The sequence below is a fragment of the Neomonachus schauinslandi genome, chromosome 16 (genome assembly GCF_002201575.2).
Source record: "Neomonachus schauinslandi chromosome 16, ASM220157v2, whole genome shotgun sequence".
Taxonomy (NCBI): Eukaryota; Metazoa; Chordata; class Mammalia; order Carnivora; family Phocidae; genus Neomonachus; species Neomonachus schauinslandi.
This window is the reverse complement of record NC_058418.1, coordinates 5574615-5711968: the sequence shown is the minus strand read 5'-3', so window position 1 is coordinate 5711968 and position 137354 is coordinate 5574615. Positions and strand designations below refer to the sequence as shown.

Below are 137354 nucleotides of genomic sequence, written 5' to 3'. Positions count from 1 at the left end.
TTTAATGGGTACAGAATTTCATCCATCTAGGGAATGGATGATGGTGATGGTTGCCCAATGTGAATGCACTTAATTCCACTAATTGTACACTTAAAACAGTAAATTTTAGGGGCGCCTGGGTGGCTCAGTCGTTAAGCGTCTGCCTTCGGCTCAGGTCCTGATCCCAGGGTCCTGGGATCAAGCCCCGCCTCAGGCTCCCTGCTCGGCAGGAAGCCTGCTTCTCCCTCTCCCACTCCCCCTGCTTGTGTTCCTGCTCTCGCTATCTCTCTCTCTGTCAAATAAATAAATAAAATCTTTAAAAAAAAAACAGTAAATTTTATGTTATACTTTGCCACAATAAAATTTTTTTCTTAAAGAGTATCAAGTATGCTTCAGCAGCACATATCCTAAAATTGGAAAGATACAGAGAAGATTAGCATGGCCCCTGTGCAAGAATATCAAGTGTTGGTGAAGATGTGGAGCATCTGGAACTCTCATACATTGCCAGGGGTGGGGGGAGTGAGAATTGGTACAACCCCCTTGGAAAAATGTTTGTCACTCTCTACTAACAACTGAGCACGGAGCCAGTAATTTCACTCCAAGGTGTGTATCCAACAGAAGTGCATACAAATGTTCGCCAGATGTGTACGAGAACGTTCATGGCTGCCATGGTTGCCATGAAGAAATGGAACCTGCCCAAATGCCCATAACAGTAAGACAGGTAGACAGACTGCAGAGTATTCATGCAATGGAAGAAGCAAATAGCAACTTTGTACAACATGTAAGAATCTTACAAACATAATGTGACAGAATCCAGACACAAGAGTCCTCACTATGTGACATCTTTGATGTAAGGTTTAGAAACAGACAAAACTAATCTTTGGTATTTGAAGTCCAGATACTGATTACCGTTGGCGGGTAGTGAAAGGAAGGGGCCAGTGAGGACCTCCTGGGGTCTTTTGGTAAAGATCTGTATCTTGATCTGGGTCCTAACTGCTCAGATGTGGTCACTCTCTGAAAGATTTTCTAGTAAAACATTTGTGATTTGTGCCCTTTTCTGTATTTTCTGTGAAAAGTACTCTACAACAAAATTTACATTAAGATTTTTTAAAAAGATGGGGCACCTGGGTGGCTCATTTAGTTAAGCGTAGGACTCTTGGTTTCCACTCAGGTCATGAACTCAGGGTTGGGACCAAGCCCAGCACCGGGCTCAGGGGAGTCTCCTTCTCTTCCCTTCTCTCTCCCTTTGCCCGCCCCAATTCGCGCGTGTGCCCTCTCTTAAATAAATAAATAAAATCGTTTTTAAAAAAAATTTTTTAAAAGATTATCTTGTAATTACCTAACTCTGATTTCCACCAGACTATAAGCTCCCCCAGGGCAGGGACTATGTCCAGCCCTGTGTTTTCAGAGCCCAGCCTTGGACACAGCACATGAAGTGGGCTCAGGAGACCTTTGAAATGCCTTGCACTTGAGTGCAAGGGGACGACATGCCTGGGCTCTGCTGGGGCCTCCAGCTTGTATTTCCAGCCCAGGGCTCTCTCCTGGACTCTAAATCCCTATGTCTTTTTGGACATGTCTCCCTGAAGGACCACAGGCTCCTCACTTTCAATGCATCCCAAACTGGCTCCACGTCTCCCCTCAAGTCTGGTTCTCCCCTTGGTTCTCCATCCAGGATGTGGGAATGTTCCACAGGGCATGCCGCCTGATACCCACCATCTTGGCAAGGAGAGCATCATGCTCCCATGCCTCCATTAACTGCAGCTTCCCACCAGAACACAGTTTCTGGTCTGGTACTCACTGGGCTCTTGTGAAACAGGCCTCTTCCTCTTCTCCAATCTCATAGACACCAGTTTACACTCCTCTCTGGCTGTTCCTCTAAGAGGACACTATCTGAACCACTTCCTGAATCTGGTGAGGCTGCAACTTTTCCTCCCCCACTGGAGGCCGTGAGGTCCCCTTGGGGGTGGTATAAAGTGCCCCAAGGAGAAACCAGGTCCAGCAGTACTCAAGGCTCAACTTCCAGCATGAAGCCTTCTTGCCCCCCTTCCTGCTCTCCTGGGGAAGACTCTGGAACTCCCTCTTCTGGAACCCCACAGATCCCGTTCATCTCTCCACCATAGCTTTAATCCACGGGTCTAGAGACCGTCTTAGTGGTCTTTGTGAAGGTGGTAGGGGACAGTGATTAAAAGTTTAAGCCCCTTCATAATACCTAAAAGGCGGAAACAACCCAAATGCCCATCAACGGATGAATGGGTAAACAAAATGTGGTCTATCCATATAACAGAATATTATTCAGTCATAAAAAAGGCTGAAGCCCTGATACATACAACATACACGAACCTCAAAAATATGCTAAGTGAAGTACTCCAGACACAAAGGTCACTTATTGTATGATTCCATTTATATGAAATATGTAAAATAGGTGAATTCATAGAGACAGAAAGCAGATTATGGGCTGCCAGGGACTGTGGAGAGGGTGACTGTTTTGTGGGTGTAGGGTTTCTTTTTGGGGTGATGAAAATATTCTAAAATCAGATAGAGGTGGTGGTTACACAACGTTGTGGATGTACTAATTCCACTGAATCGTTCACTTTAAAATCACTGATTTTATGTACCATGAATTTCCCCTTAATTAAAAAAATAATAATTTAAGTTCTTCAAAGTCGTTTTGCCAGGATTCAAACGCCCACTTCACCACTTAACCTGTTGCTGCTTCCACTTGTTTCTCCCTCAGATGAGGATAACAACATTCCCTAGCTCATTTGGTGGTTTTGAGAATGCACTGACCTAATGCACACGGGGAGGTTCTGTGCCCGGTGTGCGGTGAGCAGCTCTTGGATCCTGGTCAAAGCGCACTCAGCCAAGGGCCAAATGCTGCCCAGGTGATCATTCGACTGGTCGAACAACCTGCAGGCTTCCACCTGTAGACGCATGTTGTCAGTTTCTCCACTGCACCCTAATCAAGTGGGCGACCAACCCTGTGGTCCCAGGGAAAGGCCATTAATGTGCAAGTGAGCAAAGGAGAAGTACAAGGCCTATTTCAGGTATTCACATCAGGGTTTTGTTTCACTTCCCCCTCTCTCATCGCCCATTCCCATGAGTCACCAAGTTCCTGACCTGCCCCCTCCTTTGCATGCCCAGATCAGGTCTCACTTGACCTTTCTTCCCTAGGTCCATTAAAACAGCTACCTCCCCAGCCTCTGGTCTCCCTGTCAGCCCATCTGTCCCTTCCCTGCTAAACACCCTTCTATGCCTGCCCCTCTCCCTCCAGATGAGGGGTCAATTCCAGGGAGAGCTACTCAGGAATTTCCACAATCTCACTGTCACCTGCCTCACCCCTTTCTCTCAGCCACCATCCCTCACACACCTAAGCCACATCCTTGCCATTCCCGGAACATCCCATGCCCTGTTGTGCTCTCCTTACTTTGTTCGCACGGTTTCATCTCACTGTCATAGTGTCTCCTTTCTCCATCTTTATGGCACATACTTATCCTTTGAGATCCAGCTCAAACCCACCTCCTCAGACAAGCTGCGTTCCCTATCTCACACCCCCCGCCCCAGCTCTGCAGTTTCCCATGCATTGGATTAGGGCATGGCTTAACAACCTCAGTGCTATTGATATTTGGGCATAAGGGGCTGAATGAGGCTTCATGGTGGGGGGGGCTATCTTGTGCACTGTAGGATGGTAAGCAGCGGCCTTGGCCTCTCTCTACCCACAAGATGCCAGGAGCTTCCCCTACCCATTTTTGACTACCAAAAATATCTCCAGACATTACCAAATGTCTGTGGAGGGGGAGATGGTGCACAAAGGTCCCCGGTTGAGAACCACTGGGTTAGGGCCACCCTCCTTTGCACTCACACAGATGTTTCAACAGAATGGCCAACTTTCTCTAGTTCTTCTTTTCAAGGTTACCACAAACACCACTTCACTCCTGGTCAGTTACAAGACAATTAAGTACATTTCCATTCCTTTGCATAACATTCATGAAGGAAGCCTTGAGAAATCCCTACTTTTCTCCCCATTTCTTCAATCTCCAAATTTTTACTGCATGCCTATTATATTCTGGGAACACCAAGGGGAAGAAGATACAGTTTCTGCCTCAGAAGAGCTCAAGTTCACCGGTGGGGTTCAGGGAAGGGACAGAAATACACAACCTATTAAAACACAGTGTGATGAGGCTCCTATAACATGGGCATAGGATATTAAACAGATAAGAAGAGCCCATGGTCTGAGGACACAAGGGTGAAAGCTCTGACCTCTGCCTCAGGGGTGGGAAGAGGGTTAGAAAAGGCTTTTGAGGGGAAACTCCTTTCAAGCTCCACCTTGAGGGGCAAGCAGGAGTTGGCCAAGCTGAGGAGAGGAAAAGCAGCCCAGGGAGTGATAACATCAGGTACAAAGCAAGGAAGTGGAGGTTGACTTGGCAGCTTTTTGAGCAAGGACAGTCAGTCTGCAATAGATGGAACCTGAGGTAAAGGACACAAGGTTAATTTTCCCCCTGGAAACTCTGGCTGGCATCTGCTCTCCAAGGGCCCCCTGTAGCCAGGCTGAGGAGGCTGGGCTTCATCCTTCAGTCTGCCACATAAAAAAATGAATGGATTTAAATAGAGACTTTGTTCAAAAGGATTATTGCAATAAAAAAGGAGGATTATTGCAATAGAGGAAGGAGGACTCCTCTTGCCACAGAACAAGTCTGAATAAATCTGAAAAGATGGAAATTATGCAGAGCATCTTTTCTGATCACAGTGGAATGAAACTAGAAATTGACGACAAGAAGGGAAACTGGAAAACTCACAAATATGTGGAAATAAAAAACATGCTCCTAAACAACCAGGGGGTCAAAGACGAAAGCGCAAGGAAAACTAGAAAATACCTCAGGCAACTGAAAACTAAAACATGGCATACCAAAATTCATGGGATGCAGTGAAACCAGTGCTCAGGGAGAAATGTAAAGCTGTAAATGCTTACCTTAAAAAGGAAGAAATATTTAAAATAAACCATCTAACTCTGAAAAACAAACTGAGGGTTCTAGAGGGGAGGGGGGTGGGAGGATGGGTTAGCCTGGTGGTGGGTATTGAGGAGGGCACGTTCTGCATGGAGCACTGGGTGTTATGCACAAACAATGAATCATGGAACACTTCATCTAAAACTAATGATGTAATGTATGGGGATTAACATAAGAATAAAAATAAATAAATAAATAAATAAAAGAAAGGTTCAAATTAAAAATAAAATAAAATAAAATAAAATAAACCATCTAACTTCACATATTAAGGAACTGGATGAAGAAGAATAAACTAAACCCAAAGTTAGCAGAAGGATCAAAATAAAAAGATTAAAATGGAGATGATTGAAAGAGAATGAAACAACAATAGAGATAATCAACAAGACCAAAAGTTGGTTCTTTGAAAAAGATTAGCAAAATTGGCCTACGTTTAAGCTAGATCAACTAAGAAAGAAAAAGATTCAAATTACAAAATGAGGAATAAAAGTGAGGACATTACTACTGATTCTATCAAAATAAAAAAGATAATAAAAGCATACTATGAACAATTGTATACCAACAAATTGGGTAACCTAGATAAATGAACACATTCCTAGAAACACACGATCTAGCAAGATTCAATCATGAAGAAATAGAAAATCTGATAGACCTATAACTAGTAAGATTGATCAGTAATCAAAAAGCCCAGGACCAGATGGTTTCATGGGTGAATTCTACCAAACATTTAAAGAACTAGGGATGCCTGACTGGCTCAGTTGGTAGAGTGTGTGACTCTTGATCTTGGGGTTCTAAGTTTGAGACCCACATTGGCTGTAGAGATTACTTAAAAAGAAAATCTTTAGAAAAAAAATAATAAAGAAGAATTAATACCACCCCTTCTCAAACTCTTCCAAAAAGATCAAAGAGGAAGGAATACTTCCTAACTCATTCAATGAGGCCAAGTTTATCCTGATACCAAAATGAAACTACAGACCAATATCCTTTAGATATGACAACAAACACAGGCAACAAAAGAAAAAGGAGATAAATTGAACTTCATCAGAATTGAACATTTTTGTGCTTCTAATGATTCTTTTAACATTGTGAAAAAGGACTCACAGAATGGGAGGAAACATTTGCAAATCAGATATCTGATAAAGGATTAACATCCACAATATAGAAAGAGGCCCTACAACTCAAAAACAAATATGATAACCCAATTTTTTAAATGGTGAAGGAATTGAATAGACATTTCTTCAAAGAAGATATATAAATGGGCAGTAAACACATGAAAAGACGCTCAACATCACTAGTCATGAGGGAAATGCAAATCAAGATCAGAATGAGATACCATTTCATACCTATTAGGATGGCTATTATCAAAACCAGAAAAAATAAGGTTGATAAAGTTATGGAGAAATTGGGACCTTTGTGCATTGCTGATGAGAATGCAAAATGCTGCAGCCACTGTGGAAAACAGTATGGAATTTCCTCAAAAAATTAAACATAGAATTATCATATATCCAGTAATTCCACACTGGGTATTTACCCAAAGGAAAAAAACCCACTAATTCAAAAAGATATATACACCCCTGTGCTTACTGCAACATTATTTATAATAGCTCAGATGTGTAGGTAACCCAAGTGTCCACTGATAGATGAATGGATAAAGAAGATGTGGTACATGTATACAATGGGACATTACTCAGCCATAGAAAAGGATGAGATTTTGCCATTTGCAACAACATGGATGGACATGGAGGGTACAGTGCTAAGTGAAATAAGTCAGACATAGACAAATACCATATGATTTCACTCATATGTGGAATTTAAGAAACAAAACAAATGAGCAAACAAAGAAAAAAAGACAAAAAATACACTTTTAAATACTGAGAACAAACTGGTGGTTGCAGGTGGTGGGGGGGGGATGAGTGAAATAGAGAATGGGAATTAAAATATACAGTTGGGGGTGCCTGGGCGGCTCAGTCATTAAGCGTCTGCCTTCGGCTCAGGTCATGATCTCAGGGTCCTGGGATTGAGCCCCGCATCGGGCTCCCTGCTCAGCGGAAAGCCTGCTTCTCCCTCTCCCACTCCCCCTGCTTGTGTTCCCTCCCTCGCTGTGTCTCTGTCAAATAAATAAATAAAATCTTAAAAAAAAATAAAATATACAGTTAGGGTGATGAGTACTGAGTATGTATAGAATTGTTGAACAACTATATTGTGCTCCTAAAACTAATATATCATTGTATGTTGATTAAACTTCAATTAAAAAAAACATAAAAATAACATTACCCCTCAGGGATGTGCAATTAAAACTACAATAAAATATCACTACACAAACACCAGAATGGCTAAAATTAAAGATTAGTTATTATCAGGTGTTGACAAGGATGTGGAGCATCTGTAACTCATGGGTTGCTCCACAGGTATAAACTGGTTTGTCCATTTTGGAAAATTCTCTGGCAGTATCTGACCAACTAAACACATGGCTAACATGAAACTTTTTTGTTGTTGTTGTCCATTTAAGAAATATTTATTGATAGGTACTATGGGAAATACAAAGACGAGTCTGACACAGATCCTGCCCAGAAGGAGCTTACAGTCTAGTAGGGGAGATAGAGCACACACATACAGGGGATACATGGTCAGAGCTATATTTCAGCAAGATGAGTCTAATACTGCTAATATGAAACTCTGAGTTCCTTCCCCCTCGGCCTGTTCGTGATTAAATGAAAACGTATTGATGAATATTAAATATTCGCAATATTCCAAGCATGCAAGAAACCACAGTGAAAAAAGAACAAAACTTTGCCCACAGTGACCTTGCATTCTAGTGAAGTAGTCAGACCGTAAGCAAAACTATAATTTAGTAGCAGTGCTTTGAAAATGTTCAATGGTTAAGAAAAGTGTTTAATGAGTAGAACAAGGGGGGCGCCTGGGTGGCTCGGTTGGTTAAGCGACTGCCTTCGGCTCAGGTCATGATCCCGGAGTCCCGGGATCGAGTCCCGCATCGGGCTCCCTGCTCGGCAGGGAGTCTGCTTCTCCCTCTGACCCTCTTCCCTCTCGTGCTCTCTGTCTCTCATTCTCTCTCTCTCTCAAATAAATAAATAAAATCTTTAAAAAAAAAATGAGTAGAACGAGGAACTGAGCCATCAGAGTGAAGAGAGTGGAGTGGTCTTCGTTAGCAACATCAAGAAAAGCCTCTCTAGAAAGAAAACCGGAACCCACATTCTCACGGCACTGCCCGCCGCTACTGGTGGGTTCAAGTCCTGCTTGCCGGGCTGCAGCTGCCTCATTGATTGGCCGCAGGGTAAGGGCGCGTGCAGCCTCTGATTGGCTGAGGAATAGGTGTGTGGTCGCTGATTGCCTGCAGTATAGGCCTGTCCGGACGCTGATTGGCTGCAGGGTAGACACGCCCATGCAAGGCCGGAGGGCAGGACCAAGGGAGACTCCCTCCGCTCCACAACCTTCCGTGCGCCACAGATGAAAGGCGGCTGGCCTCGCGAGCCAGTCCGGGCCAGTTGGCTTTCCTGGCAGCCGTTGAGCGCGCGATTTGTGTTGGAACTGCCCCAACTGGGCTTCCAGGAGAGCGGGGCTTCTCTGTCAGTCAGGCGGTCCCATGCTCGACAGTCAGGTTTGTGGGGGCGGGTGGGGGGGTGGCGTGGGGGAGAGACACGGTTAGGCTCCAGAGCGGCCCCTCGAGCCTCGCTGTGGGGACGGAGACCTCCTCTGGATCAGCCAGCCGCGGAGGCCCCTTGAGAGCCGCCGCTGGCTCTTCAGCCCGTCGTTCACCAGGAGCCTGACTGCGTTCAGCCTGCCATCAAGTGGGTCACCTGGTCAGCCTCAGGGGCAGCCAGGCGGATCACCAGGTGGCCTGTTGATTAATGATCGGATTAGTGCGGTTAGGAGTCAACAGGTAGTCCCCTTGCAAACCAATTAATGAGGCAGTCAGATAATCCACCCCCTTGGTAGCCTGCCCTGTTAGTCAGTTAATTATGCTCCCTCTGAATCAGTCTCTTAATCAGTTAATCCGCCTGTAAGGCACTCAGTCGTTGGTCCCACGGTTATCCCAAGTGTAAGCCAGTTAATCAGCTTCACTGTTAGTCTTTGGTTTTTCTAGAAAATCAGCTTTCCAGTCAGCCTAAGTAGGTCAGGCATCCAAAAGTGAGTCTTTTCCACAGCAAGTCGGGAAAGCCCTTTATACCACTTGGGCTCTGCCAAGGAAACACACAGTTGGAAGTGTGCTGAGGACAAAGAATATTCTGGAGCCCTTGGAACAGAGCCAAAGGTAAATGGAGAGGAGAAATGATGGGCAAAGGGAAATGTAAGGGGTGGGGGGAGAAGAGAGGGTGCATGAGGAGTCATGCCATGTCTAAAGCCTGGCAGAGAAGAGCAAGAAGAAGCCAGAATTTTAGAGCTGGACGGATCACTACATCTCAAATCATAAACCCCATTCGTGTTACAGATGAGGAGATCAAAGGAAAAGCAGAGAGGAGAAAATATTGGACCAAGGCTATTCAGTGATTTACTTGCAAAGCCTGGGACGGGACCCAGACAGGGCTCATTCCAACATCTAAATCGGGGCTTTAAATCAGAGAAGGGGGGGGATTTGGCAGTGCAAAAAGGGAGCAGATGTGGCTTTCCTCCCTCTGGGTTTCTGCTCAGATGTCACTTCCTCAAAGAGGACTCTTCTGACCACCCTACCTAGACTGTTTCCCCACTGTCCCCCATCCCATAACCCTCCATCCTATTATCCTGCATTATTTTTCTTCTGTAGTACTTAATGGCTATCAAATTATCTTGATTGCCAACTTGTTTATTGTCTGCCTTCCACACTAGAATGAGGACAGGGATTGTCTCATTCTTGGTTACCGCCTTATGCCTAGGACAGTGCCTGGCATAAAGCTCAAAATGCTGGTTGCTGGAGGGAATGAGTGAGAGTGCTGTCACTAGGTATTGTGCTCCTTGAGACTCATTAGAGGAAGCAGACTGTGTTTGGAAGTAGAGAGCCTCCACAGAGTGGCAGGAGGTGAGGTCAGAGAGGCAACGGCAGAGGGCTTTGTGCAGCACTTTGACTTTTACTCTGAGTGAGATGAGAGCCACTGGAGAGTTTTGAGCAGAGAAGGGGCAGGATCTTGCTGAGACGTTGATAGGTTCCCTCTGGCTGCCACTGTGGGGAATAGAATGGACAGGGACTAAAGGTAGAGCAGCACGGCCAGTGAGCAGGTTACTGTAGCAATCTGGGTGAGAGAGGATGGTGGTTTGGGCCAGGGTGGCCACAGTGGAGGTGACTGATAAGTGGTGAGATCTTGAATATATTTTAAAAACAGTGCCAGGATGCCTGGGTGGCTCAGTCGATTAAGCGTCTGCCTTTGGCTCAGGTCATGATCTCGGGGTCCTGGGATTGAGCTCCACATTGGGCTTCCTGCTCAGCAGGACCTCTGCCCTTCCCCTGCCCCGCTCGTGCTCTCTCTCAAATGAATAAATAAAATCTTAAAAAAAAAAAAAAGTTGGTGTGGAGAAAGAGGAACTTGAATTTTAAATCTGTTTCCAACTACACTTGCTCAGTGCATTAAGAAAATTCCTTATTTCTCCAAGCTTCAGTTTCCTCCCCCGTAAGGAGGAAATCATAAGACTTAATTCCTCAGGGTTTCTGGAGGTAAATGAAGACTACCCAAATGAGAACAAACAAATTACTTAGTCAGAGCTTGCTGTAACAAGAGAGTCAGCCACCATCCCTTGCATTCGGCCAATGACTCAAAGGCAGGCAGCACAGTGGCAAAAAGAAGTTTCAGATAGGGTCGGATTAGAGATTGTGATCATGGGGAAGCTAAGGTTTAGCCAGTTAGAAGTGGGGGCATCTTATGTGATTGGATTGGGAGCAGATTTGACTTTCTGTGATTGGTTCTGAGCTGGAAGCAGGGGCAAAAAATAGGGAACCTGGTGCTCATTGACCAAGTCCTGACCATTCGGGGCCAGTTGCTGCAGAGATTGTGGTTCGGCTTCCTGGACTCGTTGCTGCAAAGTGACTCGTTTGCCAGATAGCTGAGGCTCGAGACTCATATATGGTATGCCCATTGTCTGTATATTCAGTGTCTCAGGTTCTTGGGAGGATAAATGCGATGATGTACATGTGAAATTGGTGGGTATTAGTAGCTAAATAGATTAGTTAAAATATTCTAAAATTTCGTGATGGCCTACTTATGCAATGCTGTCTCTGTTCTCATTTACTGAGTCATCTTTATGAAAAGAATTGGTTGTAATACATGAATGCATACTTATGTGTCAAACAATGCCAATGTTCAATGGTTAAGAAAAGTGTTTAATGAGTAGAACGAGGGGGGCGCCTGGGTGGCTCGGTCGGTTGAGCGGCTGCCTTCGGCTCCGGTCGTGATCCCGGAGTCCCGGGATCGAGTCCCGCGTCGGGCTCCCTGCTCGGCGGGGAGTCTGCTTCTCCCTCTGACCCTCCCCCTTCTCATGCTCTCTCTCTCTTAAATAAATAAAATCATGGGGCACCTGGGTGGCTCGGTCGGTTGAGCGGCTGCCTTCGGCTCAGGTCATGATCCCGGAGTCCCGGGATCGAGTCCCGCGTCCGGCTCCCTGCTCGGCGGGGAGTCTGCTTCTCCCTCTGACCCTCTTCCCTCTCGTGCTCTCTGTCTCTCATTCTCTCTCTCTCTCAAATAAATAAATAAAATCTTAAAAAAAAATGAGTAGAACGAGGAACTGAGCCATCAGAGTGAAGAGAGTGGAGTGGTCTTCGTTAGCAACATCAAGAAAAGCCTCTCTAGAAAGAAAACGGGAACCCACATTCTCACGGCACTGCCCGCCGCTACTGGTGGGTTCAAGTCAAGAGTATGCACCAGCATACTCTGTATCTTTCCAGATCTTTGCTTTATTTATGTTTATGTATTTATGTATTATATATGAACATATAACTTATATATGAGCATATATATTTACATATAATACACATATATACCACTTTCATATAAATGACAATGATCAAATTTTCATTTACGTATTATGAAATATTTCAGACAAATAGAAAGGTGTAAAATGGTATTACAAGAGCATGTATCTGCTACCCAACTTAAAATTTAAAATACTGCCTCTTTATCCTTTCCCCAAATATATTTCCCACTCAAACCTGGAAATAACTGCTACCTTGGATTTGGCATTTATCACTCTGTGTAGAAAGGTATTTAACCTAGCCTGAAGAAAGGTCTGGCCTTTGCCCTTGGCTTCTGGAAGATAATCTCCAAGTCCCTAGAATGTCATTCCTGACAGGAGTGTCTTTGTTTGCCTGAGGGGCATCACACTGAATAGTCTGAAAGTGTGATTAGGGGCAGGGGCTGGCCACACCAGATCATGTAACAATATGATTTAGAATGGGGTCTTTGGATCATGCGGTATCAGCTCACCAAGAAGGAGCTGGAGATGGAGGGGCACCTGCGTGGCTCAGTCGGTTAAGTGGCTGTCTTCAGCTCAGGTCATGATTTCAGGGTCCTGGGATCGTGCCCCATGTCAGGCTCTGCTCCTCTCTCCCTCTCCCTCTGCCCCCCCCCACCCCCGCCGCTTGTGCTTTCTCTTTCTCTCAAATAAATAAAATCTTTTTTGTTTTTTAAAGAAGGAGCTGGAGATGGAGACTTAAGGTCAGCCATGGGGGCAGTCAATCATGCCCATACGATTAAGGTCCAATAAAAACTCTGGGCACCAGGCTCAGGTGAGCTTCTCCGGTTGTCATATTCCATGCATATTGTCACACATCATTACCAGGAAATATTAGTTATACTGACCATGATTCCACAGGGAGAGGGCAGCTGGAAACTCTCTGGTTGGAAATTTCCTGGACTCTGCCCTATATGCTTCTTCCCTGGGCAGATTTTAATCTGTATCCTTTTAGTTGCAATAAACAATAATCGTGAGTATAACAGCTTGAGTAGTCTTGAGGACCTTAAAACTCACAATTGGTGTTAGAAGTGAGGGTGGTTTTAGAGACCTTTGAAATCTGCAGTTGGTGTCAGAAGTGAGGGCATCTTTTTGGACTGTTCACTAACTTTGCAGTTGGCATCAGAAATTAGATTTGTGAAAACCTGGCTCAGTGAAACATAAATTTTGGGAAGAGCAAGGATATGAAGTCAGGGGAAGATAAAGCTTTCATGTCCCCAAAGTCACTTATGGGCATGAAAATGCAGCTGTTCTGCAATGAGTCACAGGAGGTTAATGTTACCAATTTTTTTTTTTTTAATTATGGATCCAACTCTGGAAGAGTTGACTCACTGGATGCATAAAGAAATTCAAAATCTTGAGAAACAAGCTAAATATACAATCCTTTGGTTATTTTTATCCGTAATAGCTAAAATGAAAGTAAAGAAAAGGGCTGGGTGGATCCTGACCCTGGGCCAAGCTTGGGTTCTGTCCCGTCTGAGCTATGGCTGCTAGCCACAGGGCTGTTACTAAAGGGAAAAGCCATGTTGAAACAATAGGTAGCAAGGAAAATTAGAGTGATTCACAGGAGAATGAAGAAAGATGTAGGGGAGGGGTCCCTGTGTGGCTCAGTCGGTTAAGCATCCAACTCTTAATTTTGGCTCAGGTCATGATCTCAGAGTCGTGGGACCAAGCTCCATGTTGGGCTTCACACTCAGCTTGTCCCTCCCCCTCTGGTCCTCCCCCAACTCATGCAGTCTCTCTCTTAAATAAATAAATATCTTTTTAAAAAACAGGAAAGATGCAGGGAAGTGTCAAAGGGACTCATCCCAATGGAGAGGGAAATCTTTAAGCAGTTCTTAAGAAATAGAGTGGACATTGATGGGATCAAAACGAAGGTCTTAGTGCAGGGCTCTTGGAGTTTGGGTGGACCAGCTGGTCCCTCAACTTTGAAGGATCCTAATCAAGTCTGTTCTAGTTACCCTAGGTTAGAGGAATTTCAAAAGCCAGAACGCAAATGTGACAACGGGACCCTAACTTCAGATTGCCCGAGATGATGATTCCATTATCTAATCAAGATAAAAATTGGTAGGTTCCTTGGCTCCATGCCCAGCTGGAGACTCAAAGCCATAGGCACATGAGTGGTAAAGTGGTCTGGAGAAGAGATATAGCTGGGATTCCTTAAGCTGGGAGGCCCATGCATTGTGAGTCCTAGTGAGAATTGTAGTTAGCTTGGGAAGATATGAGAATGCAAGGATTGAGGGGGTTAAAGTGATTTTTAGATGAAAAATGGAATACTTAAACAGATTTTATGTAAAGCGATTGTGTCTCCTCCTTTATCTAAATATAAGTAGATAATGTGTCTGACTGGGGAACGTTTCCCTTACCTAGTATTATGAAACAGGAGGCATGCAAATTCTCCCTTCAACCACTATTGATTGGACATGCTAAATGGGAACCAATAAACTTGCCCAAGCCCCACAGGTTATTAATTTGAAAAATATAGGATATCTGGTGGAGAAAAAAAAAAACATGTCAGAAGCCTAGTGTTTGATTGGTTTATTTGGATTTTGGATGACACCTATTTTACATTTGGGAATATGGCTAGCCCCTAACCATAAAATTATTAGAATGAAGTCTTGGAGTCCTTATGCGGACTGCAGTTTATGACAAAAGCCAGTGAGCACCACCCAGTGGCGACCGCTGGGATTTTTTTTAACTCAGAAAATTTCCATTTGAGAGACAACGAGTTGGCTATTGGGCTTTGACTGAAACTGCCCATAGGACTAAAGGAAGTAAAATAATCCTGAAACCTGAAATACTCATGATTATCTTTGGCAGTGTTGGATAAACATGCTAATTAGGAAGGCCATGCCCAGAAGAGCTCAGTAATAAAATGGAAATGGTTTATAGAGGAACAAGCTACCAAGGGAATATGAGGAGGTACTCAACGTATTCAGGAGCAGGTGGTCTTTCTTCTCCTCTTTTAACACCTGAGGAGCTGCCAGATCCTGTTGCCACTTGGGTGGTAGCAATGAATAGCTCTCAAATCACCAACAAAGAGCTGTTTGGTTTATGGAAGGCTGTTGCAAGATGAATGGTTTCCTCTGAGTGGGAAATATTAGCAATGGTATGCTAATATTTAATAACCAGATCTCCAAAGGGAAAAATAAGTCCTGAATTGTAGCATTGCCAACTTCCGCTGTGTAGACACTCACCATAGACAGTTTCAAGCTACCAACTCATGTTGTTATGAGTTAGGAAGAGATCCAGTAACATACCATTATGTAGTATTTCCATCATACAGATACAATAGATATAATACAATAGATGTAAATAACCTCAAGAACACAGATAACAGTGAGATGTACTAGAAAAATGAGGAAGTAATCAGTTTCAAGTAATTATTACCTTTGCGTTTTTTTTAAAGATTTTATTTTATTTATTTGAGAGCGAGCAAGCAAGAGAGAGAAAGAGAGCATGCGCAGGGGGGAGGGGTAGAGGGAGAGGGAGAAGCAGACTCCCCCCTGATCAGGGAGCCCGATGTGGGACTCGATCCCAGGACCCTGGGATCATGACCTGAGCCGAAGGCAGACGCTTAACTGACTGAGCTACCCAGGTGCCCCTAATTATTACCTTTGTTTTTAATATAATGTGCTTATGAGTTATATCATTTAAATTATAATAATGACTGTGTTTGATAACCAGCTTGCAATATTCTTAAAAATTTAATGATCAGCTTTTTTTTTTAAAGTTGGTTTATGCGGGCTCCAGCACGCTGATGAATATTATTTAGAAACCAAGATATAGGTGCTAGGCATGTTTATCACTACGGATGTGTCATTGCTCCTAGGCTCTTTCAATGAACAGAATATGGAAATAGAATTTGTTTTTTTAAACCAAGTGTTTGTACCAATATTGCCAATTAAAATTAAACTTTAATTTCTTCTCTTAAGTTATTGTATTTTATATTGTTTCTCTTTTTCCTTACTGTGAAAGTCTTTAAAACATAAATAGGTTCAAAATTACAGTATCAATACTGGTAGCTTTCTTTGTCTCCCTTAAGACCATACAGCTAGAGCCCTGCGTTCAAAGGTTACATGAAATAGATACTCTTCCAGAATCGTTCTGTTATCATTGTTTTCATTTGTTGCTAGATCTTGCTTGTGTTCAGTTTTAGGGTTTCGCTTTCTTTTTCCCTTCTAGGTTTAAGTGACCTTTCTGAACAGTAAAATATCAATATGGTTGGGAAGGTTTTTTTCTTTGACCAGAACCATGTCACCTGACTACCAGGACACACATGTAAGGGACTTGGGAACATTAATATTTATTATCTTCAGTCTCTGTAGGGGAGGCAACAGGGACAATGGTGCTGGGAAACCTGTTGAGTCAGAAGCCAGCAGTGTCTGCCACAAGGTATTATAGACTGGGGAAACATCCCCTCATCCTACCTTGTCCAGGAATTGATGAAGAGATGAGGGACTCATGGCCCAGAGAGGGAACGGATTCGTCTGTGGTCCTCCAGTGAATCAGTGACCTAGGTTACATAATCGGTGCTCAAATCCTGGGCTCATGCTCTTAAATCAATGCTTTGCCAAAAAAAGTGGGTGGGGGAGGATAGTTTCATGAAAAGTGAGATTGACATTTGGACATTTTATCAGTGACTATCAAAGGTCATTTTCTAAGGTCTTCTGAGGTCACAAAGGTCTGTTTGATGTAGGGCCTTCCCTTAAAGAGCCCAGTCTCAGGTAGATTCTCTTCTAAGATATTTCGTTAGTTTCCCAACCAAAGTGACCTAACCAAATAAGAGTGTGTCTTCCTCATGTAAGGAGATGCACAGAGGTAGGCTGTGTGGAGCTGGTGTAGCAGTTCCACAAGGCCATCAGGGACCAGGCTCCTCAAACTGTTCTGCAAGAATGCCCTTCAGGAGTGGCATTCATCCTCACGGCTACCTCATGGTTGCCAAGTGGCTGCTCTACCTCCAGTATCTTATCCGTATTTTAAGGAGGAAGGGGGAGGAAGGAACAAGGAAGAAGGAAATGAGAATATCAGGAAAGGAAAACTTTCCCAGGAATCCCCAGCTCACTTCCACTAAAACAACATCACGTGCCCCACGTTAACTACAAAGGAGTCTAGACAAAGTGGTGCTTTGGCTTAGAACATTGCACCCCTAAGCAAAGCTGGATTTGTTAGGAACGAAGAGCAGGGTAAGTAGTTGGTGTCTGGCTGCACAAAAACAAACAACTCTAGTAGAAGGAAAAAACTGATTCTTTCCTCAAAAAACAACAAATGAAACAAGTTGGTAATTCTGGAAGGGGAGAGGTTTACTCACTTCTGACTGGGTAGGGAGATCAGGAAAGGCTGCATGCAGGAGGTGGCACTGAACTCAGCTCTGAAATTGAAGTAGGATGTGAATGTGGATGGAGCCGAGTTGCAAGAGGAGCTGTGAACGGGAGAAATCCCTGAATGACGGGAGAAGGATGATTAGGGTGAAATTGGAGAAGGCAGCATTTTCCCTTTGGCATGGAAAATGTTAGGAAAGGCACAGGGAGACAGAAAGCAAGGGTGAGGTAAAACTGTAGAGAACCTCATTTGCAAAGCAAAGAAGTTTGGAACTTTTCCTATCAGCAGTAGGAATTCCTGTCCATTTTCATTTTCCCAAAGGATCTGTTAAGGCTGTCCCATCCTCTCCATCCTTCACGACCCACACACTAACTCAAGCATGTCATTCTTTCCCAACCACCGCTCCAGGCTCCTCCCTGGTCACCTGGCCTGAGTCGCTCCAGTCTAAGCCATTTCTCCTGTGTCCCCAGTGGGTTATTCCAAACACCCAGACTGGCCCTGTCCCTCTGAGGTACACAGCCCTTCCGTGAATCCCTGTTAGCTTTGAGACAGAACCCAAAGACTTTGTAATTGAGCTTTTCCCAAGTGGGCTGGGACTGGGAGGGAAAGACCAGAGGAGAGAGGACACATGGAATTGAGGCCTCACAGAGATCGTAGGAGTGCTGCTTGTCCCTAGATGCTCTTGAACGTCTCATCCCACATAATTCCTGCTTCTGAGGGTGAACAGTCCTCTAGGATGACCAGAGACAGAAGCCCCTGGCTTGCTAAGAATACTTTCTGCTCTCCCATCCCCACATCCTCTTTCAGTTACTCGTCATCTCATCTTCTGAATACACGGCTCTGATGTGAGAGCCGGTTGCGGCGAAGGCCCTGGCCCCTCCTCTTCCTGAGGACCCCTGCCGCTGTAGATGGCAGGACCACTGCCGCAGCTGGGTGAGTGGGACAAAAGACAGTGCTGGAGGTGCCTGAGGCTCCAGGACTGGGGCAGGCTGGGCTGCAAGGGTATGAGAAGAGAGCACATAAGAGTGTAGAGTACCAAATAACCCAACATGGACGAAACATCTGTGTGCCGGGTCCTGGCAGGGCTGGGAGTGGCTGAGGTGAATAGCAGATTGGGCCAGGGAGTGGAGTTGGGGGTAAGGGTGGGCACTCAGACAAGGTGGTTGAAGGTATGAGAGCATTAGGAGCTGGAAGGCCCAGGGTTAGTCAGGTTTCCCATATCTGTCAGCCACTGTCCACAGGCATGCTTTCCCAGATGGTAAAAATAAATAATCCAGAGGACAGCAGTGGGGGAGAATCCCTGCAAATTCCTCATCCCCCCCCCAAGTGACCCAGATGAAAAGTCAAAATCAAGGGCTACTGTTTAAGAGAAAATTAACCCCTTTCTTCCAGTAACCTCAAACAACTCCAGTGAAAAAGTAGGAAACGCTAAGAACTGATTCCTCATTGGAAACCTTGTAGAGTGTGACTATTCCTTATTAACTGACAAAAGTCACCAAGTGGACAATATATCCCACCTATTCTATGTAGAGTGAGGCAGTCGTGAATGTTCTTACCCAGAAAATGCCAAAGCAATCTCTGCTTAGGATGAATACTCAATCAAAGGCCACCTGGGACTGGGAAGAAAGAAGTCTAGAAAGGTGTTCTGTTTACTGAATGGGTAACACTTTACCATATATTCATCTAGGAACACTTTCAACCTTGGGGCATTCATTCTTACATCCATGATAATAGGATACGAGTTCAGTGAATACCCCTATTTTCCAAACTGGGAAAGAACAAAGAAAGGGGAAGTGACTTAGCCAATGGCATCCAGACAGTAAGAGACAAAGGAGAAATTGATCACAGGTGGAGCTAGGAAGGAGCAGAGCCTGAGAGATGGGAGGAAGAGGAAAGTAGGAGCTGAGATGAGGAAGTCTAGCCTGGGGCTGGCGGGGGGGTCAGGTAAGGGGTCAGAAGCAGTGTAGATCCTCAGAAAGCTCCCTTGCCATTAGGTCCAGTGTGAGGAGAGAGGATGAAGGGAAACTGGTCAGTGAAGCCCCGCTCCTCTGGGCTTCCAGAAGGTCTTTCCAAAGCTCCTTGGGAATCACGAATAAGGAAAATGCTGGGTCCTGGAGGAAGTGGAGACAGGAAGTCAGGATGCCTTGCTGACTGCTGACCCTCCCTCCCCACAGCACCCGCCAGGCTGCTCTATTCCTCTTGTTCCTTGGAGAAGACTCTGCAGTGCAGCTGTTCCTTCCATGGCATCCCCACACCCTCTGTGCAGTGGTGGATGGGAGGTACTCCTGTGGGTGTGAACAACACAGATGGCAGCCTCCAGGTGACTTCCACCATAATTGCCCCCTGGGCCAACAGCACCATCAGCCTGACAGAGCAGCCAAGAATGAGCACGAGGCTTCTCTGTAAGGGGAAGAACAAAAATGGAACCCACGCTTTGAGCATCCTGCTGCTACCAAGTGAGGGTAGAGGGGGCCCAGTGACTGGGTGAGGAAGAGTGGGATGGGGAGGGAGCAGAGCTTTGGCTCAGATTCCAAGGCCTCAGAAGAGAAGTCTTTCTCATAGGCTATCTTTTTCCAGGAGAGAGGTCTTCGCCGGGCAAGACTTTCATTAACGGGCTGATCCAGGGCCTTGTCTATGGAGCCATTGCAACTGCCCTGCTATTCCTCTGCTTCACCCCACTCATGTGAGTACCAGGGATGAAATTCTCCCTGGCAGGCCCTGCAAGGCTGGCATGGAAGGGGAAAGACAGGGCCCTTGCCCCCAGGGAGCTTAGGGTCTGGCAAGGGAAGAAGGCACCTAATGTGGTCACCACAGTCCAGGGCCATCAGCACTATGCTGAGCCACTAAGAGGTTCAAAGGACAGAGGTTTTCAGCAAATTGCATAAGGGAGGAAGTGGCAGCCCTGGAGAAGACAGCGGAGTCCCTGGGGGGTGCTGTCTGAAGCGGGCTGTCATTTGTTTGGTGGAAAGTAGTATATGCGTACCCCAGAGACACATTTGAGGAATTGCCAGTGTCTTTGTGCAATGTCAGGTGCATAGAGAGTGAGAGGAAATGGCTAAAGATGAAGTTGAAAAGGCTTCTTGGTGTTAGTTGATAGAGACTCTTGAAAGTTGGCTAAATGTGTTGGCTAGAAGCCCAGAATGAGAAGGGCAGAGTTGCCAGAGGTCAGGCCAGAGAGTTTGGCAGAGGGGCCTCTGGCCAGTCCGAGCATCTCGGACTCGATCCTCAGTTGGGAGCCATGGAACAGTGCTAAAGTGGGAAGGAAAGCTCCTAAGGCAAGGTGTCTGTACACAGACCAAAGAGCAAGAGCCCAAGGCCTGAAACCAGGCAGGAAGTTGGTGCCACAGACTACACAGCGAAGAGCCAGGTTTGAGCCAGGCAAGTGATGAGGGGCAGTCAGAGAGATGGGACTTGGGACTGATTGACTGTAAGGGATGGGAAGAAAGAGGCACAAGGCAGCAGGGCAAACTGGGGAGCTATTTTTAAAGTATAGTCAGCTGGACTTAAAGACCAATAACAACCCTTTACAGTTTGCAAAGCCCTTTCAGCGCTGACCTCATCTGAGCCCCACAGCCTGATAAGCAAGGTCTCCCCATTTTACAGAGGATGAAACCAATTCCCAGAGAGGCTGTGTGGCTTGCCCTCAACAACACAGCAAGCCAATGGTGTCACTGAAGCTCTAAACCAGAACTTCTGGTCAAGGCTAGAGCCCACTGAGGGGCAGAGAGCCAGAACTGATCAGGGGGGTCATTTCCTTAGAATGAAATATATCAGAGTGAAGCTGTCAAAGAAAGTTGCAGCGGTCAAAGCAACAAACAACCCTAAAGTCAGAGCAAGCCAAGAAGCCAAGATGCCTCTGAAGCCTCAAGAGCCAGGAAAATCCACAATCAGCCCATCTTCAGAGAAGCAGATATTGGTGGGTATCCATTGTGCCTGGAATCTAGTCTATCAGAATAATGGCAGTAAGACTCACAAGGAGAGACACATACAGTGTTTAAAGGAATTATCATCCTCAATCTTATAGGGCATCTAGAATGCCAGAATATGATGGCAGATTATCTTATAGATGATAAAGGGAAGAAGGATGAAAATTAAGAGAAATAAAGACTAATTAGAATCAGCAGTGTACACACACACAACCACACACACCCCTTCACGCTGAATCCACATTGAGAAGGGGGTCAAAAGAGCCCCTAACAGTGGTTGTGGCATCAGAGTAGAAACCAAACCAAACTCTGAGTGTCTGGCAGGTTGTGGTCAACACAGTCTGTAGATGCCACAGGCCCATGTTAGCCTGAAGTGCTTGGAGACCAGCCCAAAGCCAAGGTACTCCTTCATTTACCTTGAACCCCATATCCTCAGCAGGACTTGGAAGAGACAGGCCTCGCTGTTATTTACCATTTATAATGCTCTAGAACCAGAAATGCCCTGCTGCCCTCCTTGCACTCTGCACTAGGAGCTGGCTTATACACTTTGTGGGTAAATCATGCATCTGTTAAATTCCACCAAAATGTCCTACAGTATCTCTTAACCTCCATGCTGGTGTCTCAGAAATGGGTGAGACCCAGGCCTTGCCCTCAGAGAGCAATCAGGCTGGTGGAAAGACAGCCTTACAGTAACAGGGCCGAGATGGGGGTTATGGTTGCCCAGAGGAAGGAGGGACTGACCCTACCTGGGGAAGTCCAGCAGAACTTCCCAGAGGAGTCTGGGGAACACTGGGTGGGCTCCTGGTGCTGGGAATGCACACGGAGGACCAGCAGGAGAAGACAGAGTTGCAGACTCCAATCACGAGATTCTGAGAAAAGGTAAAGCCAGTGCCCGCTCCACATTACTGTAATTCTGTGCTCAAAGAGAGAGACAGGATTCTTTCTTTTTAAGATTTGGATACTTCTCTTCTAGACCTGTTCAACATCCTTCTTTCTTTGCCCTGCTCTGTAGCATCCCTTACCCTAAACTTCCAGAAAAAAGCAAAATAAACTGGAACTGATGAAGCCTGTGAAGACTACATGCCTACCTGGAGTCCCCACTGTCCATGGAATTACCACAGTCTACAGAATACTCAGTAACCCCCAGAAACCCTGGAGTCTATGACAAACCCAAAGCCCCCGGAGTCTCCTCATCTCACAAGGACCCCTCAAGCCCCACCTGTCCCTCACACTGATTCTCCATTGAATAGGGTTACTCTGGGACCTGGTCTTAGAACGTTTGAAAGCAAACTCTATGATCTGCTGTTCGGGTTAACTAGAAGAAATATGCCTTGGCCTGGGATGGTGTCAGAGGAAGAGAAAATAAATATGAGACCATGGTCCACCAAAAAGTAGCTTTGGAGCCCCTACTGTATGCCCAGAACCTGGAATATACATACAAGAACACCAGGCTTTAGAGCCATCTTATATGGATTGAATACAAACTTCAGTGCTTAGTGGCTATGTGTCTTTGGATAAGACCTTTCACCACTGCCCTGAGGCATACATGGGTGGAGAGTAAGTGAAAAGTGGTGTCCAGAGGTGGAGGTGGAGAAAAGACACAAAATGTGTCCAAGAGCCCAGAGGGGGGGTCTGTGCACTGGAGCTCAGGATGAACAGTGAGCTCCTGAGGTCCCTGAATGCCAAGATAAGGCATTGGAGCTTTATCTGGTAGGATGTTAATCTTGACTCCCTTAGAATGTAAGTTCCACAAGAACAGGGATCTTGTCTGTCTTGTTTTACCACCAGCACCTAGAATGGTTCCTAAAATATAACAGACTCTCAAAAATGTTTGTTGAATAATTGAGTGAGTGAATGAATGAATGAATGAATGAATGGATAAGCCATTGCAAGGTTTGAAGCAAAGAAATAGTGGCCAGATTTGCAATGATGTGGATGGAACTAGAGGGTATTATGCTAAGCTAAATAAGTTAGTCAGAGAAAGACAAATACCGTATGATTTCACTCATATGTGGAATTTAAGAAACAAAACAGATGGACATAGGGGAAGGGAAGGAAAAATAAAGTAAAATGAAAATTGAGAGGGAGGCAAATCATAAGAGACACTGAACTCTAGGAAACAAACAGGGTTGCTGGAGGGGAGGTCAGTGGGGGGAAGGGTAATTGGGTAATGGGTATTAAGGAGGGCACTTGATGTAATGAGTACTGGGGTTATATGCAACTGATGAATCACTAAATTCTACCACTGAAACTAAAAAAAAAAGGAGTGGCTAGATACATAGCGAAAGATCATTCTAGGAGTAGTTATTGAAGATGTACTTGGAAGACTGGACGCAAAGAGCCCACTTAGGATGTTATTGCAATACTTCTTGGCCAGGCTGAAAGGCAGGCATACAAGGAATGAGAACAGGAATCTGGCGTGAGAATGGACCATAGCTGTGTACTGTTCCCCTCAGAATGGATGATACTCCCTTCTGGAGCCAGATGCTGGAAATTTTCAGAGGTTGCAAAAAGGGTCATCTCTTCCCTGGGGCATTATTTGTGTGTAAATCCAGTGGTTCTCCATCCAGCACAATGTGACTGTCATCCCGTACTCAGGAGCAGCTGTTTATATAAGTCCTCACATGTATAGGCACCCTTTGGCATGCGGTTCACACATTCCACAGAAATAGGAGCATCCACTTTGTGCCAGATAATGAGGTGAACAAGCCAGACACTGGCCCTGCCTGCATGAAGCTCGTGGTCTACACAGGTACACAATGAAGAAATAAAGGCAAAATTGCCACTTAAAATGTTGACAAGTGCTAGGAAGAAAAAGGACCTAACAGTATGAGAAAGTATAAGGGACCAGGGGAGGAACCTAGTTTGGATTAGAGAATCAGAGAAGGCCTCTCTGAGAAAGTGACATTTGTGCTGAGACGGAACGGATTATTTGGGGCTGGTCAGCAGAACAGTAGATGCTAGGCTCTGGGATGGGAGTCCCAAGAGCCCAGAGGGGGTCTGGTCTATGCACCAGAGCTCAGATGGAAGGGTGAGATCCTGTGGTGCCAGACCCTTCAGGGCTTCAAGGACTCTGGTGAAAAGTTTGTTTTATCCTCACTCACGGAGGGAGGGTTATTTCCTCACGTGCTTTGTAATTTCGGAAAGCGGGCTCCTAAGGACTGGAGAATGCCATCCAGAAGAGAAATGGGATAGAGGATGGGAACTGGGTCGGGACTAGGTCAAGGATAGGTTTTGACAGAGAATGGAGAACTGGGTCTTCCTCATGCATCTCGGCTTGTTCGTGGATGGGACCCTGCTCGCAGGAAGGGAAAGGGGCACCAAGATGCCCTCTGATGGGCCCTGAGGGTCAAGCACTTGGCATTTTGTTCTTTGGTCGATGGCTTTCAATCCACCCCATCACCTGCTTTCCCACAAGTACTGGCTTGAGGAAGGAGTGTCCCTTACACACTGATGGTCCTGCGTCTCCAGGACCGGTAGGGGTCTAGAACTTCTGGCTCAAGATAAACGAAGCACCGGTTGCTCCAAACGGCCTCAAGCCCAGGAGACCAACGGTTCTACTTCGCCATCTCTCCGTGTCCCAGCAGCCCCCACACGCATCCTCAGGCCCTGATTGGCTCTGGACAGATTCGCGCGTGCTCACTGGTATGCCTGAGGGGCGGGGCTTCGGGGAGCGGCAGCCCCACGTGACCTCTGGCCCTTGGGACGTTGGCGAGGCTGGAGACTCACAGGTCACCTAGTGAACAGGTTATGAGTGAGCTAATCAGTTAGCTTTCCTCTACCTTAGTCGCTTCCCAGTGAGTCACTCAGTAGTTGTACACACATGCTCATTGCATGTGTCAGTTGACCCGGCTCGTCGGGAGGCGTTAAACCAGCCAATCAATTCATCCCTCTGGAAAGTAAGTTCCTGTAAGTAGTAAGTGAGCCAATCGGGGAGTTTGGCTAAGGGCACGTGATGCACTTAACCAAACTCAAAGAGGACGTTGAGTTGTCAAGGAAATAGCGGAGTGGAGACGTCTCCACTGTCCAGCTGAGGACAGTCCAGGGTGGAGCTGTGGGCACCCAAGACGAGGTGGTAAGTCTGGAAAAGGAAATGATTGTTTAGCGGGAAGAGGAAAGAGGTTTCTTGTGGAGAAAACCCATGGCTGCGCCAAGCCCTGGAAAAGGGAATGAAACTTGGAAGAAATCAGAATTTTGAAGTCGGAAGGACCATTACACACTGGGCAGTAATACCTGCTCATTTTACAGATGGGGAAAATGGGGCAAAAGAAGAGGGGGGACAGCACTTGTCTAAAGTTTCCAGCAAGTTACTGGCAAAGCCCTGTCTGGAACCACCCCAGAGCTCTCCTCAATCCTTGATTTGAGGTTGTAAATAAATCACTATATTCAATTAGATTCTGAGAATTAATTTCTTATTAAAATTTTTAATTTCAAAAATTAAAAAAAAAAAACACCTAATCTAACTGAAAGGAGAACTAGGCAAATAAACTCTCCCCTCTCAGTAACTGAGCAAGCAGATGAAAAAATTGGTATGGATATAGAATACCATCAACTGGGGTGCCTGGGTGGCTCAGTTGGTAAGCATCTGCCTTCAGCTCAGGTCGTGATCCCAGAGTCCTGGGATCGAGCCCCAGGTCGGGCTTATTGCTCAGCAGGGAGCCTGCTTCTCCTCCTCCCTCTGCCTGCCACTCCCTGTGCTTGGCTCTCTCTCTCTCTCTCTCTCTGTGTCAAATAAATAAATAAAATCTCAAAAAAAAAAAAAAGAATACCATCAACCAAATTGACTTAAATGACATTTATAGAATATTCCATCCAACAATAGTAGCATACACATTGTACTCAACAGCTCCTGGAACACTTAGACCATGTTCAGAGCTATAAAACAAGTAACAAATTTAAATGAATTGGAATCATATAAAGTATGTTTTCTGATCACAGTGGAATTAAACTGGAAACTAATAGTTGGAAAATCATCAAGACTTGTGCTTATACATTTTTTTCAGTGAATATTTATCAGACAAGAAAGTTTCTAAAACCGTGGAGGACACAAAGATCTATTTGATGTAGGACCTTTCCTCAAGAATCTCACTCTTGGCTAGTTCCACTGGTAGGATATTTCATCAATTTCCCAACTAGAGCAACAATCAAATGAAGAGGAAGCATGTTAGTAGGCTGTACAAGGTGAATGTAGCAGCTCCACAAGGCTGTCAGGGAACCAGAACCCCTAGACTGTTGTCAGTGACATCCTTAGTCTGTGGCTTTGATCTTTATGGTTATCTCATGGTTGCCAAATGGCTGCTCCACCTCCAGCATCCCATCCGTATTCCAGGGAAAGAGGAGGAGGAGGAGAAAGAGGGGATGCGTTTTGGAAAAGAAGAAAACAACAAAGAGAAAGTGGTGCTAATATCAGAAAGGCAGAAATCCCCAAAGTCTTCAGCAGGTAGCCTCATGGTTGGTATTCTAAGTAGACAAGTCCCTCAAAATATTTGCTTAATAATAAATCTAGCAGAGTCCAAGATTTTTATTTGCATAGCACATGTGGGAGAAGAGAAGAGTACAATCTTACAGATAGGTGTACAATATAAGAAAACAGAGATGTCAGTTATAATATTATTGTTACCAGAGCAATAAATTATCAAATAAGACAACTGGTCAGAATTCCATTTTATCTGGATATCATTTTCATAAGACATGGAATAATTTCTAATGTCTTTAGAGTCTCATAAGACTACTTTGTTTAAATTGTTCTTCCAAGGGTGGATTTGTATCAACGGAGAACAGAACAAGTCAGTAACAGTCATGAATATTCATACAAAACTGTATATTGTAAAGGAGAACATAAATTATATCCTAATAAACATTCTCAGTTTTGTACAATATCAAATCAGATTCCTTGAACCCTTTTATGACACAGAACAGTATCTTTTGATTTATAGCTTCAGGGGACGTGAACATCTTTTTCAATTCTTTCTAAGACTTGTTTCCTTCTATTATGAAAACTTATTTTTTTAAAACCAGGGTCTGGAATTCCATTAGCTAATATTATATGCAAAAAACAGACCTTCGGAGCTCAATTGTAATGGTAAAGAAAGTGGGGTAAAGGCTGAATGGGCTTTTATTTGCACAAGACATTTTTCTTGTACTTGGCTCATTGGCCACAACTACGTCATAGAGCCATTCCTGGATGTAGAGGAGGCAGAGAAATAGAGGTTATTTATTTATTTATTTATTTTTAAATTTTAACTGGGGGTTGATCACCTGAACAAATCTGAAATTATAAGGATACACAGGAGGGTGGTTATCAGGTAGGGCAACTCTCAGAGTTTGTCTGAGACATTGCTTCTAAAAGCAATGAACAGATAGGGGTGTTGAAGTGAGTCTAGGAATGGAGGCTTCTTTCTGGTTGTGGAGATCCTGGAAGGCTACCTGAAAGAAGATACATTTGACCTGGACTTAGAAAGAGAGATAGGATTTGAATGTGGGCAGAGGGGAGAGTTGCAGAAGGATGTCGTGAAAAGAAGAGTGGCCTGACTAAACATACAGAGACAGGAATGTATAGAATATATGTGGAAAGGTACTTTTCTCTTTGGCAAGCAAAGAATAGCAGAGGCTAGGGAAGGAAGCAGTGGAGATAGGGCAAGTGTGGGGCAAAATCATGAACAGCCTCAAATGCAAGGCAAAGGAGTTTGGAATTTATCCTGTAGACATAGAAATGTCTTTTATTGCTCAAATACCCCTTAAATATATCCTGTCCTCTCCACCCACATAGCCACTATTTCAACCCAGGCCACATTATCTTCCTCTTGAACTATTTCTTTCTCCTTGATGCAGATTCATAGTGGTCTTTATGACACCCAAACCTGTTCCCCATGGTTCAGAACCTTTGAAAATGATTTTCATGACTTCCCCCATCGACTTGGGAGAGAGGCCAAGCTTCTCAGCCTGGCAGTTAAGGTTCTTCAAAGAGGGAAGGACCTGGGGGTGAAGATTGGAGAAGAAGAAAGACATGGTATTGAGGCTTCAGAGAGAGTCTTGGAGACACTGTTCTATCCCTGAAGCTCCTTAACATCTGTTCCCAGGAGGCTCCTAATTTTCAAGGTGAACAGAATTTAAGAGTGATCGAAGAGACAAAAGCCCCCAGTAGGCCATGAATTTACCTCTACCTCCCCTTACTGCCTCTTACTGCTGACCCTCTCCTCATCCATTCCAAATCCTGTCCTCCACAACATGGATGAGGCCAGAGTTAGCAGCAGGATAGGTGCTGGCCCTCTCTTGTCCCTGAGATCCTGTTGGTGCTGATGTGATTGCTGCTGTTACGGTGGGGTAAATGGAATGAGAAGCAGGGTGGGACGGGTCTGAGGAAGAGAAAAAAGGGTAGGGGTGAGGTGGGTATGGGTGGGGAGTGGAAGACGGGCAAGGGCTGAAGTAAGGTGAAGAGGTGAAGACATAGAGAATTAAGTACTTGATAAATAATAAGTAATGAACGTCTTCAATGTGCCTATTCTGTGACCCACAGTGTGTCCCATTTCATCTACCCAACAACTCCCTGAGGAATTATTGTTCTCATTTCACAGATGAGGAAACAGGCCTTGGGAGATTCAGCAACTTGCCACAAGTCACTAGAAATTTCACTATTGGAGTGCCCAACTCTTCTGACTCTTAGTTCTATTTTAATGCCAGCCCATGCCACTCTAGAACTTCAGTGATAAACGTATACACATCTGCTCTCTCAACACCATCATCTGTATGGTGGGTGTTAATTAAGTCACATCTTAGAGAAGAGAAATAGCATGGTGCTCCAGAACCAAGACTGTTGAGACCCCGGTGGTGATGTTTTGAAATACTGGACTTAACATGTGGAAAGCCAGGTTCTGGGCCTGATGCTGTTACTCCTTTCTCTATAACCTGAAGCAGGCCCTTAACCTCTCTGAACCCCAGTTTTCCATCTGTCTAAGGGATTATAAAAAACCATTATAAGGATGGCTTAACCTAATTTCTATGAAGGTGTTGGAAAATCTATAAACACTTACACAGGTCAGTGTTACTACCATAATTTTAGGATGGCATTTCTAAAAGTGGCCTCAGGAGCCATGAAGTTCAGCCTCCCTTCATTTTGTACATAAGGGAGCTGCCACCTGGGAAATGAAGAAAGCAGGGGAAAGAATAATTGTTCAGTGAGAGCCAAAAGCTAAGTTACAATCTACAATTATTCTAGGGCACTATGTGCTTTTGTAGTTAACATCTCTTAATTCTCACAACATTGCAGCACTGGTAGTACTGTGCCCATTTTTCTGATTGAGAAACTGAGGTTCAGAAATGGAGCTACATGGCCAACTTCACAAGATAAAATTACTACCAACAATAAGAACAACAAGGGGCGCCTGGGTGGCTCAGTTGGTTAGGCAACTGCCTTCAGCTCAGGTCATGATCCTGGAGTCCCGGGATCGAGTCCCGCATCGGGCTCCCTGCTCAGCAGGGAGCCTGCTTCTGCCTCTGACCCTCCCCCCTCTCATGTGCTCTCTCTCTCTCATTCTCTCTGTCTCAAATAAATAAAAATTTTTAAAAAATCTTTAAAAAAAAAAAAAAAAAGAACAACAAAAAACCCCAGCAGGCTAAACTGGGGTGGCACACTTAGGAGTCCACAAGACCACCCTCAGGTTCAATGATTCACAAGAAGGACTCACAGAACTCAGCAGAACTGTTGTATTTTCAGTTACAGTTGATTATAACAAACAAATGGCGATTAAAATAAGCAGAGGGAAGAGGCATGTAGGGCAGGATCTAGGAGAGACTAGGCATGAGCTTTCAGTTGTCTTCTCCCAGTAGAGTTGTGCATACAGTGTTTACTTCTCCTGGCAATAATGTTTGGCGATATGCCCAGTATTGCCAAGGGGGGAAACTCACTGAGCTTTAGTGTCCAGGGTTTTTATTGGGGGCCTGGTCCCATAGGCATGGCTGACCTTAGTCTCCAGCTTCTCCAGAGGTCAGGCTGATACCACATGTGGCCCAAGGTCCCCACCACAAATCACTTTGTTCATATAGCCTATCTGGCATGACCCATGGCCCTAGGTAAACAGACACTCTTATCAGGAGGACATTCCAAGGGCTTAGAGGTTACCTCCCTAGAGCTGGGGAAGGGTCAAACCTTCCTAGGGTAAGGTTAATCCTTTAATGCACAAGTGGGATACTGGAGGACACTAGGTAAGTCAGTTTTTCAACTTGAATCCCTCCCCACAGGGTTACTTTCTCATGTTTTGGTGGAAGTCAAGAAGATACCAGTGGAAGAGGTATAATCCTTGGAATATTTGAACTTCCCAAGGAATCCCCAAGCAATTCTGTACCCATAGCCTACTGGCTCAATAAAAATATCAGCTCCCATGTAGCTATAAATCAACCCAGTGCTACCATAGATAATAACACCAAGGGCAGATTCCGCACTATTTGAAATCTTGAAGAACAAGACTGTACCCTGCTGATCCACAATGTACTTAAAAGGAACAGCATGACATACTTATTCTGTGCAGATCTAGAACGCAAGAGTCCTTCCTGTAGGAGGATATCAAACTCTCCATATCAGATGACATTCAATCTCATTCAGTGGGTGGGTTGTAAAGAAGATGTTCTGGTAATTGTGTGGTTTTTACTTCATAGGGCTTTATAAAATCCTAGGCATTTCATTTTTACAACAATAATACAATGATATAGGTGCAATTGATAACTTTATTTTTCCAAATAGAAATGGCAAAGAGAGAGGAAGTGACTTACCCCACAGCATCCAGCAAGTAAGAGGTAGAGGGCGGAAGTGATCACAGATCTGCTGGAAAGGGGCAGAGCCTGAGGGGAGAGTTGGATTGGGAGGGAAGATGCAGCGTAGGAGCTGACCCTAGGAGGTCTGAGCTAGGGGACAGGTAAGGAATCATAGGCAATGTAGATCTTGGAAAATTCTCTCACCCTCAGTCTTGAGAGTCCAGGGCTCAGGTTCAAGCTCTGCCTCCTTAAGCAAGTCTCCTCAGTTTGCTCACCTAGACAGTGCAGAGAAGGGAAATATACTTGTGAAAATCTAACCAACAGTAACAGTCTCGGGTTCCATGAGGTTATCTGAGTAGGGGAGGGGTACCAAGTGAACTTACGGGTGAGAAAGCACTTTGTAACCTGGAAACACTGTGCATCATTGAAGTATCCATGAGAGTCCCTCTTTTCAGTCCAATCTGTCTTTCCCTTCAGACCAGACCCAGAAACCAGAGCTCCACATCCTAGAGATTCTTGTGGCTGGGGATCCTATGACCTTGACTTGTACCATCAAAGGCACCTGAAAAGAAAGCAAAGCCCCTTTCCTTTCTTGGAATTGGCCCACCATGTTCTCCAACACAGATGGCTCCAGCAACTCCTCCTCCTTTTGCTGCACTTCACCCTGAAGCCTTAGGATTATAGCACCACCCTCAGATGTCGTTTGAATTTCTCCCCAGCTATGTTCACTGAAAGTGCTGTGGTCACGTTCCAAGTGGTCTGTGAGTGCTGGTGGGCAAAGGAAGATCCAGGGTCTGGGGGAAATGGTGGGCCCAGGAGAAATTCCTTAGTCCTGGGGTGGGGTTGGGTGGGAGGAGCCTGGGAAGCTGTCACATCTTTACCGGGCTTCTGTGGCTGAAAGACCAGAGGTACGAGCTGAGCCAGAATGAGACACAGATGAGGAAGAGGATGAAGGGGAATGGTCTGAGAAGCTCAGCTTCTGTGGGCTTCCAGAAAGTCTTTCCGAAGCGACTTGGGAATCAGGAGTAAGGAAAAAGCTGGGTCCTAGAGAAAGTGGAGACAGGAAGTCAGGATGCCTTGCTGACTGCTGACCTTCCCTCCCCACAGCACCCACAAGACTGCTCTATTCCTCTTGTTCCTTGGAGAAGACTCTGCAGTGCAGTTGTTCTTTCCATGGGCTCCCCACACCCTCTGTGCAGTGGTTGTTGGAAGGTGTCCCTGTGAGTGTGAACAACACAGATAAGGTCCTCCAGGTGACTTCCACCATATTTGGCACCTGGAACAACAGCACCATCAGCCTCATCGGGGAGCCAGACATACTCATGAGTCTCCGCTGTGAGGGGAGGAACCAATATGGAATCCATGCTGCGTGTATCTTCCTCCTACCAGGTAGGTACACAGGGGTCTACTGACTGGGCTAGAACGACAACACATGGGGATCAAAATGAGGATGGGTACAGGCTCAGACTTCACAGCCTTAGGGGAAAAAAAAAAACAAACAACTCTCACTTCCCTCTGATTCCAGATAAGCATTTAGATTCCAGTGTGTTCGTGAAAGGGCTGACCCAGGGCATTGTGTATGGATCCATTGTCTCCACACTGTTCTTCTTCTTCCTTGTCCTCCTCACGTGAGTATCAGGTTAAAATTCATATCAAGCCTTTTCCAACACCTACTACATTTATTTATGTTCTTTATTTCCTTCATCATCATTCTTCCAGTCTGTTCTTCTTTGCCCTCTTAACATGGTCTCTTATATCATTTAATTTAGCCGTTCTTCTTCTCCAGTATTTGCATTTAAGACTATAAATTTCCCTCTAAGCATGACTCTAGCTGCATCTCACAAACTTTAATTAAACTATTTTAGTATCACTTGGTTAAAATATTTCTAATTTCCATTATGATTCTTGACCCAGGAGAGTTTTTCTTAGACACACCAGTGTTTTCTAATAATCCTGTTTTCTTTATTTCTAGCTTAAATCCAATAAGTGGATTTAATACTATGCATCATTTCAGTTATTTTCTTTGTGGCACAATTTTTGTGTAGTTTTTATAAATATTCCACATAGGCTTAAAAAGAGTGTGTATTCTACACTTGATGAAGGCAGTGTTCCACAGATACATAGCCTTTAAATCAAGGTCATCTTTTCTGGTTGTACTGTGACTTCTGCTCAGTGCCCTTCTCTGCACTTCACCTCCCATTCCTGCTCCCCTCTCTCACCTGGCTGACATTTACTCATCATTTAGGGCTCAGCTCACAGCCCTTCCATCATGTGCTCCAGAAACCCTTCCCTGGCACTGGGCTGGGTGCCTTTTCAGGGCCCCCACAGCCATCTGGGCTTTTGGATACTATTAGTGCTAATGGTTCTACTCTGATGTGACTAAGTGTGGATATCTTTTTTTGTTTGTTTGCTGTTATGTACATCTTTTTGGCCTCTTTCATCTGTGCTCTGGCATCTTTTATCAACCCTGGAAAATTTTCAATCATTGTTTCATATGTTGCTTCCACCCTTTCCTTTCACTGTGGGCTTCTCATTTAATATTTCTCAGACTTTCAAAAACAAATATTTATCAGGCTTTCTTTTTTTCTCTGTTTTTCCTCTTGCCCTGTGTCCTGCACTTTCCAAGGATATAGACAAGTAAGCAAGTGCTAGGTTAGAGATCCATACAAGGGAGATACTAAGGGGACCCCAGCCTTCAGAATCTCCATCCTTGCAGGGGAGGGTAGCATCCATACTGCCTAGAAATCCTTCCACACAGGGCGCCTTGGTGGCTCAGTCGGTTAAGTGTCTGACTCTCAATTTCAGCTCGGGTCATGGTCCCAGGGTCCCGGGATCGAGCCCCGCATCGGGCTCCCTGCTCGGCGGGGAGCCTGCTTCGCCCCCTCCCTCTCTAAAATAAATAAATCTTAAAAAAAAAGAAAGAAAGAAATCCTCCCACACACCCCTAAGAGCCTTCCTTCCCCAACGTGATGCCCTGTCAGTATTACAGACGTTTTCTTTCCTTCCCCGATTCTCTTATCTCCTCCCCCTTACTCAGCAACAAGTTTTACCTCCTTCACAGGAAAAAAGCAACTCCCCAACACCTACAGAGGTCCTGCCACTGGCAATGGTGATTTACTCCTTGCCTTTTTCAGAGAAAGAGGCATCCCTCTTCCTGTCCAAGGTTAGCCTCACCTCTTTTGCCTGGGAATCCATCTCCTCCACACTCCATTAATCATCCCTCTGTCTCCTAAATTTTCAATCATTCTTTCTTCACTGGCTCTTTCTCTGAAGGATATAAACATGCCCAAATCTCTCCTACCTCAGCCCCACAAACTCCCTCTATGTACCATCCAATTTTTTTTGAGAGAAGAGTTTACACCCACTGCCTGATTCTCATCACCCTCACATTCGTCAGTCTCCTGCAATCTGCTCTCCAGCACCATGCCACTGAAATGGCACTGCCTAAAGCAGTCAGTTATCCTTACTCTCAAAATTATTCTCAAAATCCAATGGCAGATGTTCTATATTTTTCTTGTTCACTTTAGGTAACACTTATGATTCTGGTGGGTGGGGTGAGGCCTTCCTCCCCATGGGCTTTTTTTTTTCCCCAGTGAAGGAGGGTGGTGAGGCCATCTGCTGAAAGTGATGTGGGTGGGAGCAGGGGTGAGGGGAAGGGATCAAGAAGAGTGGTGATGGTGATGAGGCGATTGGAATAGCCACTGAGGAGAATGAGTGGGATCCACATGAGGACAAGGAAAATAATTGGTGACCAGCAGCAAAGGTCCAACAGTGACTGGAGATTGCTCATTGTTAGCGACACCAATGTCATCGCTGTGTGATGTTTCCTCCCAGTAGTGGTCGTTGGAAGAGAAAGTGAATGGTGGCATTGATCTAGGTTTGGGTCTTTGCAGGCAGGATGCCATGAAAGGATGATGGGGTGGGAGACAAGAGAGATGTGAAAGCTGGAGGGAAAGAGCACTTCGAGTGGGTAGCCATTGTACCCTGTGGGGCAGGGAGGTAAGGAAGAGAAAACAAGAAGGCTTTCATGAGGGCTAGGGAATGTGGTGTCTTGGATCTGAAGCCTCCGTCTGTGAGATCAAAGAACAGGAACACAAGACTAGATGGGAGCATAAGAAAGCTGAATAGGACAGAACTGGTCAGAGTATGGGGTATTGGGATTTAAACCGTCATAGGTGGAAAAGTTTTGGGGAATAATGCATAAGGGATAACGGTTAAAGGAGATAAGTCACATTAGTTAGGACTCTTCCAGTTGCGAGTGACAAGAGCTGAATTCAGCAAACTTAAGGAAAAAGGGAACAGTTACGGTTATTTGTTGCTATATTACCGTCCCCTAAACTTAGTGACTTTAAACAATGGTTATCTTAGTATATAGCACAATTTCATGGATCAGGAATTTGAGTAGGGCCCAACTGAATGATTCTTCAGCTTCCTGTGGTATCCACTGAGGTCACTTGGTGATACTTAGCTAGCTGCTGGGCTGGGCTGGGCTGGGCTGGGCCAGAGGGTCCAAGATGCCTTCACTCACATGCCTGGCATTTTGCTGTGGACAGCCAGAGGGCTGGGCTCAGCTGGGCCCCTCTCGCTTTCCATGCAGTGTCGGGGCCTTGTCTATCATGGTCTCTTCCAAGGCAAAAGTTGCCAGTCCTTCTTAAGGCTAGGCCTGGAATTGATAGTGTCACTTCCATCATATTCTCTCAGAGCAAGTCACAGACTAGCCAAGATTCAAGGGGAAGAGAAAATAGACCCCATTTCTCCATGGGAGGAATGCCAGAAATTTGCAGCCATCTGTATGTAATCTGCTACAGGAACATATTGACCATCTGTTAAGTCTAAGACTTCAACAACAGAGATTTACTTTCTCATAGTTCTGGAGGCTGGAAGTCCAAGATCCAAGTGTCAGCAGGATTGGTTTCTCCTGAGACTCTCCTTGGCTTGCACATGGCCACCCTCTTGCCTCTTCACATGGTCATCCCTGTGTGCACACACACCCCTGCTGTCTGTCCTTCTTCTTCTTTTTAAAAAAGGTTTTATTTATTTATTTATTTTAGAGAGAGAACAAGAGAGAATGAGTGGGGGGAGGAGCTGAGGGAGAAGGAGAAGCAGACTCTGTGCTGAGTGCAGAGCCCAGTGCAGAGCTTGATCCCACAACCCTGAGATAATGACTTGAGCCGAAATCCAGAGTCTGCCACTTACCTACTGAGCCACCCAGGCACCCCATCCCTCTTCTTACAAGGACACAAGTCATATTGGATTAGGACCCACCTAACAGCCTCAGTTTAACTTAATCACCTCACTGAAGGCCCTATCCAAATACAGTCACATGGATTAGGGTCCATCTGTATGACCTCATTTTACCTTAATTACCTTTTTAAAGGCCCTGTCTTCAAATACAGTTACATTCTGGGGTACTGGGTGTTGGAACTTCAGCAAATGAATTGGATGGGATGAGGAAGACACAATTCAGCCTATAACAGGGAATATCTGTACTTCAAGCATGACTGGATCTAGGTATTCAAATGACATTATTAAGAGTCTGCCATCCTTATGCCTTTGCTCTGCTTCCTTCTGTGTTTACTTGACCTCTGGAGGCTCTCTCCACCTAGTGGCAAAATGGCCAGGAGCAGCCTCACGATTGTATCCTATCTCAGCAACTCTAGCTGAAACAGGACTTGTCTTCCTCTTGGAGACACATCAATTCCAGAGAAGACTCTGATTGTCCCTGCTTCAGTCACAGGGCCATCCTCAACTAATGTCCAGGTAGGTGAGGTACTTTTGTGGGCCAGGCCTAAACCTGCCTACTGTGCAACTCCAGTCCCATGGAAACCACAATAAAAGCTCCCACACGTGCTTCCCCCTCATTCCTACCTCCTGACCAACCCTGGTGCTTCCCTGTGTGGCCCTGTGTGGCATGGTGTGCCCCCTCTTGGGAACTTTGAAATTTTTTTAAAAGATTTTATTTATTGTCAGAGAGAGCAAGTGCACAAGCAAGGGGAGAGGCAGAGGGAGAGGGAGAAGCAGGACCCTGGGATCATGACCTGAGCTGGAGGCAGATGCTTAACCGACTGAGCCACCCAGGGGTCCCACCTCTTGGGAACTTTGAATAACAAACTATCTTTTCAATGCAACCATCCCCCGATCTGTTGGCTTCACCACACTTGAATACAAACAAAATCCCACTCCTGGGGAAGAGACAGACTGGGCAAAGCAGAGGGACCAGGGAGCAGGGCAGTTGCAGTTGCCAGGGCAAGAAAGGAAAGGGACCAGTTATGGAATCAGTGGTACATCTACACAACAGAGCACTACGCAGCTGTGAAAAAGACTGAGGAAGCTGTCAATGTACTAATATGCCCAGATACGGTGGAAATATTAAGAGAAAGAGGAAAGGTGCAAAAAAAATTAGTCTGGAAAAAAAAATCATATACATACTGAGACATTACAGGGCTGGGAGAGAAGCTGAGGAAAGGCACCACCATGAAGGGCCACTGGGTTGGTTGGAGGGCTGGGACTTTGTTGTGGGGGTGCTGGGGAGCCATGGGATGGCTGGGCAGGGAAATGCAGGCCAGCTCTGGGGCAGGAGGCTGGAAAAGAGGCTGGGAAGAGGATCCGGGCCAAGAGAGTAGGGATTTGTATGCCTGTTTGATAAGGAGAGGGGGGTGCTGGTCACAGAACCAGGAAATGGAGGGAAAGGGTCTTCTGACCCCCAGCCCAGGGTTCCTTCTAGGAACAGGGAGACTGAGCACAGTATTAACCACAGGGCTCATTACCTTAGAATGAAGATACTTCAGTGGTGGGAGGACAGGCCCAGTGTCAAGTTCAAAGAGGTCCCAATCATTCAGAAACCAGAGCTGCTGGAGGAGCCAGAAACAGCCGTGAAGTCTGAAGCCAAAACCGCTGGGCATCGGATGGAGGTAAGTCCCTGGGCTGGGACTGGCCACCAGCCAGGCTGATGCACAGCTGAGGCCAGCTGAACTCAACAAGCTGCCTGAACTCACCCACTGCCCATTGGCACCACCAGGGAACACTCTTTAGAAACAAAGATTGTCAGGGGCCCCTGGACCTGCAAACCCAACCCCTCAGGGTCAGAGACCCTCTCTGCACTGCCGGCAATCTCTCCTCCTCATTCCAAGGTGTGGCCACTGGCAGGACTGGGCCTTCCCCGAGTGTCTGTCTGGTTCCTCAAGCCAAGTCCCCTTCCAGCAGCAGAGCCCCCTTTGCTGTGGATGGTGAGATGGTGGATGGTAACTTAATTATTTCTTTAAAGGCCCTGTCTCCAAATAAAGTCAGTGTGAGGTACTGGGGGTTAGGACTTCAACATATGAATTGTGGGGGGGAAGGGGGCCACGAGGGGAGGGCACGGTTCTGCCTGTGACAGAGGCATCAAGGAGTTAGTCATATCCCTCCATTGGTGGGGACCCAGAGAGGGGAAGGGCTTGGCCAAGACAGAAGAATGCCAGGATCTGGTTCCCCCACAGTCTAGGGCTCTTGAGCCAGAAGGACGAACCATGGACGGGAAAACTCCCAGACAGATCAAGACAGACGCCTGGCTTGCAGACGCCTAGATCCACCGGCCCAGTTAGACTTCACAGACCTACAGAGCTGGAGCAGCAACTCCATGTGAGACTCTAAGACCAGAGACCAGCGCCAGGAGCTCACGCATTCACCCCACAAGGACTCCCACGAGCTGGGCCTGTTTGTCAGCCCGTTCCCCCGCCGGGGACGTGCCTGCTCCCTGCCCTTGAGCAGCGCGGTCTGGGCAGGCAGGCCGACCTGCAGGAGCACAGATGACATACAGAGGAGCCTGGGGAGAGACAGCACTAGCAAATGGGCTAAAGCCGTTGTCCACATGGGCACTGTGACCCAGAGTGACAGTGACCCTCCTGCAGCCTTGGGCACTGCCAAGCAAAGCTAGGCTCTGCACTCTACAGAGGGAAACTGAGACCCGCGGGAGGGAAGCGCCTGAAACACTAAAGAAGCCCCAAAGGTTTTCTGCAGGGACACTGGGGATCATGAGGCCTGCCCTCCACACCCCCCACATTGCAAACGGGGAAATGGAGGCTCACAGTGCCTCGGACCACACAGCAAGACTGTGCACTGCTCAGGACCCCTCCATCCCAGGACCCTTGTTCCCTGGAGCAGTCGTCCCTGTCCCCTGGCTATTTTCTCCTGACCTTATAAGACTATAGTGCGCAGGCTGCAAACTCAAAAGCCCACAGGGGTCCAGCAGGTAACAAAGTGAGTGCTTTTGGCCCCTATGGGAACCAGGTGGTCTTGAGAGCGGGGGCCCCACCTGAAGGGGGCGCCAGCAGCAGCGAACTCAGCTCCAACTCTTAACCTGCCGCCTCCCCCAGCAGGAATGAGATCTGCTGGGTCTTCTGGTTTCTGTTTTATCTATTCATTTGTTTGTTTTCAGAAGAATCCAGAAATCTAGATTCCAGTGTGAAATTTCTGGATTCAAACTATTAGTAACTGTTTTTAAAAAGCAGCACGGGCCGCCGAAAAGCCATATGTGGACCTATTGTTTGCAAGTCTGATCAGAAGCATAGATGTGGAGGAGACACCTTTTCTCTAAACACACCTCCTGCCCAAAGGTGTTGTTATTCAGAATGCGAGCACCTTGCCCAGTGGAAAAAGAATCCCTAGACCCTGGGCAGCGGCTTGGGTCTGGAAGGATGAGGAAGAATTATTTAGGTGGAAAAAGACATTCCAGGAATTCATTCACGTGTGCTGTCACAAACAGCTGTGGTGTCCCCATGTGGCAGGTCTTGGGTCGGAGACACAGAAGAGTGAGGTTCAGGTCCTGCCCGCAAGGCCCTCCCGGGTCTTGCCTCGCCGGAGCATTACCACCTGAGCTGGGCAGACATGCTGGGAGCAGGGAAGCCACAGGACGGAAAGCGGGGGTGGGGGGGGGGGGGGGGTGGGGATGCTCCAGTGAGGACAGCACAAACAGGGGGCGACATCAGGGAAGAATGAGCCAGGCAAGGCACCACAGGCCTGCCGGAGGAATCTCCCCTGCTCACCGGCCTCAGTGGTCACCCAGCCAGTTACAGACTCACGGACACAGGGATACCTAGTTCAAGAAAAAACGTGCTGTCCCCACAGGTGGGTGGCGGGAGCAGCTCCACAGATGAAGATGAGGTTGGAAAGTGGATCATCAGCCAAGGAGTGGCTGCCTGGCCGACCTCTCTCCAGAGTCTCTGGTTCACCCCCCACCCCTCCTCGTCACTCTCTGCCTCCGTCACCATCCCTGTCTCGCCCGTTCCCTCTGTTTGTCATCTAATACACGTTTTCCCCAGGCCCCCAGGTGCCACACTCATGCTGAGACTTGCAAGGACACAGGCGTGAGACCAGCACGTCCCTGTCCAGACTGGGACACAGGTGCCTCTGGGGGAGGGGGTGCTGAGAGTGGGGCGGGTCACTGAGGCTCAGAGGTGAATGCCTAAGCTGCTGAAACCCATTATCCATCAGAGGAGGATACTTCGTCCCCATCTAGCCTGAGGCGACTACTCACTCCCCAGACAAACTCCCGGTCTCTGATTATGTGGTCAACAGTCACTCATGTCACTGGCCAAATCTTGCTATTGCCTCACTCGACCCGAGGAGGAGATCATGGGGGAAGTGGACTTTATAAATACCTTTCCGCTGTTCCTTCGGGAGACGACGAGGACAACCGTGATGATGGCACCCAGTGCACTCCAAGCCCTCAGGCCTTCTTCATTCACATAGCCCAGCAGCACCATGGAACGGGTCTGGTGGTCATGTTCATTTTACAGAAGAGGAAACTGAGGCCCAGAAAGGTTAAGAAGCCTCCCTAAGGGGGATAAAAAGAAAGAAACCTCCCTAAGGCCACACCTCAGCTTTATGAGACAGGAGCTAGTCTCCCACCTTTTCCCACAAGGCAGCTGACATTCAGAAAGGGGAGGGTCCTTCCCACCCACTCCTGGGGGCCCAGTCCATCAGGATGGCTTCTACTGATGCGGGAGACCTGAAGGCTGGAGCAGGCTGGAGAAGGAATCTGTCTGGGAGCAAGTCCCTGCTCCCCACCATCTCATTCTCTCAGCAGTCCCAATCGGGTTCCATTCTCAGTTAACCCTTTGTGTGCCTGCACTTTGTTAGGTTTGGAAGATGGTGGTGGACAGGGCTGCCACTGTCCCTGCCTCTCCAGGGTAGGGATCCCCATTGGTCACTGCAGCGGGGCTGTGGGAGCATGACCCTTCGTGGTCGGTCACGGGGCGCTGGAGCTGGGCTACCTGTGATGGGACCCCAGCACCGCCCCGAGTGTGGGCTGGTCATGTACCCCATTCCCAGCTTCATCTGCAGAATGGGAGCATAACATCGTGCGTCACTGTGAGGTGGGAATGTGTTCATGGCTACCTGGCACCGAGCAGGGCATTGAGGCCCCTCGAATGGCAGCTCGTGTCTGTTGAGCTCTTTGTGTGCACCACTTCCTACTCTAAGCACGTTAAGATCCTCCCATTTGTACCATCAGGGTTCAACCCGAGAAAAAGAACCAGTAGCCGACCTGTATTAAGAGATCCATTGCAAGGAATTAGCCTATGTGACTGTGGGGCTGGCTAGGCAGGTCTGACATCCGCCGGCCAGGCAGGCTGTCAGGGCAGGCGGGAGACTCTCAGGCACGGGAAACTGTTGTCCCCAAGCAGAATTTCTTCTCCTGGGAATCCTCCGTTCTGCTCTAAAGGCCTTCCCACTGACTGAATCAAGCCCACCCGCATGACTGAGAATTATCTCAACTGATGAGAGATGTCAGTCACACGTACAGGATACCTTCAGGGCAACAGTGGCTGGAGTTTGACTGACAGGGGACTCTGGTCTAGCCACGTTCATGCGTAAAGCTGACTGTCCCACCACTTGATCCCCACCCCCCGCCCTGTGAGGTGGCTGCTGTTATCCCCATGCTATAGAGAGGCACAAAGAGACTCAGATTAAGGAGGCTGCCTGGTTGAACACAGGTCGAGGTGCTGGAGCCAGTGCTTGGACAACCCCCCCACCTGCCCCAGGCAGTGAGCATCCTCAGCTGCTGTTACCAACACCCAGCACAGTGCCAGGGACCCGAGAGTGGCAGGAAAAAGGAAAATGTATTACGAAGTGGGTGACCATCGCTGACCTTCCGCGGGGTGGAAGCCAGTGAAGAGGTTAAGGAGTTATTCTTTCAAAAATGTATTGAGAGCCTTACTGTGTGTGAGGCACGGAGGGCATAACACCCGTCAGGAGAGACAAGTTCCCTGCCCTCAGGGAGCTTAGAGTCCCATGGGGGAGACACTGAGCAAGTGGACAGGAATAAATAAATGGGATACGTGACAGGTAAGGGGTGGTAAGGAAAACAGTGGGTGCCCCTGGCCTAGGGGCCAAGGGTGGCCATGGAAGGCTCTCTGAGAAGGTGAAGGTCTTAGAAGACGAGAGCCTAGGCAGAGGGTAGAGACGAGCAAAGGTCTGGGGGCTGAGTGCCCGGTGTGTTTGCAGAAAGGGAAAAAGCCAATGCAAGAATTCTCCAGAAGGATGCTGCAGTTCCCACAGGACCCAACCAAGAGCCCCCTGAGAACCCACAAACACAAGGCGTGGGCCACTTCCAACACCACCTGTTCTTATTTTAACTTCCAGCTGTGGCTTTAATGAGGAGGGATGCAGTGAGAGGCTGAGTAATGGTCCCCAAAGATATCTGATCCTAATGCCTGGAACCCATGAATGCTACTTTATGAAGGAAAAAATGATCTTTTCAGTTATGATTAGATGAAGGATCCTGAGGTGAGGGGATTATCCTGGATGACCCAAGTGGGCCCTAAATACAATCACAATGCCCTTACATGAGGGGCAGAGCTTGGGGCCACGCAGCCACAAGCCAAGGAATGCAGGTGGCAACCAAAAAATTCTCCCCTGCCCCACCCCAGAAGCCTCCCAAGGAAGCACAGCCCTGTTGACATCTTGCTTTCAGCCCAGCGAAATTGGTGTTGGACTGCTGGCCTCCACAACTGGGAGGGAACGACGTGTGCGGTTTTAAGCTGCCATGTTTTTGGTAATTTGTTTCAGCAGTCACGGGAAGCCCGGGCAGATGGGGATGGTGATACAGAGGGAGACGGCAGCACAGCAGGAATCATGAGAGCTCTCCCTCCTGGCTGGGTGCTGGGATGGGTGCTGTTCCAATGTCAGGAAATTCCCTTCATTCTCAAGCAACTCCAAGAGCAGGAATCATTATTACCTTCAGTTTTTTGGATGAGGAAACGAAAGCACAAAAATATTAAGTAACTTGCCCTGCCAAGCATTTTCTTTTTCAAATTGAACAGGGAAATTTTAATATAAGGAATTATTAACTCTAACAGGTAATATTCTATAAAGGGGTAGAGGAATATTGTAGGATTCAGGGAGGATGCCCGAGGAAGGAATGAACTTGGAAAGGGCCCTCCCCACCAAGGCTGGGGTGCAGCCCACACTGTAAGATATGTGGCTGTGGATCACGGGACGGTGGGGAAGGTGGCTGGCTCGCCCAGACCAGAGCTGGTCCACAGATGCTGAGCAAGCAGAGAACACCCCTCCCAAGTGGTGGCAGGGTGAGGCTGGAAAGCCAGCTTCTGGGACACACTGGGAAGGCCTCAATTGGGAAAACACTGAAACTTGATGAGATGCCATCCACATGGATGAAACCTGATGGAAGTGAGCACCACTGAATATGCCCCATGTGTGTCACTGGTGACCAGAGGATAAGAGCAAGAGGAAGCCCAAGGAAAAGTCAGAGCAAGGGAAAAGCCCTGTTCCTTCTGCAGTGTCCCTCGGGCTCCCTCTACTGACAAAGCTTAGCAGCCCACTCACTGCAAAGGGAGGATATTTAAAGATTCCAGCTCTATTTTTGCAGAGCTGGTAGCAAAGGGTGGCTTTGGAGCATAGAGGCAACAGTCAAGTAGTATGATTATCCTCTCATTGTGCCAGGTCTGGGAGAGGTGGGATATTCTCTTTATGTGATTATCAGATATCCTTTTGTGTGTGTGTGTGAAGTGCCTGTTCAGGTCTTTTTGCCAAGTTTAAAAAATGAGTTGTCTCTTGTTGCTTTGTAGTAGTTCTTTATATATTCTGGCTGCTAGTTTATTGTCAAATACACATATGACAGATATCTTCAGTCACGTCTAAGGCTTTGGGAAATTTGTTTACTTCTCTGTGTCTCTATTTCCTCATCCATGAAATAAAGACAAGACACACATAATAAGGATGTCATGAAGCTTCGAGGAGGTAATATGGAAAAAGTGCTCAGAAAGATGCCGGCACGTAGTAAGCACTCCTGTTGTCATCAGGCCTGGCATGGGCCAATCCAGGAAGAGGAATCCTGTCCTCATCCTAAGTTTGGATGGTCCTGAGTTCAAGGGGAGGAATGAATGGTCTTTTGCCAGGGCCACAGCAGATTCTGTACAGTGGCATACTGATACAATGGCCCTCCAAAAAAAAGCTCTGATTTGTAGCGGTTGCTAGTTGTCATGGTGTAAGTACTCCCTTCATGGCCAGTTTCCATCTAACGATGGTTTAACATCCAGCCTGCAAAATTACTGGAAATCTAGCAGTCTGTTCTCCGGAGCCAGTGCAAGTCATCTGCTGTGTACCCCCAGCTCCTGTACCACCAGGTTGGGTTAACTTAGGTGGATCTCTTCCTCTCTGTGGATCTTCGTCCCTTCCACCTGTCTAAATGGGGCAAGTCATCCAACTCATTCATGCAGTACCGATTTAGTGAGCACCTTCTATGTCAGTCACTGGGCTTGGCTCTGGAGATGCAGACTTGAGCAAAAGCAAAGAAGACCCTCCCTAGCAAAGATGTTCTGAAGGTAGGGGCGGTGGAGGGGGGTAGGGTAATGACTGAAAATAAATAAGCAAGCACATGAAATCAGGGAATTATAAGATCTACGGAGAAAACAAAGTAAGTATGACAGCTCTTGTGTTGGGAGGGGGTTTACTTTGGCTAGCATGATTGACAAAGCATTCTTAAAGGTGACACCTGATATGGGGCGCCTCCGTGGCTCAGTCGGTTAAGCATCTGCCTTCAGCTCAGGTCATGATCTCAGGGTCCTGGGATCTAGCCCTGCATCTGGCTCCCTGCTTAGCTGAGAGTCTGCTTCTCCCTTTTTCTCTGCCCCTCCTCCCACTCTCTCTCTCTCTCTCTCTCTCAAATAAATAAATAAAATCTTTAAAAAATAAAGGTGACCCCTGATAAAGAGTCTGGTACCAATCTGGTGGGAAGAGCAATCCAGCAGAGGGAACAGCCAGTGCAACAAAGACCTGTGGCTGCAACAAGTTTGGCTTGTTTGAGGAACAGAATGAAAGCCAGAGCAGCTGGAGCTGAGTGAATGTTTGAGGAAGGGCAGGGGCATCGGCTGGTTTATGCGTTCAGTGGTTGTGCATTTGAACGCAGAAGCAAAGGTAGACCAGGACACTGGCTGGTGTAGTCAGAGCAGTCCTACAGGGGGCGACGGTGGCGGCTGAGACCGGTGAGAGTACCCAGGACAGGGAGGAGTGGACAGAGTAGAGACCCTGTTTTAAAGGCAGAGCAGGCTGCTCTTGCAGACGGACTAGATGTGGGGGGAAGAAGGGAGGATGTGTTTGTGAGGTAGACTTCAGAAACTCCTGCCTGCAACTGCCACAGACATGGAGTAGGTTGAGACTTCTCTTGCTTCAGAGGTCAATATGGGAGACGGGGACAGGGACACCTCAGGCGGGCCCGGAGGGAGGGCCCTACCTAGTGGTGTAGGAAAGACGTTAGGGCTCGAGGCTGACGGCCAAGAAAGAATTCTTGAGACGTCTTTGGTGCAAAAAAAGTGGTTTTATTACAGCACAGGGACAGGACCCATGGGCAGAAAGAACTGCCCTGGGGTCGTGAAGAGTGGCTCATTATATACTTTCAAGTTGGCAGGGGCTTAGGGATAGCGTAAGGCTCCCAGGTATTTTGGAAACAAGGTTTCCAGGATCCTGAAGGGGGCTAGCTGTTGTTAGGAAAAGGTCATTTATTACTGTTTAGTAAAAACTCAGTCATGAGACCCTTCAGATGTATATAGGTGGGTCATATGCTTGGGGGATGGTTGTCAACATGTCTCTTGGGGGGTGTAGGGGGTAGAGAAAAAGGAAGTTTCCAAAAGAACTTTTATATGTTAAAGTAGACTTACAGGATCCTGGGGATCGGGCTAAGATTGCCTTTTGCCCTTAGCAAAGTTATTAACATCAAGGCAGCTGAGTTCTTAAAGGAATGTCACTTTGCCTGTTTTGAGGACTTGTCAGTGGGCTGTAGACAGTAAAGAAACTTAATAATTTTTCTTCTGCCTTTGTTTCCCACATCACATAGCAAGTGGGTGCCTGGTGGGACCAAGAGGAAAGAACTAACCACAGGTTGTTGGGATACTGGGCAGAGCCAGCAGTTTCCCCAGGATCTCTCTTCCCTTCTCAATAACCTTGGGAAGTAGAGATGATTCCCTCTTGCGGGGCAGACAGGGAGGTTCTGGGAAGAGAAGTGACTTGTCTAAGGTCACACAGCCAAATAAGTGAAAGAATGGGGAGTCCAGATTTTCTGCGCCTTACCATCTCCTCCCCACTCCCACGACCAGGTCCCTGGTCCTGCCCCATTCCCCCTGTTATCCTGAGGAGGAGGACTGGAGTAAAGAGAAAAAGGAAATTTTACTCCAAGAGGCAGTGTTATTCATGAAAGTAGATAGAGAAGCTGAACTGTGTCCTGCAAGAAAAGGAACTGGAATCCTAGACTCCTGGGTCTGAGAGAAGAGGGACTGGGAGCCTGGACACCTGGGTCTGAGGGAGGAGGGGGCTGGGGGGTTGGGGGCCTGGATTCCTGGGTCTGAGGGAGGAGGGGGCTGGGGTCCTGGACTCCTGGGTCTCAGGGAAGAAGGGGCTAGGGGCAGGACTCCTGGGTCTGAGGGAGGATGGGGCTGGGGGCTAGACTCCTGGGTTTGAGGGAGGAGGGGCTGGGGGCCGGGACTCCTGGGTCTATGGGAGGAGGGGGCTGGGGACCGGGACTTCTGGGTCTGAGGGAGGATGATATTGGGACCCAAAGCAGAAGGGAGGTGGGCTCAGGAAGTGTCCCCGACCCAGGGTTCTGGGGATCCGAGATGGGAAGACGTGGGGACGCCCGGGGCGGGAGGGGGTAGGGGCCGGGCCGCAGTAACAAAGGCCTCTCCCTCCAACAAGCAACGCCCCCTCGGCCCCGCCTCCCCGGCCCTCCGCCTCCCCTGATTGGTCGGCCTTTCTGCCCGTCAGCGCCGCCCCCCTCCCCGGGTCTGCAGCAGCTCCGGCCGCCTCGTCGCACCCCCCCCCAGCCCCCTCCCCCCGCCCCCGCCGCCCCCCGGGCCGGTGCAGCCGCAGGCGGGGTCCCCCTCCCCCTCCCCCCCTTCCCCCGGCCTCGCGCGCCCCGGACCGGCCCCCCCTTTCCCCTCCCCCTTCGCGCCGCCGCTTCCGCGATGCCCCCCCCTGCGCCCGGGGCCCGGCTCCGGCTTCTCGTCGCCGCCGCCCTGGCCGGCCTGGCCGTCATCAGCCGAGGTACCGCAGCGTCGGGGGCGGGGGGGTCGGCCGGGACACCGGGGTCCCGAGCCGGGATTGGGGGTGGGGGGCTGCATCCCGGGCGGAGAAGGGGGGGCCCTCCGGGCGCTGAGGTCTGGGCCCCGGGGCGGGGGCTGCATCCCCTGGCTGGGAAGGGGGTCTCGGACGTCTGGATTCGTGCCCGGGGGCAGGGTTCCGCGTCCGGGGGCTCGAGCCTGGGCCTAGGGCCGGAGGTCGGCTTCTCCCGGCCGGCGAGAGGGTCGCGGACACCTGATCCCGGCCTGGGGGCGGGAGTCTGCGGCTCGGGATCAGGGAGGGGGATCAAACGCTAAAGTAAGGGTCCCTGGGCAGGATCTCTGAACTGAGTTGGGGTGTGGAGGGGAAGTAGGATGCCCCGTCGGGGGTCTTCATCTCTGAGTGGTGACAGTCCCTGAGGGGGTCCTGGCCTGAGGGCTGGGGTGGGCGTTTCTGGGCAAAGGTGGGGGGATGGTGTCTTGCCAGGGTCTGTAAGAGAAGGCGGCGGGGGTATCCACAGACTTCCATCCCAGGGCCAGGAAAAGAAGAGGGGCTCTGGCCTCCCAGCTGGGTCACCTAGGTGGGGAGAAAGTGTTGGTGTTTGGGAGGTTGCAGTTATGTAGGGGAATGGAGCTGGTGATCCAGGAAGTTGGGGGTGCTGGGCTGGGGACTCAGATGTAGGAAGCTCTGGCTGAATAGCGGGGTTCAGAGGCTGGACTGAGGATGAGAGGAGGCAGATTAAGAAGGGAGGGAAGGGAAGGGTTAACATGGGGTCAAAGGGTTAATCTCAGCCCCGCTGAGATTGGGGATGAGTGGGGCTGGGGGCTGGTGTGTGGAGTGCAGAAGGGGAACCTGGGCAGCCTCTGGAGAGAGGATGTGGGTGTCTCCTGGACCCTGTGTCTCCGCGGGGCCCAGGGATGGTCCAGGACGTGCCCCCTGAGGAGAGGAGGAGAGAGCAAGAAGGCAGGAGGCAGGGATCAGGGTTAACTCAGTGCTTCTGGAGGATTCCCCCAGGTCCTGCCCTGAACCAAGGATTACAGTCAGGGACACACGATCAGGGACAACCTAGAGTCTTCACCAGTCTCAAGGAGGCAGCCACTCTCAGCCTCCCACCCACACGCACCAGGTCACCCACAGACACATAAATACCCGTCCCCGAGTCTGACCCAGAGCCGCACTCGACGACACCCAGTCACACAAACGCAGCCCCGTGCACGCAGGACCCCCACCCCAGGGCCTCGGCAGGCTGGAGGGCAGGCTGGAGCCTCAGTGGGTTGGCGGTTTCTCCAGCCTGACCCGTCTGAATCACCGTCTGACCCTCGGACTGCCTGTCTGCATCTCTGTCTCTGTCACTCGTCTCTTTAGGTCATTTCCAGAGGCTCCCTAGCTCTAGGGGACATCCCATTTGTCTCTGTCTCTGGGTCTCTGTCTCTCCATCCCTGCTGGCCTCAGCACAATTTCACATCTGTCCCTCCCTGCCTCAGGAACTGCTTCTCATCGTCACACTGGTGTGCCTGTCCCCCTCGTTCCTAGCCCTCTAGCCCCCTCGTTCCTAGCCCTCTCAGTCCTCGCTCCTTTCACTCCTGGGAATTCACGTCCCATCATGGTCACCAACACCTCCCATTTTTGCCCTTGTCCTTTCCTTGTCTCTCATCTTCTCCTTCTCCTTCCCCCGCTCCTCATACTCTTGGGAGCCCCGTCCTTTCTCCCCTCTCCCTTCACCAACCCTTCTCTTTCTTCAGTCTCAAGATAACTTCCCACTTTCCACTTTGAATCTTCCAGATCCCAGAAATTGCTCTGGTACACACATCCTGGGCTGGGAGCTTCTTGGAGCCAGGAAGCGGCCTGTGACCTAGGTCAAGTCCTCTCCCACTCCTGGGCCTTGGGTTCCCCATGGGAGATCTGGGAGCAAGAGGGAATGGGGCCAGGGGGCGGGGGCGGGTGGTCTGAGACAGATCTAGGTGGCAGCAAGACAGCCCCACCTGCTGACAGTTGGTGCGTTCTGAAAAAAACTGGGGGGGGGGGGCTCTGGGCACATATACAAAATTGCATTTTCTCTCCTCTCTGATTCATTTGCTCTTTTCCAAATTCCAGAAGGAATGCATGCAAGTGAGCAATCCTCTACAAATATGTATTAGAGCAGATCCCAGTTTGTCCCGGCCCCACCCCTCCCAAAACGCACTCGCTGCACTCTCTTGAGAGAGCCCAGGTCACGGCTTTCCCTCACTCAAAGTCAGACACGCAGAGTTGAACGTATGTAAGGTATTGGTTTGTTGGTGGATGTTTTCCCTGAGATAGAAACAAAATAAGCCCATTTCTCTGCAACTGGCTTTTTTTTTTTCCCCACTTAACTTTAGCTCCCCGGCATCCAGAGATATGATTCTATCTTTAGTTTCTTTTCTAAATTCTTTATGCCAACACTCACACTCACACTCACATACATATATATTCACTTACAGAGGTTGCTGCAGCAAGCTGTGTAGGGTGGCTGCTTTGCTCCCTGGCCGGCCGGCGAGGGGTGTTGGACAGATTGGGGCAGGCAGAACGGGGCGTGCCGGCCACTGGCCACGGCCCTCTGGGCACCCGGTCTGTCCGGACTGGATATTTGACAAATATTTCCTGAGCACAGAGTCTCTGTTCTGGGCACTGGGGATCTATATATACGCGGCCGTGAGCAAGCCAGATGAATCAAGGAGCTCTCAAGGAGCTTCTATCCTAGTGGGATGGAGAGAGATCACAACCTAAAAACAGGCAAATAAGTAAACGGGTAATTTCAGAGAGTGACAACGAGTAGTGTAAAGAAATTAAGAGTGACTTCAGGGACGAGCTGACCATGGGAGCTCTGGGGGTTTGAGAGAGCCCTCTCTGAGCTGCAGGGAGCGGAGTTCAGACTGAAAGGAGAGAAGTCGACCTTTAAAAGATCCTGAGGAAACAGTGGAGGCAAAGGTCCTGAGGTGGGAACCAGCAGAAGGGAGTAGCCAGCATGTGATGGAAAGTGCCAGGGCTCTTGGCTCAGCGTCTGGAGTCCAGGCATCTGTCCTGGGAAGGCCCCTACACTTGGAGGTCGGTCAACAGAGAGGAAAGGGGCTCTGAGGGTTCCAGCCCCTTCTCACCAGCTCTCCCCTGCCAGAGCCACACCCCCTCCCAACGCATTCCCCACCCCTCCCTGGGTCCAGCCTCACTTCTGCCACAGCTCCCTGAGTGACCGCCACAAGTCACACACTTGTGGGCCTCAGCTTCCCCTCGGTGGGTTCCAGAACTGTGGGATCCAAGCCTTCCCTCGTTGGAGGGTCCCAGCTTCACCAAAGTTCCCCCTCTGAGGGGTAGCAGGAGGTGCTTATCTCCAACCCAAGGCCCTCCATCTTGTTAGAAATCTCTTTCTCTCTGAAGGGGAGGAACCTCACCTACCAGTGACCTTCATCCCTTGACTTACCAAGCAGGTGTGAGGGCTACTAGTGCAGACTGACAGGGACCCAAGTGGTCCTTCTTGTCACCACTGGCCCCCCAGACCAGCTGGGGCACCTGCCACATCATCATCCCATCAGCCAGCGTACGAGAGGGCTGTTGGCAAGCGCTCAGCTAGCAGGCTCTGCATTGAACCTGTTGCTTCGGTGACCTCTTTTCATCCTCCCCGCCACCCACAGCGTGGTGCGGGAGGCCCAACGATCGTCCCCATTCACACAGGGAGAAACTTGAGTCCCAGGGAGGTGAAGGAATTTGTGCAACTAACTGGCAGTGCGGGACTCGAACCCTGGCAGCCCGGGGCCCCAGTCTGTTCTTTCAGCGGCCCGGTTATGCTAGCTTGGTGGTGTCAGAGCAGATGTGGACAGGGCATCTGTCCATGGGTCGCCGACTCAACGCCGGTGGGTGCAGCGCACAGAGCAACGGATGCCCCGCCCCCACCCCAGGGGACTGACACTGAACCAGGGATAGCAATAGATGTTTCTTAAAAAAGAAGGAACAGCTAACATTTATTGGACCCTTTCTGCATGCTAAGCACTGAGCTAAACATTTTGCTTGCATGTTCTCATGGACTCCCTCACAAAACCCTCAGAGGGAAGGACTGTTTTTTTTTTTCTCCTTTTAATAGATGGGGAAACTGAGGCTCAGACTGTCCGGGGTTCACCCAGCCAGGAAATGGTGGGGCAGACATCTGACCTCCTAGCACAGATTCCTCCTGGCTTTCTTATCCAGTCTCTCAAGAGCATTCATTCTCCCTACAAACACTTCCCTGTTCTGGGCTAAGCCCAGCTCTGGGGGACACAGCTAAGATTCAGGCCGGGGGGGCACCCCTGAACACTGTCCCAGCTGAGTCAGAGGGTATCCAGCAGAAAGCGTTGAGACTCTCTGTCTTGAACAGTCAGGGAGGCCCTCCTGGAGGAGGGGGCACTTGAGTTTGGGTCTTGAAGAATGAGTAGGAGTTCAAGAGTTGAAGACATGTGTTGTAGGTATCTATTTACATTCACTCTTTCAACAAATATTTCCCAAGGTCTCCAGCGTCAGGCCGTATGCTGGGAGATGCTGAGGATACAGACCTGAGTCAGCCCCAGGGTCTGCCCTCAAGAAACTTCTAGTCTGAAGGGGCAAACAGACACAGATGGCCACCACGGTGTGATGTGAGCTCTAATGGAGGTAGTCCAGGCATTGTGGGAATACAGACCAGGCTTAGAGGGGGTAGGGAGGGCTTCCCAGTATTAAGGGAGAGTTTTCCAAACAGAATTCCTACAGAGTGGATCTCACGAGCCCCAGCTTATTTATTTATACATTAAACATCTTTCGAGGCCTCCTGTGGGCCAGGCCCGGAGCCAGCAATGCTGGAACCCTGGAGGGGGGTCAGACCCTCGCCCCTCCCTGAGGGGCTCCCATCTGGTGAGGGAAGCAGGCTCAGACAGGATCCGGGGAAGAGCTGTGCTCAGGGAGAGAGTGGATGATGGAATGACTAACCCGACCCGTACCTCCACTTACTGAAGCCCAGAAAAGGGAAGGGACTTGCCCAAGGTCACACAGCAGGGAGGGGGGGGGGGGTCTTGATCCTGGAGCCTGGGAATTGTGTGAGACAGGCATGCAGACTCATGACATCCAAATGTATAGACACAGGGCCCAAGAATCCAAGACCCGCCAGAGACATGGATTCCTTCATCACTTATCTCCTGGGACTGCCCTCTAGCTGAGCCTGGAGCTGGGCATGCTGGGGACACAGATGGTCTGGGCCAGGCTCTGCCCTGGAGGAGCAGGTGGGGGAGGCAGATGACTCCAGTCCAAGGTGCCCTGGGAACAGGGCAGGAGCTCATATGTGCTGTCTCTCCTAGGAGAGGCCTCATTATACTAGACCCCTGGGGAAGGAGAAGCATCTTTGTCATAAACCGTGGGACAGAGGGACAAGGAGAAAAGTGGGGAATGCAGAGCTGGGCCACACACACGCACTAGGGGAGACAAAGCAGGAGAGTGACCCCAGGGCCCCAGACCCAGGTTGAGGGGCTGGGCCTTTGTCCTGGGGGCAGTAGGGAGCCACAGGAGCAGGGGGGCAGCTCTGAGTGTTGGAAAGATCCCTCTGGACGGAGTGTGTGTCTGTCTCTATTTCTGTCTGTTAGGACATAGGATTGAGGTCCTGCCTGCCTGTGTCTGTGGGCTTAGCTCCCACGGCGGCAGCTGGGTGTAGTCCGGGGCTTAGCCCGGGAGCCCTGGGTCCCTGCAGCCTGGGGGGACCTTGGACAGCTCCGTCTTCAACCCTAGGCCTCCTGTAACCTTGGAGGTTTGGGCGTCATTGGGCGAGGAGGGGGATTGTGCCCCCTGTGGGGCATCGGGCAATGTCCAGAGGCAGTTGTGGTGGTCACCACTGTGAAGTGGGCCTCGAGTGGGTAGAGGCCGGGGATGCTGCTGAACATCCTGTGGTGCGGAGTCCCCACAGTCCCTCGTGGGGACAGGAGAGTCCCCACAGTGGAGAAGCATCTGGCCCCAAACGTCAGTGGGCCCAACGTGAAGCCTGGGTCTAGCAGTGTGTGAGCAGGAGTATGACAGGTCCTGTGGCATGTGTGTGCTCGGATGTGTGTGTGATCTGATCGTCAGTGACAGCGTGACTGCGTGTGCCCGATTCTTGGCCCAGGGCGGCTCCTTTGTATTTGAGAGGCTCTGAGAGTCTCACGTTTCCTTGCACTCTGTAGCTTTTTTTTTTTTTTAAAGATTTTATTTATTTATTTGAGAGAGAGAATGAGAGAGAGCACATGAGAGGGGGGAGGGTCAGAGGGAGAAGCAGACTCCCTGCCGAGCAGGGAGCCCGATGCGGGACTCGATCCCGGGACTCCAGGATCATGACCTGAGGCGAAGGCAGTCGCTCAACCAACTGAGCCACCCAGGCGCCCCACTCTGTAGCTTTCTGCACGACTTTCCAGAGTGCAGGGGCGGGGGGTGGTGAGCATGGCCCTTGGGCTGGTAGTGTCAGCATGACTGATGAGGTCAGTGTGTGCGTGTGTGTGTGTGTGAGAGAGAGAGAGAGAGAGAGGGCTCCCTGGATGGGCTGTAACGGGGTGTATGTGGACTGCACCTGCGTGTGGGGGGCTCTTGGTGTTGGTGCAACAGTGTGGGTCTAGTTGTATATGGTGGGGTGACCTTCTGCTGGGGCTGGGTCCTGGGCTGTGTGTCAGCAGGCGCGTGTGTGCACCCAGGGCCCTGAGCAGGCCCCATTGCCATCCGGGCGCTGGAGCGTCGGACTGTTTCCTGGCCCAGCCCGGGCTCTGGGTGTCTCCCGTGGGCCCTGGCGATGTGTCTGTGTCTGTGTGTGTCCGTCTCCTGCTGCTACCAGGACTGTGTGTGGTAGCGTCCCCTCTGCACAACTCGGGGGAAGGCAGGCCCCTTCCCTGCATCCAGAAGTGACTCCGGCCACAGTGAGGGGCTGCAGGGCCCACCCCAAGCCCCCGGGACCTGGGGAGCCCACCGCACTGGCCCTGCCCCAGCCCAGTCCTGAGGGGCTGCTGATGGAGAGGGCCCCCGGGAGTTGTTGGGGCGGCACGGGCAATTAATTCATTAGATTAATTAGCTCCTCGTGCCAGGGCGGGGGCAGGGCAGCCCCACGCAGGGCCCTCCTTCCCCAGGCATCCAAGGTCATCCAGCCTCCTCTCCCCTGCCCGGTGCCGGCTCCATCCGCCTCCGCATGCCCAGCCCCCACTCCCTGGCCCTGGTCCAGCCCGCCGGCCACGGTCCACGGAGATGAATAGGTGGGGGTGGGGGCTCCGCCGGGCGACGGTGCCCGTGAGCTGTGCTGGAGGGTGCGGGCAGGCGTGGGCGTGCGCCTGCGAGTGTGCCCCGTGAGCATGGGCAGGCGGGTGCGTCTGGAGACGCGTGTGTGTGGCTGTACACAGGGCCCAAGGGCATACCTGTGCATCTGGGACAGGTGTGTGTCCGAGGGGATGCGCGCACGCATCTGTGTTTGCGTGCACGTGTTTGCATCTCTGTGTCTGCAGGTCCGCGTACTCATGTGGGTGGCTCTGTGTGTGTTTCCGTGTGTTTCTGAGTTGACATGTGCACATGTATCTGTGTGTATGTATGTACGCATCATGAGCCTGGATATGTGTATACATGCCCATGTACGTGTGCATGTGTGTGCACCTGTGTGTTCTTGAACTTTGAGCGTGTGTGTGTGCGCATCTGTGTGGACACGTGTGTGCACGTGTGTGTGTATCCCTGTGTACACGTGTATCTGTGTACGTGTGTGCGCATCTGTGTGGACACGTGTGCGCACGTGTGTGTATCCCTGTGTACACGTGTATCTGTGTACGTGTGTGTGCGCATCTGTGTGGACACGTGTGTGTGTATCCCTGTGTACACGTGTGTCTGTGTACGTGTGTGTGCATCTGTGTGGACACGAGTGTGTGTATCCCTGTGTATACGTGTATCTGTGTACGTGTGTGTGTGCATCTGTGTGGACACGTGTGCGCGCACGTGTGTGTATCCCTGTGTACACGTGTGTCTGTGTACGTGTGTGCACATATCTGTGTGGACACGTGTGTGCACATGTGTGTATCCCCGTGTACCTGTATGTGTGTGTGCATCTGTGTGGACACGTGTGTGCACATGTGTGTATCCCTGTGTACACGTGTGTCTGTGTACGTGTGTGCTGTGTGTACATCTGCATACACATTTATGCAGCTGTGGATCTGCGAACGTATATGTGTGTGAATCTGTGTGTGTGCACGCACACGCGTGTCTGTGTGCTGTAACTGGAGTGTCTCTGGAGGTGTGTAGGTTTGTGTGTCCCAGTCTGTGAGTCAGTGTGAGCTTGTGGAAAGGAACATGTTGCGTGTGTTTGCTCCAAGCGCGTCTGCCGTGCATCTCTGGAAACATCGATGAATGTGTGTGCCAGGGAGTGTGGGAAATGTCCGTGTGTGCAAGGGCATGTGCGCGTGCGTGCAGACGTGTCCAGTCCCTGCTGAGCTGCCCCTCCCGTCCGCAGGGCTGCTGTCCCAGAGCCTGGAGTTCAGCTCTCCCGCGGACAACTACACGGTGTGCGAAGGGGACAACGCCACCCTCAGGTACCTCCCATCTCGGGGACTCCGGAATCACCCAGTCCTGCTCCTTGGCCTTCCTTAGGGGAAGACAATCCTGACCCGCACGCACAGCCTGGCCCCTGTCGGTCAGGAAAAGTAGTTAGAGGCATGGACTCTAGGCCTGGTTCTGTGCCTGGGCCTCAGTGTCCCCATCTGTCAAATGGGTGGAGGAATGTTAACCGCTGTGAGGGCTATCATGGCGATTCAAGATTTTGTACTCACACTCCGAGTTCAGAGAGCATGGCACACTGTGACCGCTTAGCAGACGAGAGTCAGGCTTATTTCCTCCGGACAATGCTGCCCCCCACACTGCGTCTGCCCCCTCCCTCTGGTCTCTGTCCCCCTCTCCCTGGGTCTCTCTCCCTCATCTCTGCAACTCTTTCTCTCTTAGAGTGCTCCAGATACTTTTCCAGTCTCTAGCACACATCACTCAGTAACCATCAGCTAACCTTCCGCTGTGCACTTGGGCTCAAACTTGAGGCTCAGTTTACCCACTTGTAAAGTGGGCACAATCCCCTCTGCCTCACAGGGCCTCAGTGGGAATTGGCAATGCAGTAGGCCTTCCTCTCCCCACCTCCAAGCCCCCACGATGGCGGAGCCTGGAGGGCCTTCTGGGGTGGGGGAGAGAAGAACCTTCCTCCCTTGTCTTTCCTGAAGCTGCTTCATTGACGAGCATGTGACCCGCGTGGCCTGGCTGAACCGCTCCAACATCCTGTACGCGGGCAATGACCGCTGGACCAGTGACCCACGGGTGCGGCTGCTCATCAACACGCCCGAGGAGTTCTCCATCCTCATCACCCAGGTGGGGCTCGGCGACGAGGGCCTCTACACCTGCTCCTTCCAGACCCGCCACCAGCCGTACACCACTCAGGTCTACCTCATCGTCCATGGTGAGCCCTCCGCCGGGCCTTGGGTGGCGGAGGGGGTGGAGGGCACGAGGGAGAGAGAATCCTCGCATCCTCACCAATGGTCTGATCCCCGATCCCGGGGATACATGGTGTGGAAGGCAGGCACACACCCTGCCCGCGCGGATTTCAGCCAAGCAAAAGGAGGGACAGTCTCCCAGAAAGTGACACTTCAGCATGACAGCTTCTAGGGCAGGAGAGCTGCAGGGGTGAGGGGGTGCTCAGGGAAGACTGCAGCCAACCACTTGGCTCTGTTTACTGAGCACCTACTATGTGCAGGCATTGCTCTAGGCCCCGGGGGATGGAGAAGGAGCCAGGCGGGCTGTCCCTGCCCTTTTGAAGCTGACTTACTAAGGAGGCGGCTTCCCAGACATAATGTCTGAGCTGAGACCTTGAGCTGGGGGCAGAGCTGGTACTGGAAACGGAGCGGCGCTGCAGGGGCCAGGGGAGAAAACGAGTCAGGTGTGCAGAACAGGTCCCGCGCGGCTGGATGCCCCAGAATTCAGAGAGCGAGAGGTGGGCAGGAGACAGAGAGAGCAACAGGGGACAGAGCTCAGGTGGCTGGAGGGCAGGGAGCAGTTGGAGAGACAGGGAACCAGAGACAAAGACAGCCCAGTGGGGCCATGACAAGCCCCGACTCGGGAGCCAGACCACCCAGGTGCTGAGGGACCCTGAGCAAGCAGGGCGGCCTCGGACTCCTCATCTGCAAAATGGGGATGACTCTGTCGTGCATCAAATCCAAGACATGGTCAACTGGAAGGGGCATCTTTGTTTTATGCTCTGCCAAAAAAGAAAAGAAAAGTAACCCTGCCAATTAAACTCCAGCATCCTATGTTGTCAGGCCATCCTGATTGGAACGATATTCCGGCGGGTGCGGGAAACCGCCATGTGTGTTAGAATTGACAAATATAGCAACATCTACCCCAGGAGGTGGCAGGGTGGTGAAGGTTTAATGAGCTAATTTGTATAAAACACTTAGAACAGGGTTACCACGCTGGAAGCACCATATGAGTACTTGTTATAGAAACTAATTGTTTAAAATAAGAATAATAACAATAATTAATAAAAGTAGACAGAGATAAGGTGGGAGGAATTCAAACCAGAAGGCAGAGAAACCAAGTTAGGATGAAGGGAGAGACAGAGACAGAGACGGAGACGGAGAAAGAACAGGAAAGAGAGAGACTAGCAGTTAGACAAGGAGCCAGACCTAGAGGGGCAACGGGGAAACACAGAATTCTTAGAAAGACAGAGGGCATGTTGGCTGGACCCCTGGGTCTAAGGGAGGAGGGGGCTGGGGGCCAGGGTTCCTGGGTCCTGGGAGGCCATATTCAGCCTCTCGCTGACCTCTCCCCTCCCGGCCTGCAGTCCCCGCCCGCATCGTGAACATCTCCTCCCCTGTGACAGTGAATGAGGGGGGCAACGTGAACCTGCTTTGCCTGGCTGTGGGACGGCCAGAGCCCACGGTCACCTGGAGACAGCTCCGAGGTGAGGACCCCACCCCTGGCCCAAAGCCCCTTTCCCCGCTCCACAATCTGGGCCCCTTGGTTCCCCATATCCCTAGCTAGATTCCCAGAGTCCCCCCCTTCCATGACTTGCTTCCCTCCCTCCACCCTGATCCCATTATGTCACCAGCAGCCCCCAGAGCCTTAGAGCCTTCACCACCTGCAGGCCTGAACCATTTCCTCTAACTCACCTGCTAGACCCCAGCCTGCACCCTGTCCCCACACCAGGAGCCCTGGTCTCTTCCCCACCGGCTCATGTAATTCTGGGTTCTGAATCCCTACCACTAACCCTAAGTCACATTATAACCAGTGGCCCCTGCCCCTGTTCCCATCTCCTGGTCACCTCACTACATCTCCTCTGCGGGACGCTCTAGCTCAGCAGTTCTCAAAGTGTGGCCCCCAGACCAGCAGCATCGGCATCACCGGGAGCTTGCCAGAAATGCACATTCTGGGCCCATCCCAGGCCTAATGAATTAGAACCTCCCTCCACCCACGACCCCCACCAGTCTGTATTAACAAGCCCTTCAGGTGATTCTGGTGATGGAGCTGAGAACCACTACTCTAGGCTTCCCCCAAACATAGCACCAAGATACCTGAACATGACATCCCAGATCCTGGACATCCACCACCCTTTTACGTGGATCTCCACCCCTATCCCCCAGATCCCTAGACCCCCATTCACTGGGTCTTTAGAGACCAGTGGTGCCAATCACTCTATCCCCCGAGACCCCAGAACCCAATAACTAGGTCTCAGATCCTGGATCCTTTCCCACCTGGTCATCTGAGCCCCACAATCCTGGGCTTGAGACCCTGGGTCCCTGGATGCCCGTAGTCCCAAAGGATCTTCTGAACCTGGTGATGTGTCATGAACCCCCAGGTATCTGGATTGCTGATCCCAATTACTAGATCCTGATTCCTTGAACCCAAGAATAAGATCCCAGAACTCTGGACCCCCCACCCCACCCCTTGGGTCTGTATTATCTGGATCTTTCTGAGCTCCAAGATCCTGGGATCCTCCTCCCCACTGGGTACTGTGAGCCTCATGATCTGAACCGTGAGCTCCCAGATCCCTGGATCTGTTGCATCCCCAAATTCTAGGACCCGCCCCACTGGGTTCTAGTTACAAGCCCCAGACCCTCATTCCCTGCCCCACACCCCTAGCAGGAGTCTGAGAGGCAGGGGCGGGGCCGTGGATCCACACCCCCGCCCCAAACCCCTGCAAACCCCTCCTGGCTCTCACTGACCCGGGCACTCCAGGCCCTGCGGTGCCTGCCCCGCTGATGTGTGTCCGTGTTGTGCCCGTGTTGTCCCGTGTTAAGTGTTTGTGTCCGGCCCCGCCCCCTCCCCTTCCCTCCCCGCACAGACGGTTTCACCTCGGAGGGCGAGATCCTGGAGATTTCTGACATCCAGCGAGGCCAGGCCGGGGAATATGAGTGCGTGACTCACAACGGCGTGAACTCGGCACCTGACAGCCGCCGTGTGCTGGTCACGGTCAACTGTGAGCCCTTTGGCACTGGGCGTGAAAGGGGGGGCAGGCCCTGGGTCCCTGGGGAGGAGGTGGGGGTGCCGGACTCTTGGGAAGGAGGGGGATGGGGACAGAGCCCTTCAGTCCTCACCTCGCTAGGGGAACTCACTAACTCTTGCCCCTCGCCAGATCCTCCGACCATCACGGACGTGACCAGTGCCCGCACGGCCCTGGGCCGGGCCGCCCTCCTGCGCTGCGAAGCCATGGCGGTGCCCCCCGCGGACTTCCAGTGGTACAAGGATGACAGACTGTGAGGACAACACCGGGGCGGGCCAAGGGGGCGTGGGGAAGGTAGCCGAGCCCAGGTCCCGAGAACTGGGGAATCCAGCTTCCAGGGAATGGTGTCCGCTGGGCCGCAGCGAGATCGCGGGGGCTTACTGGAAGCTCGGGGCCCACAATGATGCATGTTGGAAGCTTGGTCTCTTCAGGCTATTCAGGGAGATGTGCGGGGGTCGATGCTGAGGGTGTGGCGGGGAAGCTTCAGAGGACCATTGGGGTGGGGGTCCAGCAGGGTCTGGGAGGCTGTAGAGCTTGGGGGCACACGCTGGGAGAGTCCAGTGACCCTGAGGGGCAGGGGTGCCTGGAGAGGGGTGTCTGTGGGAGTGGTCTGGGGACCCATGGGCAGCTAGAGCCCGAAGCCAGGGATCTCTGGGGTAGGGGGCAGAATGCGGGGTCCCCGGGAAATCAGGGAGCCTGAGAGTCGGGGGCAGTGGGCTCTGCGCCCCGAGGGGGTCCCGGGCCAGGGTTCCACGGCCCGGTCCCTGACGCGGATCCCCGGCAGGCTGATCAGCGGCACAGCCGAGGGCCTGAAGGTACAGACGGAGCGCACCCGCTCGATGCTTCTCTTCGCCAACGTGAGCGCCCGGCATTACGGCAACTACACCTGTCGCGCCGCCAACCGGCTGGGAATGTCCAGCGCTTCCATGCGGCTCCTGCGTGCGTCCGAGAGGCAGGGGCGGGGCCGGGCGGGGGGCGGGGCCGGGACTACCCCAGGCTGACTGCGAACTTGGGAAAGTGACGGACGAGACCCAAGCAATGGGACGGAGCCAGAAACCCATCCCTTCAATGAGTGTCGGTTCATTGAGCGTCCACTAGGGGGAGGAACTGAGACTTGAATGGTAAGAAGCAGCCAGCCCTGCCAAGATCTGCGGGAAGAGCTTTGCGGACGGACGGAGGGAACGGTGTATGTATGCAAAGGCACAGCAAGGAGGCTAGCATGACCTGAGCAGAGTGATCACCGTGGAGCCTGAGGCCAAAGAGGAAGGGAGAGGCAGAGTTTCATGGGCCCCGGAAAGGATTTTGGATTTTATTCTACTGTAGGGTGAGGCCGCTGGAGGCTATTAAGCAAGGGACTGTCCAAGCGGTTGACGCTTCTAAAGAGAATCACTGTTTGAGGAATGGCCTGTAGGGGGCGCAAGATGGAGGCAGAGGGACCAGGGAGGAGGTCCTGCCGTAATCGAGGGCCTGAGCGGCAGCACAAAGTCGCTGTATCGCGGAGATGTTTTGAAGGTGGAGGCAAGAAGGAAGTGGAGTCGTGGCGATCGCAGGTGTTGGCTCGAGTAGCTGGGTGAATGGGGATGTAGTAGTAAAGTACTGAGGTGGAGAGATATTGGGGAGGGGGCAGTAGCCAGTCTCGGGGAGGAAAGTCAAGAGTACCATCTCGGCCGCGCTGACTGCAAGACGCTTCGTAGCATCCTGGATAGACGTAAACGGTGCAATGCGAAGATCTGAGAAAGACGGGGAATAAGAGAGAGGGACTGAGTGTCAGAGAGAAACAATGTTCAGCAAGATGCTAAGACTCCGAACAGAGTGGGGAGAGCAGGCACACCGAGCGAAAGCCCCAGAAAGACCCCTAGAGAGGGAGGCTCAAAGACACCCTCAGAGACAGGGCGGTCACAAGGCACCGCCAGACACACATGGGGTCTCCCCTTCCCAGGCCACTCCCGTGACCCTCTCTCTTTCCCCAGGCCCAGGATCCCTGGAGAACTCAGCCCCGAGGCCCCCGGGGCACCTGACCCTCCTCTGGGCCCTGGGCTGGCTGTGGTGGAGGATGTAGGAAGAACCCAGTGCAGCTCGCCTCCCCCTGCGCGGGGCCTGAGGCCGGGAGCGAGAGAAAAAGGGAGAGCAAGCGCCGTGGGTCTCGAGGGGGCGGAAGAGCTCTCTGCCACCGAGGAGGAAGAAGAGAGGAGGAGGAAGAGGAGGAAAGCTCTTTAGAGAACCCATCACTGTGAGGGATAACGCAAAATTATGCATCTTTCTACAGCCATTTTCGCCACCGTTCACGTTTCCGATTGTGACCCACCCCCGGCCACCCCACACCCCTCTCTTAGCTCAGGCTGTCAACTGGATCGTGTGTATGTAGTGGGTGTGTGTGAGCATGAGCCTGCACGTGTGTGTATGTGTGTGGGGGGAAGGGGCTCAGCAGTCTTCCCTCCCCTAAAACCCCCACGCCCACCGCCCCCAATGCTGCTGCCTCTCACCTCTGGCTGGAGGTAGGTATGTGGGCTTCTCGACAGAAGCTGTGAGCAGAGGTTTTCCAGGCTCCCCGGGTTCCCAATATATGCACGCACACCACCCCCTCCCCTCCCTGTTGAAAGAGTGTCTCCTGGCCAGGTTGGGAGTGAGGAGGGGTGTCACGCACTCACCTGTCAAGCTCTCATTCAGCCTTTGTGAGCAGGTGGGGGATCTCCATCTTGGCTCTGGGCCTCCTTGCTGTCAACCACCAGCTGCCTGTAGCCGGAGGCCCCATCACTGGCTCAGCAGCCTGAGACCTTCCCACTTTCTCTGCCCCCCTCCCCTACCCCGACTTTCGGGCCCCATCTGGGCCAATCGGTGCTTCCATCCAATGGTCAGACTGGTGCCTGTGCTCACCTGTCTGTCTCAGTGCTTTGCCCTACCCCACCCCCGCCCGACTCCCCTCAGCCCCCTGCAGCCACCCACAGGTGTGGGCTTGCCGGTCTACCACTCCCTGGCCTCTCCACCAACTGCACCTCCCAAAGGCTGACCTGACGGCCCTCACACACACTCCGATGGACACACACACACATATCAGCGACTGGGACCAGCAATAGCCCCCTGGCTCCAGCTGACCTATGGCTGGTGACCAGCTTGTAGTTCCCCTGAGGGTGGGCAACTTGTCAGGAGGGGGCACTGAGAGGCTGTAACCTTAGCTCTGCTATAGGAATATGCGATCCTGGCACACCACACCACACAAAGTGGGGAAGAGAGAAGCATCACAGATATCCCCAGTCCAGACCAAGATGTCAAGTCACCAGCTCTGACTCCTGGGAGACCCGCTAGAAACACCCCAAACCACACTACCCAGAGCTTGGGGAGGAAGAACTCAGAGCAGGGGCAGGGGGGCAAGGGGCAGTGACTGTACCTCAGACGGGGGCGTGGGCCCCATCCCACATTGTCTTCCATCCCCGGGGTCCGGGGGGTTGGGGAAGGGTGGGGGAGGGATGCCAGGGAGGGGGCGGGGGGCCCTGGGGGCCGTGTGTTCCGATTCATGGGGAGTGTTGAGACCACCACACGAATAAACGCCTTTTTCCAAAGTCTCTGCCTGCCAAGTGTCAGGGTCATTAAGGATTTGGGTGAGTGGAGGGCAAAGGGTCATTGGTGGTGCCTCCCCGACATCATTTCTACCCTCTCTCTCTCTTTCGGTAGATTTGGAATTGATCCATTACACAGTGATATGAGGCCTATCTAGATCTGCACAGTTGCTTTTCCCCATTACATGGAAAATCTTGGGTCTGTGGGGATAGTGGTGGAGAAGATAGCATGTACAGGCTGAGAATGATAGAAACACTATGGAGTTCAGAGAGGAACGTCTAAAGAAACTGAGTCCATGCTGACATCGTTTGAGTAGCTGGATCAAAATGTACCTGCCGCCCACCTTCATTTACATAAGCAATACAGTCCCCTGAATGTATAAGCCAAGTTGTGTTATGTTTCTTACTAGTGATTAAAAAGAAATGAAAGGTCTAACTGATATAGAAAAGATATAGAGGATCCAGGTACCCAGGACCCCAGCCTTCACCTTTCCAAAAAGATCCAAGAGCTCTGTTTCCCTAAAGGCTCTTTCATCCCCATCTTTAACCAGAATACCTCACATCCTTCCCTTCCCCGGGAGACGGATGCATTAGTTGTTTCTTCCTTCTTTGCTGTCAGACCCACCTCCCATGATATAGGTTGAGATGTTTGGTTTCCCAGCCTCTCTTGCAGTGATGTGGCTAATTTGGGGTCAATAAGGGAAGTTTGCCGATGGGCTTCCAGGAAAGTTTTTTCCTCACTCATGAGGTTGGTCGAGGGAAGGAGTGTGGGAAGGGAACCTTGCTCCCTTCCTTTTGTCTTCAGATACAGTTGTGTGAAGAGGTGATGCCTGGAGCTCTAGCAGCCATCTTGCCACATAAGACAATATGCCAACCCACTGAGGGTGGCCGAACAGAAGGATGCAGAGAGCTCAGGTCCTTCACAGGGTTGCTAAGTTGCTGGAGCCAGCCTGAAACCACCATTTATTTTGCTACCATTTATTGTGTTACTTGCAGCCAAGGGAATCTTCATTGACACACTCCCTAAATTTCCAATGAGAAACCCAGCTAAGAAAGAAAGGCATCGTGCTGGGGAGAGCAGCCGCAAGCCCAGCCTTCCACTGGCGCCACAACATTTGCTCAGTCAACCAATATTTATTGATTACCTGCTGTGTGCCAGGCTCTGTGTTAAGTGCTGGAGATAATGACATGGTCTCTGCCTTCCTGACATTCTCAGTTTAGAGAGGGAGGCAGAGGTTAAACAAGTACATACAGATTTCAGTGAGAGAAGCCAGAGGTTCAGAGGCTGTGGGACCAAACCCATGACCACGGCAGCCTCCTAAGCTGGTAATGGTTACATTTTTAGGGTTTCTGGACCCGATTCCAACACTGGAGGGTTCCCTCCCCCAACACAGTATTTCTATCATTCTCAGCCTGTACATGCTATCTTCCCCAACACTGTTATCCCCACAGACCCAAGGTCTTCCATGTAATGGGGAAAAGCAACCTGTGCAGATCTAGATAGACCTGAGAATTCTCAACACACCAGGTGTCTGAGAATTCAACTCCAATCTGACACTGTCTCCCCAAAGACAGCAGGAGATTCTAAGATTCATGGTGCAGTCCTACAAGACTGCCACCCCCATTCCCCACTTCAGACACCAGCTGCAAGCCCCAAACTGCTACCCATGCTTCTGACCAACTCCCTACAGCTGGAGGTTCCAAAGACCTCTTCCTTGGATTTGATTAATTTCCTAGACTGGCTGGCAGAACTCAGGGAAACACTTACTTATATTTACCAGTTTATTAAAGGATATGAGGAAGGATATGAATCAACAACCAGATGAAGAGATACACAGGGCAAGCTCCCAAACAAAGGAGCGTCTGTTCTTGTGGAGCTTGGTGGTACAGAGGAACATTCTGGTTCCTCCAGCGTGGAAGCTCTCCGGAAATGGACCCAAGGCTATCCTCTTGGGTTTTTATGGAGGCTTCATTATATCGTCATGATTGACTAAGTCACTGGCCATTGGCTGATTCAACCTCCATTCCCTCCCCCTCCTGGAAAGGGGGGGGGGCAGCGAGGGGTTTGGGAAAGTTCCAGTCTTCCAATCACAGGTTTGGTCCTCCAGGCCACCAGCCCCACCTTTGGGTGGGACCCAAAAGTCACCTTCATTAATAACAAGACACCCATTTCACCTTTGTGGCTCTGAATCGTTTTCAAGAACTGTGGATCAAGCAAGGTCAAAGATATCTGAGAAACATATTTTGGTCATCTGAATGACCAAATATATATTTCCTATAAATCACTGTAGCTCAATTACCATTATACTTGAGAAGTGAATAACCTGGGGCAAAGAGTGGTGTTCCAGGCAAAGCAAACTCTGGGGCAAAGCCCCGGAGGCAAAATAGAGCTGTGTGGACAGAAATTGAGTAGCAGGGGTGAAAGTACAGGAAGGGGAGGTCAGAGGTCAACAGAAGTCAAACCACAGGGCTCTGAAAATCATAGTGAGGAGTCAGGACAATATCTGAAGAGCAATGGGCATCCCCAGAAGGGTTTAAAGAGGAGAGGACGTGGTCTGAGCTATTTTAAGCTGCAGACGCTGGGAACTGGATGGGGCATGGCCTGGAGGAGACAAGCGGATGTAGGAAGACCTTCTGAGAGAAAGAGGCTGGGCCCCTCCTGGGGCTTGGACAAGCCCGGCCTGTCCACCAGCCTGTCCACTACTGAGCCTGCAGGTCCTGCCTGCCTGGAGGTTTTGCAAACCACACGGGTAGATCAGCAGGAGTCTCTCCCAACCCAGAAGCCACAGCTCCTTAGTTGCACAAATACAAGTAGTCTTCTGCGCTGAGAGGGAGACAGGAAGTCTCATGTTCAGGGGCCAGTCTTCAGTCACAGCAGGACAGGAAGGCCCTGCCTGCTGTTGGGGTGAAATAGGAGGTCCTACCAAAAAAAAAAAAAAAAAATCCTGCGCAGAGCGGGCCCTGGTCACACCTGTGTGGCTGCCCGAACAGTCCTTGGGCCCCCACCCGTAGAGATGACTGGACTGGGGCCAGTGGCCTAGAAGAGAAAGGGAGGGAAGGGGACAACCTCAGGGATTACCCTGAATGTGACATGACTCACGCTTTTCTAATGCTAGCTCACATCAGTCAGACATTAGTGGGGTTCCCTCCATTTACAACAGGGAAAAAAGAAATGTCCGCCCACCCTTGGGAGAGATAAGACATGTGGCAACCCAGCTTTTTGGGGGAAGAAGACATTCCATCCCACGTCTGATAGAAAATGTAAGTTTTGCCAATTTTTATGGAAAAGAATAAAGGAGTTCTCCCTCCTTTGGAGGGAAACTGGAATTTCACTCTTAATATGACAAAAATTGGATGGGAATTCCTGTCCCAATTTTATGTATTAAAAGGGGGGGGGTGTTTACCAACTTTGTAAATCAACAAGTAAACCTGGAGGAAGAGGACTCAGACCATCTCCTCTCCCTAAAACACAAAAAGTTCTCCCCCCATTCCAGGACATGGGGCACCCCCACTCACCTGGTGGGCCCTGTTTGGGCTAGGGTCCTCCAGTGGGACTTTGAGGGGCAGAGGCTGTGAGGTCTGCACTGGGGTTACGCTCTGCATCTTTTTTTCCAGTGGGGCAATCACAGGGGTCAAGGAGGAGGGATGCTTCTTTTTCTTAAAAGAGTATCCTGGAAAGAGGAGGAAGAGAAACAGAAACACGTGATTGGCTGTTCCAAGCTGAGGGGCGGAGCCTTACTCTGATTGGCTGATATGGAGGTAGAAGGCGGGATGAATGACCTGTGGCCGTTCTGACTGGTTCAGCCAGGTCTCCAATGGGCCTCTTCCTAGGGACCCTCCCGGGGTGGGGGGCCCCCCACTTACCCCTAAGGCTGCACAGGCAGCAGATACACAGGTAGAGAGGTGCTGCCAGGAGCGCCAGGCCAAGTAGGGAGCCCAGGACGATGCCAGCAATGGCCCCAGAGCCCAGGGTGGGACCTGGAAGAGACAGAGAGATGGAGGATAAGGAGCCAGGGCTGGACCCAAGTTTCCTAAGCAACCTGCTCCAACTATTTCGGAACCCAGGCATCTGGGACCCCAGACTCTCATTTTTATTTAGCATTTACTAAGTAACTGGTGCGAATGGCATTCTACCAGATGGTAACAATCCACTGGTGAGCAAACCCGGATACCCACTCTCATGGGGATTAATTTTTAGGGAAATCAGAAATGAATGCACAAATTAATAACATAATTACAGGTTGCACTAAGAAGAAAAATAAATGTGCTATGACAGAAATAATGTGTTATAGAAATAGAGTCAGTCTTCTGCAAAGACTGTTTTCAAATAAGGTCACATTCACAGGTACTGAGGGTTAAGATGTCAATATATCTTTTGGGGAGAGACACAATTCAACCAATCAAGTCAAGATGAGAGCATTAGGATGAGCCCTAATCCAATATGACTAGAGTCCTTACAAGAAGAAGACAGACACAGAGAGGGAGGAGGAGGCTGTGGGAAGCTGGAGGCAGAGACCACAGCAATGCAGCTACAAGTCAAGGAAGGCCACGGATTGATGGCCACTATCAAAAGCTGGAAGAGGCCGGCAAAGATTCTACCCCGAGTCTCAGAGGGAGCACGGCCCTGATTTCCCTGAGATGGAGCACTGACACCTTGATTTCTGCCTTCTGGCCGCCAGAGCTGGGAGAGAATACATTTCTGTTGGTTCGAGCCACCCAGTTCATGGTCCTTTGTGACCGTAGCCCCAGAAAACGGATACAAGCAGACAAGCAGGAAGGATACAAGGAAACAGACTGAGGGAGGCAGCCCAGGAAAAGGCTCCAACAGCCCCAACTCACTGGCCTGGTAGACTCGGCTTTGTGATGGGGTCCCTGGCTGGCCCCCCAGGGTGGGCAGGATACGGAAGGCCCAGGTCCCGGGGTTCTGACGAGGAAGGGGCACCACAGCTGACCGCTCCTGAGGCCCCAGGATGAACAGGGAGATCCAGTCCTTGTAGGTAGTGGATCTACCCAGGTCAGGGCCCTCTGGTCGTGCCTGGATCTCAAAACCACTGATCAGGGCCCCATGTTCCACATCCCAAGTCAGCACTGCTGCATCCTGGGCTCTCTGCAGCCTCCATGAGGAGATGGAAGGTCCTGGGGGGATTAAGGTGGGGGTTGAATTTATGGGTCATAGAGGGGAGAGGGAAGGGGGCTGCAGGCCTGGACTCAGGTCCGGGGAGCAAAAGGTCTGGGGAGGCTTCTAGGCCTATAAGAGGAAGAGACTGAGGGGCCTGGACTCTTGGATCTGAGGGAGAAGGAGCTGGGGACTGGGTTTGAGGTTAGAGAGGGCTGGAGGACCTGGACTTCTGGGTTCTGGGAAAGAAACGGACTCACCAGTGAGCGTGATCTTGTTGCCCCCAGCACCCAGAGCCCCGCTGCACAACACGGAGTAATTTCCCAGGTCCCAGTCCAGTCTGAAGTTGCTAATGAGGAGCCTGCGCCCATCTTGGCTGAGCCGCAGGCGACCCCCACCTCCTGGGGCCACGGGCCGCCCTTCCCGGGCCCAAGATGCTCTCGATGGTGGAGGACAGCCAGTGGCCTCGAGCGCCACCTCTGTCTCCCCTGACTGTGTTTCCTCCACTGTGGGAAGCAGCAGCACCTCCCGAGGGGTCTCTGCAGGTAGAAGAAACCCAGCCAAGTCAAGACCTCACCCTGGAGTCAAAGACCAAGTCCTGCGCCCTTTGGTGAAGTAAATCGCTGTGAAACTTTAGCAAACAAGGAAGCACTGCCCATTCACTCACTCTCTCATTCAATCATCACCTGATGTCCTTAATAACGACTTATTAGATACATACTATGGACCAGGTTCTGAGCGGGGGAACTCATTATTATTCCAGGGCCTTTATTGCTCTGGACACGTAGGAAGGTGTCAGCCCTCTTCCTGGGTCCAGGAAAGAAATTGTGGCCCTTCCCCTGCTTGAGGTATAGGAAAAACCTTGGTCCTTCTGTAGGATTTAAGGAAAAGGAAATCTCTTTTCCTGGAGTCAGAAGTCTGCCTTGCTCATTTCCTAAAGGAGCTAAGAAATACCCCCTCCTCGGGAAACAGGAAAGAAGTCCCGCCGGCTCTCACCCGGGGTGACAGTGCAGGTGCGCGTGGTCACCAGGTGGCGAGCGAGGCAGGTGACGGGGACGCCGCTGAGTCGGGGGTGGGCGGGGACAGCCGCCTGGAGCTCAGAGGGCACCGGCCCCGCGCGGACGCCTTCAGGGAGACCCTGGAACTGCAGGGAGGCTGCAGGGACCCCGCCGGGCCACGCGCAGCGGAAGCGGAGGCTGCGGTCCCCCGGACCGCCTTCGACTGAGCACTGTGGGGACCCGGGAGGCAGATCTGTGGGGCGGAGGGAGAGATCAAGGGGTCAGCCTCTCTCCCCTCACCCCTCCAGCCCCGCCTCTCCGCGCTGTCACGCCAACCCTTCTGCACCGGCCCGTAGGCGCCGTCCGCGCCCCATTCTCTTGCCCCCCAGCTCCCTTTCCCAGAAACTTCCGGGCTAAGTGGGCAGCTGCAGCCCCACTGACCGCCTCTCTTTCCATCTCCGCACTGATTTCTTTCCTCGCAAACCTAACCCCGCCCCTTCCTTTGTAGTCCCACCCCTTCCACCAAGTTACTCTGGGCCTTTAGCCAGACATCTAGGCCCCTGCGGTTGCGCCCCGTCCTACATCTAAGACAGCTCCGCCCATTTCTAGAATGACCCAGCCCCCTTTCTCTTGTGACCCCGCCCCCTTCCCAGGTAATTTCTTTATTTGCTCATCCCACTTACTGGCCCAAGCGCCCTAAGTCCCTTCCGTTTCTGGTCTCCACTCTTCGCCATTTGACCCTCTGCTTAATTTGTTGAGATCGCTTCTTGCCCAGGAGTCTCCGCCTGTTAATCTGGCCCCGCCCCCCCGTTGTGGCCCCCGCCTTCTCCGGGTACCCCGCTCCCTCCCGCCCCGGCCGTGCTCACCCGCCACCGTGAGGTGGAGCACAGAGCGGCGGCGGTGGCCGGTGTGTGGGTTCGCGGCGAGGCAGGCGTAGGTGCCGGCGTGGCCCCGCCCGACCGCGGGCAGCAGGAGACGCGGGCCGGCGGGCACCGCTGCCTCGGCCGGGTCGGCCAGGCTCCACGCGATGTCGGCGGGCGGCCGCGAGGCGGCGGTGCAGCGCAGGGTCACGTTGCTGCCCGCGGTGACATAGCGGGCGGGGGCGGCGTCGCGATCCGAGGAGACCTTGATGACTGGTGCATCCGGGCCGTCTGGATGAAGGGGTCCGGACCGGGAGAGCCAGGGTTCCCCGGGACTCCGCCACGACCCCTGGGCGCTGGACCTCCAACCCCCCTCCGCCTCGGACCAGGAGCCTGAGCTCCCAGATCACCGCCCCCCAACCCGAGGCACACCCCCACTCACAGGAGACACTGACGTCGGCCGCAGCCTCCGTGTGGCCGAAGGGGCTGCGGACGCGACAAGTGTACCGGGCCTGGTCGCTGCGCACAGGGCGCATGATGAGCAGCTGGTCGCCCTCTGTGCGGATCCGGCGTGGCTCTGCTCCCTCAGGGTCCGTTGCCTCGAGGGTGCGTCCGTCCCGGCTCCAGCTCAGCTCCCCGCGACCCGGCCCCCACCCCAGGCAGCGCAGCCGGAGCTCGGCCGCCCCCTCCTCTGTCTCGGGGCTCTTGGGCTGCACGGACAGCTGGGGCAGCGGCTCTGGGAGAGGGAGACGGGCTCAGGACCTGGTCCCCGGCCCCCTCGCCCCCTAGATCCAGGACTCCAGGCCCCAGCCTTCTCCACTCCTCCCACCCAGGACTTCCGAAACCAGCCCCAGGAGTCCTCCTCCTCACAGACCCGCAAGTCTGAGTCCCCCACTCTCTCCTCTCAGAGACAAGATTCCAAACCCCCAGGGGTCTTGATCCCCAGGTCCAACTTCCCTCAAGAACATTTGTCTTGACCCCCAGCCCCTCTTATCCGTCCTCCCTCCAACCTAGAAGTCCTGTCTCCCCTGCCGAGGGACCCCCTTCCTTAGGGGAGAAAACACCGTCAGACAGCAGCCACCTGCCCAAAGGGCCTGCACTCTGGACCTCAGTACCCACTTACCATACACACCCACCGTGAACTCCCGAATCTGCCGGGAGACCCCAGCCCTGATAACCTCGGCAGTGTAGACCCCAGCATCCTCCAGCTGGGCAGAGGCAAGTTCCAGCCCGCCTTGGGCCTGGTCAAATCGTAAGCGGTCTCGATGAGCAGGGTCCAAGCTGATCAGGGGGGACCCTGGCCCCAGGCCTCCGGCTGCCAGCACCTTGGAGCCTCGGCGCCAGACAACCAGAGGAGCAGGAGGGCCAGGGCTGGGAACCGGAACTAGAGGGAGCCGGATGGTGGTCCCCACTAGCACCGAGAGAGGCCTCCCCACTTGCTGGGGGAGGCTTTCCTCTGGGTGGGCTACTGCGATGACTTTGGATTCGGGGTTCTGGGCAGATATTTCAAGATCCCGATCCTCAGGGGAGAATTTTGAACCTGGGGTCTCAACAGATACTTCAGGATCTGGGACTTGAGCTGAAATGTTTGAAGCTGGGGTCTTAACAGAGGAGGAGGCCTCTGAGTCTTTGGCAGGAACTTGAGAACCCACAACATCAGAAAATACTTTGGAATCCAGGATTTCAGAGAAGGTAGGATCCAGGCTCAGCTTTTGGTCCTCAGCAGAAACATCTGACCAGACGGACCTGGGCACATCGCTAAAATTCAAGGCCTCAGGAAACCATTTGGAATGAGGGACGGCAGCAGTGCTTTTTGAACCTGGAGACTGATCTGGAAATTTCCAGCTGGGGGGTTTGATGGAGGAGACTTTTGAACCTGGGCCCTGGGAAGAGCTTTCTGAGTCCAGGGAGAAATTGGTTTGCTGAACTCCAGAAGAGGCTCTGTGGGTGAGGACCCCTCCTCCGGAGGCTGCAAGGAGAGGAGGGGAAGGCGTTGAGGGGCTGCTGAGAAGGGGAACCGGTGGGGAAGGGGCCGAGCAGGGGACTTACCCAGGAGCAGGAAGAGCAGCAGAGCCCGTGAGGTGTCCATGGTGCTGGCCACACCCATGAGGACACTGGAGCGGGCCTGCACCTGTGCCTCCCCGGTTGACGAGTCCGACAGGACTGGTAGCTTCCTGGGCGGGGAAGGAAGCCAGACCCAGTGGGAGGGGCCAGGAGCCCCCACCCCCAATCTAGTGGCAGAGCCAGCCACCCCACCCCACTGGTCCTCATCAGCTGGTCCCATCTGACCCCTGCGCTCCCCACCCCCGGGATGAAGATGGTGAGAGACGGGTCCCAGCGGAAACGTGGCAGCAAACCCTTGGGGAACAGAAGCCAGGAAGACTTCTTGGAGGAGGGTGAGGTGACCCTTCAGAGAGCCTCACCTCTGATGGCCTCAGCCTCAGTTCAGGCTTCCTCCTCACCGGCCTCTGACCTTGAATCCACTCTGTCCTGCCTGCAGCCTCAGATACCTGCATTTGACCCTGCTCCCACTCTGCTCCAACTCCTCCCATAGCTCCCTGCTGCCCTCAGAACAAATCTCCACTGGCTGTCTCCCACCCTCTCCTGAGACCCAGAGTTGCATCTCCGTGCCCCGCTGGGCCTCAAATGCCTTGCATCCCATCAAACTCAGCATCTTCCCTCCAACACAACCCCCTTCCTGGGTTCTCCATTTCAAGTGTGGTTCCACATCTATGCAGAGGTTGGGAGCCTTCTTCCCTCCTCTCCCCTCCTCCTGCTCTGCCCCTTCCTCTCCATTTCCACTGGGCAGAACTGTCCTCTCCCCTAGCCTCCTCCCTCCAGCCTCCAGCCTCCGCCAGTCTCTGGATCCACACTTGACCCCTTTCTGCCCCTGCCCCTCCCGTGGCTCCCCTGTGCCCTCAGGAGACATCCAAGGTCCCTTCTAGACCCAGAGTGGCCCAGACCTACCCACTCCGGCCATACCCTCCACCCTCTTACTCTGAACATCCAGCCATTCTTATGCCCCATCTCTCCCCTCCCAGATTTGCAGGCCGTCTCTCCTCTTCCTGGAATGCTCTGCTCACTCCCTGTCCGCACGCCCCACCCCCCACCAACAACTTGTCCTGCAGCCTCACCTAGTTAAGAATCATAATAATAATTACCACTTCTCCTGTGCCAGGAACAATGCAAAATGCTTCCCAGGCATTATCTGCCCGAACACTTGCAAATGCCCTATGAGCTGGGTGTCATCATCCTCATTTTACAGGCCAGGGGACTATGGCTCAGAGAGGTCAAGGGACCTGCAGGAGGTTGCACAGCCAGAGGGCAGAGCTGGGCTTTGGCTCAGGGCAGTCAGACTGCTCACTCCTTCGGAAAGCTCCTACCACCACATGCTGGGCTCAGCTCAGTCCTCTGAGCTTATCCGGAGAGTTCTCACCATGCTGATGGTAACAATGGTAAACATACAGAGTGAGCACCTTCCTTGTGTCAGGTGTGGTTCTGGTGTCGGGGCGGGGGGGCTACATTAATGGGGTAAGTTTTATAGCTTAAAGATGCCTGCAAATTCGACCCTCCTCCCTTAAGGAGTAGGGTCTATGTCCCTTCCCCTCAGATCCGGCTAAAGAGAGTAGAGAAGTGACCCCACTCCAGCGTCTGCTTCTCGGCCTGCAGACTGGCATATTCCCCTTCATGTGTGGTAGAACGCTCCTTCTTGGAACCCAGCCACCATGCTGTGACAGAGCTCCAGCAGCCCCCCCAGAGAGCAATCGTGGCCCCTGGTCAACAGCCAGCTCAAGCCAACAACCCCGGCCAGCTTGCAGGCCGCATGACGGAGTCATCTTGGATGTCGATCCTCTGGCTCCACTTGAGACCCCAGCCGATGCCACCTGAAGAGGTGAGCTGTCCTGCCAAGCCCTGCCCAAATTTCAGATTTATGGGCAAAATAAATGATTGTTGGCTTAAGCCTCTGAGTTTTGGGGTGGTTCGTTATGCCATGCCAGAACCAGAACACGGGTTTTATTACTAACTGCACCTGAGGGAGGAGGAAATCCATGCTCAGAGAGTGGGAACTTGCCAGAGTTCTCCCAGAGCCAGGAAATGGTATGGCCACAGCCTCGGGATCCAGACCCTGAGCCCTTAACCACTACAGTGAGCCCTTCCTATTTTGATCAGTCAGATAGGAAACCGAAGCTCAGACACGGGATGTCACTCACTCAAGATCCCACGGCCGGTAACTGTGAGCGAGGCTCTAAAATCACCAAGTCTGACTCCAGGCCCCGGCTCTTCATCCCCACATGAGGTTTTGACTGTTGTCTGTCTGTCTTCCCAACCAGACCTTGAGCTTCCAGCTTCGTTCCCTCTTGTACCCCGAGTCTCAGCAAGGGCCTGGCACCTGGGAGTCCCCAGGGAGTCCCCGGCAAAAACTCTGCAGATGAAAGCCCTTCTCCCCACGTCACGGATAGGTGTCTTTCAGGACTCAACCGAGATGCCATCTCCCTGGGAAAGCTCTTTGGCCCCATGTGCCAGGTCAGGTGCCCCAGGTGGGCTCCCAGGTGCGTGGTGTCACCTCTGCTTAGAGCATACAACACCCTACATACAGCTGCCTCTGCACGTGTCCATCCCCCACCACTTCAGCCTGGAAGCTTCTCAGGGACTGGATGTGACTCACCTGGGTCCCCGGCATCACCCAGCACAGGGCCTGGCACACAGGAGATTTAAGTAAATGTTTGTTGAATGAATCAAAGACCAGGTCTCCAGGGAATGAGTTAACAGAGACAGTCATTGGAAGGGTCATGGTTTTATTGCTGAGTTTCAGGGAAGGGGCTCAAATCTGCCCAATCTCCCTCAGCTTGGCCACCAGGTCCTCCGTGGTCTCCACCTTGACGCCGGCCATACGCTGGGGCGGGTCCTCCACGCTAACCACGGAGAGCTTGGAGGTCAGGTCCACACCCAGGTCTCCGGGCTTGATCACCTCAATCTTCTTCTTCTTGGCTTTCTGCACATGGGCAGCCACAGTTCACGGGGCTGCTGGAGCCCTTGCCCCCTCTCCGGCAGCCTCCTCCCCATGACTGCCACGTCTGCAGAACCAATCCCATTGCCTGAACTTGTCTGGACCTACCCACTAGCCAGGACATCTGTGACCTCTTATGGGGCCTGGTATAGATCATTTCTGTGGGCAGGAATGGCCTGGGAAGCCCCTCTATTAAGGGTCCTCTTTTAGTCAGCTTCCTTGGAAGCCCTTCACTAGCTGAAATGGACTGGCAACGTCAATCTTCTGGCAGTAATGACTCAATGGACTTTTGGCCAAGCCGACCCACTGAACCCACCCTACTGGAGGATGAGATGACCCACTGAACGCTCCCTGTTGGCTGAGCTAACTCATTGAACCCATCCTACTGGATGAGATGATCCACCTTACCCTTCCTCTTGGCTGGGATGGCATGCTAAACTCTCCCTGTTGGCTAAGATGACCCAATGAACCCATCCTACTGGCCATGATAAACAGCGAACTCTTCCTTTTAGCTGGGTGAGCCCTTCCTTTGGATGAGAAGTCCCTTGGATCCTCTGTCCCTGCACCTGAGCACCAGGGAGGCACTGGGCCCACAATGCTTTCACCCATTCCCGGGCCCTCGGGGACCCGTCCGCTAAGCGCTCACCATGATGTTTGGCAATGTGGCGTAGCGGGGTTCATTGAGCCGCAGGTCGGCAGTCACCACGGCAGGCAGCTTCAGCCGCAGGGTCTCCAGGCCCCCATCAATCTCCCGCTCCACTTTCAACTTGTCCCCTTCCAGTGTAACCTGGGAGGCGAACGTGCCCTGGGGAGATGGGGGGGGTGGGTGAGGTTAACTGAAGACAGGCACAGAGTGGCAGGAGTGCATGCACAGGTGAGCAAATGAAGAGAGTCCCGCAAGGTAACCTATAGACATCAAGTTCATATACAGGAGGAAACCACAGAAAGGGATTTCATAAATCTAGGGCCGGGTATCTGTACTTTCACTGGGATCCAAGGTAAGGGTCCTAATGACCTGAACCTGCCAGTTAGGTTCCTGCCTATTATTAACCTCCCTTAATAATGATGAACACGTATGGAGTGGAAGGATGCTGTTCTAAACAACTTACATGGACTAAGTCATCAGGCCCTCATGGGAACTCTATAAGGTAAGTGCTATTATCCCCACTTTACAGATGAGGAAAACTAAAGCAGAGAAAGGTCCAAAATGTGCTCGCTGTCACCCACCACTGGTCAATCCAAGAGCTGCTTCCATGCCCTATTCCCCCTACCCACCATTTTGTCCCCTGGGGCTCCCTTCCAGGCCCCTCTGCTAGGCTGACCCTGGAAAGGTCTGCTGGGGCCCCATCTTCCTCGCTTGGTGCCCATGCTCTGGCCAAGCCCCCTCTGCCTCTCAGTGCTGAATCAACATTTGCTGATGTACCTACACCCTCTTTGTCCAACCAACCTGTTCTCTCCATTCACTTACTCACCGGACAAACCTTTCAAGTCTTAGCTGGAATGTTCCGTCACTCCCAGTCTCATCCAAGCACCCCAAGAACCAGCCCTCGGATACACTGTGACAATGACCAACAAGGCCGTGGCTTTCGTGTGCATTTATCCTGGCCAGGAAAACCGCCAGGAACCAAATACATACATAGCAGCCACAGGACTCAAAAGTGTCTTCTGAGCGTAGGGAACATGGCTAGCGCGATGGAAGGATGGAATTTTCCATCTTATGAATTAATTTAAATTAAAAGACCAAGGGGCGCCTGGGTGGCTCAGTTGGTTAAGTGCCTGACTCCTGATTGCAGCTCAGGTCATGGTCTCAAGGTCATGAGATCAAGCTCAGCGGGGAGTCTGCTTCTCTCTTCTCACCCTCTGCCCCTCCCCCTGTTCTCTCTCTCTCAAATAAATCAATCTTTTAAATAAATAAATAAATTTAATAATTTATTAAATAAGCCAAATATATTATATATATATATATCAATAAGCCAAATATACCAATAAGCCAAATATATTATCATGATTGTGATGACAGCTTCATGGGTGTATATGTGTGTCCAAGCTTATCAAACTGTACACTTTACATATGCACAGTTTATGGTAAGTCACTTAATCTCAATAAAGCTGTTTAAAAAAAAAAAAAAGATACTCGATTCAGTCCCTGGAAAACTTTTAAGTCTGTTTGGAATAACTGGGGTGTGTGAACCTACTTTTTCAACTGTGAGTTTTAGGAATCTAAACTAAGTATTTCTGATGGAAATTCAGCATCTAAACTGAGATGTGCTGTAGATATGAAATCCACACTGGATTTTGAAGACTTCATACAAAAAGAAAAAAGAATGTAAAATAGCTCAGTGTTTTTTATATTGATTATAGGTTGAGATGATCATATTTTAGATGTGTCCAGTTAAATAAAATATTATTGCATTAATTTTGCCTGTGTCTTTTTACTTTTTTAATCTGGCTATGAAAAACTGTACACTTGATCTTAGCCAAAAGGCCGAGAAGCAATGGCTATGAAAAATTATAAATCACCTAGGTGGCTTGCATTTCTATTGGACCGGCATAGGTGGGAAGTGGAGCATCTGGAATTTCATACAGGGTGGGCAAGGAAGGGCTCTCTAAAGAGGTAACAACTGAGCAGACCTAAAGGAGAGAGCGGGAAAGCCACGAGGCAATCTGAGGGACCCATGCCCTAGGCTGAAGGAACAGCAAGTGCAAAGGCCCTGAGGCAGGGATGAATTTGGTGTGGTTGTTGGGTGACAGGGCTGATGAAGACAGAGCATCAAAGGCCCAGATGAGGCCTGGTGTCCCGGCTGTACACGTCTCCTTCCTGCCCGCTGGAGTAGCCATCCTGTCTTACTAAGCCTGCCTCCCTCCAAAAGGGCAGGGACAAGGGTGGCCCTGTTCTGAGCCCCCAGATCTGGCCCCCAGCAGGCGCTCCTCACTCTAGCCTCACCTGTGGCCAGTCTAGCAACCCAGCTGTCATCTGCCCCGTCTGGTTACAGTCATCATCGATGGCCTGAGTGGAGAAAGAGAGAAGACTGTATGACAATGGGTCTTTTCACATACCATTCGGGCCTTTGTCTAGATGGGGGTTGGCCAACATTTTCTAGATTCCATGTGGTCTGTCCCAGCTCCTGAACTCTGCCCTGGGTAGCACACAAGCAGCCACAGACTATGTGCTATATAAAGCAACCAGTGTGGTGGCATTCCAATAAAACTTTATTTATAAAATCAGGGGTGGCCACGGCCCATAGTTTGCTGACTCCTGGTCTAGAATGATCCCATCCCCCAACTTGAGCCTGGAGACAGGCAGTCACTTGTCCAGGGGCACATAAAGACATCTAGCATCTCGATGCCAAATCTTTGCCCCTATATAAATATTCACAGAAGCCTCCCGTGAGCCAGGACCTGGGCCAGCCACACTGGGGAACTGAATGAACAGGATCTGGGCCAATAAGAATGTTCTATCCCCTGACCCTAGTGATTGGTGCAGGGATGGGTACTTGACTCAAGCTGGACCAATGAAGAGTCAGCTCTGAAAGCTTTGCTGGAGCCTTTGGGAAAGAGGCTCTTTTTTTCCCACTGGGGAGGCTTGTGGGATATGAGCCTAGAGATGCATGAAGTAAAGACAAGACAGAGGAGCAGAGCCTAGAGCTGACATGTGACCCTGGATCAAGCCATACCTGAAGCTTGCCCTGTATGAGCTAACAGGTTCACTTTTCGGCTTAAGCCTGTTTGCTTCTGACTATCACCTACAATGAAGAGTGTCCTGTCCAGTTTATCCTGTACCTTCTCAGTTGGAGGCCCTGGCCCCAGGAACTGTCCCTGACAACCAGGACAGGCAGGACATGAGTCTGAGACCCACCAGTGAATGCAGGAGGCCTCCATAGGCCATGCTGCCAGCACCAGTGTCCTGGGGAGCTGGTGTGAGACCTGGGTCCCCAGAGCCCTGAGCCCGACCCAGACCATGCCTTTTTGGCCCGTTCTCTGGTTAGGCCCTCTGCCTCAGCTTACTGACTTGTACTGATTCCTTTGCTGTTTGTCATCTCTCTTGTTTTCCACTGCCTGACTTGTGCAGGGCTGGGTAGGATACCCAACAACCTACATAGACCCATCAGCCTCCCCTTCTCCTCAGGGGCTGATCCAGCCTGCCGGAATCCCTGTCTTTTCCAGCCAGCGCCCTGGCTCTATCTCTGAGCCTCCTGAGCCAGGTCTGTGCCCTATCTTATCTCTCAGTCTCTGACATTCTTTGTCAGCCTCTGTTCCTAAGCCCCTGTCCCTTGGTCTGTCCCCTCCCACTGCTGTCTATCTCTGGCTCTTCCGATGACCCTCAGCCCCCACCCCGAGTGAGGCCACAATGTCTGTCCTCAAATGGGAGGGGGTGGGCAGGCTAGCCAGAGAAAGGGTGTCGCCTCCCCAGTCTCCTGCGGAAACAGCTGAGGCCGACTCACGTATGGCTCAGGTGGGGGTACCATGTGGTAGGCAGGGGTCTAGCTCACCATTAGCCCCCAAGCTCCTCCCAAAACTCCCAGCCTCCAGTCTCTCCCCTTCCAGTCTATTCCCCATGGCCTCAGAGAGGTCTTTCTGCGGCCAGAGCTGATCCCCTCCCTCCCCCGCTCACAGGCCTCCCGAGGCTCCCCGGCACCCTCCAGAAGCCTCAGGTCTCTGTAGTAGCCTAGGCTGTTGGAACTACACAGCTGTCCTCCCCACACACCACCGCCCCATGTCTTCCTGGGCTCTCTACAGTTCCTGACTGTTCTTCCAGGAGTTCCTTCCCTGTGTCTCCCAGCCAGACCCCAGCACAGTCTCGACCTCCTCCCTCCCCCTCACTCCCTACAGCTCAAGCCCCGCCCCCTAGCCACGCGGCTGTCCTGTCCACTCTGTCCGTTGGCCTCCTCTTCTCCCACACGGACCATCACCGTAGCCCCCGGGGCTCCAATCTCACCCCATAGGACCCCAGGAGTCTTTCTGACGTCCACAGTCACCCTGCCCACCCTGCTCTAACTCTCCACTCAGCCTGGGCCCCCTCCTCCCCAGTCCTGAGCGGGGGAGGCACACTCACCTGCTTGCCCAGCAGCAGCAGATCTACCTTCTCCTTCTCTGCCAACTTGGCCAGGACCCGGGCCACCTGCAGGGGACCCAGGCGATCTGCCTCTGCAGCTGGCACCTCCACGTGGATGCCTCGGTCTGCACCCATGGCCAGAGCAGTGCGGATGGTCTCCTGCCAGGAGAAGGGACTTGACTTGGCTTCTAGCCCCAAGGGGACCCAGGAGCCTGGTCCCAGGCCCTCCTCCCTCAGACCCAGGACTCAGGGCCCTGGCACCCTCTCCCCAGGACCTGCACCTGGCACTGGGTGGGCCCGCAGCTGACAGCGATGACCTCTTTCACCAGCTTCTTCTCCTTGAGCCGCACGGCCTCCTCCACGGCGATCTCACAGAAGGGGTTCATGGAGTGCTTCACGCCATCCGTGACCACACCCGTCTTGTCAGGCTTTACCCGGATCTGCCGGGCCAGAAAGGGAAGGGGCGGGGTCAGGGGAAACAGGCAAGAAGGCAAGGGCTGGATGGGGACAACGGGGACCCGGAAGGGGCAGGGCCTTGTCCAGGGTCCCACAGCTCAGGCGACACAGCAGATGAGAAGTCCCAGGTAGGTAGAGGATCATCCGCTCACGATCTCATTCAGACATTTGTGGAGCATCGGGGACATAGGACATGCCCCTCCGGCTCTCGCTGCTCCTGGGGCCTGAAACAATGTTTCTCAAATGTTTGTTTACCATAAACCACAGTGTGACATATACTTTATGATACTCCTGAGCATATTACAAATACACAACATATACTTACATACCAACAGAAATACCCCTGCAACGCGAGGTTCGGGTAACAATACTTACCCTTACTTCGTATACCATAGCCTGACATTTTCTGCTCTTTCTTTAAATGTCAGCCCTCTACATGGATCTTATGACTGACATATGGTCATGATCTAGTTTGCAAAAACACTAGCATCAAAGGCCTATTCTGCCAAACAGGCAAACCCCACTCACTCCCTTCCGCACATGGTCTGTCTTCACCAAGCACTCACTGTGTGCTGCCGGCCCAGAGCCGGATTCTGGGGACACCACCATGAGCAAGGGAGTGCGGCCTGCCGGCCCATGAGCTCCCAGTCTAGTGCAGGGTCTAGCGCAGTATGAACAGCTAACCATCCCCCTATTAGTTTCCCGTGGCTGCCATTCCAAATAACTGCTAATGCAGTCGCTTGCTGTCTCACAGCTCTCGAGACCAGAAATCCAAAATCAGTTTCACTGGGCTGCAAGCAAGGTGTTAGCAGGGCGCAGTTCCTCTGGAGGCTCGAGGGGAGAATCCATCCCTTGGCTCCCCCAGCTCCTTCTGCCTCTCTCTTATGCAGACTCTGGAGATGGCATTTAGGGCCCACCTGGATGATCCAGGATAACCTCCCCATCTCAGGAGCCTTAGCTCAGGCATAAATGCAAAGACCCTGCTTCCAAATTAGCTACCATTCACCCATGGATCGGGGCCTGGACAGGGTAGGGGGGGCCACTTCCTAGCCCACCGCATTCCTCTTTTTTTTTTTTTTTTAAAGATTTTATTTATTTAACAGAGAGAGACACAGCGAAAGAGGGAACACAAGCAGGGGGAGTGGGAGAGGGAGAAGCAGGCTTCCCGCCGAGCAGGGAGCCCGATGTGGGGCTCGATCCCAGGACCCTGGGATCATGACCTGAGCCGAAGGCAGACGCTTAATGACTGAGCCACCCAGGCACCCCTTTTTTTTTTTTTTAAGATTTTATTTATTTATTTGACAGAGAGAGAGATAGTGAGAGCAGGAACATAAGCAGGGGGAGTGGGAGAGGGAGAAGCAGGCTTCCCGTGGAGCAGGGAGCCCAATGCAGGGCTTGATCCCAGGACTCAGGAATCATGACCTGAGCCGAAGGCAGACACTTAACGACTGAGCCATCCAGGCGCCCCCCACATTCCTCTTAATAGCCCACGGGGAGAATGTTATTGGCCACCAGGCACTGCAGGAGCCCTGTCCCAAGCAATTATCCTAACTCATTAATCTTGGTGACAGCCCAACGAGGAAGGAGCAGTCACTGTCCCTGTGGGCAGAAGAGGAAACTGAGGCACTCAAGCAAAGTAGCTGGCCGGTCAGTAGTTTCTAGGACCCAAGCACTCAAATCCCCTGCTATGCCACCCGACAATCCACGAAGTCTGGGGACCTCTGAGGATGATGGGGGCCTGTGACCTAGCCTGTCGGATGTTGGAGGCTGTCAGGGAAGGCTTCCCTGAGGCAGTGGCACTAGAGCTGAGACCTAAAAGACGAACTGGAGTGGTCAAGTGTGAGAGAAAGGGTTCGGTGGGGCGAGAGCATGTGCAAAGGCCCTGAGGTTTAAGGAGTCCAAGGAGGCCGGTGTGGCCAGCGGAGCAGTCTGCCGTCAGGCCACAGAGGCTGAACTACTGTGACAGGCGCAGTAATGAGTCCTCAAAACGTCCTCATCCTAATCCCTGAAACCTATGAATGTCACCTCCAGGGCAAAAAAGGACTTTGCAAAAGTGATTAATTTAATGACTTTGAGAGGGGGATCATCCTGGGTTATCTGATTGGGGGCCCCATGTAATCACAAGGGTCGCTCTAAGTGACAGAGGTAGGTGGGAGAGGGGACGGGTAGTGTCAGGGTCAGAGAGACCGTGAAGATACTCTGCTGCTGGCTCTGAGGCTGGAAGAAGGCAAGGCAAGGCACGCAGCTGCCTCTGGAAGCTGGAAATGACAAGGACACGGATTCTCCCGGCGCCTCCCTCCCCATCCCCGAGGGAACGCAGGGCCGAAGACACCTTGATCCTAGCTCAGTAGACTCATTCAGACGTCCCACCTGCAGAATGGGAAGAGAACCAGTCTGCGTTGTTTGAAGCCGCTGAGCCCACCCCAGCAGCAAAAGGAAACTAACCGCGCAGGGCCCAGCGGGCTCCAGAAGGGGAGCTGGGTCTGGATCCAAAGAACCAGGGCGACAAAGAGGCGAGTGGATGCAACTTAAGTCTTCACAAGGTCGTTGTGGATTCTTGGTGGGGAAGACTGGGAGCACAGCAAGGGCGGAAAGTGGGGAGACAGCTGGGTGGCTGTTAGTCAACGAAATGAGGAATGACAGTGGCTCAGACCACCGAGCCAGCAGAGATGGAGAAGCGGAGGGGCTGGAGGGGTCTTTGGAGGTGGGAGTGACAGAGCTCTGGGCTCGGCAGGGGCAGGGGCGGGGAGAGGGAAGGATCCTGCAGGACTCTGGGGCTTCTGGTGGCTACATCCTACGAGCCGGGGGGCAGGTGGGTTCTGCGTCTAAATAGCCCATGAGATGCCCAGAGGAGCCTTGCTCGGGCGCCTGCACGATCCAGCCCAGGAGCTGGCTTGCCCCTCTGCTCTGCTCCCCTGTGGCTGCCGCCAAGGGCTCAGCCGGCACAGATGCAGATGACAGCCTGGCCCGGCCGGGGACACTCACTGGAGTCTCCTCCTACCTCCCTGCACATTTCTCTCTTCCCAGTCTGGATGCGCCTCATGGACCTGTGACACTGAGCAGGAGAAGGAGAAGAAAAAGGACAACTATCATTTTCTATCACTGTTATTTCATTTTTTAAAAGTCATTTTAAGATTTTATTTATTTGTTTGAGAGAGACAGAGAGCACAAGCAGGGGGAGCGGCAGGCAGCAGGAGAAGCAGACTCCCTGCTCAGGGGCTCCATCCCAGGACCCTGAGACCATGACCTGAGCCGAAGGCAGATGCTTAACTGACTGAGCCACCCAGGGGCTCCTAAAAGTCATTTTAGCACCAAAAATAAGGCTCAAATCTCAGAACTGAATAAATTCACCTTACGAAAATACAATTGGAGCCAATACCATGTTCTAAATCCATGCTTTTTCACTAGAACCTACCCTGAGCGTGTTGTACACGATCCCCAGAATTTGCCGGAACATGCCCTTGCCCAACCCCCACCTCCTCTGCTGTCCTTCGCCTCCTGTGTAAACCCCATCCCTTCCAACTCTCCCGTTCCCACTCACCCTGTTTAACTCTCGCCGTAGCACTGCCCACCCCTGACGTACCACACACGCGGGACTGATTTAGAGTGACTGATTATCCGTCTTTTCCCCACCAGAAAGTCAACTGCCCGCGGACAGGCATTTCCATCAGCTCTGTTCATGACTGTACTTGCGCGCCGAGCACCTGCCAGAACCACGCATGAGAACCTGCACGAGAACCACTCAAACGCTCGGAAACAGCAATGGAAACTGAAACACAAAAGCCCTCTCATTACAAAAATAAAATCCAAGTCAGAGGTCTCCCGTTTGCACAAGAAAAGCAGCCCCCACCTGGTGAGCCAGCAGCCGGTGGAGGGCGCCGAACCTGCTCTTGGTCTGGCCAGACGCCTTGCACTAAGCTCCCGACCCCCAAGGAGCAGGGATGAGAGCCCTCTGGCCCCGGGGAATGTGCCAGAGCGTCTTCTCCATGGAAGACCTTTTAAGCCTGAGTGGATCTCAAGCTTCAAAAACACTGTTTAGTTAAATTACATAAGTCAGGAAACAATGGTTGGTCTGAAAAATCAGACCAGTGTCTTTTTTTTTTTTTTTTTTAAATAATGAGGTTTTATAAATCAAAGGAGGTGATTCAGCATGGAGCTTTCATTCTTTCTCTTCAAGTTGCAAAACATGAACCTTCAACAGAAACAGCCATGAGCCAGATGGGCATCGCTCCAAGGGCTTCATGTGTATTACCTCATTTAACTGTCCTAAACACCGAGGAGGTTAGTTGCTGCCATCACCATCCCCGTTGTACAGACGGAGCAACCGAAGCACAGAGAGGCCAAGCGCCTTGCCCAGGATCACACAGCAGCAAGGAAGTGGCAGGATCAGGAGCCTAACTCCAAGTCTGACTTGGGAATCATGAGACTCTAGGACACCAAATGGGCCCTCAAGAGGTAGGGGAGCTGGTCCCTTTATTCATGGCCCACTGTCTCAGAGCAGGTGTTTATAAAGTGACTTCTGCAAGCTCTCCCTGAACTGTCGACACAGCTCAAGGACTCCTCTGCGGTTCTGTCCTCTAGTTTTTTCCGTCAAGCGAGTCACTCACTGGGCATGTGCTGGGGCTCTGGGCAGAGCACAGTACACCCAGGACACGGAGTGACCGGGACAGCCAAGGCCAGACAGGGAGATGGTGGCCAGGGAGTGACGCCAGGGACAGATGACTAAGGCAGTGGTCAGCGCTCGGAGACCCTTCTACAGCAAACCTCATCTCGGGCAGGGAAAGAGGACCAACACCCTCACGGAGCTGACACGTGTGACGTGAGGGACAAGGAGGGGCCAGCCCTGCTGAGAGCAGGAGGGGTGAGGGAGGGGAAAAGGCCGGGCGCTCCCAGAACCGAAGGAAGGCATGGCTGGTTGGGGTTAGGCCCAGAGCTGGATACAGGTTTTCCGGGGCCTGAAGTTTCCAGCCTTTGGGGGAGCCTCTTTAGGAAAATGCACACCAAATCACGAACGCAAAATTGATCCAGTCTCTCCCTGGGCCTTGAAAGAAACGCTGAAGTTGACAGCCTCATCGGCTCATAGAAAAGGTATTCCTGGCCAGAACTGAGTATTCCTGGGTTGCCAAATGCTTATGAATTAACACCCTAGACACACAATCATCCAGACACACACACTGAGCAGAGCATTTGTTGTGTTCTGAACGGATGAGTAAAAAAAACTTCCATTACCAGTTCTACCAATAATAACCACACTCCCTGAGTACCAGCCAAGGCCAACACTAACCATGAGCCAGGAACTATCCTAACAGCCCATTTAATCCTCACTGCCATCCAATATAGGAGGTACTAGTGTTATCCCCACTGTAGAGAGGAGGACAGTAAGGCTCAGAGTGGTCAAGCAACTGCCCCCAAGGCCACAGAGCAGGAAGCAGACCCAGGGGACTGGCCTGAAGTGGGCCCTGAACCGTAGAGCGTAACCGTTATCTAAGACAGTGGTGACTACATCAGACAGACTCTCCTCCAGACCCTGGAGCTTGAATTCTGGAAGGAGAGACAGACACTAAAGCAAGCGATCGGAAAATTACACCGTGGATTACAAAGTGATAAGAGTATGGAGAAATTACAGCAAGGAACGGCACAGGGATGATGGGGGCTGCAGTTTTAAGTCAGTGTCCAGGGAAGGCCTCACAGAGAAGGTGACATCTGAGCAAAGGTTGGAAGGAGGTGAAAAAGCCACGCTGGGAACAGAGTAGAGACCCGGCACTCACCCCAAGGAGCTGCCATTCTGGGGGCGGGGGTGACACCTGGGTGAGCAGAGGATCCCAATCCAGTGTGGGCGCAGAGCTGAGAGAGGCAGGCCCAGGGGGCTGCAGGAGTGTCCGAGGACAGATCAAGAGGCCTGAGAGGGTTGGGGCAGGGGGGCTTCCTGGAGGAGGTGATACCAGAGAATCACTAAACTTTTGATACAATTGACAGATCAGAGTTAGGCAGGACAAGGGAGGTACAAGAAGCAGAGATGGAGAGGGAAGGGTGCCAAGGCAGTGCAAAGGTCCAAGGCAAGAAGGGGCCTGGTCTATCAGGAAAGATCAGGCGAGGGAGGGACAGGGCACCATGGATGGCACAGCAGGGGCCACGGCCAGACCATGAAGGGTCTCAAACACCAGGCTGAGGGGCTCAGACTTTGTCCTGAGGGTGCTGGGGAGCCTCGGGGCAACTCGGGGTGCAGGAGGAGCCCTGAGGCTGGGAGAAGATGGACTGAAGGAAACACTGAGAACCAGGGAGGAGACTGCGTTGTGGGGCCAGGTGGGAGGAAGGGAAGCCTGAAATGCGGGGCCCATGAGGATGGACAAAGGGACCAGCTGACAAGTAACAGGTGGCGGGGGTGGCAAGGGAAGGAGGGCAATGGTGCTGGGGGTCTGGCCCAGTGATCAGGTAGTTGGCAACGTTTGAACCATTTATTTCTTCAGAAAGGGCACCCACATACACAGCCAGCAGACAGGATGCAGTGGAGGGGGCCCCGGGGCAGCGTGGCAGGGACAGGCAGCACACATCCCTGGGATAGGACAGCGGCTGATACCCTCTCTTTGTTCTCTCCTTCAGCGCACACCCGTGTGCCAGGCCCTGTGCTGGGTGAGGCTGGGACCAAAGCCCATCAAACTTGGGCCTGCCGGTGGGGGGAGACGTATTCGACACAGGCGTATCAGGCCATGGAGACCAGGGCTGGGGCACAGGGAGGCCCAGGGGGCGACAGAGTCCAAAGCAACAGCTAGAAGTGGGAGGAAACCAGGAGAGAAGGTCCCAGAACCCCAGGAGCAGCTGAAGACAACACCCCTGGCCTTTGCTGTCAGGGCTTTGCTGCAGCTGTGGAGTGAAAAGGGGAGGAGGGGCGCCTGGGTGGCTTAGGCGGTTCAGCTTAACCGGCTGCCTTCGGCTCAGGTCATGATCTCAGGATCCTGGGATGGGCTCCCCGCTCAGTGGGGAGTCTGCTTCTCCCTCTCCCTTTGCCCTCCCTGGCTTGTGCGCTTGCTCTCTCTCTCTCTCAGATCAATCTCAAAAAGAAAAAAAAAGGGGGGGGGGGTAGCAGAGACTGGTGCAGGACTTGCCCTGCACTTCGATCTTGACTTTGGCTGCCTGGAGCTGGGTGATCCAGCAAGTAACAGGACCTCCGCGGGCCTCACTTTCCTAACCCGTCCAACGGCATTCATAAAATCAAGAGGATACTGAAAGCACTGAATGAGTCAGTCTCTGTCAAGGACTTGGAGTGCTGCTGCTTGCACAGTAAGCACTCACTAAACGTGAGCAGTTATGATCACTGAAGTTTCCATGCCAAGTCCGGCTCCCGGGACCTCCTCCCCACCTCACTCCCCAAGCCGTCAGGGGCCCTGGTTTCATGCACCCCAAGGCCTCTGGCATGCCAGGCCCCGTGCTGGGCAATGCTGGGGACACAGAGGTGGAATCCCAGTTTGATGGTGAGGACAGACATGGATGGGCAGTCACCATCTTCAGTCTGCTTTAAGCCAAGTATTTTGAGAAACTGGCCAGAGAGCCTGTGTCTGATTCACGTCTGTCCCGACCAGCTTCTCTCCGGGGACAAGCCAGGACCTCAGAGACGTTGCCCCCCAGCCCCCTCATGGGGAATGGGAGCCATTCCACCAGCTCAGTCAAACAGGATTCCATCTCTAGCAAACACTTCTCCCTCCCTTCCTGGCTAGAGCCTCCTCATTCACCCCGCCGCTTTGTAGGGTGAAAGCTTCTGGGTTCCCCTGTTAACAGCCAACTGAGTGTGCAATGCAGCCTAACAGGTGAAAGTGTGGCTTGCGTTGCAAAGCACTAGTTGCGCTGAGCAGTCAGACGGACCCAGAGGGGAATCATCTCAGCTCTACCGCATCCTAGCTGAGTGACCTCTCTGGGCCTCAGTTTCTCCAAATGTTACATAGGGGCCGTGGCACCTCCAGCAGGCAAGAAATAGAGAAACTAACTCGTACTGCACAGAATTATTAAGACAGTGAGTCCAGGACTTGAGAAAAGGGAACGGGGTCATGACCCCAAAGGGGCCGGGTTTGAGCGAGGAGGGATCTGAAGTCTGACCCTCACAGTCCTTGATCCTTGCCCTCAGGTGTGACTTTGACGTTTGGGAGGAAAGGCGGCAGAGATCAGATGTACGAGCAGACCCCCCATACAGTTTCGGGGTTCGGGGGAGGTGGAAGTGGGGGCCCGGTCACCTTCACGGCAAAGTCGATGACCCTCTTTACAGCCACGAGCGCGCGGAGCTCCGCCATCTTCCTGCCGCGGCCACCTGCGGCGTCGGTCCGCTCACTCGGCCTCTGGATCCAGACGTCCCGCCCCCCCCCTGCCCTGCGCCTGCGCCCCGCGCCGCCAGCCAGTCAACCGCGGCGGTGCCCGCCTCCGCCCTGACAAAGGACCAATCGGAGGCCCGGAGGGGAGGGAGGTGTGGCAAGAGGATTCGGACCAATGGAGAACGGATTCTGGAGAAAGAGGCGGGAGCTGAGGGGAAGGGAAAAGGACTTAGTGAAGGGGGCGTGGCCGGGAACTAGGGGAAAGGTCGTGCGCAGAGGGAGGTGCTCCCGGAGTGGAGCTCCTCCCAGGCCTCCTAAACTTTTCCCAACGCCCTCGATTTATCCCTCCCCCAGTTCCCCACGTTTCCTTCGCTTCTGCAAGTCGCTATGCCCGCATTCCCTGCGTCCTCTTGTGTCTGTCTCCCCATTCCCTTCTTGCCATGTTCCTCGTCCCACGATCATGCCTCTTACGTTCCCCTGTAACCGTTTTCCCGCGTCCATGTCCCTACATCCTTTCCAAGAGCCCATGTGCTCTCCTGACCCCACCACCCCTGTGCCCCGTTCCCCCTCCGAGCCCATGCGCCTTGTCCACTCCATCCATGCTCGTGTCCCCCTGTTCCTCGTTCCCTATAGGTTAATGTGCTTATGTCCTCCCTGAACCCCCAGGTACCCCCGTGTCCCAATCCCCCGTCCTCTTCATATCCATGTTCCCGCGTGTGTTCGTGTCCCCCGTGTCCTCACGGTCCCCAGAAAGGCACGCGGAGCCGCGGCGGTGAAAGCCGTTCCTTTATTCTGCCCCAGGCTGCGGTCACAAGCACACGGGGAATCCGCTGATGGCATCCGTGCTCTGCATGATCATGTCCGCCAGCAGAAAGCTGAAGCCTGGCGGGAGGGGAGCGGAGGGCGGGTGGGGGACGGTGGGTCCTGGGGCAGATGGCCGGGAGCGCCCCGGGGCCTGGGGTTTGGGGCCCGAAGGGCGCCCCTGCCGGGTCTGCGGGAGTCGGGAGCGGAGTGTGTTGAGGAGTCCCTGGGAGGGCGGCTGGGAGTCTGCGGGGAAGGGGCTCCTCTGGGCAGTCTCCTCCACCCTCTTCCCGCTGTCCAGGTTACCCGCGAAAATAGAGAAGGGTAAAGCCAGCCACCCCGAAAAATAGGACCACGAGAAGAAGACGTCGTTTTTCCACGCGTTCTTCACGGTGTAGCCTGTCAAGGCGATCAGCAGCAGCAAGCCTGGGCCCCGCGCACCGCGTGAGCTTGGCCGGGGGGCTGCAGCCAGGCCCCACCCAGACCGCGCCCATCGCCCGGGCCACGCCCCCTCCTCCCAGCCCCACCCCCTCCTCTGGGTCTCCGGCCCCTCCCCCACCCCCGTCCCCGCGCCTGAAAGCGCGACCCCTGGGCCCCTGCCCCCTGCAGCCCCCAGGCCCACCCTGTGCCTGAGGGCCCGCTGCCGTCTCACCGTAGAGGAAGAAGATGCCGCTCGTAGTCTGGCCCCGCGAGTCGCCCTCGTGGCACAGAATCCGCAGCCCCATCACAAAACCCATGACGCCGGAGGCCGCCGCCAGCACCATGCACGCCCCGGTCACCGCCAGCATGGCTGGGGAGAGCGGCCGCCTCAGCCCCGCGCTGGCTCCGGCCCTGGCCACCACCCCGACCCGCCGGTACGGGGCTGGGAGCAGAGTTGACGGTTTGGATGGGAACTTGGAAGTTACTTCATGAGGGGCAGTTAATGTCGCAACAGGGAAGTAGGTCCCGAAGTGGGGGTTCGTGGTAGTCTCTGTCGCGGGGGAGCAGGTGGACCCGAGACTGGAGTGGGAGGGGCGAGGATGGGGGCGCGCAGGATGTGCCCAGCTGTGGCCTGTGCTGGGGGCTGTCTGTCCAGTGGGGGACATCTGGGCGGGCAGGGCCTCACTCTGGCAGGGGATGTTGGAGCAGGTGCGGCCATTACACTCCTGCCAGAGACCACTGTGGCCCCCGGGGTAGCGGATCCAGTAGTTGGTGGCAGTGGAGAGAATCGTGAGGATTTGGGCCAACAAGCCCAGCAGGGTGCCCCCGCTCCGAAGGCTCTGCTTCACCCCCATGCCAGGGAGGCTGCTGCCGAGGGCCACACATGCAAGATTGGCCAACACCCCTCCCGTCCCCAGACCCCCCTCCCGGGTCCTTCAAGTCCTTGAGACCCCCTCCCACATATCCCTCCATGTCTGACTGCACCCCAGCACCGCTGTCTGGGGGCCCCTCCTTCAGGCCCTCCCCAAACCCAACACCTTCATCACCTACTGCTCCTATTGGGGGCCTTGAGACCTCACCCCCAAGGAATCACTGCTTAGAGACCCTGTCTTTCACCAGTGGAACGTCCCTTTAGCCTGTCCAGTGCCCTCCCCACCCCCATGCACACACCCACCTGGATGACTCACACCCAGCTCCCAGGGTTTCTTAGACAGAGTCCAGAGGGGTGGGGGAAGGGAGACTGGGTCTCTGTGAGGCAGGAGGAGTTCCAGAATCCCCTCTCCCATCAGCCATTTAAAGAGATAACCACCCACCCACCCATACACACACATACGCACACACCTAAGCAACTCTTCTAGCACAGAGACAGCTCAGAGTCAGATGGCAGGTCTGGGGGGAGCCGAAAGGCCATGACATAGTAGACCATAACCTTGTGAAAACGCTTCCCTTGATCTCATAACCTCTGCAGGTCCCCAGCTCTCCGACTGTGCCCCCCTAGGTCCCCACACAAGCCCCTGCTCCTCCTCCTCCCTCCACTTAGTGCCCGTTTCCCTGGAACCTCCGTCCTGCTCCTTCTTACCAGAGGAGCTTCCTCACTGGGTCTCTCTCCCAGACCCCCGACAACCATATCCCAGCCGAGCTCAGCATCTTCCACCAAACCAGGGATGACTCTACCGTCTCACCCTGTTGGTTGTGCCGCACCCCTGGGCACTATCCTTGCTCCCTCTTGCCCATCACTCCACAAGGCCATTGAATCCCTGAGTCTGGTTCCTTCTGCCCCCACCCCCGAATCTTTCTGGCTCCTTCCCTCTTTCCCACCTCATGCCCTGGTCCCAGTCGCACCCATTGCGTTGCCAAGCTCCTCTCTCCCTTTGGGCCTCCCTGCGTGTCCCAGAGGGGTCTTTCTGGCACCTGGAACTGGCGTTGTCCTTCCCCGGCTCACAACCTCCTCCTAGCTCCCCATTGCCCTCAGGAGAGAGTCACTGTGACCGTCGGGGCCCTTGCTCCCACCTGCTTCTCCATCTTCATGCCCCACCACCCCTGCGTTCTACATTCCGCCACAAAGCACTGTTCTCTATCCCCTGAAAACTTCCAGGCTTTCCACACCTCCACCTTTGGGTCCCTCTGCCTGGATGGCCATTCCTTGGCCCTCGAGAAGCCCCTAAACACCCTCACCCCAGAAAGCTCCCCCCAACCCCCCACCCCTGACACAGTCAGTCTTTCTCCCCACCATCCTGGGCTCTGCCTGCTGTCTCACCTCCCCCACCAGACTTGCAGCCCCCAGTGGGCAGGGCCCGGGTCAGACTCCCATCAGCATCCCCAGTGAGACCAAGCAGAAAGGATGAGCTCAGGAAAAGCCAGCTGAAGAAGTAAATGAATTAATGAAGTGAGCGAGGAAGACCAGAGTGAAGACAAGGGTGACAAAATCAGGGAGAGAGTGAGAAGGAAAGAGCACTGAAGTGGGAAAGACCAAGGAGAAAAGAGAAAGGACGGGGTTTCAAGGTAGAAACACAGAGAAAGACAAGGGCGGGAGAAGGGGGCCAACATGGGGCCGTGCCTGAGTCCACACCTGCCCCGGCTCCATGCGCAGGAGCCACCTGATGGCAGGTGGGGGCTCTGACTCCTTTCTAGGTGCTTAGTGTCGCCCACCAGGGAGCTGGCTTGCCCTCAGCTAATGTCGTGGCTGAATTAATCTCAGAATAACCAGATCCCGGCAAATTTTTGTTGAATGGATGAAGAAACAAATGGAGGGGTTGCAGGAGGGCTGGGGGTAAGGGCTAGAGGGAGGGCTGCGGGGGCCTGCGGCTCCTGATGAGGTCTTCCGCAGATAGTGCTTCATCCTGCCTGTCTCGCCTCCGGCTCACAAGGCATCATAGCCAGGCCGGGGGCCACTACAGTAAGCCCCCAGACTCAGGCTACCTGGGGGTGGCAGAAAGAGGTTAGCATTAGCCCTCACCCTGCTGTCTCAGAGCCCCCAGCTGCCCTCTCCAGGTCCGGGAGGAGCAGTAACCTGTACAGAGCAAGAGGACAGCTGAAACCCAGCCCAGGTAGAAGGACCAGGAGAAGAAGGTCTGGATCTGGGGGTGTTGAGGCTGGTTCCACCGCTCGCTGGTGTAGACCACCATGGCCACCACTGCAAAAATGGCTGGGGATGAAGACAAGAGAGAGGGCTCAGGCCCTCTGCGGGAACCCACCGGTCCCCAGAGCCCAAGTGCAGCCCGGAGTCTACCTGCAGCAAAAGCCATGGTAGAAGAGACGAGGGGCCCGTAGCCTCGAATGGACAGTGAGGGGATGCAGGACGTGATCAGGAAGATCACCGACACCAGTCCCCACAGGGTGGCCAGAATGCTGAGGCTCTGCGTCGCACGGATGTAGTCTGCTCGGAGGTAAGACGTCAGTGCCTGCCCCTCCGGCAGCCCACCACCCCCAACAGGAGAGGGACCACTATCCCTTACCTGGTACCTCGGTGTGAAACTCCTTTGGCCAGAGCCCCGAGTGAAATGAAAACCTGGGCCCCTTAGCCACAAACCAGAAATCCGTGCTCAGAGCAATCAGGATGGACACCAGGCCCAGGGAGCCAGTGAGTAGGGCCAGGGACCGACAGAGCTCCATGGAGGTGAGTACTGGGTGTCTGGGTCCTGGGGATGAAGAGGCTGGTGATCTGGACTCGGGTCCTCTGAGCTCAAGAAAGAGAAGCCTTTAAGACTTTAAAACCAGGCCAGTTCTGTTTCACTCAGTTCCGGGTAGATGAGTCTTGCCCTACACTCTCCCTTCCTGGTTGCCCCGACAACATCCTCCTCCCACAGAGGTCCGGTTCCCCTCACAGTGTGTGGTGGGGAGGGTGTCACATCATCAGTGGTTTGGATGGTGGTTCAGAACTTGCCTCTGTTTTAGGTTCTATACCTCCCACCCTTGGAACCCTCAACATCAGAGGAGACTTCCTGGAAGAGGTGTGAGAGAGGCTTGGGGGCCCCATGGTGGGAGGTGATAGATGAGACCAGGGTGTGAGTTAAACGGGGGGATGTGGCCAAAGGGGACAGTTGGGGGTTGTGTCATGCTTTCCTGTGGGTTCTGCAACCTTCCATTCTGGAAGAGGGAGGCCCCAATTCTAGTGTCTCTGTGGAAGGAGGGGGCTGGAGGCCAGGATGCCTGCGACTGAAGGAAAAGAGGGCCGGATGCCTGGACTCGAGTCCTGAGGAGGAGGCAGGCAGGCAGGGGCTCAGACTCCTGGATCCCTGCATGGAGCTTATCCCCAAGGCAAGCAAATGGTGGAGAATCACAATTCTGGAAGTTTGTGGAGAGCAAGACACGTCCACATCCTCCTCTGATAAAAGTTCACCGACAGCTCTGCCTTGAGAAGGGCCTCCCGTGTGGTGGGCTTCATTGCCAAGATCAGGGTACCTGAGGGGCAGGGGCAGGCACACGGGACCGTCCCACCCTCCCAGCACTGGCCTCCTCCTCCCATACAGGGATCGGGATGAGCAGGTGTCAGGTGAAGGTGTGAAGGTGCCACAGCCCAGGTAGAAGGTGCAGGCACATGTGACCTCTGTGAATCGGGGAATGGCCTGGAAGAGGACCTCTGTCACGAAGATGACCTGAGCCAGCAGTCCCACCACAGCTGGTGAAGGGGAGACCCAGAGTGACTCAAGAGGCCGGCGCCTCTTCCGTTATTGGAGACTCCGGTTTGCCGGCCCCCATCTCTCACCCAGACCCTCACCACCGAGGTAACTGGCCACTCCTGAGAACATGCTCACGAGGACAGGCTCCCAGGGGCAGATTCAGGTCATAAGCAGCAGGGACACCGACACAAAAATGGTGGTGCGTGTAGGTCTAGTGAAGAGCCGCGGACAGGCTTCAGGAATCTGGGCCATGGGTGTGTGGTGAAGGGAGTACCAGAGCACAGAGCCCATCTGCAATCTCTACCCCATCCTTACCTCCAGAGAGAGCACGAGCAGGGAGGGAGAGGGAGAGAGAATCCCAAGCAGGCTCCACGCTCAGCCCAGAGCCCAGTGCGGGGCTCCATCCCACGACCCCGAGATCATGACCTGAGCCAAAATCAAGAGTCCGACCCTTAACCGACTGAGCCACCCAGGCGCCCCTGGAAACATTTGATTCAACCAGCACTTCATATAGGTCAGGCACTATGCCACGCCCTGAGGGAATATCGGTGTGCAAAGCATGTGAGTCCCTCACCCTCGCCGAACCTACACTATACACACTATGGTAAAGACGCGAATGCTGCTTATAACCAGTTATTATGGAAGGCACCCTCATTTCTATTGAGGCCTACTCTGTTAATAATATTTAACGCAGGGGGCGCCTGGGTGGCTCAGTCATTAAGCGGCTGCCTTCGGCTCAGGTCATGATCCCAGGGTCCTGGGATCGAGCCCCGCATCAGACTCCCTGCTCCGCAGGAGGCCTGCTTCTCCCTCTCCCACTCCCCCTGCTGTGTTCCCTCTCTCGCTGTGTCTCTCTCTGTCAAATAAATAAATAAAATCTTTAAAAAAAAAAAAAAGAAGAATATTTAACGCAGTCTATTATGATGATAAAAATGTACTAAATCTTTTAGTCTAATTGTTGTCTAGTAGAATGTAGCTTCATGTATCCACTCTGGTGTAAAAAAAAAATAAAGAACGTTAGATGGAAACTATCAGCTAAGAATAGTGAGCTGAGGGGCACCTGACTGGCTCAGTCGGTGGAGTATGCGACTCTGGATCTCAGGATCGTGAGTTCGAACCCCATGTTGGGTGTAAGGATTACTTAAAATATTTAAAAGCAAAACAAACAAGTGGGAGAGGAAGTGCGTTGTGATTTCAGATAAGGTAGTCAGTGGCATCTCGGTGAAAAAGGTAACTTTGGGGCAAAAACCTGACAGACATTTGGAAAGAGCCGTCCGGGAGGGGGCAGCGCACACCTGTGCCAGCCTGGTGGCCGGCAAGTCTCAGAGCAGAGTAAGTGAGAAGCCAAGCATTAACCTTGACAAAGGATTAGAGTGGCCTGTCCCCTGAAAAGGAACTTTTTGTTTTTTAAGATTTTATTTATTTATTTGACAGAGAGAGAGACAGCGAGAGCAGGAACACAAGCAGGGGGAGTGGGAGAGGGAGAAGCAGGCTTCCCGCTGAGCAGGGAGCCCGATGCGGGACTCGATCCCAGGACCCTGGGATCATGACCTGAGCCAAAGGCAGCCGCTTAACGACTGAGCCACCCAGGCGCCCGAAAAGGAACTTCTAAATCCTTGGCATGTCCTGCCTGATAAGTGTCTTTGAACACCTGGGGTCCTTGAGCCACACTAGATAGTGTGTCCTGTCTGTGTGGTTTATGGCGGGGGCCCTGGGCCATGCCATGTCAGGATGACCCCTGAAGGGGCCGAAGACTGAGTAGCTGAGCTCAGCCATGTGATTTCTCCATGCCTACAGAACTGCCTCAGACCCTGGACAGTGAAACCCCTGGACGCCAAGGCTGGACTGAACTTCCCCAGCGGGCAGTCCTCTGTGCAGATCGTCACACATTGTTGGTGGACGCGGTGAGCGCTGTCCGTGTGACTCCACTGGGAGAGGACAACTGGAAGCTCACACCTGGTCTGGACGCTGCCTACGAGCCTCTTCCCTTGGCTGATTTGCATCTGTATCCTTTCTGCTATGATCATCTATAACCATGAGCATAACAGCTTTCCAGTGATTCCTTCTAGCAAACCGTCGAAACTGAAGGCGGTCTTGGGGGCCCCTGAGCTGCAGTGAGGGAGGGAGGATTGAGTCAAAGAGTTAGCGGGGATCTGGAACACGGGGCATCTTGTATGACCTTGATAGACTAGCTTTTCATTGGAGCTGGGAGCCACTGGGGGGTTTAGAGCTGAGGGGTGACGTGATTTGAATCATGCCTTAACGAAAATCCCTCTGGGTAGAGAATGGACTGCCGGGGGAGCAGAAGGAGGGAAGGGGCACTGGCAGAGCCTGTTAGAAGGCTGAGGCCGTAAGCCCGGTGAAACAAGATCAGGGTGGTAACTGGATGAGCAAGGAATCAAATTCTGGGCACATTTTAAAAAATTTTTTATTGTTGGGCGCCTGGGTGGCTCAGTTGGTTAAGCGACTGCCTTCGGCTCAGGTCATGATCCTGGAGTCCCTGGATCGAGTCCCGCATCGGGCTCTCTGCTCGGCAGGGAGCCTGCTTCTCCCTCTGACCCTCCCCCTTCTCATGTGCTCTCTCTCTCTCTCTCTCATTCTCTCTGTCTCAAATAAATAAATAAAATCTTAAAAAAAAATTTTATTGTTATGTTAATCACCATACATTACATCATTAGTTTCTGATGTAGTGTTCCATGATTCATTGTTTGTGCATAACACCCAGTGATCCATGCAGAACGTGCCCTCTTTAATACCCATCACTAGGCTAACCCATCCCCCCACCCCCCTCCCCTCTAGAACCCTCAGTTTGTTTTTCAGAGTCCATTGTCTCTCATGGTTCGTCTCCCCCTCCGATTTCCCCCCCTTCATTCTTCCTGGACACATTTTTAAGGTAGGAGCCAACGGCACTTACTGATGAATCAGATGTGGGACGCAACAAAGCAGCTGAGGACGATCCCAACACTCTTGGCTGGAGCAGCTGAATGACAACGGGGCAAGATGGGGAGATATGGGAGGAGTTGGTGTGGGATGTGGGAGAGACTAAGACACGGGAGATTTGAGATGCCTCTTCTTTTCAAGTGGATATCGGAGATGAGTCTGGAGTTACCACATAATTATTATTGCTAGAATAAACTCCTATAAATATGATTCCTGGAGGAAGCCTCAGTAAATATGTCTACTTAAATAGACCTCAATAAATTACGATTAGAGAAGGCCTCAATTGCCATTGTTAGTAGAGGAAGCCTCTATAAATATGGTATTATTGTTATTTGTGGAGTCCCCAGTAAATATTTCTAGGGAGTAAGCCTCTATTAATATGACAGTTTTAGCGTAGGTTGTAATTAATATTCTTATTATTAGAATAGGCCTTGCTAAATAATCTTATTATTTTATGATAGATATCAGTAAATCTCATGGCAATTGGGCACAGCTTATTGAATGAAGTAATGAATGAGTGAATGAGAAGGTCAAGGTCATGAATGGTGTGTGAAGAGTCAGGAGGGGGTGCAGATCAGAGATCTGGTGCTTCCAGTTGGAGGGGCCCATCCAGGGAGGGGAGGGGCGGTTAGGAATGCTGACTGGAGACGATGTGAGTGGACGGCGAGGTGGTTTTTTCCACAGATCTTTTCATTTATTGTATTATCCCACTGATCTTATGATTCATAAGAAATACATATTTGGTCTTTGGTCTTTGTGCTGTTCCTGGCACAAAGCTGCTAAAAGCCTTGGAATTTCATAGGTGATGAGGGCCTTGAAGGTGTATTTGCTACGTTAATGAGGCAACTGGGGGCCCAGGGTAAGCACTTGAGAGTAAGGGCAGGTTGCCAGGGGAACCAACCAGGTGTGGAACTTTCAGTCCCAGTCCCCAACCTGGGGAGGGAGGGGCTGAAGACTGAGTAATCACCAGTGGCCGATGATGCACTCAAGGATGCCTGTGTGTAATGAAGCCACCATGAAAACCCACAAAGACTGGGTTCAGAGAGCTTCCAGGTTGGTGAACGCATGCATAATGGGGAGAGTGGCCCCCTGGAGAGGGCACAGAAGCCCCTTGCCCTCTTCCCACACCTTGCCCTCTGCATCCCTTCCATCTGGCTGTTCCTGAGTTATATCCTTTTATAGCAAACTGGTGATCTAGTAAGTAGAATCTTTCTCTGAGTTCTGTGAGCTGCTCTAGCAAATTAATCAAACCCAAAGAGTGAGTCATGGAAACCTCCAATCTACTGCTGGTCGACCAGAAGCCCAGGCGAGAAGCCGCACTTGTGATGGCATCTGAGGTGGGGGTGGGGGGCAGTCTTTAGGACCGAGTCCTCCACTTGTGGGATCTAACACTACCTCTGCATAGATAGTGTCAGAACTGAGTTGCTCGGTGATGTGGGATTAGGAAAACACACACACACACACACACACCAAGAATTGGACCTACACATCTGTTTCCTAGAGGTCATAGTTAACCCCTGGGTGGGGACTGTGTGATTCATGTCTGTCCCCATCCCTACGGAGACTGAGCAGGTTGGCCTGCAATAATCCAACCACCCCCACCCCATCCACCACTCACACCTGTTTCTCATCACCCCAACCCCTCAAGGACCACACCTTAGTAGTTTCATATCAGTTTTATTAGGCTCTCAAAAAGTCGCTCTAACTGGAGATCCCATTTCTCTAACACCCCCTCTTCGTGGGCTGGGCCTTGGGTCATCTCAACTGCCTCCCACCAGGCCCCCTTCTCCCTCCTTCCCCCTTGGGACGCAGGAGTCAGAGGCCCCCACCCAGAGTCCAGGACTGAGCCCCCTCCTGCCCAAAGGAACTAGGACTTCAGGCCTCTAGACCCTCCCCCTCCTTTTCAGTGGCCCCATTTTAACTTCCAGATGAAGTTGGGGGTACATTGGGCTCAGCGGGGAGCAGACGGGCGCCGACATTCATGCATCCGGTAGGCACACATGTAGAAAATCCCTGCGTGAGAAGAGATCCCACTTGGCCCCCAAGTCCTCCTAACCTGGGCTCCCAACCCAAGACCCCAAAACAGCACTCCCTCTCTCCCTGGGTGTCTGTCTTCTGGCTCAATGCTGGGGGGAGTCCCTGTGGGATACCCCATCATCTCGCCCTCTGGAGTGCTGCCCACTCTGCCACGGACGCTGAACTTCCCACCCCCAAGCCCTCGTACCTGCGAAGAAGGTCATGAGCAAGGCCACCCAGCCCAGGATGTAAGACCAGGAAAAGCGCCAGTCCCCAAAGCGGCGACCGAGGAAGCTCAGAGTGACTCCAGTGTAAATGGCCAAGGCCAACAGGACAAAAAAGGCTGGGGAGAGAAGATGGGGGGAGGTGGGTGGGAAAAGGGGTGGGGGTGGGGTTTTCCAGATCGGGGTGGGGGTGAGATTGAGGAAGGCAGAGGGCCGGGTAGGAGTGGGAAGGGAAGGGTGAGGGTGCCTCGGGAGTAGGGCTGGGGTGGGGATGGGACGGGGCTGTGCTGTGTAATAAAGAATTTGAACGGGCTGGTTTGGGGCTCTGGTTCCTGGGAGGGAGACGCTAAATCCTTAGAATTTCCTGATCAATACGGGTGTCTTTGTTATTGTTGAGCCTCTTGGATTTATGTTGATGAGCTGAGATGACAGTGGGTAGGACCTGGTCACCAGAAGGACCAGCCACGGGAACAGAACAGCCGGTAGGGGCTTTAAGCCACTTGGTATCCTGGGAAGGAAGCTAGAGATTAAGTTCAGTCACAGGGTCAACGACTCAGTCAATGAAACTCCAGCAGGAACTCCGGATACTGAAGTGTGCAGGAGCTTCCTGGCTGATGAACAGCTCAGTGGGACACCATGCGGGGAGGATGCAGAAGCTCTGCCTTTAAGACCCTCTCCGGCTTCACCCTATGCATCTCTTGATAAAGCTGGTGCTGAGGTGTGCCCTTTATAATAAATCTGTAATTGTAAGTGGAATGCTCTCTTGAGTTCTGTGACTTCTAGCAAATTTTTGAAACTGGCTGGGTCCTGGGGACCCCTGAACCACCTGTAGCCAGGGGTCAAAATGGCAGATGACCTGAGGACCCCTCTTGCAACTGAAGCAGGGGCAGCCTTGTTAGGAATCACGCCCTTAAACCTGGGCAGTGGTTAGTGCTGGCCCCAAGCCACGGGACGGCGGCTGATGTGAGAAGACGCTGGCATTAGGCATTAGAACCAGTCTTGGAGTTGGGGTTGGGGTTGGGGTGCGACTAGGATGGCCATGGAGCTGAGAATGAGGAGGAACCCCTCCCCCCATGAGAGTGGTACTGGGGATGGAAATGGGCAGGGACGCTAGGGGTCGGGGTGGGGAGACAGGGAAGGTGGGTCCACTCACTGGAGGCGAAAAACATGATGCCCGCGGAGAAGGGCCGGGAGAGGCGGGTGAAGGTGGGCTGCTGAGCGAAGGCCAGGATGCCCATGATGATGCCCGATGTCGCGCACAGGGAGGACAGGATCATGAAGGCCCGGGTGGCATTCCAATAAGCTGTGGTAGCACCGAACGGTCACTCCCATGCCAACCCCTGCCCTCAGTGGCAAAAGCTGCTACCCCTGAGGGCCGGGATGCCTTGCCTCTCTCCACGTCCCTGACCCACCTCCTCCTTCACCTCTGCAAACAAATGCTCTCTTCCCCTGGCAAGCTCCTATTCATCTTCCACAGCCCAGCTCCCAAATCCCCTCTGGGAAGTACCCTTTCACCCCTCAGGTATCATCCTCATCCCCTGCTCTGGGCTGTGGCTCTTTGGATTGTTTCCCCTTCCAGCCTGATTGCTCCCTGAGGCCAGGATTCTACCTGGAGAACATCCTCAGCACAAGTTTGGTTTGCAAACAGGCCTGGAGAAATGTTTGGTGGATGGATGAATGAATGAATGAATGAATGATGAATGAGTGTTGATTCCCCGCTATCCTCCTGCTAATCACTTCCTACCCTCTCTCCCACCACTCCCTTTCATTTCCTTGATAACCACTTGCCCATACCTGAAAATGACCTATTTATTTATTTTTAACTTATTTATGTCTGTCTTTCCCTGCTGGTTGCTCAGTTATGTGAAGACAAAGGTCTTGCTTTCTCATTCACTGCTGCATCTCTAGCACCAGGCGCCTGGCGCATAGCGGGTGCTCAGGGCACATGCTGAGTGAATGAATGTGGAGCACTGAGAATCATTGTCTCTTGTGCTTGGCTCTGGGCTGGCCCTTTAGGACATGCCCTGGGAATAATAGTTATGATCTCATCTTGCTGTATGTACTATTTTTAATCCCCATTTTTCAGGTGTGAAGAAACTAAGGCCGAGAGAGGTAGAGTGATTTATTCAGGGTCCCATAATTGGCACTATGACTGGCATTGACAACCAAGCACCAAAGCCCTTGTTCTTAACTGCTTGGCTATTCTGTCTCTCAGAGGACCCATGACACCTGTGTACCTGGGACAGAGCCTGGACCCCGCCACTGAAAAATAAAAAGTCTGGATCTTTGCAAAATGCACTCTTTTGTCTTGTGTGAACCTCAGTAAGAAAAATTGCTGGCTGTTTCTCCACGGCTGTTGTTACGGGTTGAACGGTGTCTCTCCCCCAACCCCCAAATTCATATGTGGAAGTTAAGATGAGGTCCTACTGGAGCAGAGTGGATTCCTAATCCAAAATGACTTAGTATCCTCACAAAATGGGGAAATTTGGAGAAAGACAGACATTTAGGAGGGTGGGGGTACCATGTGAAGATGGAGACAGAGATCAGGATGATGCATTGACATGCCAAGGAGTGCCAAAGATTGCCAGACAACCACCAGCAGAAGCTGGGAGAGACGCAGGCAACAGATTATCCCTCATAGCCTCAGAAGGAACCAACTCTGCGGACACCTTGGTTATTAGACTTCCAGCCTCCAGAGCTGTGAGACGGTACATTTCTGTTGTGGGGGAGTCACTCAGTCTGTGGTCCTTTGTCATGGCAGCCCCAGGAAACTACGGATGCCTCTGGGTATTTAAAAGTCTGCTGGGGGGCGCCTGGGTGGCTCAGTCGTTAGGCGTCTGCCTTCGGCTCAGGTCATGATCCCGGGGTCCTGGGATCGAGCCCCGCATCGGGCTCCCTGCTCGGCGGGAAGCCTGCTTCTCCCTCTCCCACTCCCCCTGCTTGTGTTCCCTCTCTCGCTGTATCTCTGTCAAATAAATAAAATCTTAAAAAAATAAATAAAATAAAAGTCTGGAGGACTTATGGGGCATGTTTTCACCTATGTCCTTCCCCTGGTTGTGGTGAGGTGGGAGTGGAAAATGCAAACGCCTCTGAGGCTTGCCTGTAGCTGCAAAAAAGAGCAGCTTATCTGTCCCCCAGCAGGCTGAGGTGGGGGCTGTCGTGTCCCATCCCCAGTTACCCATTACTGCCTCTCAGCTCCATCTTCAGAGAAAACTCTCCCTGTTCAAATCACGGTGTGCTACCTGTCTCCTGAGGGACCCTGACTGGGAGACCACCTTTGAGGGATGCAAAACGGGATTTTTCAAAGACAGCTACAAGTCCCGATTTTTATACCTAAAATCTCCAAATTTTTAAATTCTGGCAGAGACGTAAGAAACTTTAAAAACGCTATACACACGCGTCTGCGGCTGGGTTTGGCCCCTGCAAGTTCACGTCTCCTGCTCGGAGTCTGGTGAACAAGTTACAATTGATGTGCACGGTGAGGCAGCTGCTTGAACAGATACCCAGCGGTCAATCAGGGTGAGGTATGTCCCTGAGGATTTCGGTTTTGAGGTCAAATGAACTTGCAGACCTCCATCATGCCTCCTTCTCCCCCCATCCCCAACAGAGAGAAGACAGAGGGGATGTCCTTGGGGCCTTCCCAGGCTGAAGCGGGAGAAATGGTAGAAGCATGACGAATGAGACCTCCGGAAATGAAAGGCATGCATGAAGTCAGGAGGCTGACTGAGCTCGGGAGCTGGCGGCTGGGGCATGTCTTTCCACTGCTTCCTGCCTCGGTTTACCCGTCCTGCACAGGGGCATTCTGCTGCCTCTCCCCAGGCAGGTTCAGTGAGATGGAGTGGCTGAAATCTGGCCGGTCGTGGGGCTCAGGAGGGTTGGCTCCTCCTCCCAAAACCCCCTGGAGAGAATGTTTGGATTTTTGAGGGCAACTCTCATGCTTTATTCCTAGACACAGTGGCACCGCTCTCAGTGTTGCTGGGAGACCAAGGGCATTAGTCCACGTCAAGCACTTAGAATAGCATGTAGGACTCAATAACAGTCAATAAATGCCAGTCGTTATTATTATTACTACCACTACACTATTTAGTACATATAAAATATGTAATGTATATTATTAATTTATTAATATATAATACACATTGTATATTATTAATTTATTACTGTATATGCATATTGTATATTATTGATTTATTAATATATAGTGCACATTATATATTATGATATAATATACAATATATGTGAGTATCTTTCCACATATATGTATATATGTATGTATGTACATATGTATATGTATATATGTATGTATGTACATATGTATATGTATATACATATGGAGAGAGATACATAGAGATATATAGTATATTAGATAATATATGTCATCTTATATATAATACATATTATTATAATGTAGCTTGCAAGAACCTTATGCTGGAAGAGCTATTTTTCTCCATTTTTACAACATATATTATAATATGCACATATATACATATACACATATAGACATGTACATATAGACATATATATTACAAAGCCTGGCGCACAGCAGGTTTTAAAAACTCCCATCCAGTATTTAGCAAATTTAGGGTCCGTATCGCTTCTGTATCCCACAGTACCCAACCGAGTCCTTGATACGTCATCGATATTGAGGAAAGGCTATTCTGACAACCCCAGCCCCACCCCCAACCGCTCTACCTGACTCCGTGCCAGGAGTAATTGTACTAGAAAAAAAGCCTGAAATCCCAGTTCTGCCTCTTCTGTGCTGAGCAATCTTTGGCTGGTCCCTTTCCCTCTCTGAGCCACAGAGTTCTCCACAAGCCGAACAGGTGGTGAGGTTGTGCCCCGCGGGGGGCTCTCACCCCAGGCCCGGCGCAGACCCCGCCCCGGAGCCTTACCGATGCTCTCTGTCTGCAGGTAGCACTTGTTGCCCAGACAGTATCGCCACAGGCCCTGGTGGGCGAAGGACCCCGACAGTCGATACTGCATCCAGTGGTCTGTCGCTGTGGCCACCACCAGGAGGATGGTCCCCACCCAGGCACAAAAGAGGCCGCCACCCATGAAGCTGTACATGGTGATCTGTGGAGACGGGGAGAGATGGGGTCAGGATCTGGACTCCCAGTTGAGGAAGGAGGAGCTGGGGACCTAGACTTCTAGATCCCAGGTGAGGAGGGGGCTAGGGGCTGGGACCCCACCAGCCCCCCCCGGGAGAGGAAGGACCCTTAGGTCTTGGTGGAGGAGGGGGCCTATAGGTCCAATGCCTGGTCCCTACCTGAGTGGCAGAGCCCGTCACAAGCCCTCTGTCTGCCTCGGCCCTTCTGTGCGGACTGAGCTGAGCCAGGTTGCTGGCCTCTCTGCTCCCTGGGTCCCCCAAATCCCTTAAGCCTCCCCACACAATGGCCCGTGGCCCAGCAGCTTCCAGCAGGCAAAAATGCCATGGTGGCAGAGGCCCCAAATGGAATTCGCTGAAACAGGGATCCAAGTGCCCCCTCCCTGCAACCCCTGGCCCCACTGGCCTCTCTCTGTGACCCTCCCAACGACCCTACCACCCTTTCACAGGCCTTGCTCACAGCACCCGCTGGGTTAGCCTGAGCTGTGTAAGCACACACACAGAGACACAAGACATGGGGCAGTCATCCATTTATTGTTCAACCAAGGCTCCCCACCCCCAAGGGCAGGAAACGGGGTCGAGGGGGCGGCAGGTGTCTGGGTATGTTGGGCCAATGGGGTTCTTTGCAGGTGGGTCACAGGGCACGTCATGGTTGGGGCTGGGACCAGAAGGAGGATGGGATGGGGTTGGCGGGGGTTGAAGATGGGCTGGGTTTGGGGTCAAGTTTAGGAGGCAGTTAAGGATGAGGACTGGGTTGGCCTGAGGTAGGTAGAGGAGGAGGGTGCAGAGCTGGGACTAAGGGTGGAGATGGGGATGGAAATGGGAATGAGCGGGGTTGGGGATATGATACTGAGAGTGGGGACAGGACTGGGGCTATAGAGGCAGGGGGGATGGGGTTGGGGCTGTCACTGTAGTTGGAGGTGGTGCTGGGAATGGAGAGAGGCATGGCTTTGGGCACAGATATGAGGCTCAGGGCTTTTGCTGGCGTGGGATCCTAAATCAGCTCCAGTTTTCATGGGGTGACTCGCAGGACCCACTCCTGAGGCTGTGGTTTTGGGAGAAGAAACACGGGAGCAGGATGTTTCTTGGGGTATCTCTGCCATAGCTGAGGTCACCCTGGGCTCCAGGAAAACCCTCCTGGTGACCCTGGGGGCCCCTCTCAGGAGTCTGGGGAGCTGGACCTTCAGGGTCCTAGTACTCTGTCTCCCAGTCTTCTGCTGCAGCGGGCGGCGTCTCCTGGGGTGGCTCCTGACCTGGGGCTTCCTTCTTCCCATCCTGGTCAGGCAGCGTTGGTGGTGATGGTGGCATCACCGGCGGAGTCTTGGGGCCAGCCCCAGACCCCCCCAGCCAGCCCCTCTCAGCCCTTCCGGGTCGCCATCGCTGCTGGCCCTGGCCCCAGCCTGGCCTGCGCTGGACACCCCAACCCCCGCGTCCCCTGGATGGCCTTGTGGCCGTGCCTGGCTGGGTGCAGCATGTCTGGGGGGTGCAGGGGCAGGAGGGCAAGGACTGTTGAAGGGTGTAGGCCCCCAGCAGGGCACTGTGCAGGAGGTAGGAGAGGGCGTCCAGACGGATGGGGACGGTGACAGAGGCCAAGCTCTCAGGGAGCCCCAGGTGGGCTGGATCCGGGGTGCCCAGGGGGAGAGGTGGCAAGGCTGGGAAAGGTGCAGGGGTCCACGGCTCGGTCCCTGGTGATGGCAGGGACAGGTTGTTCCTGGAATGACAAGAGGACAGGTCAGTGGGTCTCACCATCTCTTTCTGTCCTTCCTACTGTGGTCCAGCCCTTTTCCTGGGAGTCCATTCAGCTCTGCATCCACCTCTGACTTCCTTACCCACTTCTCTCAATCTCTCTCTCTCTCTCAGTTTCTCAATCTTTCTCTCATTCATTCTTCCCATCTCTCTTTACAGAGAGACAGACACCTCAGCCAGAACTTCAGCATCAGACAGAATGAAATTCCAGCTCCAGGCTGCCTCGCTCAAGGTGTGTTTCCAGGCCAATCACTTCCCTGTGCTGAACCTTAATTTTTCAAACCAAAAGATGGCTCTTGGTGGTACCAAAGGTGCATAGGAAAGGCCTGGGTCTGACAATTATTATTATTATTTCTCCAGCTCTAATGGCTGTTCCTGATACCTTCGATTCTCCTGGCTCCTTCTTAAAATTTCTCCCTGTTCCACGAATATCTGTTTCTAGCTGTGTCCCTATTCCTAAGTATCTCGCTCAACTCTGTCAATAAGATTGCTGAGATTCTGTTTCTAACTGATGATACTTGAAACTTTTTTTTTTCCTTTTTCTGACACTCTCTTTGAGTCAGTCCACTCTGTCTCTGTTTTTCTCTGTCCCCTTCCCTCTCTGGTCTCTGTCCTCCCCGGGGGGAGGGTCTTGCGTCTCTTACCCCTCTGGCCCAGTCCCTTTCTCTTGCTGTTCCATCTTTACAAGGGTGTCTCAAGTCGCTTCTGGCACCTTCGACTCGGTTTCTCCAGGGCGCAGGGCGGCGCGGAGGGGTCTGAAAGAAAGGAGACGGGACTTTGTCCGGAGTGGGGCGTGGCCCTTGGGGCGTGCGGAGCCGCGGCAAAGTACGCTGGGGTCGTGGGATTTAATTGCTCAACCCCACGTATCTCAGGCTGCAGCGCCCATCTCCCCGAGACCCGGGAGTCTGGTCACAGAGCTTCTTCCATGCTCAGACCCAGCAATCTGGGCCCCCAGCCCCCTCCTCCCTCCGACCCAGGAGTCAGGACCCCAGCCCCTCCTCTATCTCCATCTGTATTTCTGGCCATTTCCTCAGTGGGCCTGATGATGTTCTTTAGGACTAAAGGGATATTTAGATAGGGCAATCAGGACCTCTGGATGCTCCTCAGGGCAGAGGGGAAAGTAGATGGGCTGGAGTCGAGGCAGATGCTTAACCCACTGAGCCACCCAGGCACCCCTCTGTTGGAATACCTTTGTATTTACAGAAAAGTTACAAAGATATTACAGAGTTCTCATACAGTCCTCACCCAGCTTCCCCTAATGTTATCTTCTTACATTGTTCTGGAACCTTTGTTGCAACTAAGAAACTAACATGACTATTAGCCAAACTCCAGACTTTATTTGGAATTTACCAGTTTTCACACTAAAGTCCTTTATTTTCTGTTCCAGAACCTGATGCAAGATGCCATTTATCACCACATCTCCTTTGTCTCCTCTGTTCAGCACCAGCTTCTCAGTCTTTCCTGGCTTTTCCCAACCTTAACAATTTTGAGGAATACTACTCAGTTATTTTATAAAATAGAGGTCCATTTTAATTAATAATTCTAATTTTTTTTTGAGAATTCTAATGTACTTAATCCTCATTTCACATATTATCAAACTGTGCCTCAGAGTCTAAGTAAGTTGCTCAAGGTCACAGAGCTACGAAGTGGCACAAGTGAAATTTGAACCTCAAATCTGTGCTCTTTACGGAGACAAAAGTAGGAGCCAGATTATGTAGGAACTGGTAGACTGCACTGAAGACTTTGGGGGTTTTTTTGGGTTTTTTGTTGTTTGTTTTTGTGTGTGTGTGTTTTTGTTTTTTTTTTTAGTTTTGTGTGGTTGTTTTGTTTTGTTTTAGTTTTAGAGCATTGAGATGATTTGGAGCATTTGTAAGCTGAGGTGTGACATAATTTGATTTATGTTTTAAGAAAAGCACTGTGTCAGCGGTTTGGAGAACAGGCTCTGGTGGAAAGCAAGAGTGGTCACAGCAAGTCCAGGGAGGATGCTGCTATCACTCCAGGCCAGGGGTGGTGGTGACTCCCAAGGTGGGTGGGGGTAGTGGGGATGGGAAGATGTGAAAGGATTTAGGATGTATTTTGGAAGAAGAACCATCAGAATTTGCTGTAGGGCTTCTGGGGGTGATTAATGAGGAATCAAGGATAATGCAGAGTCTGGGATTCCTGGGTGGCTCAGTTGGTTAAGCATCTGCCTTTGGCTCAGGTCATGATCCCAGAGTCCTGAGATTGAGTCCCACGTGGGGCTCCTTGTTCAGCGGGGAGCCTGCTTCTCCTCTGCCTGCAGCTCCCCCTGCTTGTGCTCTCTCTCTGACAAATAAATAAATAAAATCTTAAAAAAAAAAAAAAAAGGATAACGCGAAGTTTTTAGCCAGAGCAGTGTTTTTTAATATGAATTTTTTTTTAATATTTTATTATTTATTTGACAGAGAGAGACACAGTGAGAGAGGGAACACAAGCAGGGGGAGTGGGAGAGGGAGAAACGGGCTTCCCGCGGAGCAGGGAGCCTGATGCGGGGCTCGATCCCAGGACCCCGGGATCATGACACGAGCCACCCAGGCGCCCCGAATTTTTTTTTTTACCGTAAGTTCACAACATCCCACTTTAAGGATGGAAACGCCCAGATAGGACCTTTTACTTTTTGAGTTCTCTGGAATCTAGGCCCTGTGCTGGATGTTGCTGGTGACTCAAGAGATGTCACCGGCCCTCAAAGGAGTCTGTCTTGACGGGTGGGGGCCAGACACAGAGATGGGCGGTAACATTCCAGGGTGATCAGAGCTTGCAAACAGGAACAGGACAAGAGCTCCAAGCGGGGAAAATGCTGCCAAGGGCAAAGGGGTGAGTTTGGGAGCCAGGAAACCATTGTTTCCTGCAGGCGGGGCGGTTCTTTGGGGAGTTTTGTTTTTTTGTTTTTAGGAGAGGTAGCCTTTGGGCTAGGTTTAGAATGAGTGGGTATTTGATGTAGAAGAAATGGTGTGAGCAAAGGCCAGGTGGCTGGAATCGAAAGACTTTTTTTTTTTTTTTAAGATTTTATTTGTCAGACAGACACACAGAGAGAGCACAAGCAGGCAGAAAGGCAGGCAGAGGGAGAGAGAGAAGCAGACTCTGAGCAGAGAGCCGCTGAGCAGAGAGCCCGTTGCAGGACTCAGTCCCAGGACCCCGGGATCATGATCTGAGCTGAAGGCAGATGCTTAACCAACGAGCCACCCAGCATCCCTGGAATCGAAAGATTTTTATCACAAAGCAGAGGCCCGCCTTTCCTGGCGAGTGTGATTAAGATTCGGGTCTCATCCATCCGTTTCGTCGTATCCCAAAGAGGCAGGACTATTTTGTCGGAAATGAGGGTTCGAATCCCGGCTCCGCTACTTAGAAGCGTGTGACCTAAAGCAAGCCGTTTAAGCTTTTCGAATTCCCGCTTTTTCGCGATTTGGCGCTTCCTGCTCGATTCCAGCATAACGGAATTGCTTCCCGTTTTGTTCTGTTACTGTTTTCTCCTATTTCTGCGATCAAGGTCCGACGTCAACTTACCAAGCACCTGGCTCTTTAAGGCCCTCCTCCCACACTAGAGAGCGGAGGCGGGCTCTTGGGTCTCTAAGGGAATGTCCTTTATCCGTCTTCCAAAATTGACAGGCAAGTTCTGAATGTAACCAATCAACCCCCGAGTCGGGGGCAGCGAAACTTCCGATTCGCTGGGGAACTCTGGCGGCCGTACGTTTGAGCTCCGCCCACTCCGTGTTACGTAAGCAGCGCGAGACAGTCATCCTTGGCTCTGATTGGCGAGTGAGTTCGCGTTGCTTTCGAGTCCCCTCCCGGCGTCAGATCCGCGAACCAGCACCCTCGCTCTTTGATTGGCTACATTTCTGAGCGCGCGCTCACTCTCGCTCTCTGATTGGTTGTCGTCTCTCCGGACGGTCTCCGGACTTTTTTGCTACTGCATTTAACCTGGTCCGATGCCACTCTTAGGTTGTGTGGCGTCTGCGGTGTCCGGGGGGTCATTTCCCAGGCCTGGAGATGCCGAGCGAAACTTGGAGGGGGGAATCCCGCGCAGGGCTCTCCTTCGCCCACCAGGGAGCCCCACTGCCTCATCCCCAGCTTAGGATCCCCCTTCTTTTCACTGTCCCCCACGGGCCTCGGACAAAGCCCCAAGACTGGACCTTCAGGGCCTCCAGCCCACTGGGCTCACGGATTCCCTTAAGTCCCCGCTTCCATCCCCCTCCAGGGGACCCTGGGATGCCTTTGGGGGTCCTGCTATCCCTTGAGCCTTACCCACTCTTTCAACCCCTCCAACTTGGGGGCCCTCCCAAGTGCAGGGTAGGCGGCAGGGCCTGCCGGTCTTGGGGGCTCCTCTCACTGCGGCCCCTACCCTTACATCCTCCCTCTCCCTTGAGTCCCCCGCTCCCACCTCCCTTCCTTGCCTCCCTTGGAGAATCTCCCCACTTCTGGGGGCTCTGACCTCACTACTTTCTTCCCAGCCCCTTAGACTTTGACCCAAGAGTTACACCTTCTTCCTAACAGAATCCTGCCGACTGAGGAATGGTTCCCAGCCCACAAGGTCAGGATTCCCACACCTGTTGCTTATGCCTCCCCTCCCCCAACTTCTAGGCCCTTCAGGAAGGGGATGGGACCTCCCCACCCTCAGGAGTCCAGCCTCCTCTCCTTCTAACCCCTTTCCCCTTTCTTCCCAGCCCACCATCCCCTTGGGAAGTCCTTGAGCCCTGCAAGTTTTAGGGGGACGGCCATACTGAAGGCTCCACTCCTTCAGGAGACCCCAGGCATCCTTCATATCCCGGGGGAGAGGGTCTCCAGGGACATCTCTGCCTTCAGACCTGTATTTCTTCCCCTTCTTTTCCCTATTCCTTAAGGCCCCCCTCACTGCCATTCTCCCCTCCCCCAACCCCATCTTTTCAGGCGTTTTATTGACACTTCTGAAATTCAGGTGGTCACCTGTAGGACACCCTCACACTTTCATATACCCCCCACCTGAGGGTCTTCTCTGCCAGCTCCTCGGCTAGGTTCCCTCCCTTAGACATCCCACTGTCTCTCTAGGACCTCCCACCTCACTGCTATCTCCTTTACACTCAGGAAGTCCCAGGGTATCTTTCATGGTAAAGAGAGTCCTCCCTGCCCTGGGAACCTCCCTCTTTCTTAGGGGCTCCCCTCTCACAGCCCCCTCCCTGCCCTGTCAAGAGGACTGTAAAATTCAGGGTCTCTCCCTTCTTTGGAATTGCCCCTTCCCCTTTGACATACATTTGGGACAATCCTTTCCATTGTCATCTTTTTTCAGGGTTACCTGCATTCAGGTTGTCACCTGTGGAGCTTCCCCACATTTAGAGAACTCCCACACAGCACTCTCCAACTCAGTGACAGTCCCCTCAGCCCTCAGAGCAGAAGCTTCTCGGTTCAGAGAGTGATCGGTTCAGAGAGTGATTGTCAGGGCCTCCCTCAGCCACAGCGGTTTCCCCTCACCTGGGCTTCCTCTTACACACTCCCAGAAGACCCAGCATCTTCCCCCCATTCTTCCGACTGTCTCCCACAGTCACTGTCCTAAGATCCCCCTTTCCTCAGTTTCCCCTTCATCTTGCTCACTCTCAGGCACGCCTGGGTCTTCTTCAGTATCCAGGCCATCAATCTCAGGACCTCCTGTGCCTTTCCCCTTTCCCCTCACCTGGGCCTGCCTGTTCTTGCCCTCACACCTCCCCCAGAATTAACCTTGGGGCACTCCCAAGGATCTTCTCCCCACACCGATCACACACAGAATTCCCTCTCTCCTCCACTTGGCCTTAAGATTCTTGACCTTCGCACTCCTTCCCAGCCTCATCCAGACTCTTAATTCACACCTCGGATTCCCAGTACCTTTGTCTCATACATGGGGAGGGCTTTCCTGCCCTGCTTTCAGGAGGAAGTAGAGGATCCAGATTGCTAGGCTCCCAATCAAACATGCTTAGCCCTTAGTCAGCAGTCACTGTTCAGGCCTGTGTCCCACATGGGGCCTTCGATGAGCACCTTTGCCCCAACCCCAGGGTGGCCAGAGTGCTTGGCAAGAGGTTATTGGAGTGGAGGGGTCAGATTTATGGGCTAGGTCTGAAAGGAGTCCCCCTAATGTCATATGGCTATGAACGATATTCAGACCACTTGAAAGTCAAGATTTGCTAGAAACATCTGCTAATGTGGCATTGGGAGTCTAGAGGCCCAAGGGTCCCAAGGGGGAGATCACGTAGACATGTTCACTTGTATTATCTCATTTAAACTTTGTGATCATAATCTTTTAAAAAGTGCTCAATACGTTTTGTATTTATATTCTTTTAATATAGAAAAATGAACTCTTTGGTGTACAGTTCCAAATTTTGGACAACTGCATTTTGACAAATGTGTAGCCATGTAACCACCACCACCATCAAGACACAGAATACTTCTATCATCCCCCCCAAATTCTCTTGCACTGCCCCTTTGTCCTAATAACCTTAAAAAAAAAAAAAAAACCAGCATCTTCCTGGAGGACAGTTTGGCCTCAGCTAACAAAATTAAAAGGCACAGCCCCTTAGACCCCAGCCAGGGGGTTACCTATGCAGGGATTTGTTACCCCCCACTTTTAAAAAAGATTTTTTATTTATTTGAGGTGGATGAGGGGCAGAGGGAGTGGGAGAGAGACTCTCAAGCAGAGTCCCCACTGAGCACAGCACCTGACTCAGGGTGACCCTGAGATCATGACCTGAGCCAAAATCAAGGGTCAATTGCTTAACCAACTGAGCCACCCAGGCGTCCCTAGTTACCCCCTTCCCCCCTCCTTACTGACCAATAAATAATGGCTCAGAGAAGTTACTCATGTCATATTGGCAAACATGCAACAAACCAGCTAAGACAAATTCGTTTTGATTCCAGAGCTTTTTCTTCTACATGCTGCATTCTGGACCAATGACGATGATGATGTCATAGTGGGAGAAAATAACACATTTTTTGAAAACTTGGAGGTACTGGACTCTATTCCAAGTGCTTTTATCTAACTCACTCTCGCAGCAACCCTAATAGCTATTATTCTCATTTTATAGATAAGGACACAAAGGCACAGAGAGGTTAATGACTTGCCTAAGGTCAGAGCTGAGTGTATGGCCTTTCTGAGCCGCTCTGGCTACCTTCTTTCTTAGGTTTTATGTTCTCTCGGAGGCTTGAGGAAAATGAAGGGATTTTTGAGGTGACAAATTAGGTGGAAATCCACCAGTAGAGAATGAGGTCTACTGATAGCTTTTGGGAAAGAAAGTGTTGAAAGCAGGCTCAGAGGGAACAGAACAGGATACCTGTGATGTAGGGTAAAAAATGGTAGTCCAAAGCTGGTGTGTGTGTTGTACAATAAAGATTTTGTCAGGCCTTTGTTCCTGGCTCCTAGGAGGGAACCTCTAAACCCTTGCAATTTTCTGAGCCACAGAAATGTCTTCGATATTTACAATGGGCCCTGAGACCACACCTAAGTTTATGGTAACAGGGCGACTCACAGTGGGCCCCTAGATGGTTTCAAGATGGGGGCTGTCCATGCCAGAAAGACCAACCATGTCCTTAGGGCTTTGGAGCTTTGAGCCTTGTGACCCCGAGAAGGAAAAGGGACTAGGGACTAGGGACTGAGTTCAACTACATCACGTGGCCAATGATTCAACCCATCGTGGCTACATAAAAAATCCCCACTAAAAACTCTGGACACCAAGGTTCAGGTGAGCTTCCTGGCTGGTGACTCACATCAACGTGCTGAGAAGGCAATGCATCTTGAGGACACAGAAGCTTCACAGTTGGGACCCTCCCTGACCTTCCCCTATGCATCTCATTTGGCTGGTACTAATCTGTGTCCCTTTTTTTTTTTTAAAGATTTTATTTATTTATTTGAGAGAGAGAGACAGAACGAGTGGGGGCGGAGGGGCAGAGGGAGAGGGAGAAGCAGACTCCCCACTGAGGAGGGAGCCCAATGCAGGACTCGACCCCAGGACTATGGGATCATGATCTGAGCTGAAGGCAGACACTTAACTGACTGAGCCACCCAGGCACTCCGCTCATCTGTAACCTTGATAGTATCCTTTTATAATAAGAAAACGTAAGAAAGAGTTTCCCTGAGTTCTGTGAGCTATTCTAGAAAATTATCAAACCCAATGAGAGGGTGGTGAGAACCCCCATTTATGGCTAGTCCATCAGAAGGGCAGGTGGCATCTGAAGCAAGGGAGAGGGGCAGCCCCATGGGACTGAGCTGTCACCCATGGGATCTGATGCCACCTCCAGGTAGATAGTGTCAGAATGGAGTTAAATTGTCGGACACCCACCTAGAGTCAAAAAATGGCTCAATGTGTAGAAAACCCACACCCCTGGGGTCAGAAGTGAAATGTAGTAGATATGTGAGAGTAAAGGAGAAACGCACAGGGTGGGAGAGCGAGGCCACCATTCTCATGTCAAGAAGCAAAGGAGTCCAGAAAACCTCTCTGGAGCCACCCAAGTCCTCACACTTTTGCCTCCTGAGAGAGCCAGTCTTTGGACACCTGCCACACAGGACGCAGCCAAGGTTAGCTAGAGAAGCAGCTTCAGCCAACAAGAGGCCACTGTTGTGGCCAGTCGGGTCAAGAGTTACTTGTCCCCATGCCTGTCCCTCCTCCAGGCCCCCAAACTTTGGAAAACCAGGGCTTTAAGTGGGAATGGAGAAAAGGTGTGTCTGGGACAACTGGTCACCCTCTCTTCTCCAAGGAGGCAAGTCCCAGCTTGAACTTCCATTGGATGGAGAGGGAATTTGAGGGGAAAGTGTAGGACCAGGCTGAGTTTTAATAACCAGAACTGACTGGAAAGTTAAGGTATCTGAGACACCATCAGGGACTGAGAAAAAAAATGTTTTGACAGAGAACAATTGAGTCAGTGATCAGAAACATAGAACTGTTTTATATTTATACTTCCCGGGGTTGATAGTCCCCAATTAATTAGAGAGAGTATCTGGCAATGTGGAAATTCCACGCTGAGACTTCTGCCTCCAAGCCTATGTCACTCTTGTTATTTTCATTTACACAACTTTGCCTTTCCCGGGAGTCCCAGATAACCACTCCCCTCCCTCCAACTCCCGTCATTATTGCAGGAGTCAGGACTTTAGCTCACATATTTCAAAGTTATTGCCCCCTGGTCAAACCTGTTGCCCTAGCAGCACACTCTCTGAAATTTCCCAGGTCACACAAACTTTGAAGGATGGCTCTCATGGCAGGATTTGGGGGTTCAGGGAGGGAAACGGAAGCCTCTCCAGCATTCTCCCCACTCCCAACTTTGTTAAAAGGAATTCATGATGTGCAGTGCTCATCCATTCTAGGACCTGTCCGAGTTCGAATTTCAGTCCTGCCATTTCCCCACGTGGCCTTAGGCATGCCCCGTCTTTTAAAATAAGGTGGTTGCATTGGGCGATCCCATTCTGAGTCGCCAGTTCTTTCTCTTTGTGTATACTGTCTCCTAGTGGTCAAATGCGGTCCTTGCAGCTAATTCGCGGTTACATGTTACGCGGTCCCCAGTGGGGCTGGAGCGCTGAAGAGGCAAAGCATGTCTGAGTGGGTCTCCCTACCATATATATCATCAACCACCCAGTAACGACCTCATCTGGGCTCCTAGGGTGACTACGGAAGAGGAACAAAGAGAGCATAGGGGACAGTGAGTACTTGCTCTGTATCTTATTCTCGCCCTTGCTCTGTATCTCATTCTCCAGAGCTGTTTGCATTCCCCCTGCAGATTGGAGTACCATGGCTAATGCAACTAGGCAGGCTCTTACAAGCTGAGAAGATTTAAAATATTATAGTTGCCATTAAACAAACGTGATATTTGGATCTCGATAAATTCTCTATTCTTCTGAATCAAAGAAGAATACCCCCCCCCCCACACACACACTTAAATAATCACACTCAGTGATACTCAGATAATCATAGTAATGTCTGGGGGATGGTTTACAGTTTGCAAAATACCTTCATCTACGGTCTCTATTCAATCATTACAACACGCCCTTGAGTAAGGGTATCACCGTCATTTTAATACATGAATTTAATACAAGAAATCACTTGCCTTCACTTATTCTGGTAGTAAGTGGTGGAATCAGGACACAGGTGCAAGTCCTTTTTCCTTCCCAGGTACCACACCTGCACACCTCTTTATAAGGCACCCTCTGTCCAACCATCCACCAGAAGGCCACTATAGGGTCATGACCAGGAGCCTGGGCTCTGGAGTCAAATTGCTTGGGATTGAACCTTACTAATCGTGCGTGTGGTGGTGTGCGCATCTGTAACCTTTTGGGTTTGCTCAACTGTCAGAGAGCTAATAATATCTGCATAAGGGAATCCTTGGAAAATTCCAACTAAAAATCTCCCCCCTTTTTTTCTTAAAGGTTTTATGTATTTATTAGAGAGAGAGAGCATGAGCAGGGGGGGGAGAGGGAGAAGGAGAAGCAGACTCCCTGCTGATCAGGGAGCCGAGTGCGGGGCTCCATTCCACGACCCTGGGATCATGACCTGAGCTGAAGGCAGACACTTAACAGCCTGAGTCACCCAGGCTCCCCCTTTCTTTCTTCTTCTTCATTATTTGCTGTGTAGTGATCTTCATCTGGGAACCAGAGTGATTTGTTAAACTGTCACCAGGAGATCTTTGGTACCACAAAGCTCAGGCCATTTCATTCACAAGAGGGAAGTTTTACAAGCTGTGACTAATAAAAGGAATAAAGTTAGGAACTGTCATTCAGTTTTCACATCTGGCCCTATGTCATGAGAATTTTTACATGCTAACTTCTTTCTAATATTTATATTAGAGAAAAGTCAGAACCTGCCTTTTAGTGGCTCGAATGAGGAGAAAAGTTGTGATTGGACATGAGCCCTGTCAATCATTTCAGATATAAAGAGAGGATGGACATGAGCCCTGTCAATTATTTCAGATATAAAGAGAGGAGAGTCTGTCACCTCATCTCAGGAGGAAGCAGTGGTCAGACTGTGTCCATGCAGCTGGTCACCGTTGATGATTTTTTTGTTTGGTTTTTTGTTCTTGTCTTTCTAAGATTATGGTGGTGGGGGTGGGAAGAAGGGGTCTTTACTCTTTAAAAGGATGAACAGAATTAGAAAAAGAAATCTTGCCGGTAGCAGCTAAGAAACCAGCACAAGAATCAGCTCACTATTATTGACTATTACCTTAGGTAGACAAATTAAGAGGTTTTGTTGAACTCTTCTGGATTAACATCTGTTCTTTCTTAAAGTTCTGAACCTTTGCTGGCTGCCTTATATGAGCCAGTTAATCAGGATGCAGCAAGATGAAGGGAGACTCCCCCAGTCTTTGGTCAAAAATTCCCTTAAGAGTTTCTGTATTGACGGGCACCTGGGTGGCTCAGTCGGTTAAGCGTCTGCCTTTGGCTCAGGTCATGATCCCAGGATCCCGGGATTGAGCCCCGCGTGGGGCTCTCTGCTCAGCGGGGAGCCTGCTTCTCCTTCTCCCTCTGCTGCTCCCCCTGCTTGTGTGCTTGCTCTCTCTCTGCCAAATAAATAAATAAAATCTTAAAAAAAAAAAAAAGAGTTTCTGTATTGAGTGGGATAATACAAGCATTAAACAAAGCACGTGGGGTAAGGGCTCAATATAGGTTAGTCAATGCTACAAACATTTCCACAAAGAAATAGCTCTGGAATTTGAGAGGGTTTAGCTGAAGTGGGGGTTATCTCTGAACATCCTGTTATTTTCTCACTCAGGACACAAAGCCTCAGGACCTCAGCCAAAGACCTCTGCCCAGGCTTGGAAAACATTAACATAATCCACCACCAGCTTCTTCCCTTGTCGAAGTTGTAACCTGTTGAAATTATATGCCTTCCCTTCTAAACCTTTCCCTGCTCTTTAGTTATTGACCCTGTTCACTATAAACTTGGTCAGAGATGGGCCTTTCATGCCTCAGTCCAGCCAAATGCCCTGGATTGCCGCCTGGGGCTGAGTCCTTTTCACTCAAGAGCGCCCCCTTCAGGAGGGATTGCAAAGCAGTGGGGATAGCTGTGATTAAGAGCCAGACAGACAGCTGTTGCTGGGGGTGGTCGCACTGCTGGTTCCACAGATTTCTCCTGTGTGGCTTTAGATAAGTTAATTCACCTCTCTGAGTCTCAGACATCTCCACAATGGGGATGCTCTTTACCACACACCAGCTGTTACTGAGGAGGTAATTATTAATAATTGGCTCACAATATGATACATGGTAGATGCTCAAAAATGTTATTTTCTCCTTCCTTCCCCTTCCCTTGCTCTTATTATTAAGAGCACAGGGTGAGTTACCTGAGAAAACTCTCTTTGACCTGCTTTACCCCCATACATATTTTTCAGCATTATCCATAACCTCTTCTGCTTTACTGGTACTTTTTTTTTCAGCTCTTCCTGTCTTCCAAGTGTGTAATTTAAAACTTTTGGGGGGGGGGGGGGGGGCCTGGATGGCTCAGTGGGTTAAGCGTCAGATCTTGATCTCAGCTCAGGTTTCCATCTCAGGGCTGTGAGTTCAAGCCTCGCTTTGGGATGGAGCCTACTTAAAAAAAAAAAAATTTTTTTTTTTTTTTTTTTGCAAAGGCCAACCTCTATTCTGGGCTCCTCAGTTTTCTGCCTGACAAGCAGTAACCATCCCCCAAGAGAGCTTTCTATGAAGCAATTAGGACTCTGATCTCTGGGGAAGGAGGAAGGGAAGGGACATGTTCTGCCCTGAGAAACAGACCCATCTTCTCCTTTCTTTACCAGCCGGCTGATTCAGAGCACATTCTGAAGTTTGCTTTTTTTTTTTTTTTAAAGATTCTATTTATTTATTTGACAGAGAGAGAATGAGAGAGAGAGCACATGAGAGGGGGGAGGGTCAGAGGGAGAAGCAGATTCCCTGCCGAGCAGGGAGCCTGATGCGGGACTCAATCCAGGGACTCCAGGATCATGACCTGAGCTGAAGGCAGTCGCTTAACCAATTGAGCCACCCAGGCGCCCCTGAAGTTTGCTTTTTTATTCCATTTTGAAAGCATTTCCACTTCCATGCCCCGCATGTGTTTGCTCTTCCTTAGATTCCTGGGTCGGAGAACACATCTGGCCCCCCAACCTCCATGTGGTATCCTTGCCCTGAGACACCTCACTCTGGGGAACTTCCTGTCTTGTCACACAGCTAGCCTTTTTTGCTGTGTCTGTTCTTGAATTCATTCTCAACATCCGCTTTTGTTCCTCTTCTGTAAAAATAAGTGGTTGAGTTTACTTTAGATTAAGATTCCACAAACTCTTCCTGCAAATGACCAGACAGCAAATATCTCAGACTCAACTCTGCCTGACATCGACTGTAGACATATATAAAAGAATGGGCACGACTATGTTCCAATAAAACTTTATTTATGGACACTGAAATTTGAATTTCATATCATTTCCACTTGTCACAAAACATGTTTCTTCTTTTGATTCCCCCACAACCACTTATTTTTTTAAGCTTACTATTATTATTTTTATTTATTTATTTATTTTAATAATCTCTACACCCAACATGGGGCTCAAACTTATGACCGGGAGATCAAAAGTCACAAGCTCTTCTGACTGAACCAGGTGGGTGCCCCTCCCCTGACCATTTAAAATGTAAAAAGCACTCTTGGCTCAAAATTAGGCAGTGGGCCAGACTTAACCTCTGAAGTTAGCTTGCTGACCTCACAAAGTGGTAGTTTAATCGTCTTTAAAGGCCCTCCACCTTTGAGAAACTGTGGCAGAGCAAAGGCTTTTCCTTGCCTCTCAGAATAGTGTATTCAGAGAGGGTCCCTTGGGATAGGTTTGCCAAGCTGTTCCAAATGCTCAGGTCTGGGATGGGAGGACCCATCCTTGGAGGACGAAAGAGAGAGAGAGAGAGAGAGAGAGAGAGAGAGAGACAGGCTGGCACCTTGTCTTCCTCATCCTCTCCATTCTGCCTAGCCTGGATCCCAGCCCTGCAGGGTGACAGCCTGGGACAGCCTCAGTGGAACTTGATGTTTGTGTACTCTGAGTAGGTATCCTTGGGCTCCTGGGTCTCCCATGGTCTGAGGCCTAAGAAGTGGAGGGTAGCATAGTGGAGCTCCTCTTGGTTATTCTCTGATTCTGAGGCTTGAGTGAATGATTTGGGTCCTGGACAAGTGTGGGCAACAACATGTAGCTCCTTCTGGTTCTTCTTAAATTCCAGGGAGTGAGCACCTGGAGGAGGGGCCTGGGAAGGACTGCTCGGTGTGGCTTTCCGATTCTGAGCCTGAGGGGAAAAACAATCGTCTTTCTTTCTTTCTTTCTTTCTTTCTTTCTTTCTTTCTTTCTTTCTTTCTTTCTTTCTTTCTTTCTTTCCTTCTTTCTTTCTTTCTTTCTTTCTTTCTTTCTTTCCTCCCTCCCTCCCTCCCTCCCTCCCTCCCTCCCTCCCTTCCTTCCTTCCTCCCTCCCTCCCTCCCTCCCTTTCTTCCTTCCTTCTCTTCCTTCCTTTCCTTCCTTCCTTTCTTCCCTTCCTTCCTTTCCTTCCTTCCTTCCTTTCCTTCCTTCCTTCCTTCCTTCCTTCCTTCCTTCTCTTCCTTCCTTTCCTTCCTTCCTTCCCTTCCTTCCTTCCTTCCTTCTCTTCCTTCCTTCCTTCCTTCCTTTCCTTCCTTCCTTCCTTCCTTCCTTCCCTTCCTTCCTTCCCTTCCTTCCTTCCTTCCTTCCTTCCTTCCTTCCTTCCTTCCCTTCCTTCCTTCCTTCCTTTCCTTCCTTCCTTCCCTTCCTTCCTCCCTTCCTTCCTTCCTTCCTTCCTTCCTTCCTTCCTTCCTTCCTTCCTTCCACAAATGCTTGAGAGCTTACCATGTGCCAGGCACATGATTGAGGAACTGGGGATTACGTCTTGGGCAGGAACAAACAATAAATAATAAATAAATTTTTAAAAATCTGTGGTTTAAGCCACCCCTTCTGTGATTCTTTGCTAGGGCAGCCTGAGCAAACAAACACGGGCAGATTCCTGGAGCCGCCACCACAGTCAAGATGAGAACTGTCTTGTCGCCACAAAGTTCCTCCCTTGCTATTCCTCATCATCTTCCTGTCCCCAACCCTGAAGCTACGAATCTGTCCTCCATCTCTACAATTTTACCATTTCCAGGGTGTTATAAATATGGAGTCATGCATATATGACCATTTGAGATTGACTTTTTTTCCCCTTTTTTCCCTGTGTCTAAGGTTTTTCAACCAGTAGCTTCTTTCAATCGTTTGTTCCCTTTTTTTAGATTTTATTTATTTATTTGACAGAGAGAGAAAGAGAAAGAGAACAGGTAGGCAGAGCTGCCGGCAGAAGGAGAGGAGAAGCAGGCTCCCCGCTGAGCAGGGAGCCCAACACGGGGCTTGATTCCAGGACCCCAGGATCTTGACCTGAGCTGAAGGCAGATGCTTAACCGACTGAGCCACCCAGGCGCCCCTCATTTGTTCCTTTTGATTGCTGAGTAGTACCCCATGGGGGTAGATGTACCTGCTTGGGCTTTTAAAAGATAGCATGCACAGAGAAAGAGAGCCAAACAGTGAGAGAGGAAGCAGAGAGCATGCACAGGAAGTGGGGTAGTGCATGGTCTGGCGGGGGTGGTGGTGAGGAGAAGTGGTTTGGGTGTATTTTGAAGGGGAATTGCTCATGGGTTGGTTGTGGGGTGGTAGAGAAGAGAGGAGCAAAAGATGACTCCAAGGATTTTGGCTTCGGCAGCTGGGCAGATGTGGTGCTATTTGCTAAGATGGGCTGGGTGGAGGAGAAGCCTACGGGGTATAGTTAGTCATAAGTTCTGTCTCAGGCAGGCTCGGTCCAAGATGCCTATTAGACATCCAAACAGAGATGCTGCCTAAACGGTCGGCTATGAGTCTCAAGTTCAGGGGTGAGTTTGAGAGATGTAAATTTTGGAGTCATCAGTGTATAAATGTTCTCTCCTGAAAATATCCAGCATCTGGATATCCAGTAAGAACAGTTACTATGAGGGGCGCCTGGGTGGCTCAGTTGGTTAAGCGACTGCCTTCGGCTCAGGTCATGATCCTGGAGTCCCGGGATCGAGTCCCGCATCGGGCTCCCTGCTCAGCGGGGGGTCTGCTTCTCCCTCTGACCCTCCCCCCTCTCATGCTCTCTCTATCTCATTCTCTCTCTCAAATAAATAAATAAAATCTTAAAAAAAAAAAAAGAACAGTTACTATGTGCCAGGTACTATTCTAAATGTTTTATAGGTACAATGAGCATGATCCTACGTGGAAGAAAACAAAAAGAATGATCCTAGGTAATAGGGATTACTATTTTCCCCATCTTATAGTTAAAGAAACTAAGGCACAGAGAACTTAAGAGACTTGTCCAAGAACACATAGCGATAAAACCAGGATTGAACCCAGACAAGCTGACTTCAGAGCCCTGCTCTTAATCACTAAATATACTGCCTCTCAATGACACTAATAATTATCACATCATTAGTTACAATTAGTAACATCATCAGGGTGGTAATAATGGGACAGCTGCTACATTTTGAGCAAGTGTATGTGTTCTAATCCTCAAACCAACTCTCGAAGGAAGCAGAGGAAGAAATGGAGGCTCAGAGGGAGCGACTGATTTGGTCAAGGTCTCACAGATAGTGGGTGCCAGAATCAGGACTTGAATCCAGTACCTGTGCCTTTTCCACCTTGATGTCCCTTGGGAAAAAGGTCGGGACAGGACAGGAGAGGGGCCAGGGGAGAAGTCTGAACGTAGAAAGAACAGGCAGCCCGTGAGCCACTCACCAAGGGGCCAGGGTTAGGGAACACGTTGATATAGTCCAGGATCGTGCTTCTCCGTGTGGCCCTGGGCCTCGGCGGAGTCCCCGCCTGGGTCTGTTTCTTCTTCAGAGTCTTCCTGCGAGGGAAACAACCCACCTGTGTGCGCGCCCTGGCACCTCCCCTGTCCCCAGCCCCAGATCCCACACACCGTTGCTCTGGCTCCTAACTCACATGACCAGGAGGAGGCAGAGGAAAAGGAGGGTCATGATGCCAATTCCCAGAAATGTTCCATTGGTGAATGCTTTTGAGACGAGTCCTTTATCTGCACAAGGAAATAGGCAGCCATCTCTGAGCCTCTCCCATTAACCTGGGGCCTCACACCCACCTGCCACTGAGTACTCAGTCTTGCAGCTCCCGTCCCAGACGTTTTATCGGCAACCCGTTCTGTCCCAGTCTTGGAAACCCTGCTGCACCCCAGACCCAGGTGACAGGCCTTCCAATTTGCATTTCCCTCTGCATCCCCGGCCACAGGGGCCCTGTGCTCTTTCCCAGTTCCTGCTCCAACCACAGGACCCTGGCCCCTGCCCCACTCAGCTACCTCTGGGGGGCATCGAGTTGGCCCCCTAACCTGGCAGCAGCAGGACCGTGGCACTCTGTTTCCCGTGGGCGTTCCGGGCCTCGCAGCTGAGTCTGAGGCCAGAGCCCAGCAGCCCGCTGAGGCTCAGGGAGCTGTTCGCCCAGGGCCCTGCAGAGCTGGAGGTGATGGTCCAGGAGGCGTTGCTGTGGTTCCCCTCCAGCAGCCCCTCCCCCAGCCGCCAGCGCAGGGTGGGGGCCGGGTGGGCTTGGGAGGAACAGCTGCAGTGCAGCCCCTCGCCGTCCCAGGAGCAGGAGGGGCTGAGCAGCCGCGGGGGGTCTGCGGGAGGGAGGCGAAGGGTCAGCGGTGTCTCTCCTGCCCAGGCCCCGGGCAGCCTGCCCCCAGGGGTCCCCACACTCACAGACCACAGAGAGATGCAGGGAGACGTGCTGGGAGCCCAGTGGGTTCTGAGCTTGGCAGGTGAGGTCTCCTTCATGCTCCATTTCTATCTGAGGGAGCTCCAGGATCCCAGGGTCTGTGGGCTGGGAGGGGCTCAGAGTCTGTCCCCCCAGGACCCAGCTCAACCGCGCTGGGGGGTTGCTGTGGGTGACACAGAGCAGACGCAAGCTTTGGCCCTCCAGGACTGGGAGGGATGTGCCATTCCCGAGGTTTTCCAGGACTAGGGGAGGGAAGAGGCAGGACAGATGCTCAGCTGAGGGCACAGGGACCCTTTTGCATGTCAACATTCCAGACACTGAGGCCCCCAATGTGGCCCCGAGAGGCCCTGGTTTCGCTGTTCTTCTTCCTACCTGTCCTATTTGCATGCAGGGTCATCACTCTCAGATTCTCTGGGGCATCTGAAACAGAGACAGGGTTCTGGCTCTAGACAGGCCAGGGGCTGCCCTTTGGGCAGAGAACCGTCCTTGGAGACCAAGACGGCAGGACAGGGAAGGGGAATTGAATCATCCGCTGACTGATTCTCCGCTGAGTGGCCCAAGGGAATTGACAGGTAAGAAGGGCTGGTCTCTGTGATTTATAATAAGAAATATCTATTTGGTCTCTGTCCCGTTCCTGGTACAGAGTTCCTAAAACCCTTGGAATTTCCTACAGGATGAGAGCCAATAAAGATGTCTTGATATTAATAACAAACCCCTTTCCACCACACCTGGGTTTATGTAAATGAGGCGACTTTTGGAAAGCACCTTGGGATGGGGGCTGGTTGCCAGGGGCACCAACCTTGTGACTTGAGCCTTGGGGACTTCGGCCCCACCCCTGACTTCCAGGAAGGGGAGAGAGACTAGAGGTGGAATCAGCCAGCCATGGCCAGTCATTTACTCAATCATGCCTTTGTATTGAAACCTCCACAAAAACCCAAAAGAAAGGGGTTCGGAGAGCTTCCAGGTTGGTGAGCACGTGGAGGTGCAGGGACCAGGGCACACTTGGAGAGCGGCGTGGAAGCTGAGCGCCCTCGCCCCATACCTGGCCCTACGCCTCTCTTCCACCTGCTGTTCCTGAGTTACATCCTTCTCTAATAGCCCGAGACCTAGTAAGTAAAATGTTCCTGAGTTCTGTGAGCTACTTTATCACATTAATTAAATCCAAGGAGGGGGTCATGGGAAACTCCAATCTATAGCCAGTTGGTCAGCCTGGTCTTGTGACTGGCCTCTGAAGAGGGGGGAGGGTCTTGTAGGACTGAGCCCTTCACCTGTGGGTCTGATGCTACCTCCAGGCAGACAGTGTTTGGTGGAGTTGAATCCTAGAAAGCCTAGCCGGCATCAGAGGATTGCTTGGTGGTGTGGGGGTGGGGTGTGGGGGGGAACCCACATCGGAGTTGGAATCAGAATTGTCAGCCAGGGATGCCCCCATCCCCGGCTTCCATCACCCCTCTCCCTTTCTGGAAACCGGGCCCCGCCCAGTTGTACTCACACTGCACAGAGAGGTCCAGGGTGCGGCTCTGGGAGCCAAGCCTGTTCTCGGCTCGGCAGGTATAGCAGCCCGAATTCCCAGGCTTTACCCCCGGCAGCACCAGCTCGAGGGTTCCGGAGCCCTGGGGGTGGGACCTCGACAGGACCCTGTCCTCCAGGGCCCAGCTCAGTGTGGCAGGGGGCTGGCTGTCGGCAGCACAGAGCAGTCGCAGGAACTGGCCTTTCTCAGCCTCTAGATGTGGGCTGTGTGCGGGGGGCTCCAGGGCTGGAAGCAGCAAGAGAAAGGCTGCAGGGAGGAACACCATCTCCCTCGCCCTCCTAACACGAGGACGTTGTCCCCCAGAGAGGACCAGCCGACCCTCCCAGGCCCTCAGTACCTGACGTGTTGGCACGGGAAACGCTGATAACCAGGTCTTTGGGGGCATCTGCAACAAGATTGAGACCTGACTCTGGGGAGGAAGGTGGGGCTCCTCACAGAGAGAACGCTCCCCGGCAGGGGGAAAGAAAGTGTGACCACCCTCAGGACACAAGTGACAAATAAGGGCTGAGGCGGCATGGTGGGTCTCCACACCGGCCTCTCTGGACCCCCCACCAGCTGCATCTCTCCACCTACACATCCTCTGTGCCTGTCTGAACGCTCTGACACCCCACCACCAGACTCACGGGCGACATTAAGTCGGATGGTTCTCTCTGTGCTCACACCCTTCCTGGAGAAGTCTACGCGGCAGGTGAGGTGGGTGCCATGGTCCTGGGGTCTCGGCGTGAGAGTAAGCACCGAGAAGTAGGAGGACGTTGGTCTGGGTTCTGGGGCGGAGACGGCGGCCCCCAGCCAGGAGAAAGTAGGGGCTGGACAATCCTCAAAGGTCCAGTTAAACACACAGATGAGTGTCACCTGGTGTCCTGGCTCCAGGATCTCTGGGGCGTAGACATCTGGCTGCTGTGTCAGGGCTGGGACAGAGAGAGGGCTCAATGGGAGCCCTGGAAGGGAGTGCTGCAGGGGGAGACCCCTGCTCTGTTCCCACAGTCCCCTCTTCCCAGTGGGGGGGGGGCGGAGGATGGCAGGGAGGAGGAGAGGCCCCACCCCCATTCCCCCTGGAGTCAGTTCCGCACCTGTCACTTGCAGATAGAACTGGTTTTTCATAAAACTGTATTGCACGTAACGGCCTCTCTCCACCCGAAAGAAGTACAGCGCCGAGTCCTCCACCAGGGCCTCTCTGATCAGCAGGGAACAATTTCGGTTCTGGGGATCACCAACGAGCTGGAATCGATCCTGGGGCACAGTCCGCACTGCCCGATTCTGGTCGTTTGTGGCCACTGGTCTTCCGACGCTCGAGTCTGTCCCGGCTAGGAACCAGTAGCCAAGAGCCGGGGTATCCTCCGTCCAGCCTAGCGGGGGGTAGGAGAGGGTGCAGGGCACACGCACACACAGGCCCTCCTGCACCGTCACCACCCTCTGCACTTGCAGCGAGAATCCTAGGTCCTGAGCCGGGGACCCTGAGGGAGACAGAGGTTCAAGCTACAACGCCCAGCCCCCGCCCCCTCCCAGGCCCCTTCCAGCCCTTGGCCCACTCACCGCCCCACAGCAGGGCCAAGAGCATCAGCAGGAGCATCTTTGCACGAGGAGGCACTTGGACCTGCCCCCAGACGCTGGGACGGGCAATGGGCAGGGCAGAGAAGAAGCACCCAGCAGAGAAAGCTGAGTCCCAGGCGCCTGATGTGTGAAATGTGCTCCTGATTCTGAGCCCCACATGACACTCCCCGTCCTCACCACTCCCCACCCCACCTCATCCACTAGAACTCTGGGTCTTCCCTGAGGGGCCTGCCTGGTGCTTGAGGATTGCAGAGCTGGTCCTTTTGGCGTCACCTCCCCGGGGAGGGAGTGGAAGGCTTGTGAGGCCGTGGGGCCCGGGTGGGTGGAGGGTAGGGGCTCTCCCACTGGGCCCTGCGTCACTGAGGAAGCAGAAGTGAAAGTACACAGTGAACCGTTCTTCAGACAGGGGCCCCTGTGGACGGTGGTTGGTGCAGAGGTGGATTTTGGGGGTGGGGAAAGGGCTGGTCTTGAAATTCAGAATGTCCAGTTAAAGTTGACTTTCTTTTTTTTTAATTTTTAAAAAAGATTTTATTTATTTGAGAGATAGCATGAGAGAGAAAGAGAGAGAGAGAGGATGAGCCGAGGGGAAGGGCAGAGGGGGAAGGAGAAGAAGACTCCCCGCTGAGCAGGGAGCCTGACCCAAGCTGGATCCCAGGGCCAGAGATCATGACCTGAGGCAAAGGCAGACACTTAACCAAGTGCGCCACCCAGGCGCCCCTAAGTTTACTGTCAATTAAACAATGAGTAATTTTTTAGTGTAAGTATGTCCCAAATATTGCAACAGGACATTCCTGTATTAAAATTATTTGTTGGTGGCGCTTGGGTGGCTCAGTCGTTAAGCGTCTGCCTTCAGCTCAGGTCATGATCCCAGAGTCCTGGGATCGAGGCCGCATCGGGCTCCCTGCTCAGCAGGAGGCCTGCTTCTCCCTCTCCCACTCCCCCTGCTTGTGTTCCCTCTCTCGCTGTGTCTCTCTCTGTCAAATAAGCAAAATCTTTAAAAAAAAAAATTATTTGTTGTGGGGCACCTGGGTGGCTCCGCTGTTTAAGCATTGGACTCTTAGTTTAGGCTCAGGTCATGATCCCTGGGTCCTGGGATCAAGCCCCACGGCAGTCTCCTCACTGAGCAAGGAACCTGCTTCCCCTCTCCCTCTCCCTCTGCCTTACCCCCTGCACACACACTCTCTCTCTCTCTCTCAACTAAATAAATCTTAAAAAAAAATAATTTGTTGTTCATATCTGAAATTCAAATTTAAATAGATGCCCTGTGTTTTTAGTTGCTAACTCTGGTAACCCTAGGCCGGTCTCAGTTCCATCTCTTCATCCTCGCTTGGTGGGCTCATCGATCCCCTGGTCCACCAGAAGCTCCCACCCCCAAGACCTTAGTCCACCTCTCCAGCTCCCCTTCTTCTGCCCTAAGATTGGATGCATTTACTTGTGTGGTTTTTGGTTTTGTTTTTTTTTTTAGATTTTTATTTGTTTGAGAAAGAGAGAAAGCTCATAAGCAGGGGAAGAGGGAGAAGCAGGCTCCCCGCTGAGCAAGGAGACAAATGTGGGGCTCGATCCCAGGATCCAGGAATCATGACCTGAGCTGAAGGCAGACGCTTAACCGACCGAGCCACCCAGGTGCCCCTGGATGCACTTACTTGTAATACCTGTTGTGATGAGAACACCTGCACCCACAGGTAAGGGGGATGGGGAGTGAGTGGGATAAACTCCTGGATGTTGTCCCCCTCACCCAGCCCTTCTCCTTGAAATGACTTTGGTCACATAGAGATATGTGTTGGTCCACTGAACCTCCATGCCTGGGGACTTGGTCTGTGGCAGGTGCCAAGCTGCATGCTGGGGACACAGGCAAATTAGACACTGTGTCTGACCTCAAGGGGATCCAGTTTGGTAAATGAAGCTTCTGAGAAACAGAAAAGCACTGAAGTGCTTATAACTGCTCCCCCTGCCCCCCCAGCCAATGCTGGGACAGATGGTGATGAGGAAGGGCATGGTCATCACTTCTTCCTGGGAAGCCAGGAGAGGTCTCCTGGGGGGGGGTGACATGTGGCTGCTTCTGTCCTTGTTCTCAGGTCCACTGTATTCATGTACTCGGGCTGCTGGAACAAAGCACCACAGACTGAATGGCTTAAACAATGGAAGAAACTTTCCCCACCATTCTGGAGGCTGGGAGTGATGTCTTCTTTCAAGGTGTCAGCAGGGTTGGTGTCTTCCCAGGCCTCTGTCCTTGGGGCTGTAGACACCATGGTCATCCCTCTGTGTGTGCCTGTGTCCTGATCTCTTTTCCTTTCTTTTGTTTTTTTTAAAGTAGGCCCTACGCCCAGCATGGAGCCCAATGCGGGGCTTGAACTCATGACCCTGAGATCAAGACCTGAGCTGAGATCAAGAGTTTAACACTTCACCGGCAGAACCACCCAGGCGCCCCCGGATGTCTTCTTAAGAGGACGCCAGTCCTGCTGGATTTGAGCTTGCTCTATGACCTCGTTTTAACTGAATTACCCCTTTAAAGGCCCTATCTCTAAATATAGTCACATTCGCTGGTACTGGGGTTAAGACTTCAAATGTGAATGGGGCAGGGGGCACAATTCAGTCCCTAATATCCACCTTCTGCATTCTGATCCAGGTCCCCACTGCCCAACCTGGGCTTTATCAGGGGAGAGCCAAGGTCCCTTCTCCCAGGGAGCCTCCTGTCCAGGGACTTCACAACATGAAGCTCATAGAGGAAGGGCCTTCCACAGGGAAGAGGGAGAGGGAGGGAGGGATGCCTAGGTCCTAATATGGGCTTGACCTGATCATGCTACTGACAATTCCTTGATTTTCATATTGTACTTAGTTGTGGAAGATGATAACATTGGGGGGCGCCTGGGTGGCTCAGTCAGTTAAGTGTCTGCCTTCAACTCAGGTCACGATCCCAGGGTCCTGGGATGGGGCTCCGAGTCAGGCTCCCTACTCAGGGGGGAGTGTGCTTCTCCCTCTCCCTCTGCCTGCCACTCCCCCTGCTCATCTCTCTCTCTCTCTCTCTGACAAATAAATAAAATCTTTTAAAAAAAAGATGATAACATTGGAGGGGGGGGGGGTTCAAGTCCATGGGATGTCCCTGTACATTTCCTTGCAACCTCCTGTGAGTCTATAGTTCCTTCACAATGAAGTTAAAAGCAAACCAAAATAGATCATCACAAAACGCAACAACAACAATAAACAGGCTGATGACTGTAAATTGCATCTCAGCCCTGACCCTTCCCCATCCATTAGACACCTACTCAGGAATCTATAATGTGCATCTCAAGCTTCACATGCTTCGTGCAGCACTATTTCTCACCGCAACCCTGCTTTTCAGCTGTCTAAAGATCATTATGTGGCACCAAGTCCTGACTGCTTCTTTATCTCACTCCATACACAGCCACCCAAAGACCCAACAGTTCAACTTCTTAAGTATTAACAAAGTCTATCCACTTATTCCCATCCCAACTACCATTCCTTACCCTGGTCCAAGATGTCTCAGTCTTAGCACTACTGACATTTTGAGTCAGATCATTCTGGGGGGTGAGGCGGGTGTTGCGGGGCAGGATGTCCAACAGCAGCCCTGGCCTCACTCTTCAGATGCTAGTAGCAGCCGTCAGCTCCAGCTGGGACAACTGAAAATGTCCCCGGACATTGCCACCTGTCCCCCGGATGGCAAAATCACCCTTGATGGAGAATGACTGCCCGGATCCAAGCCACCGCCCTCACTCACCTGTGTGACAGCAGTGATCAATTGTCCTCCCTGCTTCTACTCTGCTCCCTTCTTGGTGGCTTCTCAACACAGCAGAGAGAGAGAGAGAGAGAGAGAAAGAGAGGGAGAGGGAGAAGCAGGCTCCCCGCTGAGCAGAGAGCCCGATGCGGGGCTCCATCCCAGGACCCTGGGATCATGACCTGAGCCAAAGGCAGATGCTTAACCAGCTGAGCCACCCAGGCGCCCCAGAGTTATTTTCCAAATAGAAATCAAACCAAGTCTCTCTCTTACTTAAACATTTCAGTGGTGTCTTGTTATCTTTGGGAGAAAATCCCAACTGCTCACCATATCTACGATGACCTTCCCAAACTCACTTTGAACCCTCTTTTGCTTTGTTTCTGCATTCTGACAGTGATCGCCCCCAACCCCCACCACCTGATTCTCACCTGCACCAAGTTTATTCCCACCTGGCGGGGGGGGGGGCGTTGATCTTGGGGTTGTGGCTGCCCCTCCCACTCTTCGGAGTTCAGAGTCATCCACAACGTTTTCCCACCCCCACAGCCTTCTGAATGTCCTGTGGCTTCCTGGGCCCCCTCAGAATTTTCCGCCCTTCCTCAGTGTGACCAGATCGCCTCTAACCCTCTCCCAGCCTTGCCCAGACAAGAGCCAGGTGACTACCGGAGGCCAGGAGAATCTTTTTTGGTTATCCTCGCATCTATCTTCTCTGCCCAAGAATGTTCAGATTTTCTCTGAACTTATTCCTTTAAGACAGACAAACACCCAGCTCTGCAGGCCTCCCCTCTCCACTCACTAACAAATGTTGAACACCTGCTCCTTCTGCCCCTGATGTCAAAACAGGGGCAAAGGTAGATGTTGAGAGGAAGTGAGAATGGGGCGGGAGAGGTTGGGAGCGGAGAGAGAGAGGTAGTTAGTTCAGGATGCTGCCTGGGAAGGGTGCAGGGGTGTGGGCCCGAGGACTGGAGGGATGCATCGCGGGGATGTAGGGAAGGGTCCCGGTGGAGGATGAAGAGTCCAGGTCTGGCTGTAATTGAGGCCCTGAGGGTGCTGAGGAGCCTTTATTAGGGGAAGGGGCATCTTATCGTCCCCCACGACACACACACACACCATCCTCTTCCTGTCATCTGTTCCGATAGGATCTGTCCCAGGGGCCTCGCTGCCTCTGCCGCAGTTCAGCGCGCCGCCTCCAGGGGGCGCTCCGTCCCCGCGGCACTGACGGACCCCTGTGGAGCCCCAGGCACCGGGATCTGCGTTGGTGGTGGTCCTGGAGAACTGCAGCCCTCCGGGGAATATTTCCCTGATGCTGAACAGTTTTTGCAAACGTGGCTCTTCCCAAAAGGCTGCATTCGTTCTCACTGCACCTACAAATTATGACTCTGCTCCTTTCACTGCCCCTCAATAAACCGAGTCTCTGCCCTATTAAAGAAGTCACTGTGACCACCCTCCTTCCCTCACGGCAAACCCACCCTCCCCAGATTTAAAACACTTCAGTACTGCCCCATGCTCACACATCATTCTCAGATGGGGTCCCACCGAGCCACACTCACCATATGATGGCCAGGGAAGAAAATGCAATCCTGTGGTGGCTTCGTGTGGGCAGCTGTAACAGAGATCTCACCAACTGGGTGGCTTAAGCAACCAACACTCACTTCTCACAGTCCTGGAGGCTGGAAGTCCAAGATCAAGGAGCTGGCTGATTCCGTGTCTGGTGACAGCCCACCTCCTGGTTCACAGAGGACCATTTCCCGGACCGCCGTGCCCTCCCATGGTGGAGGGGGCAAGGGAGTCTCTGGGGCCTCTTTTATAAGGTCACTAGTCCCATTCATGAGAGCTCCACCCTCATGTCCTAATCACCTCTCCAAGGCTCCACCTCCTGCGACCATCACATGGGGGGGTAGGTTTCAACATACAGATTTTGGGGGGACACAGTCTATAGCGTGTGGTGTTATCAGGTCCCATCTTCGCATTGTCGAGGTTGGGGTTGTGTTCTCAGCTGGGCCTTCACCCTTTTCTCTTCAAGCCGAGATAGTGTATTAAAAAGCAAGAAGGTGAGAAAAACACTACTATAGGATAAATGTGAATTCGCTAATTTCTAGTAAAGGGAAAGTTTTGCAAGTTCAGTACTTTATTATCAGATGAAATTGTTACTCACTGGCATGTGTTTTGACAGTCAGTGTGCAGTGTCTGTTTTCCAAAGTGAAATACCAACTCTTTATGTGAAGACCCAAGGCTGTCTGATCTGGTCCCTGTTTATTTCTCCAGCTTCTTATCTTTTTACTCCATTACTCCCCCGCCCCTTAATAAAGAGTAAAGCAGCCCCCACTAGCATTCACAGTCAGGCCCTGGTGTTCTCCTATTAAATATAAATGATTTCGCAGGATTTCACACCAGACAAACCCACTCTGGGGTGGAACAAGATAAGTAGTCCACAGTAGTCACATGCCTTAACACAGACACAAACAAGAACATTGTTTAAGTCACAAAATGACCACATACCCCCTTCCTCAGCCCCCAGTGCAGGGTAACATGAATGACTGCGGAATATTTACCAACTACTGCTTTAGCCTTTGCTGTGGACTGAATGTTGTATCCCTCCCAACATTCACATGCTGAAGCCCTAATCCCCAGGGCAGTGGTATTTGGAGGTGGGACCTTTGGGAGGTGATTTGGTTGTGAGGGTAGTTTCCTGAATGAGATTTGTGCCCTTACCAAAGAGACCCCAGAGAGCACCCTTGTCCCTTCTGCCACATGAGGACCCAGTGAGAAGCCCTTTATGAACCAGGACGTGTGCTCTCACCAGACCGGATATGTCGGTGCCTTGATCTTGGATTTCTCAGCCTTCAGAACTGTGAGAAATAAATTTCTGTTGTCTGGGGCGCCTGGGTGGCTCAGTCGGTTAAGCATCTGCCTTCGGCTCGGTCATGAACCCAGGGTCCTGGGATCGAGCCCCGCATCGGGCTCCCTGCTCCACAGGAAGCCTGCTTCTCCCTCTCCCACTCCCCCTGCTTGTGTTCCCTCTCTTGCTGTGTCTCTCTCTGTCAAATAAATAAATAAAATCTTAAAAAAAAAAAAGATAATGAATATTTCTGTCACCCTAGAAAATACCATCCATCATGCCCTTCCCTATCAACGCCAGTTTTCAGAGTTAGAGCCACTGTCCTGTGGATAAGGGGCAGCATGAAAAAGAGAGCCCCTGACTTCTCAGCTGTATTCACCTGGAATTTAGCCTCTTCAACAAAGCTGGCAAGGAATGAGAAATGCTGGCAGCCTGCCCTTTCCTGGGAGGAGATGGAGCCTTGTGTTCTTGCTCTACCCACCTGGAATGGAGTTTCCATCATTCTGAACTGGAATAGGGATAGAAGGGGAACCAGCAACATTATTCTTAAAAGCCAAAACTGGGAACGATGGAAATGTCTATCAACTGGTGAATGCATAAATGAAATGTGGTGTATATTCACACAACGTAATAATATTAAGAATATAATGTTATTAAATATGGGTGTGTGCTCTAACATGGTTGAACCTCAGAAACTTAAGGCTTAGTGAAAAATAGTAGACACAATAGACTTTATATCATGTGATTTCATGTATATGAAATATTCATAAAAACAGTTCATTAGAGATTGAAAGCAGATCAATGATTTCCTGGAGCTGTGAAGGGAGTGGTATTGATTGCAAATGGGCATAAGGGTCCTCTTTAGGCTAATCAAAATGTGTGACAATGACTACGGAACTCTATAAATTTACCAAAAAATCATTGAACTGTATATTTACAATGAATTAATTTTATATGACATAAGTTATACCTCAATAAAACGTTATTAAAAGTCTGCTGGGGACTTCTGCTTCTGAGCATGAGAGGATAATAGGGCCCAGAATTATTCTCCTGTAAACAACTAGAATACCAAACAAAATACAAGAAACCTCTATTTTCATACATGGAATGCAGACAGGGAAGAACTGTGCTTCTTGAGAAAAGGAGAAAAATGAAGTAAACCATATAATCACCCAGGTTCTTTGTTAGGAGGTTGTTTGCAGATAGCAGAGTAAGAAGGGGATGGGAGCACAATAAAAGGGACTGAACTTTCACTGAGTTGAGGAGCCAGACATTAAAGGTTAAGGAAAGAGACGTAGCTAAAATATGTAGGTCAGAGTTTCAGACAGGAGAGTATTGTGGAGAAAGGGTTCAAGGTCTCCATGAAAGGTCCTTGAGTAGTTGGAAAATACCAATCTGTATGTGCATAGGGTGAAACCCCCTGAGGCCAAACGAGAACAATTTCTAAGGAGAGAAGGAATTACTGGAGAGCTATTAGATGGGAGATTCCCAGAGCTCACAAAGGGCTTGGACTTGTGCATATTCCCTCCAGCCAGAGTGAAGATACCTCCTTGAATCCATGGGGCAGTCAGCAAAAGCTCTAAAAGGGCCATGGCATTCAAGTGAAAAAAAAATTAGCCCAACACTAGACCTATCTTAGGAGGAGCTAAAAATTAAAGAGTCTTAAAAATATTGGCCCAGGGGTGCCTGGGTGGCTCAGTCAGTTAAGCATCTGCCTTCAGCTCAGGTCATGATTCTGGGATCCTGGGATTGATCCCCACATCAGGCTTCCTGCTCAGTGGGGAGCTTGCTTCTCCCTTTCCCTGTACCTCTGCTTGTGCTCTTTCACTCTCTCTCTCTCTCTCTCTCTCTGTCAAATAATCTTAAACAAAAATATTGTCCCAACATGCAAGTAACTTAACTGCCTTAAAAAAAAAATGATCAGTGTTTTTAAAGAAATACAACAAAACCAAGCAGTCAGACACATAAAATTGACAATGTCCAGCACTCAGTGAAAAATTACTAGACATACAAAGGAATATGAACACCTGATACTCAACAAGAGAAAAGTCATCCAATGGAATCAGGGTCAGACATGACACAGGAGGTGGAAATAGGAGACAAAGACATTATAAGAGTTATTACAAATATGTGCCAGATATACTCAAGGATGTAAACGAAAACATTACCATTACATAATAAGAGAAGAAGCATAAGATTAAAAACAGGAAATGTAACTTTTTTTAAAGATCTTATTTATTTGAGAGAGAGCACGCGTGCGCACACACACACACATGCATGTGAGAGAACAGGGGGAGGGGCAGGGGGCGAGGGAGAGAGAATTTCAAGCAGACTCTGTGCTGAGGGCAGAGCCCAACACAGGCCTGGATCTCATGACCCTGAGATCATGACCTGAGCCAACATCAAGAGTTGGACACTGAACTAGTGAGCCACTCAGGCACCCCCAGGAAATGTAATTTTTTTAAAAAGATTTTTTTTTTATTTATTTGACAGAGAGAGAGCACAAGCAGGGGGAGCAGCAGAGGAAGAGGGAGAGGCAGACTCCTCACTGAGCAGGGATTCCTGATGTGGGGCTCGATCCCAGGAACCTGGGATCATGACCTGAGCTGAAGGCAGACACTTAACCATCTGAGACACCCAGGCACCCCAGGAAATGTAACTTTTAAAGAAGAAAATACATTATCTGAGATGAGAGTTCCACTGAATGAGATCAACAGCAGATTGAACATTATAGAAGAATGATCAGCAAACTTGAAGATGTAGCAGTAGATCCTGTTCAAACAGCAAATAGAGGGGGGGGGAAAAGTCTGGAAAATGGCAAACACATGTTCAGGGCCCTGTGAGATAGCATCAGGCCACATTACATATGTAAAAGG

General features: G+C 51.5%; 9 protein-coding genes, 2 long non-coding RNA genes, 1 other non-coding gene and 1 pseudogene across 18 annotated transcripts; 6 read left to right on the top strand and 7 right to left on the bottom strand.

Annotated features, from left to right (window-relative positions):
• The window catches only part of LOC123323286, a 7610-nt pseudogene extending 7550 nt beyond the window's left edge, over positions 1-60 (top strand).
• A 306-nt stretch (positions 61-366) lies between these two features.
• Positions 367-470, top strand: LOC123323353. Its single transcript, XR_006539355.1, has one exon. It is a non-coding gene; the product is annotated as a U6 spliceosomal RNA (small nuclear RNA).
• A 7981-nt stretch (positions 471-8451) lies between these two features.
• LOC110572995 lies at positions 8452-12403 on the top strand. Its single transcript, XR_002479888.1, has 3 exons — positions 8452-8595; positions 9082-9249; positions 12387-12403. It is a non-coding gene; the product is annotated as an uncharacterized LOC110572995 (long non-coding RNA).
• A 6735-nt stretch (positions 12404-19138) lies between these two features.
• SIGLECL1 (SIGLEC family like 1) lies at positions 19139-22649 on the top strand. Its single transcript, XM_044911352.1, has 5 exons — positions 19139-19175; positions 19406-19687; positions 19809-19914; positions 20991-21147; positions 22170-22649. The coding sequence occupies exons 1-5, from the start codon at positions 19139-19141 to the stop codon at positions 22182-22184; spliced, it is 597 nt and encodes a 198-aa protein (XP_044767287.1). The 3' UTR covers positions 22185-22649.
• A 24673-nt stretch (positions 22650-47322) lies between these two features.
• IGLON5 (IgLON family member 5) lies at positions 47323-63388 on the top strand. Its single transcript, XM_021681408.2, has 8 exons — positions 47323-47434; positions 55896-55974; positions 56647-56879; positions 58260-58379; positions 59760-59894; positions 60051-60171; positions 60703-60857; positions 61889-63388. Exons 1-8 carry the CDS (start codon positions 47356-47358, stop codon positions 61975-61977), a joined length of 1011 nt encoding a protein of 336 aa, XP_021537083.1. The 5' UTR covers positions 47323-47355; the 3' UTR covers positions 61978-63388.
• A 1779-nt stretch (positions 63389-65167) lies between these two features.
• VSIG10L (V-set and immunoglobulin domain containing 10 like) lies at positions 65168-72599 on the bottom strand. The gene is made up of 10 exons (XM_021681386.1): positions 72496-72599; positions 71570-72415; positions 70889-71182; positions 70453-70737; positions 69585-69839; positions 68849-69127; positions 68312-68608; positions 67337-67450; positions 66989-67143; positions 65168-66509 (listed from the first exon to the last, which is right to left on the bottom strand). Exons 1-10 carry the CDS (start codon positions 72551-72553, stop codon positions 66438-66440), a joined length of 2655 nt encoding a protein of 884 aa, XP_021537061.1. The 5' UTR covers positions 72554-72599; the 3' UTR covers positions 65168-66437.
• Positions 72600-75230: 2631 nt separating this feature from the next.
• On the bottom strand, positions 75231-89308 carry ETFB (electron transfer flavoprotein subunit beta). The gene is made up of 6 exons (XM_021681428.2): positions 89186-89308; positions 80789-80947; positions 80508-80666; positions 78399-78461; positions 76101-76259; positions 75231-75439 (listed from the first exon to the last, which is right to left on the bottom strand). The coding sequence occupies exons 1-6, from the start codon at positions 89240-89242 to the stop codon at positions 75269-75271; spliced, it is 768 nt and encodes a 255-aa protein (XP_021537103.1). The 5' UTR covers positions 89243-89308; the 3' UTR covers positions 75231-75268.
• On the top strand, positions 83497-94180 carry LOC123327009. Its single transcript, XR_006541473.1, has 3 exons — positions 83497-83509; positions 86453-86455; positions 94169-94180. It is a non-coding gene; the product is annotated as an uncharacterized LOC123327009 (long non-coding RNA).
• Positions 90069-91335, bottom strand: CLDND2 (claudin domain containing 2). Its single transcript, XM_021681447.1, has 4 exons — positions 91167-91335; positions 90714-90851; positions 90368-90487; positions 90069-90142 (listed from the first exon to the last, which is right to left on the bottom strand). Exons 1-4 carry the CDS (start codon positions 91333-91335, stop codon positions 90069-90071), a joined length of 501 nt encoding a protein of 166 aa, XP_021537122.1.
• On the bottom strand, positions 93342-94147 carry NKG7 (natural killer cell granule protein 7). The gene is made up of 4 exons (XM_021681445.1): positions 93937-94147; positions 93711-93860; positions 93492-93626; positions 93342-93400 (listed from the first exon to the last, which is right to left on the bottom strand). Exons 1-4 carry the CDS (start codon positions 94091-94093, stop codon positions 93342-93344), a joined length of 501 nt encoding a protein of 166 aa, XP_021537120.1. The 5' UTR covers positions 94094-94147.
• A 5521-nt stretch (positions 94181-99701) lies between the features above and the next one.
• On the bottom strand, positions 99702-105581 carry LIM2 (lens intrinsic membrane protein 2). Its single transcript, XM_021681446.2, has 5 exons — positions 105547-105581; positions 105173-105353; positions 101434-101583; positions 100265-100399; positions 99702-100053 (listed from the first exon to the last, which is right to left on the bottom strand). The coding sequence occupies exons 2-5, from the start codon at positions 105345-105347 to the stop codon at positions 99992-99994; spliced, it is 522 nt and encodes a 173-aa protein (XP_021537121.1). The 5' UTR covers positions 105348-105353; positions 105547-105581; the 3' UTR covers positions 99702-99991.
• A 994-nt stretch (positions 105582-106575) lies between these two features.
• On the bottom strand, positions 106576-107809 carry C16H19orf84 (chromosome 16 C19orf84 homolog). The gene is made up of 2 exons (XM_021681444.1): positions 107775-107809; positions 106576-107095 (listed from the first exon to the last, which is right to left on the bottom strand). The coding sequence occupies exons 1-2, from the start codon at positions 107807-107809 to the stop codon at positions 106576-106578; spliced, it is 555 nt and encodes a 184-aa protein (XP_021537119.1).
• A 12851-nt stretch (positions 107810-120660) lies between these two features.
• On the bottom strand, positions 120661-128041 carry SIGLEC10 (sialic acid binding Ig like lectin 10). Of its 7 annotated transcripts, none has more exons than XM_021681448.2 (11): positions 127892-128041; positions 127429-127812; positions 126982-127266; positions 126696-126743; positions 126320-126583; positions 125203-125250; positions 124815-125072; positions 124448-124732; positions 124051-124141; positions 123844-123955; positions 120661-121348 (listed from the first exon to the last, which is right to left on the bottom strand). In XM_021681448.2, exons 1-11 carry the CDS (start codon positions 127926-127928, stop codon positions 121082-121084), a joined length of 2079 nt encoding a protein of 692 aa, XP_021537123.1. In that variant the 5' UTR covers positions 127929-128041; the 3' UTR covers positions 120661-121081. The 7 variants fall into 7 exon arrangements, with proteins under 7 accessions (XP_021537123.1, XP_044778072.1, XP_044778073.1 ...); XM_044922137.1 differs by having other exon boundaries at positions 126982-127095; positions 127432-127812; positions 127892-127928; XM_044922138.1 differs by lacking the exon at positions 124448-124732 and having other exon boundaries at positions 127892-127928.
• Between the last annotated feature and the right edge of the window lie 9313 nt (positions 128042-137354).

Coding starts and splice junctions, on each gene's coding strand:
- SIGLECL1 (XM_044911352.1), top strand. CDS start 19,139: ATGAGGAAGTCTAGCCTGGGGCTGGCGGGGGGGTCAG. Junction 19,176..19,405: donor GGGGCTGGCGGGGGGGTCAG/GTAAGGGGTCAG, acceptor CCCTCCCCACAG/CACCCGCCAGGCTGCTCTAT. Junction 19,915..20,990: donor CTCTGCTTCACCCCACTCAT/GTGAGTACCAGG, acceptor TCATTTCCTTAG/AATGAAATATATCAGAGTGA.
- IGLON5 (XM_021681408.2), top strand. CDS start 47,356: ATGCCCCCCCCTGCGCCCGGGGCCCGGCTCCGGCTTCTCGTCGCCGCC. Junction 58,380..59,759: donor CACCTGGAGACAGCTCCGAG/GTGAGGACCCCA, acceptor CTCCCCGCACAG/ACGGTTTCACCTCGGAGGGC. Junction 59,895..60,050: donor TGTGCTGGTCACGGTCAACT/GTGAGCCCTTTG, acceptor GCCCCTCGCCAG/ATCCTCCGACCATCACGGAC.
- VSIG10L (XM_021681386.1), bottom strand. CDS start 72,553: ATGGGTGTGGCCAGCACCATGGACACCTCACGGGCTCTGCTGCTCTTC. Junction 71,183..71,569: donor GTTCACGGTGGGTGTGTATG/GTAAGTGGGTAC, acceptor TCCCTCTCCCAG/AGCCGCTGCCCCAGCTGTCC. Junction 66,510..66,988: donor GCCCAAACAGGGCCCACCAG/GTGAGTGGGGGT, acceptor TTTCTCTTCTAG/GCCACTGGCCCCAGTCCAGT.
- ETFB (XM_021681428.2), bottom strand. CDS start 89,242: ATGGCGGAGCTCCGCGCGCTCGTGGCTGTAAAGAGGGTCATCGACTTT. Junction 80,667..80,788: donor GCGGGCCCACCCAGTGCCAG/GTGCAGGTCCTG, acceptor TTCTCCTGGCAG/GAGACCATCCGCACTGCTCT. Junction 75,440..76,100: donor CCACATTGCCAAACATCATG/GTGAGCGCTTAG, acceptor GCCCATGTGCAG/AAAGCCAAGAAGAAGAAGAT.
- CLDND2 (XM_021681447.1), bottom strand. CDS start 91,335: ATGGGGGTGAAGCAGAGCCTTCGGAGCGGGGGCACCCTGCTGGGCTTG. Junction 90,852..91,166: donor CTCCAACATCCCCTGCCAGA/GTGAGGCCCTGC, acceptor CGCTCTCCCCAG/CCATGCTGGCGGTGACCGGG. Junction 90,143..90,367: donor ACCCTTCTCTATTTTCGCGG/GTAACCTGGACA, acceptor CCCTCCCGCCAG/GCTTCAGCTTTCTGCTGGCG.
- NKG7 (XM_021681445.1), bottom strand. CDS start 94,093: ATGGAGCTCTGTCGGTCCCTGGCCCTACTCACTGGCTCCCTGGGCCTG. Junction 93,627..93,710: donor TACCATGGCTTTTGCTGCAG/GTAGACTCCGGG, acceptor CTTCATCCCCAG/CCATTTTTGCAGTGGTGGCC. Junction 93,401..93,491: donor TGTCCTCTTGCTCTGTACAG/GTTACTGCTCCT, acceptor TGCCACCCCCAG/GTAGCCTGAGTCTGGGGGCT.
- LIM2 (XM_021681446.2), bottom strand. CDS start 105,347: ATGTACAGCTTCATGGGTGGCGGCCTCTTTTGTGCCTGGGTGGGGACC. Junction 101,584..105,172: donor CCTGCAGACAGAGAGCATCG/GTAAGGCTCCGG, acceptor GTGCTACCACAG/CTTATTGGAATGCCACCCGG. Junction 100,054..100,264: donor GCTCATGACCTTCTTCGCAG/GTACGAGGGCTT, acceptor CTTCTCACGCAG/GGATTTTCTACATGTGTGCC.
- C16H19orf84 (XM_021681444.1), bottom strand. CDS start 107,809: ATGGAACAGCAAGAGAAAGGGACTGGGCCAGAGGG. Junction 107,096..107,774: donor AAAGGGACTGGGCCAGAGGG/GTAAGAGACGCA, acceptor TTGTCATTCCAG/GAACAACCTGTCCCTGCCAT.
- SIGLEC10 (XM_021681448.2), bottom strand. CDS start 127,928: ATGCTCCTGCTGATGCTCTTGGCCCTGCTGTGGGGCG. Junction 127,267..127,428: donor GTTCTATCTGCAAGTGACAG/GTGCGGAACTGA, acceptor TCTCTGTCCCAG/CCCTGACACAGCAGCCAGAT. Junction 126,584..126,695: donor TTCCCGTGCCAACACGTCAG/GTACTGAGGGCC, acceptor TGCTGCTTCCAG/CCCTGGAGCCCCCCGCACAC.